The 144,179-nt window shown below is 37.2% G+C and overlaps 1 protein-coding gene across 4 annotated transcripts; it reads right to left on the reverse strand.

The window, feature by feature from the left end:
• Nucleotides 1–2,528: 2,528 nt before the first annotated feature.
• Nucleotides 2,529–91,266, reverse strand: UBE2E3 (ubiquitin conjugating enzyme E2 E3). 4 transcript variants are annotated; one of them, XM_068544836.1, is made up of 6 exons: nt 91,084–91,266; nt 89,393–89,611; nt 87,568–87,618; nt 8,888–9,020; nt 4,808–4,955; nt 2,529–3,167 (listed from the first exon to the last, which is right to left on the reverse strand). In XM_068544836.1, the coding sequence occupies exons 2-6, from the start codon at nt 89,584–89,586 to the stop codon at nt 3,070–3,072; spliced, it is 624 nt and encodes a 207-aa protein (XP_068400937.1). In that variant the 5' UTR covers nt 89,587–89,611; nt 91,084–91,266; the 3' UTR covers nt 2,529–3,069. The 4 variants fall into 4 exon arrangements, with proteins under 4 accessions (XP_068400937.1, XP_068400935.1, XP_068400936.1 ...); XM_068544834.1 differs by lacking the exon at nt 91,084–91,266 and adding an exon at nt 90,651–91,059; XM_068544835.1 differs by lacking the exon at nt 91,084–91,266 and adding an exon at nt 90,242–90,427.
• Between the last annotated feature and the right edge of the window lie 52,913 nt (nt 91,267–144,179).

The following is a 144,179-nucleotide window of genomic DNA, read 5'->3' on the forward strand; positions in this document are numbered from 1 at the left end:
GGTTAAATAAATTTAAAATAACATCGTTTATCTCATTTTCCAAATTAAAAAAGGGAAGCCAGTGATATTAAAAGTATTCTTATGACAAATGTCTGAGACAGAAGATAAATAAACATACCTCATATTCATTGGAATCAATTAATAAAGGCTTATTTTGTAAGGTTCCATTTGAGACTAAAATAGAAGATTAAAATAAGGATTGACTAAAATGCAAAATTGTACTTTATCTTACAGATTACCTTTCAGAAGGTTTCTAATTTATGTATACCCGCTTTTACATATAAACATACATATGTTCAACACTAACTGTAATGCTATAAACAAAAACTCTTAGCCTAGTGGTAAAGAATGGGGGCTGTACCTCTGCATCATACTGGCCGTGTAATCTGCATCAAGTTATTTAACCGGTCTGTGAAATCAGTTCTATTCTGTCAACTGAGGATCATCAGAGTGTCTCTCTCCTGAAGCTTTTTGAGGGATAGTAAACGAGATGAGGCACCTCAGTAACTAAGTGGAGCCTGGCATGTAGTGGTCTGTGCACTGCATGGCCCCTCTGAGGGCACACGATCATAATTAGAACACTCCAGGCTCAACAGGGTACATGGTGCTATGGCCATTCTTGAATACTTACAACATTACATTTGGACTTGTAAAATTTGCTCTTAATGAATAAGAAAAAGTCTAGGTTTTAAAATATCACAATTTACATCTAGAACAAAGTTCCATGGGGGAAAAAAAAAAAAACCTATCTGTAGTACACATGGATGGACATCTATGTAACTGGGAAGTGGATCAAAAATAGAAAGGATTTTTAAAAATTCAGAATTTTAAGAGAACCTAATAGTAGGAACCAAAGTGATGACTTATTACTCAGTCCATGTGAAACTGTGGCCTGTTCCCGGCAAGAGAAAGTGGAACAAGCATAACAAATTTTATAAGATTAGAACGACTGAGTTTGAGGACTAAGGACTAATAGAGAATAGGGAAATAATGATATTAACTTCTTTGAGTTTTACATAAGAGATGGAAGTGTCTTATTTAAGGCCACAAAGGTAGTTCGTGGAAGAGCCACAAATATTTTTATGTCACCAGTTCTCTCCACTCTGTCCCAGGTGAGTATGGGACACAGCCTACAAGTAAGCAGTTTGGTGGTAGTAATTAGGCTGATAGCAAATGAAGGAAGTCAAAGGATAGCATCTCCAAACATCCTGATATTCAGTATGATGAACGCTTTTCTAGGACTAAGAGATGTTTATTAACCTAGGATGCAGAATGTACAATATTGGAATTGGGTAAAAACTACTTTCTACAGCTCACCTACATAGAAATCCTTATAGCTTACATAAAAGATGCCCATTCTCATCACATTAACTTGAACTCCAGTACAGATTATTAGTTACTGCTTAAAATAGTCAAGGCTCAGAGGTTTTCATAAGCCTAAGCCTGTTTGGTGTACCTCTGTAACATGGAGAGATTCTTTTTGGTTTTTTTTTTTGGCGGGGGGCGGAGAGGCGGGTGTGTGTTAAGTGAAAGATAGATATAAAAGTGTAATTTTATTTTTACCCTGATTTAAGACTTCTACTGACAAATACTCAAGTAGGAGTCCATTATTCTTTGTGAGGGTATATACAACTAGAAATGTTTTACTTTATTATCTTGGAGCAATGTATTTTTATGCTAATAATTCCAGCCTATAAATTTTAGGGTGTTTTTCTATTTCCATATTTAGGACTGGAGAAGATATTTGCCCATATTCCACAACTTTGGTTACATGACCAGAGAATTACCTCAATAACTATCCCAGTCATAGAAAAAAACATTTATACTCTGTTGACCAATCTGAATATTGAAAAATAAACTAGCTCCTGTAAGAAATCTAATATTTAATAATTATAACTAGAAAAAGAAGGAATTCAGATAACCTAGTAAACCCTTAAAATTCCCTATTCTTTCAACTGAGAAATAATGCCACAACTGCACAGTAATCCAGAGTTCTAGTCTACCTTCAGGGCAGACAAGGGTTTCTGTGTTCATCTCTGCCTCTGCCTGTATCTGTTGGACAAATGCATAATAAGAATGGTAACGCACACCAAAAACACCATGAAAATTCAAGAACCGGATTAGAAGTCAAAAATGCATGAAAGACACAGAAGGGCTACCAGATTAAAGTTATTTGACAATACTGCCCAATGGTGGACAGACCATTCTGGAAACAAAGTCTCGTAAGCCAGGATTTCATGTTATTTTTAGCTCAAATATCATATTATCAAAGTAGAGCTTTATCTTTTTTTTGAGACCAATGGTTAAAAAACGCAGTTTTGTATATTTAAACTCATGTATTCTCTCATTAGGACTTAAAGGAAAAAAACTCTACACATTTATAAGATTTCAAATGTTTTCAATTTAATAAATGATTTATTTATACTAGTCCTCTGTAGTCAATCTTCATATCCACATTTTTATTTCATCAACAATCATCTCAGACACACCTTCTAACAAGACCGACTTAAAATATTACGACAGGAAACTATGCCTTCAGGAGCATGTTTATTGTGTTTGAGATGATACATCAGGTGCTCTCTGAGCTACAAAGGGTAAAAGGAAATCCTCTCGTTACAAACTGACAAAGGTAAAAGGTAAAACATTTTTCACAACAGCATGAACCACATACTCAGAAATAGATCTGGGTTTAATACAAATGACATAATTCCTAGTCATCTACGGCTACTATTATAACTTCATACAGATAATGAATTAGGCTAAAATGCACTATAATATTTGGTAGACTTCAGGACCAGTATCCTTAGTACATCACAAAATACATTTTGATATCCCAAAGAAGCAAGACTTGCAAGTAGGCGTTTTAAACGTAACTAATCTACAGCTACAAAGTTCTACTCTTGATAGCATTTACCTTTTTGGGGAGTCTCCCAGTCTCCAAAGGATAAAAGCAGAGAGTAGAATCAGTATAACATATACACAGAAGTCCGTATTGTAAAGGCTATAAAGATTTGCAGCACAGTGAGAAGATGCCTTCTGCGCCTTCACACTGCATACAAATTATGTGAATTATGTTGCATATCGCTTGGTCCACTGTCTGGCTATCCTGTCATGTTCTGCTCTGTTGGTCAAATACTGAGTGGCTATGCTTCCAACCAGAGGATCCGCTGGAAAAGTGGAAAGAACATTAAAAGATATTATATGGTGTCTTAAAGGTTCAGTTCTAATAGTCTACTGAATTGAAATGCTGATTTTTCAGCAGCATCTTGATATATAATGGCTAATTTCTCAAAAGAAAAATGTTAAAGTAACATAATCATCTTTATATTTTACTATTCAAATTAGAAAAGCCTCTTTAAAAAATAAATGTTGAGTTAATAAATCTGATTTTTAAAAATGTGTATGCCTTTAATATACAAAAACTATTTTTCACTCTTAGCATTTTATTGAACAATAAAAGTGTGCTAGATGATTGTATTTGTTTTTCTACGGATATTTAAAAATTAATTTTTCCAAACTCAGATCCTATGATGCAATGCTATTCAGAATGAAATATTTCCTTCATTCTGTACAATAACACGACTTAAATCACTACCCTTACCTCCATTTGAAAGCTTACTTGCCATTTTGTTTTAAGTAGTATTGAGTGAGAAATTGAATCTGAGATGTAAACTTTATTTTGAATTTCTTTTTCAAAAAGGTGTACTATGTACTACATTTGAAGTACACCAAACGACAGCCAGTAAAACGTAAAGCTCTCTTCCCTCCTGACTCCAACTACTCAGAAGTTTCTCTTCCTGGCAAATAATTTATACCTGTTCACAGCATTTCTACCCAGAGACATTATACATATTTATAAGCATTTAGAATGTTGTTACGCATGTGTGTTTTTTTTCAGTGCCTTGCTTTTTTACTTAACATATCTTAAAGTTTTCTCTATGCATTCACATAGAGCTACCTCATTAAGCTACATCCTCTATTAATGGATGTGTAGGTTATTTACAATCTTTTGCTTTAATAGAAGATGCCACAATGAATATCCTTCTATATGTCGTTCTATCTATCCTTCTATCTATCAATCAATCAATGTATTTTGGGTATATGTATAACTGCTAGGCCTAATATAATAGTAATAACCTTTGGTGATTGATTAAATGTTTAGAAAAAATAAGCCAACTTCTTTAAAAAATGACCACTTAGTAAGAGAGCATATGCGAAATCCCAGGTCTAAACATTATTTTTTCAAGTCAGCTACCCACATTAAAGATCACGTGTGGCAGTTAGGCATTTCTTCCAGATTACGCACTAATGACTTTATCTCTGAGTTTTTATAATCATAATCTAGTCGAACTCTCTCATCGGCTATCATTTTAATATCGACTATTACCACATCTAATACAACCAACCATAATCCGAAAAGGAAGGGAGAACAAGAAGCCCATCATTACTGAGAGGCTGCGTTAAAGCCCATGGCAGCATGGAAGGAGCAAGAGGAGGAGGCAGTGGTGTCAGCAACATTACTTTACTCCCGTCAAAAGTGGTTTGTACAACTCCATTAATTTAGAAAACAGAGAGTCACCAGTGACAGGGAGAAAATAATTATAGGGTAGTATGCCATTAACAAATTAAAGGAAGTTATTGTGAAACTTCTGGTCTATTCTAATTGAAATGGCATGGATAATTTCCTCAAAAAGTGTTTTACGCTGATCTTTCTACCAACAGCATTTACTTCTTAAATTCACTTTAAACTGAAAAAAATGCACTGTTTTTGTAGCCTCATCGTATGTGTTAATAAAAATCTGCTTACCAGGGTTGCAGTCTGTCAAAAGAGAACAAATTGACAGCAAAACCTTTGAAATAGTCAAAGCAGGACTCCAGTTGTCTTTAAGGATGTCCAGGCAGATGACTCCCTGACTATTGATGTTGCAGTGATAGATTCTGGTGCGGAAAGTAACCTAAGGGCAGTGACATTAAAGACAGAAAGAAAATAAAAAGCTTTGTTACCAACTAAAACTCTCACTAGCGAAAATGAAGTGGAACATATCACAGATCATAGCAAACAGCATATAATTTCATTGACGAGCTAACAAACACTAGGCTTAAGTAATAGCAAAATTAAATGGTTTTATTTAATTCAGTTCAGAGAAATTTTGTTTTTACCCAGTATAGCAGGAACTATGTTGCTTTTAAACCGAATGAGTCGCTGAACTGTTTAAACAAATCATACGGTAATTCTATGGATGAGTGTGTGGGCGTGCACACACACACACACCACTATTTAAAGACAGGAACTGAGGGAGAACACAAACGTTTCGGTGCCAAAGGTAAGAGAAACTAGTGAAGAATTTTTTTAAACATAAAACTAAATTTATATTAGTTTCCTGATAGAAAAAGGTCACCAACTCAGCTAATCTCTTGCCATGTGTCCGAAAATACCGGAGAAGGTTGGTGAAATCACCAGCCTTTCTATTTCTCAGACTTTCATTTCCACAAATGGCTCACTGTCTTGTTAGACTAAGACAGTAAAATGAAACAAGTAAGGTCTTAAGCTACTGAATAAAGGAAGCTATTATATCCTTGAGATATGTGAAAAAAGAGAATTAATCATGGAAACAAACACTCACCAGTTTCAAACAATCACAAACACAAGTTAGGTGGTTAATTCTTAATTTGGAGTTGCAAAGAAAAAAGACAGTTCCTGATCCCTTGGAACTAGCTATGTACTGTGATCTCCCAAGTGGAGTCTGGGGAGAAAATGTTTAAAGCACTCAAAAGTGTATTTCTGACAAGGACGCATAATTAAAAACAAGAAAGAAACCACTGGCGTGGTGGGGAAGGAGGAGAAAGAGACCACAGTAGTACTCGTTTTATCCACGGTTTTGCTTTCCATGGTTTCAGTTTTGGACCCCTGAGGTCAACTGGGGTCCAAAAATATTAAATGGAAAATTCCAGAAATAAACAATTCATAAGTTTTAAATTTTGCACTGTTTTGAGTAGCATGATGAAATCTTGCCCTGTCCTGCTCTACCCTGCCTGGGTGTCCAGCATAATCCTGCCCAGTCAGTCCACTAAGTAGCATCCTGGTTATCAGTTCAACTGCTGCGGGATCGCAGTGCTTGTGCTCAAGTCACCCTACTTTATCTGATAATGGCCCCAAAGCTCAAGAGCAGTGATGCTGGCAACTGAGATCTGCCAAAGAGAAGCTGTGAAATTCTTGCTTTAAGAGAAAAGGTGAAAGCTTTTGACTTAATAAGGGCAGGGAAAAAAATTCTACACTGAGGTTGCTAAGATCTATGGTTAAGAATGAGTCTTCTATCCATGAAATTGTAAAAGGAAAAAAACACTTGTGCTAGTTTTGCTGTTGTACCTCAAGCTGAAAAAGCTACAGGCGTTAAGTGCTCAGTTACGATGGAAGAGGCATTAAGTTTGTACAAGATATTTTGAGAGAGAGAGAGAGAGACCACAATCACATAACTTTTATTACAGTATATTGTTATAACTGCTCTAACTTTATTATTAGTTACTGTTAATTTCTTACTGTGCCTAATTTATAAATTTATAAATCATAGGCATTTATGCATCGGAAAAAATAGCATCATATAGGGTTCAGTACTCTCCATGATTTCAAGAATCCACTGAAGGTCTTGGAACATACCCCCTGAGGATAAGGAGGGACTACCGTATATAACTCTAGAACTGTTCTAACACAGTACATACTAGTTACACAGAGCTCTTAAAATGTGGTTACAAGAATTAAGATGGGCTAAAAGTGTAAAATACATACCAGATTTCAAAGACTCAATATCAAACAGAATGTAAAATATGGCACTAATGATGCTTCTATTGATTACATGTTGAAACGACGATATTTTTGGATACACTGGATTAAGTAAAATATTATTAAAATTAATTTCACTGTTTCTATAAAAAATTACACATGTAGCTTGCATTATATTTCTATTAGACAGCCCTGCTCCAGAATATGGGAATAATTTATGTTCATATCGTTGACAGCTGACTACTCAATAGATACGCATGGCTTACAAACACAATTAATACTCTGATTCCTTTCAGCTTTTAACTATCAATGAACAGAAGAGAATTAAATTTCTATTATTCTTCAAGAAGTTCAACACCTTATGTGAACTTCAAAAATAAGCAGAACTGTAGAGAAATAATTATACCTAAACCAAGATAACAGCAGAAGTCTTATTTCTTTTTCACTTGTCCAACTATAGATCTGAAGAATGCTTCATAATACTGCATAAGATATCTTAGGGAAGAGGAAGGAATCAACATTAAAGGGTTAGAAAATACAGATATTGAGACTTTAGTGAAAAAATTAACATGCTAAATTAATAAATAGCCATCATATTAACCAAAATAATTATGACAAATCATATACAGAACTATGCTAGTCAATCTCTATCTTCCATTAAAAGATTCCAAGAAAAATGTCCCTTCCTTTAACAAATTTTCCCTCATGTATAAAAATTATTTCGTAAAAACTGTATCTTGCAAACTTTTTTTCTAATTTTGCTACCATGTTAAAACCAATTTCCAATACGAAAAATGATGAAAGTAGAAATAAGCCTCACTATAAATACAGTCATGTGTTATTTTGCTAAGGTTTTGTTTGCTATAATACAGAAAACTTAAGCACTGAAGGCAAACTGAATAGTTAATGATATATTGGCATTTAACATGTGTCATTTTGAATGTGAATACAATCTGCAGTATTATTAACATGAGGGTTTTGTCCCTTTCTTTGATTGATCTAGCAAGAGATACTCGATATACCCGAGAACATTAAATAAGACAATCATTTAAAGAGCTTAGGTTCTGATGGGACCACACAGTAAAGCACTCAAAAACTGACAGCTGTAGTTGAGAGCCAATACCTCTAGGTGATAGGGAAACTTGGTATCTGCAAGTTGAGGTAAATACCACTAGATGGAACTGTTGTTACCTTGTTAGATACAGGAGAAATGATCTGCCTTCTTTCAAAAAAAAAAAAAAATCCTTTATCTTTACACACACACACATAACAACACACATGCACGTGAGGCAGGCATTAAATCGCTACATATATTTTAAATAGTGAAGGGAACATAAGGAACTACGCTAAAAGTTAAGGGCTTGATAACACTTCTCCCTGACATGTCAGAAGTCTTTCTAACTACAGCATAATTATGCTCAGGCTTAATACTGATGGTAAAAACTGCTGGCTTGACCATTTTATTGGGAGAAGTCAGAGGAGGAAGCTATTCAAGTAACTGCTATGTTTAAGACTTGAAAAATAATTGCCAGTGATCACAAGACACAACTCAACCCTTCTCGCTGTTATCCACCTAACTGACATTCAGAGGCAACAGGAGGCATTAAGTCAGCCAGCCACCCTCACTCCCACTAATGCATCATACTTACAGAGAGCACAAAAAAGTTTATTAAATAGTATTAGCTCTCTCTTCTGTGCTATAGGTATCTAGTCTTTGCTCACCTATAAAGATAGGGTATTTAACACAAGATTCAAGTTACTTAACTCTTCTTTCCGGAAGCTGTCAGACAAATTTACTTTTTATCCCAACAGGTTTCTTAAGCAAGGTTCATAAGATACTTTTTCTCATATCATAAATCTAAAATTTATGTGCTTACTGATGTGCAAAGTGGCATACTTTCACTTACAATTAACAAACTCTCCGCTGGTTACAAAGTTATTTGTAAAAGACACAAATCAATCACTTCTAGTTTTAAAAATCCTTGGTTACATGAGAGTTTCTGTATAATCCATGAAAAACAATTAAATAAAAATAACTGCGTCCATCCCCTAGAATAAACTGACTGTGGAAAAGGATAAGTATTAAAGAATGCAATTCTAGGTTCTTACCTTTGGTGGCTTAAATGGATAATCAGATGAAAATGTGATATCCAGAAAAAACACACCACCTTCATATACAGAACCTGGTGGACCAAGTATAGTCGATCTCCATTCATAAATGTTATCTCCTTTAGGCCCAGCACTATTTAAAAGAAATTAAAAATCAATGTGTATATCTGTGATCAATGAATTTAACATCTTAAACCACTTAAGTATCAAAGGTAAATTAGCAAACGAGAACAAGAAGAGATAAGTGTAAAAGAAATAAGTCTCAACCAACTTGTGCACACATGTGTGTATAAACATATTTGGAAATATTTCTAACTTACAGAAAAATCACAAAAACAAAGAACACCTGTATAACTTTATCCAGAATCCCATTTTGCTCATTTGCTTTATCAACTCCCTCTCTCTCCCTCTCCGTCTCCTCCTGCTAAAAAAAAAAAAAAAAAAACCCCACACACATACACAACACCACAACACACACACACACAAAGTGCTTTTTTTTTCTGAACCATTTGAGAGTAAGTTGAACGTATCATGGCCCTTTCCCCATAAATATTTCAGTGTGCATTTTCTAATACAACTGCAATATAGCTACAATTTCAGTAAAAGTAAAATCTACACAATACCTACAATCTGCAAAATGTTATCAACTGAACCAATTACGCCTTGGAAAAAATCTTAGTTTTCCTCCAGATACAAGATCCCAGTCTTGGGATCGACCATCTATATATATCCTGTGCCTTTAGTCTCCTTTAATATATAGAGCCTTTTAGCCTTCCTTTGCCTTCTATAGTATTAATACTGTTGAAGAATACAGTTTTTCTTTTAATAGAATGCTCATCATTTTGAACTCGTCTGATGTTTCCTTATGATTAGATGCAGGTAGTTCAGCCCTGGCTAGAAGAGAACGTTAAGTGATGCTGTGTTCTTCTCAGGGTGTCACATCCAGAGGCACACTGGTGATGTTAATTTTCACTATCCAGATCAAGTGCTGTCCAATTTTCCTACTGCAACCAATAAGCAACCTTTGCAAATACCCCACTCTTCATCAGAATTTCTCCCCTAGATTTAACATCGACTTGTGATTCTTGGCTAAACTAAACCTTACTATGATAGTGATAAAATCATAATTTTCCAACGTCAGCATTTCCTCCACATTTACCAGCTGGCCCCTGAGCCCTCTCTTCTCCTGATTCTATGAATATGTATGTGTATTATTGGTGAGGTCTCATGGATTCCTATCTTTTTTCCTAATGATTTAGAATTCTTACTGAATTTAATTATTTTGATACTCAAATCACCCCAGATTTGGCCACTGGGAACACCTTCAAAATGACCCTGTATCCTTGTGATAGGCCACCATCATTTTTTTGAACACTTCCTTACTTTCTGGCCTAACGATATGTTCCAGGCTCCCATCCTTGGAATCTGCCATTTCTTCATGGAGCCCTGGTTCCTTTTAGTGGGAATGTTGTTCAAGGTCTGAGTGCTAGGTGCTATTAAACCCCAAGTACATTACATTGTGTTCAACACCATCATCTCATTTATAAACTACAATGAGAGATAATTCAAAGTCTAAACTCAGAGTTATTTGTTAGTAAGACACATCCAATACCCCTTAAACCCTTTTCAAATTTACCTTACACACTTCCATTTTTCTCTAACCTTTACACTATAGACTAACTTGACTTTCTGCACTAAGGTATGTATAAAGTTTTTCTTCTTTTAAAATGACCATCAATTTAAAAATGATCTGCATGTTTGATTTAAAATAAGTGCAAACCAGCATTGATAAAGCAACCACATTAATTACAATAGGACATTCAGGTATATGTTAAATGATTTAACTATAGCTTATTAATTCTGTAAAACATACACCGCAGACTGTAAACATCACGTAGGCGATGCTATCAATAATCACTCTGACAACAGTTCATACAGAAAGGGTGGAGAAAACTTGACGGTACAATCAAGATGTTTACAGGATGTTTCAAAAACCTCTTTTTAAGGCAGATATATATGAACTATAAGATCTTACTTTTATGGCCTATTTAGGGAAAATGCACTTTTGAAAAATACTATTTTCTAAGTTTTAAGTATACACAGCAACTGGAACTAATTACAGTAATGGCTCATTGTTCTGTCATCATCTGAGAATCAGGTGTATTCCCCAAGGGAATTTTCACTGTAACTAAAAGCATACAAAATGAAGTACCAATTTTGTTTAAAAAAAGAAGTTTAAACTGATTCAATGGCATTTCCTTTTCTAAGTTAATTTTTCCCCTGATGACTCAAAGTAATCGTTATAAAACTAAATTATAGTATGAGACTTTTATAGTACAGCTGCTATACTAAGATGTTTTAAACTACACGTCACACACTGATGATAATAATGATGATGATGATGATAATAATAACAACAGCAGCTAAGGTTTACTCCATAATAAGCCAAGCATTTGTCAAAGCACCATAGTGCATATCTCATTTAATTCTCCTTACAAACCTATGAATTAGGTACTATTATTATATTCCTATTTTTAGATGAGGAAACTAAAGTTCAGAGAGTTAAATAACTTTCCATACGTCCCACAGCTACAAAATACTCACAGAGAATTTGGACAAAGTCTGAATAAATCTCTATTGACTTCAATAGTTTTGCTATATTTATATTCCCTCTTATAATTTCAGTGCTACTATGTGTAATTTAATCTCCAGTCAAAGTTTGCAAATACTTACTTGGGTAGGAACCCAAGGAGAGCAATTCTCCAAAGAAACCAAATTTCCTCGGTGATATTCTTTGGTTCTTGGCAGAAGAACTATGTTATGCTTCAGATGGCTGGGGATTACTATATTTTAATGAATCACAGAATTTCAGCATGAAAAGGATCTGGTTGAAGCCAAACCCCTCCTTTTACACTTGAAGAAACCAATTCACAGAAAGTAAGCGATCCATCTTAACTCCCCTCTGCCAGTTGGTAGAAGAGCTGGAATTCCCACACCAAGTTCTTGGTTCTTAAATTTGCTGTCTTCTCAGTTATGCTCTTCTGCTACAAGACACTAAGGATATGGTTATTGCAGCAGGATATGAAATGTGACTTTCCCTACTGCTTTGGAGTAGACCTAGCAGGGCTGCAGCTTATGGCTGTGTTCTAAGGAACCTAGCCTAAGGTGAGTTAGGGCTAAAAATCCACCTCTTGTTGGCTGCCTTGTCTGGAATACGAGTCTCCATTTTCCTTCTCACAAAGATGCCACCTGCTAACCAAGATGGGGGGCTGGGGGTGGTAAGGAGCGGGTGTGCGGGTGTGCTGGAGGCACGACTGACTCCACCCTAATTCAAACGTAACATTTTATAGGCTAGTAATTGACCTGCCACTGAGGCTTCACAGCTGAGTAGAAAATGGGTGCTGAATGCTGACAATCTCAAGATAGGTGCTAGCCACACCTTTTCACTAGTTCTCAATCTTCTCTCTTTCTCTTTTCCAAAAAGACAACACTCCAGCAACTCTACACTCCAGCCTGGATCATCTATTTTTCCCTCTCTGGTGAATCATGCCCACAAGAATACTACAGTGCCATTTCCCCAATCTTTATTTAAAAACTAACCACGATTCCTCTACCCCTTCCAGCTCTCATTTCAATTACCTCTAACAGGCTCTTACCCCCCGACACTCCACTGAAACATCTCTCATCCAAGGTCACCAATGACCTCATCACTAGACTCGATGCTCATTTCTCAATCTTCATCTTATTTGACTGGCCCAGCAACATATGACACAGTTGGTCACTTCTTCCTCCTTGATATACTTTCTCTGCTTTGTTGCTAGAATAACATACTTACTGGTTTTCCTCCTAACTCTCTTGGCCTCTCCTTCTCAATCACTATTGCTGTTCCTTATCTCCCTAACCTCTAAATATTGCCAATCTTCCAGAGCTCAGTCCTTAAACCTCTTCTCCTAACTACATCTACTCTTTTGTTGATCTCCTGCAGTTTTATGGCTTCCAATAGCATCAGTAAGCTCTGAACCTACAAACCTGTATCTCTAGCCTACATTTCTATACTAAATTCCAGAGCTATACATCGAAATGCCTACTAAACCCTCTTTATTTTGAAATCTAATATTTCGTATCCAGTAATTTTGAAAAGTTTAACATGCCCCAAACTGAATCCCAGATATTCCAATTCCTCTTACAAGCCTCCCTAATTCAGCTAATGGCAACTCTTTAGTTCCTCAGGGCAAACACCTAGACCTCACCCTTGACAACACTCTTTCTATCCCACCTCCTGTAAATTCCACTGGTTTTATCTTCAAAACATACCTCAAATTCTACTACTTCTCCCTACTCCTACCACCTCAACCTTCATTGAAAACACCAGCATTCTCTGTCTGGTTAATTACAATAGCCTCCTTGCTTCCACCTGAGACCCTAAGCCCCACCACGGTAGTCTATTCTCAATGACAACCAGGCAGAGCGATAAGTAAATCAGATCACGGAACTCTGGTCAAAACCCTCCAACGGCTTACCTCCTTATTCTGTGTTAAAGTCAAAGTCTTCTGACCTATAAGGCACTGTATCATTTGCTGCTACCATCACCACTACCACCCTTCTTATCTGCTCCTCCTTTCCTTGCTCAACTGGCTATAGCAACCTGTTTCTCCAACTAAAATGTACATTTCCACCTCAGGGTCTCCGCACCAGTGTCTCTGCCTGGAATGCTCTTCCTCAAGATATCCACGTGGTTTGCGCCACCACCTTCTACAGGTCTTTCTTGGCTCAAAAGCCACCTTCTCAGCGAGGCCTTTCTTGGCCACTCTACCTAAAATGTCACACACGGTCTCCACACATTTCACCCGCCTTTCTATTTTTTCTCCATAGCCTCTATCGCTCTCTAACATATATTTTATCTATTTCTCTTACTTATTATTGTCCGTCTCCCACTAGAAATGGAAGCTCCATGAGGCTGCAAGATGTGGACCTGGCTCTTCAACTTACGGTGAAATGGGCTTTTTATGCCCTGAAAATCAGATGTATTTTAATAACTCAAAGTGACTAAAGAGTTGTGGGATCTGCCCAAGGGGAGAGGAAAGAGAGATCTCATGGAGCAGCGGGCCCCATCCTTTTTGGCACCAGGGACCGTTTGCGTGGAAGACGATTTTTCCAAGGACCGGGGGTAGGGGGGATGGTTTCAGGATGATTCAAGCGCATTACATTTATTGTGCACTTTATGTCTATTATTATTACATCAGTTCCACCTCAGTTCATCAGGCATTAGATCCCGGGGGCTGGGGACCCCTGTCATAGAGCATGTTTAATGGCAGAGGAAAGGGAAAAGAGGCAAGGGGGAAGCAGAAAGGGAACTTTTTCTTAAATGGGTATCCCCTGCTTTTAAAAAATTCACTTCATGCCACTTTGCTCTTACGAAAGACTTACATTAGTACCTGTTTTCACCAACCAAAAGAGATCTAAAGAAGATTTTCGCTTTTACAAAAACAGGTGAAAAGCAAAAACAGCGTTCAGTCTGTTCTGCAGTGAACATTTTAGAGGCAGGGAGAGCGGCACTGCCAAGCTCCTTCCCGGGGAACTACACTCAGCATCTCAGCATCAAGCCTCCGTAGCTTTGAACTGTGTGTCTGTGAGTATCTGTGCTTTATCTCGATTTATTTTGTGCAGTCATTATAGCAAGATGTGTCCTAAGGTAACTGCTTCTTCGCTTTACATCATTTAGGCTTACAAAAGGTTTTATAGGAACACTCTACTTTCAGATAGTGGGGTAAACATGTATTAATTTCATAAAAAAGGGTTAATTTACTTAGTAATTTACTTCACTGATACAGCAGAAGTAAAATTCATTCCAGTTCTGAGTCAAATTATGAAAAAGCAGAGACAAAGTTAACAGGGACTTTGTTTACTGCAACCTCAGTATTTTGCTAATGCCAAAAAGAAAGATCAATTGTTAAATTCCAGAATTGAGGATGTAAATTTTTGTTTAAATACCACTAAGAAAAAGAGTAGTACTTTCATTTTACTGTTTTTCCCCTGCAAACATTACTTTCCTCCCTTTAAATACCATGTTTCCCATAAGCTATTATAGCTTCTGCACAAAACAAACAAAAGTAAAAAGCAGGCAGAAAGTTTGGATAGAGTGACAAACTTGCACCTGGGAACTTTCTGTTACTAGCTGCTCTTATTGTTAATGAGTAACAATATTTTAAACATTAGCAGCAAGAGGACTGATCTTAGCAAAATCCATTTTCTCATCACTTGAATATTCGTTCAGAAATTACTGTTACTACAAGGGTCATAAACACTAGGCCTTTTACAGCACTGGAGTGATTTCCCACAAGAACTCTCAAATGCTTAATTTAATAACAGATTCAATTTTACATATATCCTTTTTTTAACACAATGCTTTTTTATACAATTTTTAAATCCCATACTAAGCCAAATGCAAAGATTTACACTAAAATCTGTATGGTTTTTATCCCTATGGCAATCTTAAGAAGAGCTGAATTAAATTCAAGGAGAAAAGACTATAACATATGTCTGACTTAAGACGGACATAACTATGAAAAGTGGTGGAATGGTGAGTGTCCCATTCTAAACCATTAAATTGTTAAAATATACCTGTGTGTGTAGTGTGCATTTAAAAAAAAAATTACTAATACAAAGTTCTTATTTAAGCATGGGTTTAATTTTACAGCTACAGAAATGAAAGAGCTTGAACTAAGATGCCATATTGGTATAACTTCAATAGACCTTATCCACCATGACTAAATTTTAAAATACTATATTATTAATATAAAATCTGTTAAAATACAAATAAAATCAAAGAAGAACTAAATAAATGGAGAATACTATATGTTCATGGGTAAGAAAACTCAATACTGTCAAAATGTCAGTTCTTCCCATCTACAGATTCAATGCAAACTCATCAAAATCCCAGCCAATTATTTTGTGGATATCAACAAACTGATTAGAAAGTTTATATGGAGAGAAAAAGATCCAGAATAGCCAACTCAATATTGAAGGAGAACAAAGTCAGAGGACTGCCAGTATCCAACTTCAAGACTTACTATACAGCAACAGTAATCAAGACAGTGTGGTATTGGCAAAAGAATAGACAGATCAATGGGACAAAACAGAGAGGTCAGAAATAGACCCACATAAATAAAGTCAAGTGATCTTTGACAAAGGAGCAAATGCAATACAATGGAACAAAGACAGTCTTTTCAAAAAATGGTGCTACAACAACTGGACACCCATATGTTAAAAAAATGAAATTTAGACACAGACTTTATACCCTTCACGAACATAAACTGAAAATGGATCACAGGCCTAATATAAAACTACAAAACTCCTAGAAGATAATATAGGAGAAAACTTAGTTGCCCTTGGGTATGGTGATGCCTTTCAGATACAGTACCAAAGACACAATACAGGAAAGAAATAATTGATGAGCTGGACTTCACTAAAATTAAAATATTCTGCTCTGCAAAAGACAACGTCAAGAGAATGAGAAGACAAGTCACTGACTGGGAGAAAATATCTGTAAACGACACATCTGATTAGGACTGTTATCCAAGATACACAAAGAACCCTTAGAACTCAAAGAAAAAATGAACGACCTAATTAAAAAATGGACAAAAGACATGAACAAAGATACCACATCAAAGAAGATACACAGATGGCAAAAGAACATATTAAAAGATGTTCAACATCACATTTTGGTGTGGACTGAGTGTCTGTGAGTTGTCTCCCATCCACCCCCAAAGTTCATGTTGAAATTCCAACGCCTGACGTGGTGGTATATGAGTGTTGGGGCGGGGGGGGGGGCGGCTATGGGAGGGAATTAGGTCCTGAGAATGCAGCCCTCAGGAACGGCATGAGTGAGTGCCCTTATAAAAGAGACCCCCAGAGTTCCCTTGCTCCCCCTGCTATGGAAGGACACAGTGAGAAGACAGCCATCCACGAGCCATGAAGCAGATCCTCATCAGGCACCAAATCGGGAACTTCCCAGCTTCCAGAACTGTGAGAAATAAATTTCTGTTGTTTATAAGTCGCCCAGTCTATAGTATTCTGTTAGAGCGGTCCAAATGGACTAAAACATCATCAGCGAACTCCAAACTAAAACAACAAGACATCGCTACGCACCCATATGAATGGCCACAATCCAGAACACCGACAACCCCAAATACTGGCGAGGATGTGGAGCAACAGGACTCTCATTCATTGTTGGTGGGGACGCAACATGGCAGAGCCGCTCTGGAAGAGAGTTTGCCGGTTTCTTCCAAAACTAAACATACTCCTACCATACAACCCAGCAACTGTGCACCTAGGTACTTAATGAACTGAAAACTTATGTCTATACAAAAACCTACACACGAATGTTTATAGCAGCTTTATCCATAATGGCCCAAGCTCTGAAGCAAACAAGATCTCCTTCAGTAAGCGAATGGATAAATAAAGTGATACATTCAGATGGTGGAACATTATTCAGCAGTCAAAATAAATAAGCTATCAAGGCATTAAAAGACATGGAGGAAACGTAAATGCCTATTACTAGAAGCCAATCTGAATCATACATACTGTATGATTCCAACTATATAACATTCTTGAAAGTCAGAACTATAGAGATTGTAGAAAGATGAGTGGTGGCTAGGGTTTAATGGGGAGGATGGGGTGAACGGGCAGAACATACAGGATCTCTAGGACAGTGTAACTATTCTGTATGACACCACCATGGTGGATCCATGTCATTATACAGTCATCCAAACCCACAGGATGCAGAACACCAAGAGTGAAGCCTAACGTAAACTAAAGACGCTGAGTGATAACAGTGTGTCAAACGCAGGTGCATCCATGGTAGCAGGTGCACTGGCGTGGTGTGAGGTGCTGGTAGTGAGGAGGTGTGCGTGTGGGGCAGCAGGTACACAGGTAGGTACTCCGTACTTTCTGCTCAATTTTGATGTGAAGCTAAAACTGCTCTAAAAATAACATTTATTAATTTAAAAAAATACAAATGAAGTTTAGAACAAGTAAATGTTTCCGTATTAAAGCAAAAAGTACTAACTGTTTCTTTAAGTGTTGGTTTATAGAAAGAGTTTGAAACACAATAATGTGTTTTAAAATCAGGTAATTTGGAACTTTGGATCACATTTTAACCACAGTAATATAAATGGTGGTTTCAATGTTGGCTCACAAGTCAATTTAAACCATTTCCCCCATAACTTTAAGTGAGGTACCATGTATGTGAAGATCCAGACTTTTCTTTTACTAATGGAGACATCAAGAATACCTATCCTCCCCTCCAAACTGCTAATGCAAACAGCCATCACCCTTTCTCCTCCTAGTCTCTTCTACTGTCTCTTGGCTGAAGCCTGTAGAGTTCTACCTTCCCTGTGACACAGGAAGGTGGAGTGGGGGGAGAAGGTATGTGTGAACTAGACTAAACAACCTTTGTACTGGGAAAATGTGTCCCAACAAGAACAGCAGCTGCAGCAACAGCAGCAACCATGTGCCCTGACTGAGCATTTGTATGTTGCCAGGAGTCACTACATTAAATGCTGTCTAGCTCATTGAATCCTCACAGTAATACTATGAGATAGATGCTGTAACTATCCTAGCTTCCCAGATGAGAAAACCAAGGCTCACAGCAGTTAAATAGCTTCCCCTAAATTCTCATGGCTAATAGGTAGGCAGACACAGTCAGTCTATCTAGAGAGAATACGACCTTAACCATATCTTTATTATTTCTTTCCGAACTTCAATTGTTTTATAAGTGAAAGGTCTATTCCTGACTGCTTTGGGAAAAGTTTTACTTCTCTAGGTTGAAAGTAATTAGGAGATCATTTATTAGGGAAATATAAGACAATGGGAGAGGGGAAATGGCTTAGGAAACAATACAGGCAAATAATTCCACTAACTACAAAATAGACCTAGAAATCTGCTAGCAGTTCACAATTATCTTCCCATTCCCTGCCCCCAGAATGACCTCTTTCTGGTAAACTTAAGGCCTTGGGAAGTCTGTGGTACGTATTGCTTATTAAGCCATACTCTGTGCGCCTTGTTGAGCATATGGATTCACTTTGAACCTGAAATATGTATTTGAGCCTTTGCAAAATTTTGCATAGTTTCCACAAGATGAGTCAATGGAGAAAACAGAAACAAATTCATTCATGTATTCATTAAAGATATGAGTGTCTACTATTTTGTGCTGAGCACCTGTGCAGGAAACTAAAGATATAAAGGCCACTGCCTCCAGGGAGATTACTGCCTACCTGGGTATATAGTGATTAGTCAAATGCTAGCACACACACAAATGCAGCAGAAAATGTGCTACAAAGGAGAGGTATATGTACTTTGCTGAGTGACAGGAAGATGTGACCTAGTCAGGAAGTTCAGGGAAGATTCACAGAGTTAACCAATGTTTGAGATGATATTTGAAACACTAAGTGGGAGTTAACTAGGAGAAGGTAAAAGGGAAGGGCTGCGGAAGACTTAACAGCATATGTAAATGCCCTGAGGTAGTAAGGAGCAAGGTGAACGGCAGCACCTGGAAGTTAAGTCTAGTGTGGTAGATGCAAAGAGAACTGGGGGGTGGGGTGCAGTAAGAGATGAACTGAAGAGGGAATTAGTAACAAATATCCGTGCAGGACCCTGTTAGGCTATATTAAAGATCTTGTCTTTATCCTAAAAGCAACAGGGAGACATCAAAATATCTTAAGCAGGGAAGGGGGTCGCACTAATATTTACATTTTGAAAACATTCCTTATATTGCTGTGTGGAAAATGGTCTGGAAGAGGACCAGAGAGGCTATGTCAGTGGACTACTGTGATAATTCAGGTAAAGATTATGGCAGACTGGACTAAGGTAATATCAGAGATAAAGGGAAGAGGATGGATTTGAGAGGGATTTAGGAAGTAAAAAAATCAACCAAACTTATGTTTTTGGAATATGGGAGGTGAGGGAGAAGGAGATATCAAGAATAGTTCATAGTTTTCCGGACTGTACAACTGAGATGGATACAGATACCTTTTACTAAGATAGAGACAATGGAAAAGGAGCTGGTTTTGGACACACTAGGATTAAGCTGCCTTTGAGATACACAAGAAATAAGTATGTCAATGATGTGTGTGTGTGGCGGGGGGAGGTGGGCTGTAGATGTAAATTTGGGAGACCTTGGTACACAGGTGGTAACTAAAGTCCTAAAGATGGGATGAGCCAGACTGTGGAAAGAATAGAGTGAGATGAGGAGATGACACCTGGGATGAGAGAACCACACATTAAGTCATGATAATATATGGCAGACCTGTGACAGGTGTGTAATAGAGGGACAAAAAAAATAAATGGGAGCAAAGCAGAAGAGAGATTAATTACATGAAGAGATATGGGGGAAAACTGGGTTTGAAAAGGATGTTATAGACTAAGGAAGACTTCATCTGGTAAGGACATGGGGATCATACCAGCTCACTGTGAGGAAAATAAAAAAGTAATTTGGGAAGATCTCTAAGGCATATGTTAAATGGGGTTGGTGGGGGAACAAAAAAGAAGAAACAGAAAAAGAAAACGGAAGGTACAGAACAGTGGATATGAAAAGCTATCTGCATGTGTAAGCTGGAAATATAAACAGACTCTTTCTGGAAAGATACACAAGAAAATGGTAATAGTGGTTTCCTCTAAGAATAGTTCTCTACAGTAAAAAGAAAACCTACTTTTCACTGTATACTCTCTTCTATTCTATTCTGAATTGTTCACTATGTATAAAAAAAAAGTATTTATTTTACTTGTTTCTTAATTTAAAAAGTAAGGGGGTGGGGTGGGGGAAACGACAGAAAACCCAGTGAGTAAAGCACTAAGGCCACAGGAGAAAATCTAAACCATAAAGGTTTTTAAGTAGGCAGAATGAATTTGTATGACATGCTATGTTATCCTCAGTCCTAGCACTCTGGCACTAGAGATTCCCTAATTCTGGAATAACAAAGATTTAATAACAGCTTTTAGATATCTTAGGTAACATCCTTTCCCCTATTCTTTGCACATTATAAAGTTTAGAGCTCATCCAAAATTTAAGCCATTTTGCCAATGCATTGTAAATCTGTATCACAAGTCAACCACATTTGACAGGATCATGTCATTTTAATTTACCACCTTCTACTTTGAGACAGACTATGACTGGGTAAAATACAACTAACAAGCTGATAAATGTACCAACCTCTAGTCTAGTTTATCATGAAGCTTAAACTAAGCACAAACTCTAAAAGTACCTGTTGGTTTTTTTAGTTTTTCTATATGTTTTGTTTTGAAGTTTGATTTGAGAGCCAAGTATGAATTGTGTTGTGTGCCGCATCTTTGTTCAAAATTTAATAATCCACACTGAATCCCTGACCTGCAAAAAACTTTCAAAATTAAATAAATCTATTTCCTGTTCATGTTCTGTTTTATGGACGATCTTTTTCCTTAGCAGATAATGTAATTATAAAGCTTTATAATATAGGTAGTACATATAGCTATAAAACAGTAAGTAAGGTACTCCCAAAACTCAGGGCTAATGATTCATTTTTGTAACATTTACTGAGTAACCACTATATGCTGGGCACTGTTAGATACTGAAAATAGAGTGATGAACAGAATAGACATGACCTCTGCCCTCACACAGATTATACAAATACTAAACAAACACCATAAAATTATTAACATGAAATAATACTGGATAAATGCAAAGTCACTTACATAAGCGGAATATCTCCCAAAAAGAGTATATAGGAAAATGAGTACTTAACTGATCCTTTGTTTTTTTTTTGTTTGTTTGGGTTTTTTTGTACTAACACATCTAAGGAGTGGGTTATACTCCTGTCAGTTGACCCTGGTTCACTCCAGTAATAAGGGGAGAGGGAGGGAAGGAACAGTGTGGAGAAAAACTCCCAGGTGATTTTAATAAGCAACCCTCTTAAGAACTACTAAGCTGCCGCAACTAAAGATCCCGTACGCCGCAACTAAGACCCGACGCAGCCAAATAAATAAATATTAAAAAAAAAAAAAAAAAGATAACTACTAAGTTCACTGATGGTATTACTACAACTGAAACCATGGTTTGCAACCTTAGCTTCCAAGTGGAATCACCCACGGAGCTCTAAAACTTACTGATTCCTAGTCTGTAGCCCTGAGAGACTCTGATTTAATCAGTGTGGGAGTGTGCTGTGTGATCTGAGCTTAGAGAGATTTTAAAACTCCTCAGGTGATATAAAGTGCAGCCAAGATCCCAAACGACTTGGGGGAGCAGGAGATCTGATATGCAGAAGAATGGGAAATGGCAGAATAGAAACGTAAGAAAATATTCTAATTCTCAGATATGACATAATTATCTAGGCTGTGTTTAACTGTTACTCCTATTGTGCAGACAGATGTTAACAGGCTACGATAGCTTCTTGCCAAAACTCATTATCATCTTTGGATTATAGTGAATTTATGAAGGTAATGCTACTCTGGTTGGGCTCAGCCAGGGGCATGCCAGCCTCCCTGGACAACTTCCCTATCACCACCTCAAAAAGCTACAATGATAAGCAGCAGAATACAACAACTTGAAAAAAAAAAATTGGTCAAATGAGAAAATGTCTCAAAAATATTCTTACTCACATAAGGCACAAATAATTTTGCCTATACATTTGTCTCTAAAAAGTAAAATGTTTTATGATAGCTTAAGATTCTTGCTCTTGCTGTTCTCTGCTTTCTTGCCATTTCCCTCCCTCTCTGATTATAAAGCAGAAGCAGACTTAAAATCATAAACACCGAGTAGAGCAATTAGAGGTGGGTAAAATACTATTTAAAATTGTATTTAAAATAGTATATTTTGCATTTAACATGTATCATTAAGTCTAGAACATTAATCAGTAACATCACTAGATATTATTATGACCACCGTGCTATAAAATACTTTTAAAACAGACCTGAACAGTTTCAGACCTGCAACTACCATTTGGGGTCTTTAGTAATATCATCTAAAAGAATATAAAACAGCAAAAGGTTCACTAAGAAGATCAAGAATATATTAATCTATGTGACATAAAACAGTTCTACTGGCATAACACTGGAATATTGAAACCAGGTTAGAAATGTGAAATTACAAAAGCAGTTGCTGCACCGTAAGCTAAAATACTCCTTAGGGTAAGACCTTACAGAAAACACAACCTCCTACTGATGTTAACCCCGCATTCTCTACCACCTTGAAAGATCCTTTTTTCCCCCACTTCCATCTCTTACTATCTGGGTTTGCCCTAAAGTTCATCAGTCTTTAACTACCCTACTCTTTGTTATATATACCACAGATATCATTACACACACTATATATATTTATTGCTTAGAGATAACTTATTTCACATGAACTACATATAGATGGTTTCTAAATCTTTAATTGCAGTATGCATATTTTGCATTTATCACTCTCCTTCTTCAAGCACTACTTACTGAATGTTATACTTATCTGTCCAACTGTCACCTCAAACTCAACAAGGTCAAAATAATCTTCAAAATAAAACCTGGCCCTTCTAAAGACCAAAAATTATAGTACTTGATAGCAAAAGTGTGGGAGGAACAGTCATGCTCACACATTACTGACGGGAGGAGAGAGGAGTATAACTTTAAAGGTTAGCTACATGTCTCAAGAGCCATTTGATCAAGTAATCCCACTTCCAAGAAGCTGTCCTAAGAGAATAAACAGAGATGTGGATAAAGATTTTTGTACAAGGAGGCTCAAAGCAAATTAACAATAAGACTCAAATATCCAACAAAATGGTAATAGTTAAGTGACGTGGTTTTCAATGAACTATAATAGTCACTAAAAATCAAGATTCTGAAGATTTACTGACATTAGAAAATGCTCATACCAGATTAATGTGCAAAAAGGTCACAACACTGTATTAGTAGTAATCAAAGTGTAAAAAATATGTATATATATCATACTTTAACGAGGATAGATGGAAACATTAACAGTGGTTATGTCTATACTGAAATCAGTTGATTTTTATTATGTATATTTTTGCTTTTGATTATCAAATATTCTATAATAATTATACTTTTATAATCAGAAAATAAATGTTATTTTAAAAAAATAGCACTTTCACTTATTGTTCAAGTTATACAGACTTGAGTTTTAAACTTCCTTCTTCTCCAGGCCCCATATCCAATCATTCAACAAGCCCTTTTAAGCAATCGTTCTTACAACACAAGAATGGAAGTAGCAAACTAACTGTATTGGGAAGGCTTGGAAATCCTCTGGAATCCTTGGAAAAATTCCTCATGTTTTCGCTCATGCCATTTCTCCCACCTCCATGATCATCCCTGTCTCTTTTAATATACTTTATTGGAATTAATTAATAAATAGAAAGCCCTCCCTAATACTAAAGTGACTTCTCCCTCCTTCTGAACTAATTTAATACACACTGCTGTTTGGTTTTTTAGTTAGGTTACACAGATGGAGGGCCAACCAGAAGAAGAGCACAGCAGCTTGAGGTCAAGGCAGAAAACATGAAACGTGTAAACAACCCCTGAAGGCACCGAATAGCAACATGTTACACAATAACAGCCTTGAGTTAACAGGACAAGACTGAGTGATGTTCAGTACATATTCTGTTTCCTGAGGCAAGTCAAACATTAATTTTCAAACATCTGGACAACTTAAAATATTCTTGAAAACTGACGTGTTAGACAAAGAGACATGACAACTAAATGCAATGTGGTATCTGGAATGGATCGTGGAACCAAAAAGAGAATATTAGTGAAAAAAAACAATAAAATCTGAATAAAGCCTGCAGTTCAGTTAGCAGTAATTTACCAGTATTAATTTCTTAGTTTTGACAGATATAGCAGAAGGTTTCACAAATATTTTCTCATTTCCAATCGCTTTCTATTGCCTAAGGGATAGGCACCATTATAGCACTAAGTCAATAGTGCTAAGGTCTGCCCAGATGAGAGATGAAGTCTTCTGCCTCACACTCCAGTGCTCTTCTAGACTACGCTGCCTCGTGTCCAAGTCTTGGTTGTCATTCAATCCACCGAGTGAAAGCACCAGCCATGGAATGAATGTAGTTCTGTTTGACAAAACCTTATCACAATTTGCAGTATTAAGAATCCTTTTGTTTCACGGCACTCACAGAAAACCCTGACATCCACTTTAACCATTAGTACATAAAATATATTTCATACTAAGCTTCCATTACTGTTCAATGCCCCTATGAGGAGAGGTAAAGGGCTTTGTCTCAAGTGCTATTAAACACTCTAAAATCTACTTTAAAAAGGAAAAAAAAAAATGCCAGTGAATCTTTGAAGCACTACTCTTCACTGTACTTCTTTAGAGAAAGGAAATGTGCTGAAGCATCAGAAGGAAACTCTAAGAGCCTACTTATGAAAATTCAAGTCTCCCGTTCTTCCAAGGTAAAAACTATTTCATTTACTGCACAGTCCAACTCTTTTGATCAACCTAACAATATAATAGTAAGGAGAATAATTTTATAAAAATCCCAGAAACTGTTTTGTTAAATGACATTTAAACTATGATTACTTTGAATATTACGGTTGCTGAAAAGTGATTTCCTTTGTCATCAGGAAATCACTATTTCCTGGTAAAGACTATTTCATTTTCTGCAGTCCAACTCTTTTTGATCAGCCTAACAATATGATAGTAAGGAGAATGATTTTATAAAAATCCCAGAAACTGTTTTGTTAGATGACATTTAAACTATGATTACTTTGAATATTATAGTTGCTGAAAAGTGATTTCCTTTGTCATCAGGCTAAACAGTTTTTCCAGTATTTTAACCTATGATACACCTGAAAGCTCTAGTGACTACTCACCCTCATCCTTTATATTATACTTTACACTGAATAGAGATTACAATTTCTTCTAACCTTAGAAGTTTAGATGTTATAGCATTTTTATACGTCCCAAAGCAGCTAGTATAATGCTTTCCACATAACATTTAATAAAATGCTTGTTGAGTAAATGTCAAGCATGATAAAAGGCATCATGGCACAAGACTGATTCTTTATAAATGTATTTTTTGTCCTATCCACCAATTTTTTATTTTACGTACATCAGAAATCAGGCACTGTAGACCGTGGTAGGGATAAAAAAGATAAATAAAATGCCACATAACTAAATTTACAGAATGGTTGCAACACAGTGTAACATGTGCAGAACTACAGACAGTTCAATGTCCCGTGGAAGGATGAAGGAGGATGTATCAACTCTGCTTAACTGTGTAGAACAGAAGGCTCTACGCATGCCTGAATATAAGGCAATCCACCATTTTCCCAGTACAAAGAGAAAAAAAGGTTTTTCCCTCCAATCTAATTACATCAATTTTTAGGAATGTCAAGGAAACAGTCAGCCATCTAAAATATTCACTAGTTTTCAGATATTTAAAATCACCCAATAAAATAAGAAATTAACTTGCAAATAATGCTTTTTCTCTACTCATGTTTCATTAAAATTTTATTCAGCTCCTTGACATCAGCGTCTTCATCATCACCAGAATCCTTTTCTAGAGCACACGATCTTCACTTCTAAGTTATCGAGATACAGCACTTTTCGATTCTACAATTGACACCGTTATCACAAATTTGATGGTGGCCAAAAGTACGACCTGTACAATCTTTAAATGTTTTTTCGTTCAATCTAAAAGCATATTCATTATACACTCAATGGAACCACCTATTATATTCCTTTTTACATGTTTTAATCAGCTTTGTTGAGTTATAATTTATAATAAAATTCACCATTTTGAAGCGGACAACTGGTTTAAGTTGCAACAAGTATATGTAGTCCTGTAACATCAGCACAATCATCAGAGAGAGCATTTCCACTACCCCAAGAGTTTCCTCAGGTTCCTTGCAGTTAATCTCCTCTCCCCACCCTTATCCCCTAAGAACTACTGATCTGCTTTCTGCCATCACAGTTTTTCCTTTTCCAGAATGTCATTATCAGTAGAAGTACAGAGTCAGCAGAACTTTGAGACTCGGTTCCTTCATTTAGCATAATCCCTTTAGACTCATTCATGTTGCGGCATGTGTCAGTAGCTCATTCTACTACACAGATGTATCACAGTTTTTATTCACTCATCCAGTTTGTAGACACTGGATTATTTTCAGCTTTTGGCTATCAGGACTACAACTGCTGTAAATATTCAAAGCACACCTCTGTGAAAACATGTTTTCATTTCCCTTCAGTAAATGCCTGGAAGTGGTATTGGTGGGTGTATTCAATTTGTTTCGTTTCCTAGAGCTGCCATAACAAAGAATCACAAACTGAGTGGCTTAAGCAACAGAAATTTCTTCTCTTCCAGCTCTGGAGGCTAGAAGTATGAAATCAAGGTGTTGGTAGGGCGATGCTCTATGGAATGAAGCTCCTAGGAAAGAACCTGCTCCATGTCTTTTTCTTCGCTGATGTTAGTGTCTGTAATCCTCAGCAGTCCACCTCTCCCCTCTGTATCCTCCTCGTCTCTCTCCTCTTCTTGGGAGAACACAAGTCATATTGCGTTAAGAAATCCCTACTCAAGTAAGACCTTATATTAAGCTGCAGTGACCCTATTTCTAAATAAGGTCACATTCTGAGGTCCTGAGGGTTAGGACTTAAACATACCTTTGGCGGGGGGGGGGTGGGGGGTGGGGGGGGTGGGGGGGTGGGGGGTGGCGGTGGGGGGGTGGGGGGGGTGGGGGGGGTGGGGGGGTGGGGGGGTGGGGGGGCACGGGCACAATTCAAACCGAACAATGAGTCATACACGGTTAAGTGTACGTTTATAACAACAAACTGCCAAACTATTAGTCGAAGGCGATACACCATTTTGCCTTTTCAACAGCAAACGTATGACAGCTCCAACCACTCCACATCCTCCCCAACAGTTAGTATGATTTTTTTTTTTTTTTTTTTTTTTTATTTTAACCATTCTAGTCTGTGTGTAGTTGTATCTCAGTGTGATTTTAAATACCTTTCTCTCATGACTAATAATGTTAAGCGTCACTGGAATTTATAGTTTTGTAGGTGGCACGTACATTCAATCTTCTGCCCATTCTGAATTGGTTTCTTTTTCTTATAATTAAGATATAAGAGTTCTTTATAGGTTCTGGATACAAGTCTTTTATCAGACACAGGTTTTGCAAATACTTTCTCCCTGTTTGTGGCTGACTTTTCATTTTCTCAATAGTTTTCTATTTTGATGAAGTCCAATTTACCCATTTTCGTTCTTTTATTTCATGCTTTTTGAGGCCTAAGAAATCTTTGCTTAATCCAAGGTCATACAAACTGTCTCATATGTTTTGTTCTTGATGTTTTATTACATTAGCCTCTACATTAAGACATGACCCATTTTGAGTTAATTTTTATACATGACGCAAGGCAAAGGTCAAGGCTCACTGTTTTGCACGTGGATATGCAGTTATTCTAGCATCATCTGTTGAAATCCTTTCCCTACTGAATTGCCTTGGCACATTTGTCAAAAATCAACTGACCATTTTTGTGTTGATCTATTTTGGGGCTCTCAAGTCTGTTCCACTGATCTGTATGTCTATCCTTATGCCAATACCACACTATCTTGATTACTATAGCTTTATACAGTATGTCTTGGAATCAAGTAGTCCGAGTCCTCCAACTTTGTTCTTCATTTCCAAAAATTATAATGTCCAAGGTGGTACCAGTTGTATCCAGTACTTCCATCCTGTTCATTTCAATTAAAAATTTGGTGTTTCAATGATACTACTCAAGAAAATGATTATGTCTCTGCTGTTTAAAAAATGTACTGTATTGATATTACCTACCACACTGGAGACTTACATATATAGATAAGTATAAATACGTACTTCGAGTGTATGTATGTGGATATATATACACACTTACTTAAGTGTGTGTGTGTGTGTGTGTGTGTATATACTTAACTTTAATATATACCTCTAGAGTTCAATATCACATAAAATAAATCTTGAATCCAAAGACAGCTGACTACTGAAGGATTAAAAAAATTCGTTATAAGCATATATTGCCCATTATGTGACCCTCCTCTTGTCCCCATACTGCCATTGCCAAGAACCCTGGGAACATATAAAGTAAAACCTGCATTAACAATAATAATTATTTTAAAGTGAACTCATACTCTTTAGGAACACATTTAAAAATCAATAGAATGATGAAAGTTCTTGCGCATAAAAAAAAGAAAAATTACTAGCTGTAAGAGCTATTGTAACAGCAAAAAGAATACCCCAGGAAAAGGAATATTTTATGAGTGTGTGTGTATAACAAATACATACAAACATTCTTACAAGAATATTTTATATATATCATTATATATCCATCCTTATATACATTATATATCTGTGTCTGTCTGCCTATCTCCATATATATACTTTCATACATATCCTTGCATCATACAAATCATAGAACAGCAGGTACCTTAGAAATTTTTCACTTGGAGGCTTAAATTTTCATTGCTGAAAATGGTTTTGTCCCTTAAAGAGGATGCACACAAATACTGCAACAAAATAGTTCTTTTGCTATATATACTCAAAAATTAAAAGTTATGAATACTAAGCCAGAAGTTTGTCATTTACCTAAATAGAATTTATTTACCTGGAATTATATAAAATACTAGTGTCTTACCTTACCCCTTTCTCTACCTTTCATAAATTACAAGTTTCAAACTAATTCCTCCCTGAAGATATTATTATATATCCTTTAACTTTAGAAAAATTTCCATGGCAATGATAAAGTTGTGTTTTCTATTACTAAAACCATTTCCCCTGTCCTTCATATTTTGTCCTCCTCAGTACCTGCTTTGAAACTTCAATATAAATAGAAATGAAATACAATTCAAATACATACTAAAATTTGAGTAGGGCATAAAATAATATTACATCATGCTAGCTCCAAGAAATTTCAGATAGTGTTAGATAATCCTAAAATTACATGAAACATTTGCCCATAAATTTCAGTGATTCTGAATAATAGTTGGGAATAAGGAAGCACACATGAAAATTATATTTTTTCAATCTCATTCCTTTGCATGTCCAAATTATGGTGATACACTTAAAATTTTCTCTTTTACATTCAGAGACTGTCAATTTTTCTTATTCAGAAAAAAAAAGAAATACCTGGTAAAAAGATTGAGAGAGTTAACTATAAAGAAATGCACACAAATGAGAAAGTTCTAAGATGCAAAGAACATACGCAAAAACAGTGAATGAGTCACTGTAATATTATTTGAAACTTCATTATCCTATCCATACTACCTACATTACAGAGGTTCTCTTTGATAGGGGTCATTTGAATAAGTTAGCTAAATGATTTTTCTGTAGTCTATATATATGAAAGAATAATACACATTTTTATCAGCAGAAGCTGACTCTACAGAGAAATAAATGTCACCAATTAAAAATTAATGTTGAATATGTTATTTCATACAATTACTACCAGATGAATAAGTAGGGCTGTGTTCTATTTTTCTTTCCCTTTGCAATGATGAGGTTCACTTTAGCTTTCATAAGGTATTACTTCAATATGAAAGTTCATTTTGTCAGAGATGTCTCCCAAGGAAATTTGGACATAGAATCTGCTCAAAGTAGCACTAGAAGCTTCTGCTTCTTCAGAGAAGAAAAACCTCAGAAGAGTGATTATCAGTAGGTTTTGGTTTCCAGGTTTTGCTATTGGAGTCCCTACCTGATGTAGGTTTCCCACTGCAGAAAATAACTCTTGGATGATAAACACAGGTTATATGGAATTTCCAAAGTGGCATTTGTGAGCCTGGCAAACTCTGAGTTAAACAGAAACAATGGCATTTAAAAAATTGTTAGTCTGGAACCATTTCAAATCAGGAAAGGAGCTGATTGGAGTTAAAATGTTCTAAAGTCCTTGTGTTATATGAGAGGCTCTTAAGATATTAACTTAGAACTTCTTTAAGTAGGCATGGTAAAATTTCAAGGGGACCGTAAGAAAACAGAAATAGTGTGTATCTTCTAAAAATAAAGAGGAAAAAAATGAAAAAAAAAAAGAACTAATAAACATGTAAAAAACCTTCAATAAATTTAAAAAGGGAGACGTGCAAGAAGGTAATAGTGAGACAAGGACAGGAGAAGACAGAAAAATAGGAAGTATTAAGTAGATAGTAGAAACAAGCCCCAATCCAACAAATATAAATGGATCACTTTTCAAAGATTGTCAAAGTGAATTATCTCTGTCCCCGACACCCATACACACAAAGAGTAATAAGGTATTTTTAAAAGACAAAACCCAAAAGCTATAAAGATAAATGTTTCAGGGAATTCCCTGGCTGTCCAGAGGTTGGTACTCAGTGCTTTCACTGCCATGGCCCGGGTTCAATCCCTGGTTGGGGAACTAAGATCTGCAAGCCATGTGGGAAAGCCAAAAAAAAAAGGATAAACATTTCAATTTACTGAGGCATATGATTTCAAACTTGCTTTAGCTAATAAAATAGCCTCAAGATACACTGCTATGGGAGAGATTAAACAAATGCACACATTTTCATGTTTGTTTTTGATAAGTAGGGAAAAAAAAAAAAAGAAGATACAAAATATTTGAACACACAATTACTGAGCTTTATTATAATGGAGACAAACAGAACCCTAAACCTAACAATCAGAGAAGACACATTTTTTTCAAACATACTGAAAATACTTACAAAACCTAACAATGTATTAGGCCAAAAAGCACATCTCAACAAATTTTTAGAACCACAGTGTCAGAGGAACCACAAAAACAGTACTTAGAGGTAAATCTACAGTTCACAGGCTTACATTACAGAAGAAAAGTTGATGATTAGTGAGCTAAATACTCAAACTAAAAAAAACTACAAAGAGAACAACAGAATAAGCTACAATAAATAAGAAAGGATTACAAAGGTAAAAGTATAAATTAGTGAAACAGAATACAAACACAGAATAGAAAATCAACAAAGATTAAAAGTGTTTTTTATTTATTTTGGCCAAGACTAATGAAATATACAAACCTGTGACAAGACTGACTGAAAAAAGGCACAAACAACAGACAGGAAAAAAATCTTAGACAAATGGTCCTACTCATAGAAAAATATTAATATAACTTACCAAAAGAAACAGACTATGAGAATACTGCTATAATCAATTAAGAAGTGGACTAGTAGATAACCTCTACCTTTTCTTTATGTCAAGCCACTCCAAATATAAAATTACCAGGTCCAAATATTGTTTTACAGAAGAGTTCTACTAAATTTTAAGCAGAAGATCATTCCAATCTTAAAACTCTTTGAAGAACCAAAAAATTTCTTCTCTGAGACCAATATAACCTTGATATTAAAAACAGGCTAATAAAGTAGAATTTTTAAAAAAGAGTTAAAAGCTAATCTCACTAACGAACATAGATGCAAAACTCTTAATAACAAACCACATCCAGAAGTGTTTATATTAAAAAGGATGATATATCATGACCAAATTGGGAATGCAAAGTTAGTTTGACATTAGAAAAATAATACAAATGAAATTTCTCATATTAATAGACTAGAGAAAAAAATATGACTATTTCTTTTCAATAGCAGATAAGCATTTGATGAAAATTTTAATACCCAATGAAGAGTTTCCATAAGAACACCACAAACAACAAAAATACCATCTTAGAAAATTAGAAAAAAGGACTTCATTAACTGATAAACAGTAATCTTTCAAACATACACATCAAACATCATTTTTAAAGACAAAAATTTGTACCACTCTGTTTAAAATCTGAAACAAGACAGGAAACCCACTTATGACCTAGTGGATATTACAGTAAGATAAAGAACTAAATGGAAAAGGGATTAAAAAAGAAGAAAGAAAAACTGTCATTTAGAGATAATAAAATTGTCTACATAGAAAGCACAAAAAATGTTTAAGCAATTAGGTTTGATAAAAGTGTTGAGGTAAGGTTGCTAAATACAAGGACAGAAAAAAAAGTCAACCTAATTTCTAAATAGAAGAACAGGAACAAATTGAAATTTTTAGATGATGTAATTTACAATACATACCATCAAAATTCTAAATACTTAGGAATAAATCTAGTAAAAGATGTACAATACTTACATAGAACAAGTTATAAAACATAACTGTAATCAAAGAAGTCCTAAATTAATGCAGCAATGTATATATTCATGGACAAAGAGATTCAACATTTTTAAGAATTTCACTTCTCTCTAATTTGATAAACAAGTTCAATAAAATTCCAATCAAGACCACAAAAAGAATTTTTCAAGAATTTGATAAGCTGATTCTCAAATTATATGGATCTGTCAAGCAGCTCCTGATGAAGGAGGCATGGATTCTTGCCCTAACAGATATCAAGACCCAATAGAATTTTAGTAATTAAAACAGTACCATGTAGTATCTGTGCAGAGACAGAAAATCTGATCAATAAAACAGAAGAGCCCAGCATGGAACCATGCACAGAATCATGAAATGACAGAAGTGGTACTCTAGTCAATGGAGAGACTATTCAATAAATCATACTAGAACAGTTATCCATATGGGGAAAAATGCAACTGGACCATGAACTTACACTACCCAAAGAACCAATTCCAAATAGATTTAAAATAAATATGAAGGACAAGACTTTAAAAATAAAATATTGATAGTATCTTCAAGACCTTAGAGCAGGTGAAGAGTTCTTAACCATGACCTAAAAACGTTCTAACCATGTACGAGAATGATACACATGGACTAAGGAAAAAAAATTAAGAAGTCTGCAGACTGTCAGTATTGATAAGCATATATAGCAAAGAGAATTACTGCACTCTGCTGATGGGACTGTATAATGGTGCATGACCAATTTAGCGTTATCTTGCACGGATGAACACGCACATACCGTGACCCTAATTCCACTCCTAGATATACACGTAAAGAATTTACTCACATATACCACAACACATGTTAAATAATCATCACGTTAAAAGTGCTCATGACAAAATAAACATTGAACACTTGATATTCCCTACTATAGAATATATCAAGGTATTTTCACATAATGAAATATTTAGTATACAACAGTGAAATTTAATGAACTACAGCTACATGCCATGGCTCAAATAAATCTCGAAACACAATTTAAGAGAAAAAGGAGTTTCACTTCAAGATGGCAACATTTAAGGCCTGTACCTAAGAGACAGGCCCCAAAAATATCAGCTCTGAAAGACAATGGGACATATGTCCATGAGATCCACAAGGCTATAATGAAATGAAAAACAGGTCTTAAAAGGCACAGAGACTCACTAAGGCTATCCCACAGAGCCCAGCACAGAGCAGCTGACTGAAATACCCTATCTTTGCATAAAAGAGGTCATCTGCTTATCTTGAAAGCTTCTGCCGGAGGGCAGGCCTCTAATTTAATACACATCTACGGGCCTACAGAAATTCTCCCCAAAGAACAGGAAGCCAACCGGTATCATCTTCACTCTCTCCTTCTACTTGACTCCAGGTTGTTGGTATCTCCAATCTCCAAGGAATTTGTGCAGAAGTCTGGCGCCACCCTCATACCCTGGCTCTGATGGCCAGCAGGGCTTGTGATCAACAGATGGTAGCAAACAAACAGTTCTTAATTGGCTATCACCCCAGGGCTCAGTGCAGAGAAAGCACAAAGAAACACTCATCTCCCAGTCCTCCCCAGAAAGAGGTATATCTAAATACTTTAAAAGATACTACCTGAGAATTTAGCTTCCAATTTGCCTGAATCTAGGTGCTGATTAAGAGCCTTCCCTTTGGGACACTGACACACCCTGAATTACTGGGAGCAACTAAGAACGAAGTAGGCTGGCTTGTACTGTTCTCAAGGTTTCAAAGACAACTAAGAGCTAGGGCAAAGTTAAACAATAAAGTTCATCTACTACACTAGGTCACTACTCCTTTAAGAGATGGCTGAATTATCTAATGCATAGAAACCAACACAGAGTAAAGGAAAATGAAGAATCAAAGGAATATATTCCAAACAAAAGAATAAGATAAAATGTCAGAAAAAGACCTTAATGAAACAGAGATAAGTCATTTACCTGATAAAGAGTTCAAAATAGCTGACATAAAGATTCTCACTGAGGTCAGAACAATGTATAAAGTGAGAATTTCAACACAGATAGTAAATATAAGAAAACACCATGCAGAAATCACAGAGCTGAAGAATACAACAACTGAACTGAAAAATACAATAGAGGGGTTGCAACAACAGACTAAATGAGGATGAAAAAAGGATAAGTAAACTCAAACAGAAGGCAGTGAAACTTGGGACTTCCCTGGCAGTCCAGTGGTTAAGGCTCTGCATTCACAATGCAGGGGCGCAGGTTCGATCCCTGGTTGGGCAACTAAGATCCCACGTGCCGCACAGCATGGCAAAAAAAAAAAAAGGCAGCAAAACTCATCCAATCAGAGCAGCAAAAAGAAAAAAAGAATATAAAAGAGTGAGGAAAGCTTAAAGGACTTATGGAAGATCATCAAGAGGACCAATATGAGCATCACAGGGCTCCTAGAAGGAGAAGTGAGAATCAACGGGACAAAAATCTAAAAATATACAGAAATCTGTTTCATTTCTATACACTAATAATGAACTATCAGCAAGAGAAAATTTTTAAAAATTTAAAATTGCATCAAAAATAATAAAATACCTAGAAACAGGATAGAAAACCCAGAGATAAACCCACGCAAATATGGTCACCTTATCTTTGATAAAGGAGGCAAGAATATACAATGGAGAAAAGACAGTCTCTTCAATAAGTGGTGCTGGGAAAACTGGACAGCTACATGTAGAAGAATGAAATTACAACACTTCCTAACACCATACATAAAAATAAACTCAAAATGGACTAAAGACCTAAATGTAAGGCCAGACACTATCAAACTCTTAGAGGAAAACATAGGCAGAACACTCTATGACATACATCACAGCAAGATCCTTTTTGACCCACCTCCTAGAGAAATAGAAATAAAAACAAAAATAAACAAATGGGACCTAATGAAACCTAAAAGCTTTTGCACAGCAAAGGAAACCATAAACAAGACGAAAAGACAACCCTCAGAATGGGAGAAATTATTTGCAAACGAAGCAACTGACAAAGGATTAATCTCCAAAATATACAAGCAGCTCATGCAGTTCAACATCAAAAAAACAAACAACCCAATCCAAAAATGGGCAGAAGATCTAAATAGACATTTCTCCAAAGAAGATATACAGATTGTCAACAAACACATGAAAAGATGCTCAACATCACTAATCATTAGAGAAATGCAAATCAAAACCACAGTGAGATATCACTTCACACAAGTCAGAATGGCCATTATCAAAAAATCTACAAACAATAAATGCTAAAGAGGGTGTGGAGAAAAGGGAACCCTCTTGCACTGTTGGTGCGAGAACAGTATGGAGGTTCCTTAAAAATCTAAAAATAGAACCACTATATGACCCAGCAATACCACTACTGGGCGTGTAACTTGAGGAAACCATAATTCAAAAAGAGTCATATTACCGCAATGTTTATTGCAGCACTATTTACAACAGCCAGGACATGGAAGCAACCTAAGTGTCCATCGACAGATGAATGGATAAAAAAGATGTGGCACATATATACATGGAATATTACTCAGCCATAAAAAGAAACGCAATTGAGTTATTTGTAGTGAGGCGGATGGACCTAGAGTCTATCATACAGAGTGAAGTAAGTCAGAAAGAGAAAAACAAATACCGTATGCTAACACATATATATGGAATCTAGAAAAAAAAAAAAAAAAAAAAAAGAGGTTCTGAAGAACCTAGGGGCAGGACAGGAATAAAGATGCAGATGTAGAGAATGGACTTGAGGACATGGGGAGGAGGAAGGTTAAGCTGGGACAAAGTGAGAGAGTGGCATGGACATACATACACTACCAAATGTAAAACAGCTAGTGGGAAGCAGCTGCACAGCACAGGGAGATCAGCTCAGTGTTTTGTGACCACCTAGAGGGGTGGGATAGGGAGGGTGGGAGGGAGATGCAAGAGGGAGGGGATATGGCGATATATGTATACATATAGCTGATCCACTTTGTTATACAGCAACTAACACACCATTGTAAAGCAATTATACTCCAATAAAGGTGTTAAAAAAATTAAAAAATAAAAATAATTTATTAAAATAAAGAATAAAATACCTAGGAATAAATTTAACTAAGGAGGTGAAAGCCCTGTACAATGAAAACTATGACACTGATGAAACCAACTGAAGAAACAAATAAATAGAAAGGTATTCTGTGCTCATGGACTGGAAAAATTAATATTGTTTAAAAGTCCATACTGTACAAAGCAATCTAAAGATTCCACGAAATCCCTTTCAAAATGCCAATGACATTTTTCACAGAAATAGAACAATCCCAAAATTTGTATGTAACCAAAAAAGACCCCAAATAGCCAAAACACTCTTGAGAAAGAAGAAGATAGCTGGAGACATGACACTTCCTGACTTCAAACTTTATTACTGAACTATAGTCATCCAACCAGTACAGTACTGGCATAAAAACAGACACACAAAATAAATGGAACAGAATAGGGAGCCAGATATAAACCTATACATATATGGTCATTTAATATGCAACACGGGAGCCATGGGGAAAGGACAGTCTCTACAAAATGGTGATGGGAAAACCGGCAGTCACATGCAAAAGAATCAAATTGGACCACTATCTTACACCAAATACAAAAATCAACTCAAAATGGATTAAAGACTTAAACATAAGACCTCAAACCATAAAAAGCCTAGAAGAAAACACAGGCAGTAAGCTGCCTGACATGGATCACCAAAAGCAAAAATAAACATGTGGATCTACATCAAAAGTAAAAGTAAACAAGTGGGACTACATCAAACTGAAAAGCAGTTCTTCATAGCAAAAGAAACCATCAACAAAATGAAAAGGCAGGGACTTCCCTGGTGGCGCAGTGGTTGGGAGTCTGCCTGCCAATGCAGGGGACACGGGTTCAAGCCCTGGTCCGGGAAGATCCCACATGCCGCGGAGCAGCTAGGCCCGCGCGCCACAACTGCTGGGCCTGTGCTCTGGAGCCCGCGAGCTGCAACTACTGCTGAGACCCACGCGCCTGGAGCCTGTACTCCACAACAAAGACAAACCACCGCAATGAGCCAGAGAAAGCCCGCGGGAGGCAACAAAAAAACCCAACACAGCCAAAAATAAATTAATTAATTAAAAAAAGGTAACCTACAGAATGGGAGAAAATATTTGCATATCATATATCTGACAAAAGGTTAATATCCAAAATATATTTTAAAACAAATATGACTCAACAGCAAAAAAACAAAACAAAACAAAAAAACACTCCAGAATCAGACTTTAAAATGGGCAGAGGATCTAAATAAACATCTTTCCAGAGAAGACATACACATGGCCAACAGGGTACACAAAAAGGTGCTCAACATCACCAATCATCAGAGAAATGCAATTCAAAACCACAATGAGCTATCACCTCTTACCTGTTAGAATGGCTACTGTCAAAAAGACAAGAGATAACAATTGTTGGCACGGATGTGAAGAAAAGGGAAGACTGGACACCACTGATGGCAAAGTAAATTGGTGCAGCCACTGTGGAAAACAGTATGGAAGTTCCTCAAAAATTTAAAAATAGAACTACCATATGATCCAGCATTTCTACTTTTGGGTATGTATCTGAAGGAAGTGAAAACACCAACTCAAAAAGATATATGCACCCACATGTTCACTGCAGCATTGTTTACAAGAGCCAAGATATGGAAGCAGCCTAAATGTCCACTGATGGATAAATGCATTAAAAAAACATGGCGTATATATAATGGAATATTACTCAGCCATAAAAAAGAATGAAATATTGTCATCTGTGACTACATGGAGGGAACTTGAAAGTATTAAGCTAAGTGAAATCAGTGAGACAGAAAGACACATACCATATGATCTCACTTACAGGTGGAATTTTTAAAAAAATGATACGGAGAACAGACGGCTGTTGCTGGAGGCAGAGGGATGGAGAGCAGGCTAAATGGGTGAAGGTGGTTAACAGGCTCAAACGTTCAGTTATAAAATAAACAAGTCCTGGGGATGTAATGTACAGCCTGTTGACTATAGTGAATAATACTGTGTTTTCTATTTCAAAGCTGCTGAGACAGTAAATCTTAAAAGTTCTCATCAGAAGAAAAAAAATTTAAGGTATGTGTGGTTACAGATGTTAACTAGACTTATTGTAGTGATCATTTCCCAATAAATACATAAATCGAATCACTGTTATACACCTGAAACTAATATAATGTTAAACCTCAATTATACGTCATTAAAACTTTTTTTTCAGTTTCAACAAAAGAGAAAAAGAAGATTGTAGGAGTCTAATTACGTTATGATACCAAGTATATAGTGCTCAAAAATAAGCAAAAGATACACTGTTTAGGAATATACAGAGAACCTATATTTTTAAAGTAGCAAGGGAATAATTTTTAAAATCTCATCTGGGTGAGGGGAAACAGAGGAGTGGATATGGATGGACAATATAGGTTCAATGATGTATTCTAGTTCCCTTAGGTAGGTGAGAGGTCATCAGTGTTTATTTTATTACTATGCTTTATAGCATGTTACATCTATTCTTTTCTATGCATTATGTAGTGCATAGGTACTCAGTAACAGTATACTTACAAACAAAATAAGAGTATACTTTTTCTGCAGAATCAAATGACTAGGAAAGTAGTTACAGCAATGTTAAGAGTGGGGGATAGCAAACAAAACCTAGCTGAACTACATTCAGCTTCAATACTTTATTTAAAAAGTGATACTAGGAGAGAATTTGGGCTTTTCTGTCACTCTAAAAGCCTTTAAAAGACACAATGTGCTACAATTCTCTTGCATCTCATAATTATATAACACTTTCCCCCCAAGACCTTCAAATAATAATAAAAAAAACCCCAAAATGTCTAGCCTCCATAATGCTCCAATGACAAAACCTTTAAAAAGTCTACCCATAAATGAATTGTTTAAGTTAAATCTTAGAATTAAATGGCTTTACATCTAGGAATTCCTGCTAAGATTTTTTCATTTAATGGGTCAAATAGTTCTACTTTCAGATTTATTGGGTATTTTAAATCATGGTTAACCATGCCTATCATTTCAAACAAGAGGTTTGGCTGGCCATGATGCAGTTACTAACTTCTTAGCCAGAAAAGCAAAAAGCAGGATATTGTTACTATAAAACTTGCCTACACTTTTTGTTACAGTCCATCTTATATTCTAAGATTTAATTTGTACACGCATGCACATACATATACATACACGTATATTTGCTGTAAATTTGAAATTAACATGAGTTATAAAATATATGACCTTTAATTTTAAAAGTTGCAGGTAACATTTTAAAGGAGTACAGATTACCTAAGAAATTCTGAATAAAGTTTCAATAAAAATGCTGACAACATTCATAAATGTAGTTTAAATTAGGAAAGAATAGATAAAATTAAGTTTGGATATATGCTGCACAATGCTGGTTCACAAATCTTTTTACTAACAAATAATTAGCTTCATAGAGAGATATTTCTGACTGATTAGATAAATCCAAATCAAAACATTTAAAATACAATTCCCTAGGTAACCGGTTATCAGTTTTATGTTTACAATAACCATAGAAATTATACAAAATGTCACATGGTCAACAGACTCAAATTGGACATGAATTTCAATCAATATCAAATAAATACAAGATTACTGACAATTTATGTACAACGGATCCAATACTGGCATTGCCACAGATTTAATTAAACATAACCATATTGACTGACACAACAGAAGTACAGGCAGCCCAGTCAAGGAAATGTAATCTACTTGAAGCGATGGTTGAACAAATCTCATACCCAAAATTTAAATTAATGGCATTGTTGCAACTTGAAGAACACTAATTTATCCTGCTTAATTCCTTTGAAACGTAGCTTTCCCCCCATCTCTTTCTTTTCTTCTCAGCCTCTGGAGGGCATTTTCCCAGGATTATCAAAAAATGGTTTAAAGATCTAATAACTCCCTGACAGAAAATATACCCGCAAAGAGGAGCCTCTTTCTTACCTTCAGACAAACAAAACATAGAAAGCACTAGAAATAAAAATTCTCTATGAGCCCACAGGTGTCTTTCCAGGGAATTTAACTGAGGGAGTTACCTAGCTTTATTCAATGTCTTCTTAAATTAAAAAAATCAGATTACAAGAAAATGCCAAAACAATCTACAGAATATGTAATCTATTGATACATTTACCTGTTTTTCTGCTTCTATGAAAACGTCTAAAGTATCAGGCTCAAATCATTATTTTCAAAATTTATGACTAAATCTCCCAAAGGATTTGAGTTTGCTGTTTCAGTTTCTTCTGCTGTTTTAATTCAAACTATTTATTCATTATCCCAACACACTTGATCCTATAGCAAAAGTCTCTTCAGTTCTATCATTTTATTAACTACTCTGCTGACCCTCTAAATGAAGTAAAATTGCTTCCTGGTATTATTCAAATGTTAACATTTTTGAACATTAAAAATAATTTTTATACATTTTAGATAAAATGTGAGTACAAGTTTACTGTACAACTTTCCTTAAGTCCATTTCCCGCTCTCTTGAAAACTGTTTTCATATAAAGTTTAATTATCTTAGAGAGTTTTAAAAATAAAAAAGGGCTGTACACTTACATTAGAGTTATTGTTACAGAAGACAAAATGTGAACTTAACATTTTTCTTTTTTTTTTTCTCTTTTATTAAGTCTAACAGATTGTTACTAAAGTGATTCTTTACCGCTAACATATGTAGATGTGACTCTGGAAGATCATTAATAGACAATAATATCCAAATCCAGAATTAATTTAACATAGTGACCCGATATTTCTATCATTTCTGAGACAAGTTCAATAACACAGCCTGTTAGTCACTTAAAACCAGAAAAAAGTGACAAGTGGTATTTAACAACTATGATTAAAGGTACCTCTTAGATAACTGTTCTAAAAGAATATCTTTAAATGCATATATTATAGGGAATTATACCTGTTTTCACAATAAATACTGAAGGAAACTACTGAAGTTATCTTGGCCAACAACGCGCTATTCACATTTTAACATCAACTACCGGGAAAAAATAGGTAGCATCCTCAGTGACAAAAATCAACACAATGACCCTGTGCAAATTGTATTTATTTGTAAATAAAATACTGCTAATAAAAATGAAAACATTTTCAAAAAGTAAACTTACTACACTATCTTATATGCTATTAAGAGTAGGGTTTCTGATTTACGTAGGAGAGTGTTTAGGTTAGTGAATACATTTAGTAATTCAAGCATATTGAGCAAAGTGGTCTCGTCTCTGGACAAATGCGTAGACCCACGCTAAATCCGAAACTGTACCTCAAAACACTGTTGATCCTAAAAATTACTTGATATTATTAACAATGCTTTACAACTGGCAGTACTGTCAATGGAGTAATGAGAATTATTTTGCTATTTTTCTACTTTTATTAGTGGAGCTGATATGAAACAGTATGATAATACACATCAGAAAGACATACTTTTGAAATTACTCCATCTGAATTACTATAATTTAAGCAAATTATCCTAAGTAAAAAAAAAAAAGACACCTTTATTTAATTTCTATTAAAGACTTCGGGGGAAAGACACATTGGTTTTTTAAAGTGTACAGCTTTGTTTATGAAACTGTGACATAAAATTACCTTTATAGAAATAAATTGCTCAGTGGCAGATGCCGGGTGGTGGGCATACAAGTAGTCACTATAAAATTTTTAGCTTTGAGTAATAGAGGAGACACTTCTTCCCCACAAATACATCAGAAATACATCTACACGTGGAACAACAACTACAGAACACCTACTGAACGCTGGCAGAAGACCTCAGACCTCCCCAAAAGCAAGAAACTCCCCACGTACCTGGGTAGGCCAAAAGAAAAAAGAAAAATCAGAGACAAAAGAATAGGGGTGGGACCTGCACCAGTTGGAGGGAGCTGTGAAGGAAGAAAGGTTTCCACACACTAGGAAGCCCCTTCGCGGGCGGAGACTGCGGGTGGCAGAGGGGGGAAGCTTCAGAGCCACGGAGGAGAGCGCAGCCACAGGGGTGCAGAGGGCAAAGCGGAGAGATTCCCGCACAGAGGATCGGTGCCGACCAGCACTCACCAGCCCGAGAGGCTTCTCTGCTCACCCGCCGGGTCGGGCGGGGGCTGGGAGCTGCGGCTCGGGCTTCGGTCGGATTGCAGGGAGAGGACTGGGGTTGGCTCCGGGAACACAGCCTGAAGGGGGCTAGTGCGCCACAGCTAGCCGGGAGGGAGTCTGGGAAAAACTCTAGACCTGCCTAAGAGGCAAGAGACCATTGTTCCGGTGTGCGCGAGGAGAGGGGATTCAGAGCACCGCCTAAATGAGCTTCAGACACGGGCGCGAGCCGCGGCTATCAGCGCGGACCCCAGAGATGAGCATGAAACGCTAAGGCTGCTGCTGCCGCCACCAAGAAGCCTGTGTGGAAGCACAGGTCACTGTCCACACGGCCCCTCCTGGGAGCCTGTGCAGCCCGCCACTGCCAGTGTCCCGTGATCCAGGGGCAACTACCCTGGGAGAACACACAGCGAGCCTCAGGCTGTTGCAACTTCACTTTTGCCTCTGCCGCCGCAGGCTCGCCCCGCATTCCATACCCCTCCCTCCCCCGCCCCCGGGCCTGAGTGAGCCAGAGCCCCCTAATGAGCTGCTACTTTAACCCCATCCTGTCTGGGCAAAGAACAGACGCCCTCAGGCGACCTACATGCAGACGCAGAGCCAAATCCATAGCTGAATCCCAGGAGCTGTGCAAACAAAGAAGAGAAAGGGAAATTTCTCCCAGCAGCCTCAGGAGCAGCGGATTAAATCTCCACAATCATTTTCATGTATCCTGCATCTGTGGAATACCAGGGTAGACAAAGAATCATCCCAAAATTGAGGCGGTGGACTTTGGGAGCAACTGTAGACTTGGGGTTTGCTTTCTGCATCTAATTTATTTCTGGTTTTATGTTTATCGTAGTTTAGTATTTAGAGTTTATTATCATTGGTAGATTTGTTTACTGATTTGGTTGCTCTCTTCCTCCTTTTTTTTATATATATAGATATATATTTTTTCCTTTTTCTCTTTTTGTGAGTGTGTATGTGTATGCTTCTTTGTGTGATATTGTCTGTATAGCTTTACTTTTACCATTTATCTTAGGGTTCTGTCTGTCTGTCTTTTTTTTTCTGTTTTTTTTTTTTAGTATAGTCTTCAGCACTTGTTATCATTGGTGGATTTGTTTTTTGGTTTGGTTGCTCTATTGTTTCTTTCTTCTTTTTTTTATTATTTTTTAATTTTTTACCTTTTAATAATTATTTTTTATTTTAATCATTTTATTTTATTTTACCCCTCCCTCTCTCCCTCCCTTCCTTCCTTCCTTTTTTCTACCTTTTGCTCTGAGCCGTGTGGCTGAAAGGCTCTTGGTGCTCTGGCTGGGTGTCAAGCCTGTGCCTCTGACGTGGGAGAGCCGAGTTTAGGACACTGGTCCAACAGAGACCTCCCGGCTCCATGAAATATCAAATGGCGAAAGCTCTCCCAGAGATCTCCATCTCAACGCTAAGACCCAGCTCTACTCAACGACCAGCAAGCCACAGTGCTGGACACCCTATGCCAAACAACTAGCAAGACAGGAACATAACCCAACCCATTAGCAGACAGGCTGCCTAAAATCATAATAAGGTCACAGACACCCCAAAAAGAACCCACCAGAAAGACAAGATCCAGCCTCATCCACCAGAACACAGGTACTAGACCCCTTCACCAGGAAGCCTACACAATCCACTGAACCAACCTTACCCACTGGGGGCAGACACCAAAAACAACAGGAACTAGGAACCTGCAGCCTGCAAAAAGGAGACGCCAAACACAGCAAGTTAAGCAAAATGAGAAGACAGACAAACACACAGCACACGAAGGAGCAAGGTAAAAACCCACCAGACCAAACAAATGAAGAAATAGGCAGTCTACCTGAAAAAGAATTCAGAGTAATGACAGTAAAGATGATCCAAACTCTTGGAAACAGAATGGAGAAAACACAAGAATCGTTTAACAAGGACCTAGAAGAACTAAAGAGCAAACAAACAATGATGAACAACACAATAAATGAAATTAAAAATTCTCTAGAAGGAATCAACAGCAGAATAACTGAGGCAGAAGAACGGGTAAGTGACCTGGAAGATAAAATAGTGGAACTACCGCAGAGCAGAATAAAGAAAAAAGAATGAAAAGAATTGAGGAGAGTCTTAGAGACCTCTGGGACAACATTAAACACACCAACGTTCGAAATATAGGGGTCGCAGAACAAGAAGAGAAAAAGAAAGGGACTGAGAAAATATTTAAAGAGATTATAATTGAAAACGTCCTTAACATGGAAAAGGAAATAGTTCATCAAGTCCAGGAAGCGCAGAGAGTCCCATACAGGATAAATCCAAGGAGAAACACGCCAAGACACATATTAATCAAACTCAAAAATTAAATACAAAGAAAAAATATTAAAAGCAGCAAGGGAAGAGCAACATATAACATACAAGGGAATCCCCAAAAGGTTAAAAGCTGATCTTTCAGCAGAAACTCTGCAAGCCAGAAAGGAGTGGCAGGACATATTTAAAGTGATGAAAGGGAAAAAAATACAACCAAGATTACTCTACCCAGCAAGGATCTCATTCAGATTTGACGGAGTAATCAAAACCTTTACAGACAAGCAAAAGCTAAGAGAATTCTGCACCACCAAACCAGCTTTACAACAAATGCTAAAGGAACTTCTCTAGGTAGGAAACACAAGAGAAGGAAAAGACCTATAATAACAAACCCAAAACAATTAAGAAAATGGGAATAGGAACATACATATCGATAATTACCTTAAATGTAAGTGGATAAATGCTGCCACCAAAAGACACAGACTGGCTAAATAGATATTAAAAACAAGACCCATATATGTGCTGTCTACAAGAGACCCACTTCAGACCTAGGGACACATACAGACTGAAAGCGAGGGGATGGAAAAAGATATTCCATGTAAATGGAAATCAAAAGAAAGCTGGAGCAGCAATTCTCATATCAGACAAAATAGACTTTAAAATAAAGACTATTACAAGAGACAAAGAAGGACACTACATAATGATCAAGGGATCAATCCAAGAAGAAGATATAACAACTGTAAATATTTATGCACCCAACATAGGAGCACCTCAATACATGAGGCAAATGCTAACAGCCATAAAAGGGGAAATCGACAGTAACACAATCATAGTAGAGGACTTTAACACCCCACTTTCACCAATGGACAGATCATCCAAAAGGAAATAAATAAGGGAACACAAGCTTTAAATGATACATTAAACAAGATGGACTTAATTGATATTTATAGGACATTCCATCCACAAACAACAGAATACACTTTCTTCTCAAGTGCTCATGGAACATTCTCCAGGACAGATCATATCTTGGGTCACAAATCAAGCCTTGGTAAATTTAAGAAAATTGAAATCGTTATCAAGTATCTTTTCTGACCACAACCCTATGAGACTAGATACCAATTACAGGAAAAAATCTGTAAAAAATACAAACACGTGCAGGCTAAACAATACACTACTTAATAACCAAGAGATCACTAAAGAAATCAAACAGGAAATCAGAAAATACCTAGAAACAAATGACAATGAAAAGATGACGACCCAAAACCTATGGGATGCAGCAAAAGCAGTTCTAAGAGGGAAGTTTATAGCCATATAATCCTACCTCAAGAAACAAGAAACATCTCAAACAACCTAACCTTATACCTAAAGCAATTAGAGAAAGTAGAACAAAGAAACCCAAAGTTAGCAGAAGGAAAGAAATCATAAAGATCAGATCAGAAATAAATCAAAAAGAAATGAAGGAAACGATAGCAAAGATCAAAAAAACTAAAAGCTGGTTCTCTGAGAAGATAAACAAAATTGATAAACCGTTAGCCAGATTCATCAAGAAAAAAGGGGAGAAGACTCAAATCAATAGAATTAGAAACAAAAAAGAAGTAACAACTGACACTTCAAACATACAACGCATCATAAGAGACTACTACAAGCAACTATATGCCTTAAAATGGACAACCTGGAAGACACGGACAAATTCTTAGAAGAACACAACCTTCCGAGACTGAACCAGGAAGAAACAGAAAATATAAACAGCCCATCACAAGCACTGAAATTGAGACTGTGATTAAAAATCTTCCAACAAACAAAAGCAAAGGACCAGATGGCTTCACAGGTGAATTCTATCAAACATTTAGAGAAGAGGTAACACCTATCCTTCTCAAACTCTTCCAAATTAAAGCAGAGGGAGGAACACTCCCAAACTCATACTAGAGGCCACCATCACCCCGACACCAAAACCAGACAACAATGTCACAAAGAAAGAAAACTACAGGCCAATATCGTTGATGAACATAGATGCAAACATCCTCAACAAAGTACTAGCAAACAGAATCCAACAGCACATTAAAAGGATCATACACCATGATCAAGTGGGGTTTATCCCAGGAATGCAAGGATTCTTCAATATACGCAAATCAATCAATGTGATACACCATATTAGCAAACTGAAGGAGAAAAACCATATGATCCCAATAGATGCAGAAAAAGCTTTCAACAAAATTCAGCACCCATTTATGATAAAAACCCTCCAGAAAGTAGGCACACAAGGAACTTACCTCAACATAATAAAGGCCATATATGACAAACCCACAGCCAACATCATTCTCAATGGTGAAAAACTGAAACCATTTCCACTAAGATCAGGAACAAGACAAGGTTGCCCACTCTCACCCCTATTATTCAACATAGTTTTGGAAGTTTTAGCCACAGCAATCACAGAAGAAAAAGAAATAAAAGGAATCCAAATCGGAAAAGAAGAAGTAAAGCTGTCACTGTTTGCAGGTGACATGATACTATACGTAGAGAATCCTAAAGATGCTACCAGAAAACTACTAGAGCTAATCAATGAATTTGGTAAAGTAGCAGGATACAAAATGAATGGACAGAAATCTCTTGCATTCCTATACACTAATGATGAAAAATCTGAAAGTGAAATTAAGAAAACAGTCCCATTTACCATTGCAACAAAAAGAATAAAATATCTAGGAATAAACCTACCTAAGGAGACAAAAGACCTGTATGCAGAAAATTATAAGACACTGATGAAAGAAATCAAAGATGATACAAATAGATGGAGCGATATACCATGTTCTTGGACTGGAAGAATCTACATTATGAAAATGACTCTACTACCCAAAGCAATCTACAGATTCAATGCAATCCCTATCACACTGCCACTGGCATTTTCCACAGAACTAGAACAAAAAATTCTCACAATTTGTATGGAAACGCAAAAGACCCCGAATAGCCAAAGCAATCTTGAGAAAGAAAAATGGAGCTGGAGGAATCAGGCTCCCTGACTTCAGACTATACTACAAAGCTACAGTAATCAAAACAGTATGGTACTGGCACAAAAACAGAAATATAGATCAATGGAACAGGATAGAAAGCCCAGAGGTAAACCCACGCACATATGGTCACCTTATCTTTGATAAAGGAGACAAGAATATACAATGGAGAAAAGACAGCCTCTTCAATAAGTGGTGCTGGGAAAACTGGACAGCTACATGTAAAAGTATGACATTGGAACACTCCCTAACACCATACACAAAAATAAACTCAAAATGGATTAGAGACCTAAATGTAAGGCCAGACACTATCAAACTCTTAGAGGAAAACATAGGCAGAACACTCTATGACATAATTCACAGCAAGATCCTTTTTGAGCCACCTCGTAGAGAAATGGAAATAAAAACAAAAATAAACAAATGGGACCTAATGAAACTTCAATGCTTTTGCACAGCAATGGAAACTATAAACAAGATGAAAAGGCAACCCTCAGAATGGGAGAAAATATTTGCAAACAAAGCAATGGACTAGGGATTAATCTGCAAAATATACAAGCAGCTCATGCAGCTCAGTATCAAAAAAACAAACAACCCAATCCAAAAATGGGCAGAAGATCTAAATAGACATTTCTCCAAAGAAGATATACAGATTGCCAACAAACACATGAAGGGATGCTCAACATCACTAATCATTAGAGAAATGTAAATCAAAACTACAATGAGGTATCACCTCACACCAGTCAGAATGGCTATCATCAAAAAATCTACAAACAATAAATGCTGGAGAGGGTGTGGAGAAAAGGGAAACCTGTCGCACTGTTGGTAGGAATGTCAATTGATACAGCCACTATGGAGAACAGTATGGAGGTTCCTTAAAAAACTAAAAATAGAACTACCATACGACCCAGCAATCCCACTACTGGGCATATACCCTGAGAAAACCGTAATTCAGAAAGAGTCATCTACCACAATGTTCACTGCAGCTCTATTTACAATATCTAGGACATGGAAGCAACCTAAGTGTCCATCGACAGATGAATGGATAAAGAAGATGTGGTACATATATACAGTGGAATATTACTCAGCCATAAAAAGAAACGAAATTGAGTTATTTGTAGTGAGGTGGATGGACCTAGAGTCTGTCATACAGAGTGAAGTTAAGTCAGAAAGAGAAAAACAAATACCGTATGCTAACACACATATATGGAATATGCTAACACATATATATTGAATCTAAAAACAAAAACAAAAAAACAAAACAAAACGTTCTTAAGAACCTAGGGGCAGGACAGGAATAAAGATGCAGACGTAGAGAATGGACTTGAGGACACGGGGTGGGGGAAGGGTATGCTGGGATGAAGTGAGAGAGTGGCATGGACATATATACACTACCAAATGTAAAATAGCCAGTAGGAAGCAGCCGCACAGCACAGGGAGATCAGCTCGATGCTTTGTGACCACCTATAGGGGTGGGATAGGGAGGGTGGGAGGGAGACCCAAGAGGGAGGGGATATGGGGATATATGTATGCATATAGCTGATTCACTTTGTTTTAAAGCAGAAACTAACACACCATTGTAAAGCAATTATACTCCAATAAACATGTTTAAAAAAAATTTTTTTAGCTTTGCTGTATGTTTAAACATTTTCGTAACAAAATGTTGAGAGAAAAATTGGAAAAAACACTGACTCATATCTACACAGCAGCACATCACAATTACATCTTTACAATATTTTATATACAAGGATATTGTGTGCGTACATATGTATGCATATATATAGGTATAATGTGAAGTCCGAAAATAAATTGAGGAAAAATATTAAAGTATAATTTATAGTTCTACAATTCTATTTTACTGGAGCTTTACCTAATCTTGTTATTGCTTGTTATTGCTTGTTCATTTCATGATGACTGAAACTTAGTTCCCCAAATACTTCATTAAATGTTCCCTCCTTTTTGAAAACTTTTCTGGATTATTTTTCATGCAGTCATTCATGCTGAATGACTGCAAGATGGTAGGATAGAAGGATGGAGTCTCACTTTTCCCTGATCAAGTCTTAACATAATCCATTATTCACTTTAAGAGTCAATCTTATATTGTCAACTATTTTCTAAGAAAAAGTCAGCCAAAAGACTATTCTTGGGGGAAGAAAGATGAAGATATTAATAAATATTAAAAAAAAATAATCCTTTGGTGACTCATTGCTCAAGTACCCGTATCAACTTTTGGCTCATAATGGAGGACTGAACGTACAAGTTTCTCTCTTCCCCTTCCTGACCTCTTAACGATAGTAAAAGGGTGGGGAGTGACTAATTACATCGATGATAAACAGGAATGCTGGGAGAGGTGACACATATGAAAACTATAAAGCACGGGGTTTTCAATTGCTCTATCACTCATGACAGTAAGGGGCAGGGAGGAATAAAATAGGTCTACTTAAACTAAGGATGGTAACAATAGTAATAATGATGACAGCTAACATTTACTGAGCAGTAAGTTAAGTGGTGGGCACTACTTTATGTATGGTCTATGTATTAGTTAATTTAATTCTCTCACCAAAATCATGATTGTATTATTATTTTCCTCGTTGTAAAAAAGAAACTGAGGCACAATAAACTTAACAGAACTAAAGTCACACATCTAGTAACTGATCTTACCAAGATAGACAAGAGTCCATACTCTTAACCCCTTTGCTATACTGGATGCCCCTGATTTACACCCAGAATTACCCAGAGGTTGTCAGAGTGCAATTGCTTAGCTATTGCTGAGTCAGGTAGTATAAGGGATGCCGCACATCGGCCACACTGGCCAAAGTCCTCTGTCATCTTTCTGATGCCACACAGCATTTCGTGATTCCTTGAATAGCAGATTTCTTACCATCAAATGAAAGGGCAAGGCATTACATTATATTTACTTATTTGTTACAAATATCATGGATAATGGATATTTTTGTGGTTATATTGTTTGAGAAATCAAAAAAAGATAGAGTTTATTTACTGTAAACATAAATTTAAGAAATTAAGATGAAAAGTCTCTGAATCCAACTTTAGCAATTTAATAACTTAACCCAACTCATTCTTTCACTGTTCAGTAGGCAGTTGATCCTCATTTATTCATGGATTTTATATTTGAATTCACTTACTCCTCAAAATACGTTTATAAATTCCGAATCAATACTAGCAGTGCTTCTGCAGTCATTCGAGGCATGTGCACAGTGGCAAAAAATTTTAGTTTCAGCTAAGGTAGAACAAGACAAAACTTCCTTTGGGACTTCCCTGGTGGCGCAGTGGTTAAGAATCCGCCATGCCGATGCAAACCCTGGTCCAGAAAGATCCCACGTGCTGCGGAGCAGCTAAGCTTGTGCGCCACAACTACTGAAGCCCGCAAGCCTAGAGCCCGCGCTCTGCAACGAGAGGGCACCACAAAGAGAAACCCGCGCACCGCAACAAAGAGTAGCCCCCGTTCGCCTCAACTAGAGAAAGCCCGTGCGTAGCAACGAAGACCCAACACAGCCATAAATAAATAAATAAATAAATAATAAAAACTCTGCCTTCTTGTTTCAGCTCTCATACTGTAAACAAGTGCTCTTTTCATTGTGTATTTAGTACCACGTTTTTCCCATTTTTTGTGCTTTTTGTGGGTGACTTGCTGTTTGGAATGGCCCCCAAAGCATAGTGCTGAAGTGCTGTCTAGTGTCTGTCCCGAAATGCAAGAAGGCTCTGATGTGCCCTAAGAAAACATATGTGTTACATAAGCTCTCTCCAGGCCTGAGCTATAGTGCTGCTGGCCACTGATTCAATGTTAATAAATTAACAGTATATTATTAGATAAGGTATCTTTAAACAAAAACATAAAGTTATGCCTTCGTCTGTTGATGAAAAGGTAACCAGAGGCTCGCAGGAAACTAACCCTGTATTTCCTTTAGGGACAATGGTTCGATATTCACTGATTCAGTGTTTGTGGCAACACTAAAGAACATAACCATTGCAAATAATGAGAACTGACTGAATTTCTTTTTCTTACCACCTGATAAGTCTTCTTGAAATGGATCGAGCTAGCAAAATTAATTTTATTTTCAAGACAGTCTTAATGAAAAGGTTAAATTTCATAACCATCAGATAATTATTAAATATTCATTAAAAAGGCACTCCATAATTCCTAGATTTATAGTATATTTACCATAACAAACATTAATCAGAGGACATCACACATAAGTTCTAATATTATTATTAATGACATCTTACTGTGTTTTACAACTGTACGTGTTCTACAATTTCCAAAATGATACACACATTATTTAATTTTTACAAAAGCTGTGAGTGAGACAGGGCAGCTTTTCCCTTAACAAAACTGATCAAAAGAGAAAAACTAGTGGTTTCATATATAAGGAAGACCTAGGTCATGGATTCTCAGGACTGTTACTCTGAACCTGCAGGTATACTTAGAAATCATTTAAGTTAAAAAAACAAAATCCAAAAACATTTTCCAACCTACATATGATCCTTGAAAAAGATGAAGTACAAACTAACAAACAGATAGTCTATAGGAATATTAAGAAATCCATCGCTTCAAAACACTCCTAAATTTAAAACAAAACAAACAAAAAACCACTACTAAAATTACTTTACTTGGTTCCATGACCGCAGCTGTTAATAGATACAGCACATCTAAAAAGAAAAACTGTTAACTAGGGGGTGGTAGGGGCTTGCAATTATGTGAATAATTAATTTTTAAAACCTGAATAAGGACAGAAAAATGTAATTTAAATGAATACATAATTTCAAGAGGGAGAACAATACTCCATTGGGATTCATATTTTGTTTGCCAGTAAATACCACAATCTCAACTAATCTCACGTTTTTTAATTCCAACTATATTATTATATATGCAAGTCCACAAAGAGTGGTATATTGCTGAAGCAATGATCTACTCCATTATTTTTGTACCTGTTAAACCATCTTTCCTGAAATAATTACTGCTTTTTATGCACAGTAGTCTATAAAATTATTGACAAAGTATACAATAACCCTTTTATTAGTTTCAAATGCTTATGCATTAAAATACTGAAACATTTCCAAATAAAACATTATGAAACAGGAAGGATACAATTCCCCCTTTCTTTTCCATCTTTTATCAATCTCTGAATCTAAAAATTTAATTAGAATTGTAATCTATCCAGTCAGCTACAACCACATCACTGGATTTTATACTCACATCAAGGAATTCCTGGATATGTTAAGGTGAATTTAAAGTTTTCTACTTCCTATGGCTACCTAATATTTTCTTCTTGCGCGTTACATATGTAACCCACCTCTAACTGTTCACCTTCTTTCTCTTAGCTTTATATGAAAACTAGTTTCAACATTTCTCTGAATCTACTGTAAGGCTTTTATTTGATCTTAGATACCAGAAACAAACAGAATTCAGTAACGTTTGCTCAGCAGATGGAAAGGTGGTAGTGGCAGTGCTGAAAGATTTATGAAATAAGGAGTAAGAGGACAATAATCTGGTTTTAGTACATTAGTGCTTACGATCATAATCTTATCAACAATTAAGGGTTGAACTGTGCTTCCCCCCAACCCCCAGCAAAAGATATGTTGAAGTCCTAACCTACAGTACTTCAAAATGTGACCATATTTAGAAACAGAGTCATTGCAGAGGTAATTAGTTAAGACGAAGTCATACTGGAGAAAGGTGGACCCTTAATCCAATATGGCTTCTATCTTTTTAAGAAGAGAAGAGATACAGAGACACTCAAGGAGAAGCTGGCCATGTGATAATGGAAGCAGAAACTGGAATGATGCACCTACAAAGCCAAGGAATGCCGAGGACTGCCTGAAAACACCAGAGACTAGATGAAGCAAGGAAAGAGTCTCTCCTACAGGTTTCAGAGGGGAGCATGGTCCTGCCTACATCTTGTTTTCAAGAATTTCTAGTCTCCACAACTGTTAGACAATAAATTTGTGTTTAAAGCCACCCACAGTTTGTGGTATTTTGTTACAGCAGCCCAAAGAAACTAATATATCAACCTTTTGAAAAAAACTAACAGTAAATAGACTTAAAAAAAAAAAAATCACTGTACATTGTGCCCTCCAATGAAAATAAATTTTGATACAATTACAAATGAAGCCCCCCACTCCTGAAAGTTCTGTAGTTACTATTATTCCTTCAAAATGTGAAATGAAAATAAAATCCATGCTGTGCTTTCCAAAGTAACAAACTGAAACAAGAAGCTAAAAAGGCCACTGTGGGACTTCCCTGGTGGCACAGTGGGTAAGAATCTGCCTGCCAATGCAGGGGACACGGGTTCAATCCCTGGTCCGGAACGATCCCACATGCTGCGGAGCAACTAAGCCCACGTGCCACAACTACTGAAGCCCGAGTGCCTAGAGCTCGTGCTCTGCAACAAGAGAGGCCACCGAAATGAGAAGCCCACACACCGCAACGAAAAGTAGCCCCCGCTTGCCACAACTAGAGAAAGCCTGCGTGCAGCAACGAAGACCAAACGCAGCCAAAAATAAATAAAATTAAATCTTTAACAAATAAAAATAAAAACAAAATAAAGAGGCCACTGCACAGTGCATTTTGAAAGTTTGAAAGTATGTACTGTAGGGAGGAAAAAGAGATTAATGCAAAGTTAGTATGCTTCTGAGTGACATTTATGAGCAGCGAATTTTGAGCAGCAGCTGAACATGCTCCAATGATTTAATGTCTGTCAACTAAGAATTTCACGAACCCATATTCTCATAAGTTTTAGAGCTGGAAAGAAACTTCAGAGTTTTAGTATTTTCAACTTTCTCATTTTACAATGAAAAATCTGAGTCCAGAGAACGTAGATCTCTCCTGCTCCTAGCCCAGATAATCATTTATCAGGAAAATGATTCTCCCCTACACAAAAAGCATGAGCTTTTCTAGCTCCTCCAGATACTGGGGGGGAAAAAAGTACATATGTTGTACTACTACCCTACGTCCATTTATTGATATTACTATTGTATCAAATCAAAGATGAAGAATCCTAGCAGAAGGGAAAACCAGAATGACAAATCCCTAACTCCTGCAATTAAAATGATTTCCTTCTTCAAGCTCTTCAGAACCTGCCTATTAAAAAAGGTCTAATAAAAGAACAAACATAAGAAATTGAAACAAAATACAGAGCTGTCAGCAAGTAAGAAAGGCACACAGTTTTTAACTACCTACACTCCCCTGGGTCCTCCGGCACAAAAGCTAATAACGAATAGATCGTGTACACTGAAATATGTATATGTGTATATAGGTATACACACACGCACACACACATACCACCCCAATAGATATATAGTACAAAAACTGTGTCTTCCTATAGGTCAAACATATATATGTATATGTAAAAATATTAACCACATGTGTAAACATGGGTGCTTGTGTGTTTATGTATGCATGTACATTATCAGTATATAGTCCTCCAAGACAGAACCTTTAAATATAAGCACTGTTCTTTAGGTTTTACTGGCATAAAGTACTACTGTAATATAACCTTTTTTATTAGTTATTTAAGAATATTCATTTTAGAAGAGATAGCCAACCAAGTACCAAGAGCAAAGCAAATGAAAGTCCAACAGGCATGAATGAAACCAAAACAAAGCCACTTTGGCAGTCTCATTATAAACAAAATTAATTAACTAGGGTGATCTTCGAGGTAGAAAGAGAAAGCAGAAAGTAAACATACTGTTGAAAGGAAATGGAGAAAAAAAGTAAACCAAGCTCACAAGTTGGAAGATGATGACTGACAACACGAGGGACGGGATTTCTGTAACCAAGAAAATCTGCCGTCAGTAGGACTCAGTCCCGCAGGTCAATAGCTCTCTTTAGAAAGGCAGCCTAGATCCCCTATTCTCTGGCTATCAAAGCCCTCTTTTTAGTTGGGAGTTGAAAGATAAGGCAGGCTGAAGGAGCATTCTGGATCTAAGTATTATTTAAACAAGAGATTTTTTAAAAACCTTTTATTTACCACTTTTCAAATAAGCAACATATGAAAGGAGTACTTCTACACAAATTAGATCAAGGAAGAACCCAGAGCTATGACAGATGAATCAAATTTAGAATCAGTCACATTTACCAAAATGGTAGTATACATACAAACTATCTCCCCTTGGAGAAAACTGCCCAAGCTGCAGAATTCATGGTCTAGTCTTAGAGGAAAAACTGTTGGCTTAGTACTAGAGAGACTCATACTTGGTTCCCCATCCTATGCCCCCAACTCAACCTCCAGGGTCCCAACCTCAGATGTCCCCAACTCTGAACTTTCATTTCTGAGCTCCCCTCACTGGCCCTGCCCTTGTCCTAGTGGCCCCTCTTGGGCCACAGACTTTACCTGCACACTTTTGTAATCTCTGGAGAGTCCTGGCCACTGTCCTGCTTTAATCTGAGCTCCCAGTCCTATGCTTCTTCCAGATTTCCCAAACCCTTTGGCCCTCCTTCAGGCTTTACACTCTTTTTCCCTGTCCCAGAGAGTGTTCCATCCTCAGTTCCAGGCTTTCCTATAATCCAGGTTCCATCTCTGGTCCAATTCTGTCTTCTACCCTTGAGCTCTCTTTTAAATCAGACCCAGGTGCTCCTCACTCTCTCCCCCCATCTTCTTGTTTGTGATACAGTCCTCAGATGGGATCCAAATTGCTAGTCCCAAACACACCTATTCTCTGAACTGTTCTGGCATTTCCAGGCCTCTAACACAAAGAAATTTCTTTCTCTCTGGGTCCCTGGTTCTTCCAACCTTTTTTAAATCTCTCTAAATTATTAAATAAATAGGCTTCCTGGTGGCGCAGTGGTTGAGAATCTGCCTGCCAATGCAGGGGACACGGGTTCGAGCCCTGGTCTGGGAAGATCCCACATGCCGCGGAGCAACTGGGCCCGTGAGCCACAGTTGCTGAGCCTGCGCGTCTGGAGCCTGTGCTCCGCAGCGGGAGAGGCCACGATGGAGAGAGGCCCACGCACCGTGATGAAGCGTGGCCCCCGCTTGCCACAACTAGAGAAAGCCCTCGCACAGAAACGAAGACCCAACACAGCCATAAATAAATAAATAAATAAATTTTTTTAAAAAACACACATTTCAAGTGTCAAGCCCTTTCCATTTAAAAAAGAAAACAATTTTAATTAAAAAAAAAACTCTTTACTTCATTTGCCTCTGCAGCTACTGACCTCAGTCCCCCTCCTCTCCTCCTTAACCACACTTCTTAAGAGTTGACTCATCAGGCATCGCCATTCCTCCCTTCCCACTCACTTTTCACACCACTCCAATTTGTCTTCACTTCCACTCTTCTACAAAAACAATTTGGTTAACGTCACCTCCAAGAGGCCAAATCCACAAAATATTATTAAACCCTCAACTTACTTGACTTTTATGCACTCCTGAAATACTATCTTCCTTAGGTTCCCTTGACATACTTATATTCTTCTTTTGTTTTCTTCCTACCTCTCAGGCCAGTCCTTTTCAGTCTTATGTGCTAATGTAGTCTCCTCTAATCAATCATTTAAAGATAACATTCCTCAGAACCTTTTCCCCCCTTTTTAGTCTTCTCAGTTTACATTCACCTAAGTGAACCTACCCATACCAATTGCAATCTATATACCTAAAATTCTCAAATAATTATTTCCAGCCCAGACTGCTTCTCTGAACTAGACTAGCAGCATTCCACTCCCATTGAATGTCTCTCATATAACTCAAACTCAGTATGTTCAGAAATAAACTTAGAATCTTCCCAACTCAGCCCACCATAGCCACTGAAAACAAAAACCATTGAAAACAGAAACAAAATCTCCTTCCCCACTTTGGTCTTTATACAAGATTTCCCATCCCAGAATATGACACCACATCCACTTGACTGCTTACGTCTGGAAGATGGGAGTCTTCTCTAACATCCCATCTTCTTTACCATCCACATCCTTTCAATCACTAGATTCTGTCCATCCTTCTGGCCTATCTCTTACATGTATCCTCTTCTTTCCACTCCCACTACTACCACCATCATCTCCCTCCTGGACTACGAGAAGTTAACTGATCTCTCAGCATCCTCTCTTCCTCTCCCTTCTGCAACAGATTGTATTTTCCAAAAATGACCACATCAATACTGTGGTCCAAATGCTTTTTCCAGAACCTTGCCATTCCCCATTAAGAGGTACGGTTTCTTCCTCTTTTCTTGAATTTGGGTGGGATTTTGAGACTACCTTGATGAGCAGAATGCAGCAGAAGTAATGCTGTATGACTTCCAAAGCTAGGTCAGAAAAGGCAATGTAGCTTCTATCTGGTTCTCCCTCTCTGTCTTTCTCTCTCTGAGAATGCTTGCCCTTGAAACTCAGCCATTATGTTTTAAGGAAACCCAGGCCACATGGAGAAGCCACACTCCAACACCCTCCCCCCATCGCGTACTCTGCAGGCAGTTAGCTGCTATGTTATACAGAAATTTAAGCAGCCTATGGAGAGGCCTATGTGGTGAAGAACTAAGGCCTCCTGCCAACAGCTATATGAGTGAGCCATCTTGAAAATGGATCCTGCAGATAACTTCGGCCTGCTGATACCCTGACTGCAACTTCATGGAAGATCTTTAACCAGAATCACTCAGCTAATCCTCTCCAAATTCTTGACTCACAGAAAGTATAATAATGTTTGCTATTTTAACCACTGAGTTGTGGGGTAATTTATTAAGCAGCAATAGATAGCTAACAAAATCCCTATGGCATCCATCATAACAGTTAGTATTTTTCCTTTGTTGCACTTAATATATTTGCAATTAAAAAAAAATTTATATGTCTGCCTGACTAAAAAGGAAGAAGCATATGGACAAAGGCTGACTTGTTCACTATTATATTCTCATCACCAAGTAATGTCTAATACATGGTAGGGACGCCAGAAACATTCAATATGAGAAATGTCAATGTTTATCAATATCTCTAAATTCATGACTACAAATGTGTTATTAGATAATAATAAAACTTTAGTCTAAAGTATGACATCATCAAATGGCTTAACACCTTGATTCAAAACGTAGATGTTAATTACATATATATGTATATAAAATGACAGATATAGGGGTATGTATGTGTGTTTATCAAATTGTTAGTGTTCATGGAATATACTGCATTTTTTTACTAGTCAGATCTTCCAAACTGGCTTCAGGCATAACAAAGATATTACTTCGTTGTTAAATGTTAAACCTCTGTGCGCTTACCTGACGATGTGTAGTTGTGTAGATAAATGACTTAAAATCAATTATACACACATAAACATGAATCCATGAGAGTGCACGCACTTGTGTGTGTGTATGTATACAGACACACACACACCTCCCCCCACCCCAACCATGTTTGTTTGTTTTTAAAAAGCTAGTAAAGTACCTAATTATACAGCAAACTACCTAGGAAATAATGTTAATCATCAGACAACATTGATTCAAATGATAACTATAACTGACAAACATCTTGGCTCTCTATCAACTCAATAAGACAAAATAAAATATTTGCCTGACATGTTTGAAAATTCCTAGCATACCCTATATATGTAATAGATTTGTTAAAAACCAATCTAATTGGTGTTGTTAATCTAATCAGGATTGCCACACAACAAAGGAATACACAAACTATTAAAAATTATCATTCTTGGCAAGGGACAAAACAAATCTGTAGCTAGTGACCAATCACACTGCTTTCTCTGAAAAGAAGACAATAATTAATTTTCCCCCTCCCACCTAATAACTGAGTCCTCTACCTCGCAGTGGAACAAAACAGATCTGCCCTTACACATAAAATGAAAGTTTAATTCTGAAAACACTAAAGTGACAGGAAAACGTGATGTATTCTATGGAGTCCACTTTGTCTAATAAGCCTCACTCAGGGAATTTAAGGACAAATAAATACAAACCATTGTTCATAATGTGAAATTAAATAATTGGAAAAAATGTTACAGTCAATCTTTACCATTTGTTCTTCCTAAAAGCAGCTAAAAGGAAGATACACGGCTCATTCGCTTCAGAAGCTAAAATAAAACAATAAATAACGTTATGATCCAATTTTTATAACACTACTTGCCAGAGGATCTCAGTGATTAAACTGTTATAGCTCACACAAAGCTGGCATTAAGATGAAAGCTGAAGAATGGAAGAACATTACCTGGCAACTAATATAATTAGAAATGATGATTCTATATCATGGTTCCTTTGCAGCTACTGGGTTATCTTTCTAAAAGAAAATTTTGCTCGAGGAGCACTAGAAAGAACAATGGACTGGAGCCTGGTGATCTGGACTTTTGTTCTGGCTCTGATCAAAAATGAGTCAAGACCTCATGGCCAAGTCACCAAATCACTCCTTGATTTTACTAACAACATTAGGGGCTAACAGTAAGTAAGTCCACAAAGGCCCTGTGTTTTATGATGTGCAGCTGAAGTAATAAGTCTTCAATAGTAAGTTTTAACTCAGGGCACTCACTAATAACGAAATCAGTAGGTTCTTTTTTGCAGAGGCACCCAAGGCGCACATAAAAGTCTGAGACAGATTTGAATATTGCCAATAAGCACATCCATGTAAGAGTAAAATGCAAAAATAAGAGACTATAACAAAAACTACAAGCAGGAGGTACATATATTCAATACTCTGTAACATCGTACTTCTTTTTATCAGAAAGGGTTTTTTTCCCCCAAACAGGTTTTAAGAGTCACAGGCTGTTTTAGCTATTCTTAACTCCCACTAGAAAACACTATTTATCCAAATGGAGAAAAAGGAAGAGTATAACATGATATTGAGAAAAATTCTACTAGCTACTGTTTTCCTTTTATATCTAACTGTGAAAATCAAGTTCACATGAAACTTCTCAATCCATTCTTGGGAACCACGAAACAATTATCAAAATCTAACTAAAACAATGCCAATCCTAATAGAATTTTTACACCATAGTGAGGAAAATTTTCAATCTGACAGGAATATTAAAAACCTGCATAGTTCCTGCATATAACTGAGGAGCACACAAAAAGATTTAGGGCAGGTAGGCACACCTGGAAATAAATGAACATCCCTTTGACTTCCTCTACAACCAATAATATCAGCCACTACTCTTATTTTAAAAAGAAATCAGCTAAAAGCAACCACCTCAAAAAATAACCCTTCAATATTATAAAGGATAGGACAAACAAGAAACAGTAGTACAGTAACATGTTAGTAACCAGCTCTAAGACACCGGAAATTGACCCTACTACTGATTTCTTTGAAAATAAGAACTACATAGGACTTCCCTGGTGGCACAGTGGTTAAGAATCTGCCTGCCAATGCAGGGGACACGGGTTCGATCCCTGGTCCGGGAAGATCCCACATGCCGCGGAGCAACTATGCCTGTGCACCACAACTACTGAGCCTGCGCTCTAGAGCCCGCGAGCCACAGCTACTGAGCCCACGTGCCACAACTACTGAAGCCCGCACACCTAGAGCCTGTATTCTGCAACAAAGAGAAGCCACCACAATGAGAAGCCCACACACTACAATGAAGAGTAGCCCCTGCTCACCGCAACTAGAGAAAGCCCGCACGCAGCAACGAAGACCCAACGCAGCCAAAACTAAATAAATAAATAAATAAATTTATTTAAAAAAAGAAAAGAACTACACAGAGAAACACAATAATACAAAAGAATACAGTCTACCACAAATATATATCCTCTAATTGTTGTACTAGTACCATACCAGAAGTAATACTTCGGTAGACTTTCATCTTACTGTTTCTAGTTGGTAAAACATTACCATGATCCAGAAAGGGTAAAAAAATGGATGTAACTAGAATCCCATTACAATCACGTATCTGGCTAGAACAGAACAGAAATAGTACTTACGATATCAAAATACAAATACATCAAGAGGACAATTGATGAGGAATAAAAAATGTATTAAATAAACTGGAAAAGTTAGTTTATTAAAAAATCATAAATTGTACTTTTATGATTAAAAAAAGCATTCATAAAGTAGCTAAGTGCCAATGTCCTTATTTATACCACCCTGCATATCTAGATATCAACATATCCTTAAAACAGTGTTTCTTACATTTCCTAAATAAATGAGGGCTAGCACATACTTTAGAGTACAGGAGTCCGAAGACATGTTCACAATCAACACTTCAGTAGAAGAGAAATACTGAAAGGAAGAAATTTATATTTGTTCATGACTTCAGGCAGGTGTATATACTACAATAGATTAAAGCAATATGATAACTTAATAACTCATAGTGTCTCTGAAGATAAATGGTGGAGAAGATAATTTATTTTTTAGTCACTTATTTTGTAATGTGCCCAATCTGTCAACATTAAAAATAGTACATGCCTGGGAAAAACAACACATTAGCATTAATTACTGAGGAAAATCAGGAATTAGATAGGACATTCTTTCAAAAGGAGCAGGCAGGTGACAAAATGTCAAGAGTTGGCTAAAAGGGAATTCCCTGGTGGTCCAGTGCTTAGGACTCTGCGCTTTCATTGTTGATGGTGCGGGTTCAATCCCTGGTCAGCGAACTAAGCTCCCACAAGGCGCTTGGAAGCCGCGTGGTGTGGCAAAAAAAAAAAAAAAAAAAAAAGAGTTGGCTAAAAGAAATTACTACTTTCTTCACCTTATACAAACAGTATAAAATACACTGTTTTAGAACAACTGTCTTTAGCACTGCCATAGTATTTTTAGCATTGCCATAGTATTTAATGCATCAAGACCCAATGTTATTCTATTCAACTAATTTTATATTTCCATTGGAAAATAAAACAAATTATAGCCTGGTCTGCTGAGGAACAAGTATTATTAGACTGAATGACTCTGTCAAAGTATATGGTCATAATGTATCAAATTATTATTTCAAATTTAGCTTTCAAGAGATTAATCCATCTCCTCTCAGTAACTGTTTAATGTTTGCTTGTAAGAAGCTGACCTGCCTTAGCCATGCCCAGTGATCTTGATCTGCTTTAAGTATGCCCTTTTCCCAGCCCAAAGCCACTGAGGAATTCCCTTCCCACTCCACTATCCTCAGCACATGAGCCAGGCCCAAGCTATCGCTCAGCTAGAACCCAGAGCTGACCCCCCAGCACTCCCCTCAATGGCTTAGAACCGGGATACTTTTCCTTACACAATCAGGGCTGCTGCAGTACACATCCCGGGACCTCAACTGGAACTAAGAACGCATTTTCCACCAGTACTCAGCTTGTAGGCATACAAACAAAATGTCTATGGCCACTTTAACAACAACTTAACAAGATCAGTGCAGTACAGCAGTTAAGAGCATGAACTCTGGAGCCAGTATGCCTGAGTTCAAATCTTGGTTCCACCTTTTACCAACTGTGTGATCCCAGGCAATTATTTTCTCTCTCTGTGCCTCAGTTTTCTCTTTTTAAAGTGAGAATAACATCCATAAAGCTGCTGTGAGACTTGGAATAATGCCTGGCAATAGTGATTGTTCAAGAAATATCAGAATTATTTACTTGCAAAGCATTCAGCCAAGTCTCATGTAGAAAAACAAAACCCTCATACAAAATAACTGCCTGACTGGTACAGCAATCATATTTGTCTATACTGTAGAGACCCATGATGTCACAACTGGTGATTTTATCATTAAGGCCAAAGCTTAAATGATTAGATTTTGACACCTGTCAAGCCCTACTTTAAAAAGCCAGGCTATAGACTATTCAAAATACTATATTTGTTTGGTTTTATTTTCAGTGTATGCTTGGGGAACAAACACAAATTGACTAGTCTATTCCTGAAGAAGCTTGGATAAAGATTTAAGACTCCATTCACTATGGTAGCCACTAGCAACATGTGGTTATTAAAATTTAAAATAAGTAAAATTAGGGAGGGATAAATTGGGAATCTGGGTTTAACAGATACACACTACCTTATATAAAAAAAGATAAACAAGGCCCTACTGTATAGCACAGGGAACTATATTCAATATCTTGTAATAGCCTATAATGGAAAAGAATCTGAAAAAAAATAGGTATATATATAACTGAATCACTTTGCTGTACACCTGAAACATTGTAAATCAACTGTACTTCAATAAAAACTAAAATAAGTAAGATTAAATTACAAATTCAGTTCCTCATTTGTACTAGCCACCTTTGAAGCACTCAGTTCCCACATGTGGCAGATCAAACATTACAACCACTGCAGAAAGTTCTTTGGACAATGCTGTCGTAATCAGAGCCCTGCAGCAGCACCACTGCCGTAAAGGCCTCAATGCACTGTCTTGCCTCCCAGGGAGTGGTGACACAAAGAACATATTGAGGCAGTGCCCCTCCAGAGGAGGTAAAGCTGGAGACCAGAGGTGACCCAATGGAAGGTCCAGTGGACTAATTAATTCCAGCTCCAATTTTCATCTCCTCACTAGAGAACAATGTTCTAGAGCTATTTACCCAACTATTTCCAAGCATAAAGGAAAAAGAGAGATGATCAATTTTTACTAAGTTTTACTTAGTATACAGTTTTACTTCACAGTTCTACTTCCTCTCCTTTCCCCCAGTTTGGTCTATTCTAAGATAAAAGTACTAATGAGGTTTGTTTACCAATGAAGAGTAACAGCTGGGATTGACTAAGTAGCTGTGTGGGAAACAAGCTGGTCATGTTTCTCCTCATGCTATCCTGTCAAGATGAGGAAAAAGGACAAATTGAAACAAGCTAGCTGATTCAATTTGACGCAAGAACTCTGAAAACCGGAAGCGTCCCGTCTTTTCTGTTTCCCATCTTATTCAAAAGTGTGGTAGGCAAATTATAATTCCACAGTTCTGAAATCACCACAAACTGCTAGAAAAGAGAGAACTATAAACCCTCTTGCCAAATCTGGGTCAAAGGAGTTGTAACAACTTTAAAGGACTGGGCGATGAAAGAGATCTGAGACTACCTGGCTCAAAATATTACCTGCTCAGAGATGTCTCAAGCTAAATTAGTTCATTGTTTCCTAACATTTCCAATGCAGTATCCTGCATAGCTTTTAAAGTAATTTTATTCTGCAATTTTGAAAATGCTGAAGTACTTTTAGTAGTATCTTACATCAAACATTATTCTTTCAAAAATCAGTCTTGTCTGAAGTATTAGAGGGTCTCCAAAAGGTTTCCAACTAATATTTATCATTGGCAAAACACAACTGCTTTGAGGTTGGGTTGCCTTATGATGAAAAGACCCAGAGAGGGTTGCCAGATTTAGCAAATAAAAATACAGGGTGGTCTCTCAGGATTATTTTTCACAACTGCATATGTATCTATAATTATCTCAAAATAAAAAGTTTATTTGAAGAAAAACCCAGGACACCCAGTTAAAACTGAATTTCATATGAACAAGAAATATTGTATAAGTATATCCCATGTGTATTTGGGACATACTTATACTAACAAGTTATTTGTTGTGTATCTGAAATTCAGATTTAATTAGGTGTCCTGTATTTTATCCGGCCACCCTAGACTCAAAAGGATTAAAGGCAAAGAGTGGAAGTCGACAAAATCGGAAATCACAATCAATATAGAGAGAGTAAATATAGACAATGGGTGGAGAGGTGTGTCTTCAAAACATGCAAAGACATGCCTGAGAGCAAACCCTAAGGCTCTGAATCTAATGCCAGTGCAAGAGAATCCTGTTGGAAGAGTTTTTTCTACATTAGTTGTACTCAATTCTAGATCCCACTCTTAATTTTAACCTGTTGACACAAATCCCAAATAGTGCCACAGACTTGTGCCTCTCTACCCCATCCAGTTCTGGCTTGCTCTGAGTCAGGGACTCTAGAAATGCCTCTGATTCTGTTCCTACAGAAGGGCTAGGCTTGGAACCTCTTCCTTCCAACTACAGCAGCCCATCCACTGGTGTTTAGATTAGTAGCTCCTGGTTTAGTTGTAACTATACATACATGTCAAAACCTTGGCTACAGGATCTTCTAAAAAACTGCCAGAAGCAGTTCAGGACATCTGGCTGAGGTTTAACCAAGAAATAAACTTGTTTTGGTAAAGTCATTTAAAAAATAACCCAACCCTTTGTAAACATCTTTGCCATTCCACAACTCAAACAAATGTAACTTCCTATTCAAAAAGTAAGCCACAGATATCCAAAAGATTAAACTATAAAAATAGATCTGTTAAATGCACTAGAGAAAAATATACATTTTATATAAACACAACAAATTCTTCAATAATTTCTGATAACAGGAAGATATAAACCAGAGGAATTAAAACCAAGTACTCTAAAGTACCAAGCAGGTAATGTAAATTACTTAAATAAGCCAGCATGCTTGAAAGAGTGAGGACTATGGTGAAATAAAGAATACCTGCCACCCCAAAAGAAATGCACATTGGTTTTGCTACTCAGCCCCACTCACCTGACTTGTGGTAAGCCACTTCACATTTGCAGCCCTTCTCATAACCTATACACCTACCCCAATATCAGGGATAGGCATGAACCATAAGTGCAGAACATTTCACCCTTGCTCCACTCACCCCATTGTGATTGATTCAATGATGAACCCAATTAGAGTTATGGAGATGCAACTGGACTTCTGATAGAAATACTGGGGCTAGTAATGTCACACTATTTCATACTACATCTGAACCTAAAGGATGTAGCTGGGAGGTGCTAGGCAGTTATCCTATAACCACAACGACAAAGCTTGTCCAATACTGGAGTCAACTAAAAGGAAACAGACCTGGCAGATGGAGAGGTAAGTCAAGATGTTGAGGACATGCCTAAGGCCAACTCTACCCCGAACTTCCCAGTTATGTGAGACAACTTATTTAGTTGTGCCATTATTCAGTTAATGCCAACAAATTAATGCTTTTCTCAAACCAGTTTGGTTTGAATTTTCTACTACTGCAACCAAGTGAGTCTCGATACAGGAATTCAACATCAGTTTTTTAAAACAGTTCACACAAACACACAGTGCTACGTTTGGCTTACAGGCTGCCGGTACGCAAGTATATGCAAATATAAACTCTTGGGTTTTATTTAAATTTTTTTCAAAATATTTTCTTTGTAAGATATAGTATACCTTAAGATTTAATATATCAATACTAGCCTTCAAAACTACATTTGGCAAAAGGCCAAGAAGCAACAGCGGCCTTGGTTGTCACTACATAATATATATTACTTTCTTACAAGTATAGCAGACTATAATGCCTAGGCCTCTTTAAAAAGAAACAAGCCCTAAGCATGTGCACACAACACAAGCATAAACTGACAAGTATTCATGGAGTACTGTGCTAAAATGATTATCCTCATCTCTTCACCGCCACCCCACATACACATTCTCACACACACAAATACACACAGCCGCGCACTAAGGCACGTGCCCACACACACACACACACACACACACACACACACTCACACCTGATGCCATCAGAATATCTAAGGCATTGTGATGAACAGCATGGCTTTTGGGATCAGACAGACTTGAGCTTGAAGCTTGCTTCCACAATTAATTAGCATGTCTTTAGACTAGTTACATAATCTCTCAAAGATTTACTCTTCTCATTTCTAAAAAGATGATTATAATATCTCCCTGAGAGAACTGAGAAAAAAGATAATACATGTACATTACCTAGCAAAGTACCTAGCACAGTCAATAAGTAATAGCTATTGCATCAAATGGGCATGCATACCTGCAATTAAGTGACACTTGTCATAATTCAACACATAAGAAAAAATGGTATAAAAATATAAAAGATTAGAAGCCTTGGAAAACACAGTCTGGTTCTACCGTGTACTATATGCAAATTTTATTTCATGAACTTTTTAATATTCAAATTAAGTGTTCAAAAACAGCAAAATGACTATGGCATTAGGGTAGTAAATAAAAATCACAATCCAGAAAAAACAGAGAACTAACTATCTTATTTAAAGTTTACATCAAATAAGGTCCAACTGTAACTAGATTAAGTCAACTTTACATCTTAATATTATCCCTCCAGGAATTAAGTTCCTAGAAAATAAGACACAAATAATTTGAATAAAAGCAGTACTTCTAAAAATGCCCATAGTGAGAACACCATATTTGCTCATTAGAGACTGTCTAAAACATGAGTATTGCTAATGGCAAGCTTATCTGTAACAAGGTAAAAGAGTTACAAATACATAAGCTTACATTTGCTTAAAAGGGGTTAATATAAAAAATTAAACTCATAACAAATGACATTTCAGCTTAGAAAACCAAAAATAATACATTTAAGTCCAATGTAACCTCCTTACTAAATAAACTCCTCCATCTAGGAATCCTAATTAAGCCAAATATACTTCCTGTCACAAAAGTGATGTTCAAGACATACTCTCCATTCACAAAAAGATTCTTTCTCAAGTAAAAAGGATGCACATACTACCATAAGACAGCAATAATGAAGAATCATGGGCAGAGAAATATATTTCAAAACAGAATCCCTTGGAAAGCAGCTTGCATTTCTACACTGGGTGCTGAGCTTTCTTTTAGACCTTTCACATCTAATTCCCTCCAGCCATGAAGGGTTATTAATCTTACTTTTACAAACTGGGGTGTGCCCCAGTTCTTAAAATCTATGCACAATAAAAAGTGGTAAGAGGGAGTAAAAGACAAGTTAACCCATGACAGATAGAAAGACACGGCAAACATTCCAAATCCATGCTGTCCAATACAGTAGCCACTAGGTACCTATGGCTATTAAGCACTTACAAAGTGGCTAGTCTGAAATGAAATATGTTGTAAGTGTAAAATACAGACCAAATTTCAAAGATACTGTATATATTGTTTACATGTTGAAATAATAATTTTGGATATCTGCATTAATAAAAACTTTAAAATTAATTTCATTTAAAACAATTTTTAATAATGCTACTAGAAAATTGAAAATTACATATGTGACTTGCATTATATTTTTATTGGACAGCACTGTTCTAAGTCATAGCGTCTAAATCTATGAGTTTAGAGGACTTTCTTCATTTGTAATCATTCCTAAGTTTGTCTTTAACAACAAAAAAGAGATAAGCATCTGCCAATTTACACAATCTACATTTCCTGTCCCACCTCCGTACTTTTCACACAACCTCTTAGGACTTGGTAACACCAGTGAACACCACAAATACAGAATAAACGTATTAATATATAATATAGATTATATACTTGAACGTTATGCTGTTACTAACGTACTAGTGCTTTTGTCATGCAGCCAACAACTGGTACACATTTTCATCAAAACAGAAATCCATTAAAACAAATCCATTTCAAGAGGTGGTTAGTAGGCCAATCATAAAGGCAACCTAATTCCCAGAATTTTATTTGCCAGCTAGGCGTGGAAGGCCACATGTAGTTCTTACTAATGACAACTGGGCTTCTGTGATACTGTAATTAATGCCTGTTGCTTGTGATACTCAAGTCCTTGAATCCCCAATGTGCAACAGCTAGAAAAGTACAACTTCCTTGTAAACTTCCGTTATTAAAACACAAAGACATATATAAACGTCACTTTCTTTAGTCACCGAGTATTTGAAAGTGAGAATAGCACTGTCTTACAAGAGGTTTAAAAAGGTAAAATTATAAAGTCTCCTCATTCATATTTGAAAATAATATATTAATTGATTTGAACAATGAACTGTATCCAGATCATTTCCCCCAGGAGCATCCACTTGCCAATTAGTTACCTAAGTCGCTTTAACCACCCTACAACTCACTTTACAGGCTCATCTGTTACACCTCTAAACCGCAACTCCTCTTTTCAATACTCTGCAGAGATTTCCTATTGCCCTTCCATGTCAGGATCCTTATCTTCAATTTTGAGTTTCCTTAGGCTAATCTCTATTTTTTCTCTACTTTTCCGCCTATTCCTTCCATTGTGCTTGAACAAACCTACTGATCTGGTGCTCCATTAACCCACCCCTTCTCCAAATCTTCTCTTTTGTTATAATTCCACTTCTTGTTCCCCCACACATTCACAAGGGGGAAAGTCAAGGCAAAACATATTTTTTTCTTTTCACCAGCTATTTAAGAAGTTCTTTTAATTCTACTTTCAACATGCAAGCTCTCAACTTTCTAAAGGGTATAAAGTTATTTCTCTCCCAAGTATCTTTCCTGAATAAGTGACAAATTTTAATTTGTTTCTTCATACTAATTTACAGTAAATGTAATAATCCACTTATAAAACTAGAGCTTGGAAGGGAATTTGTGGTCCCCAAACCTCCTGAAATGTTCCACATAAGTATTTGACTTTTTACAGTATATTTAAGATTTTCATCCATATGGAGATTATATTGTAAAAGTTGTGAGTAACAATTTTTATTTATTTATTTTTAATTAATTAATTAATTTATTTTTGGCTCTGTTGGGTCTTCGTTGCTACGCACGGGCTTTCTCTAGTTGCGGTGAGCGGGAGCTACTCTTCATTGTGGTGCACGGGCTTCTCATTGTGGTGGCTTCTCTTGTTGTGGAGCACGGGCTCTAGGAGCGCAGGCTTCAGCAGCTGCAGCACACAGGCTCAGCAGTTGTGGCACGTGCGCTCTAGAGCACAGGCTCAGTAGTTGTGGCGCACGGGCTTAGTTGCTCTGCGGCATGTGGGATCTTCCTGGACCAGGGCTCGAACCCATGTCCCCTGCACTGGCAGGTGGATTCTTAACCTCTGCGCCACCAGGGAAGGCCGATTAACAATTTTTAAAATCACTATTCATTTACCTCAGCTTGATTTAATAAGTACTCTTAATTCCATGTTTTGGAAAGTTACTTTAACAGATTTTTTAAGGTGTTTGTTTAATATACTCTGTCAATCTGAACCTGTATTCAACAAAACTTAAAAAAATACATATGTATCTCCTACATGCTAGAAACTGGGCTAAATGCTGATAATGAAAAATGCAAAAGATGGTTGCTGAACACAAAAATTTAACTCTCACCAGAGAAATAAATCAATTACCATGCTGTATAATATTTTCTTATTCTGTCCCACTCATCACTGCTATTTGTGGACTAGAATTATTTTTTTGTACAATTATTGGTTCTAATACCTCAGTTTTTCAAAATGTTCTTCCATAAACATGCCTGTTTATTTTTCCATATAACTGCTATTTACCATTACATGTAACATATACAAGGTATGTAATATCTAACTCACTAAAAAAAACAGATGAAATAGGATTATTATCTGGATTTCTGAGAGAAGAGTTAAATAACTTGCTCAAAAACTCACAGTTAATCTGTGGAGCTGGGACTTGAACTTGTATTTGTCCAACTCCAGAGCCCTTTATCTGGGTCAGCTGGACTTCCTGGATGTACAAAAGGACAGTTTTTGCTCGTCTGTTTGTTTTGCGGGTGGAAGGGAGGGAGGGATCTGTCTCTGCTTTCCCAATAGTTGGGAATTTTATAGTCACAGTTATTACCTAACTATAATGGTGGCACCTTTGGTTTCCCCCCACCCCTAAATTTAAAAGAACTGTTCACAAGTATTTTCAACAAATAGAATATTGGCTTTTTGTTAAAAGAGAAGCATATTTTATTATTTTAAGGAAGAATTCTCTTCTACTTCACTGTTTAAGATTTGAGAGTCAGTTAAAATACACCAAACGGTGCTCAACATCGGGAGCGATTAGGAAAATGCAAATCCAAACCACAATGAGATGCCACTTCACACCCACCAGAATGGCTATAATGAACAAACAAACAAATAAACAACAGAAAATAAGTATGGCAAGCACATGGAGAAATTCGACCCCTCATACATTATTGGTGAGACAGTAAAGTGGCATAGACTTTGTGAAAAACAGTTTGGCAAGTATATGACCACAATTCCACTCCTAGGAATGTACCCTAAAGAACCCAAAACAGGTATTCAAACAAATGCCTGTACACACAAGTTCACAGCAGCACTATTCACAACAGCCCAAAGGTGGAGACAACCAAAATGTCCATAACTTATGAGTGGATAAAATGTACCAAATGCTTTTATTTCATATTGTGTTTCTTTTTTTTAAAAAAACTGAAGTACAGTTGATATACAATATTATATAAATTACAGGTGTACAATATAGTGACTGATAATTTTTAAAGGTTATACTCCATGTATAGTTATTATAAAATATTGGCTATATTCCGTTTTGTACAATATATCCTTGTAGCTTATTTTATACATAATAGTTTGTACCTCTTAATCCCCTACCCCTATGTTGCCCCTCCCCCCCCCAATAACCACTAATTTGTTCTCTGTATCTGTGAGTCTGTTTCTTTTGTTTTTTTTAGTTATATCATATTATGTATTTCTTGAAATGCTCAATAACTTTTCTTCTTTAGCCTACTGTTGTGATATATCAGAGGACTGGGAACTGCCACTCTTCAGTCTTGCAACAAACTTCCTTTGTTTGAAGAGTATTCTATTTGTTTTTACAATTTTAATGTTCTTTGTTCATCAATGAAATTAGACCATTGTCATTTTGGCAGTACTAGTATCATGCTTGGGGACTTAGGTCATATTTGCCTCAAAACATGTTTAAGGTAGTTTGTCATCTTTTCCTATGCTCTAGAATAAAAGATAATATGGGAAAGAGCTACCACTTGGAAGTTTAAAACATCTTAACTGTAAATCTATAGAGAAAAGTATTTAATAAAAGTATTAAGCATAAATTTTTAAAAGTTATTTTACAAATAATCTAATTCATGTTTTCAAATGAATCATACTCTGTCAATTATCGTTAAGAGACTGCTGTTGAAGTTTGTTTTAAATTTTCTTTTTTTTTTTTTTTTTAAATAAAAACATCTAGTAAGATTTAGGGATGTCTCTGGTGCTTTTAGCTAATGCCATCTTCCTCCAAAGTTGCATCTTATTAAGTTCTGATTTACTTCTATTTTCAGCTGTTCGCACTAAAAGTTCATGCCCTCATTAAGTCATTAGCTACACACACATACATATACACACGGCCCTAATGTTTCGCACACTCCTGCCACACACTTTTACCAATATTTTGCATTAGGACACAGGCGATCAAAGTATAGAGAGTGCTTATGTTAAGAAACAGCTAGCCATTAAAAACCAAGTAAGAAACACGATCTTAACTGTTCTCTAGCTTCATAGAGAATAAATGGTATTTCATTATCTCCCCTGTCCCTTCCCAAGTCTCCTCATCCCAACAAGGACCCTAAACCTCAGAGCACTATTTCTCAAATAACTGATTACAGTGCAGCTAGTACGTGAATCCTAAGACATGCTTCTCAAAATGCACATTCTCAGGCCACCCTTGGACTACGAAATTAGAATCTCTGCTTTGGACAATGCTTGATTACAAGAATCTTTTGATTCCCCAAGCCTAACCAGAACACTGCCCACATATAGTATTAGGGCAAGGTAACACCACAACTTATCATACTAACTGGGATATTTCTGAAAGTGAAAGGAAATGCTATTAACAATTATACCAAGACAAAAGATATAAACCAGGATGTATGGTCAAAGTAGGGTTCCTGTGGTATGCCTCACCTCTGAGAATTTGGCTAGCTTCAGAACTACTTTCAACTTAGGAGTTCATTAACATTATCCCAAAATGTAGTGCAAGAGTATTATACTAAGAGGTGAAAATGTAAAGAAACATAAGATCCACACCCAGTTCTGGTGCCCAGTTCAGTTGGAAAGAAAGAGCATGTGACAAGAGGCGATAAGTAGCAGAGAATAAATATGTAGGTCTCTCAAAAGAGAGATATGCAGGAAAGGCTTCACAAGATGTAGGATTTGAAATGGGCCTTAAAGGAGCACTACTGTTTGGTGGATGAAAGCCATTCTATGCAGTGAGAGAAGGTAAACAGAGATGCAGAGCCTAGAAACCCATGTTATGCCCAGGGGGTAGGAAACAGACCACTTCTGCCAGAGCATAGCTTTTATACATAACAGAAATTTAAAATAAAGATAAGTTAAGAACCAAATGCAGAACATTTTGACGTACACCCACTAAAATTCCTGAGGGAATTCCATAATCAAAAAGCAGCTGTGACACAATGTGACATGAGTGCCCAGGGGAAATGAGAAGGGATAAAAGATACAAGAGTGAAAAAAAAGAATAATACGCCACATAAGAGGAAATACTAAATACTTAAAGAAGAGTAATTAGGAGAAAGAAGAGACATTTCAGGGACGTCAAAAAGAAGTTGAAAGTAAAGACATATAAGAAGGCAGGCAGTTAAAACAAAAAAGAAATTAAAAATAAGTCATATGAAGAAAACACTGACAGCTAGATTACCAAATAGCTTTTTCAAATGAAACAGAAGAGGAAAAGCCAGATTACAAAAAGATGAAAGAAATACAAGACAGAAAAGTGGAGATGTGGCGATATATATGGCTCAGTAAACTAGAAGATAAATGGGCAGCCAGAGAGTGGATAAGAAGAGAAAAGGTGACAATTAAATGGGCTTAAAAAAAAAACCTCTCAGAAACAGGATAAGGTTAATAATTGGAAAGAGACTGGAGATAAATGAAAAGGAAAGGTTCAGTTTCAGGCAATGGGCTAGCAGAAAAATCCTGTTAAGAGCACAGGTTTCCCTGTAAATAAAATCAAATTCACTCACAATAAAAAGATCAAAGGAATATACAAAGATACATATTTGCCAGAGAGTGTGTATATGTACATGTTAAGGTCATACAAAAAGCTTAAATTTAATGAAGGATTTCAGAGTTTGGGGGAGGTGTAAAAAGTAAAATGCTAGAGGAAAAAAATATCTATTTTTTGCATAGAAGACAATTTCATATGCAGTAAAATCATACACATTTGGTCATGATAGATTTTACATAAGAAGTCTATTACAAATCATACATTACTAAAGCAATGCTATACAAAAATATTTTTATTACAGCATTATGATTTGCTATCATTATAATGTGGAATCTAGACCAGTAATTTGCAACTGGAAATGATAACCCTTCTTCCCCCCTAGACATCTGGAAATGGGAGGAGGAGTTGGTTTCTGGTGGCCACAGTACTGGGAGAGGCCCTACTAGCATTATGTCAGCAAAGTCCAAGGATGCTCAGCGTCTTCTAAGGCAAAGCACAACCCAGTCCAAAATGCCAAAGTGGACACTGATAAGAAACACTGTAAACAGACAAAGAAGGTCACTTTTCTTGTGTATTCTTCCTGCATATTTAGATAAAAATGAACAACAAAGTTCATTCTTAAACTTAATTCTTGTGATAATTTGATTCTGATAAAGGTCTTCGCATTCCACCTTCATCTATTTTAATTCAGAACTTAAGAACAGACATATAGTTCTAATAAAGGAATTTTGGTTATTCTAATGCTAAGACATTGATTATCCCTTGACAAATGAAGAGGTGGCCAGGAAAATATGTTATGCTTAAAGCAACAGTTTCGGTAAGTATTCAGTTTTAAAAATAACACCTAGGGCATTGGTTAAGTTGAATAACATGCATTTGCATTATTTTACCACCAAATATGTCCATGCAACTTTTATACATCCAAAGTTTCCTAAGGCAAAGCAATTTAAGTTGAAGTTTATTTAAAATTAAGAAGGTCTGTAAGGACTATAGCAGCATATACTGAAGTACTGCAATGGAATGAAACACAACAAATACAAGTTCACAATGAGTCTGAAAAGGATAATAGGAAACCAACTCATTATTCTGAAAAGGAAGAAAAAAATAAATCTGATAAACAAGGGGAAGAATTAACCACTTATTCTGCCTTCACTATGTAACTCACCAGATTGGTAACCAAATGGAAGATGTGGGTAAATTTCTCTTAAGAGATGTATTCCAATGACTACCAGCATCACAAAAAGACAATCAGATCTTAAGTGTTTCCTGATAGAAAAGCTCACTACCACCTATAAAGCAGTTTTGTCAAAAGAAAAAAAGGGGGTGGGGGGCCTATCAATCCTGAATATGAACAAGCCTCTTGACCAAACTCCCAAATTTACAGGAAACACTGAACACAAAGAAAGATATTATACTATGACTAAGAATGCAATAAGCAAATCCAGACTTAGAAACTCAGCCCTATTTCATTAAATAAATTGCAAAAATGAAAAAGAGAAAGACAAAAACAAAAAGAGAGAACTTATAGATTGGAAGATACATAAAAAACATTGACCAATCACAGTGTCTCTACTTTATTTGGATACTGATTCAAATTAGTTGTGAAGAAGGAAGGTAGACATCCCTGAGACATTTGCAAATTTGAACAATGACTGATTCAGGAATTTTGATATTTTTAGATGTGTTAATGACATTGTGGTTAAATTAAAAGAAGTCCTTACCTTTTGAAAATGCACACTGAAATAGCTGTTCTTTAAAAATGCAGATGAAATGATGTCTGAGATTTGCTTCAATGTAATATGGGAGGGTGAAATGGTTTGGTGTTATAGATGAAACGAAATTGGTCAAAGGTTGGTAACTATTGCAACTGGGTGAAGGCTACAAGGGCATTTATCACACTAGTCTGTTTACTTCTGTATATGTTTCAAGTTCTCCATAATAAGTTAATTTTAAAAAATTAAGAAACCTCAGCAGGAGGGAAAAGCGATCATTTGCAACATGTTTATTTTCCGGCTTATAAAAGAACAAAACGAATACTTGGCATAGTCCTCTAATGGATATGGGGATAATATTAAGCATCTGGGAGGATATAACAGAAATGTCTTTACAAATTTTAAACAGACACTGGTGTAAATAAAATAAAGAACATCTAAAGGTGCACTAGTTAAAACCGTCGCTTAATTCCACACGGGTCGTGTGCATCTAAGTTTGTGTTTAAACCCTTCAAATGCCAGACTTCCCCTCTTTGTGATAGCAGGTAGATTTACTACAAGTATTTACAAATCCAACAAATATTACCAATACCCTTAGAAACAAGTGTGAAACAAAAATAAAACCATAAAGCCAAGGCTTTATGATGCCCTCTATATTTTGATGTTGTTACTGTTTAAATTGAGAAGACTACAGAAAGCAGTAGGAAGCCATAAAAAATGTGTAGCCACAATCTTCTGAGATCGATTCTCTTGGGGACCCTAAATAAATGGATTCTTGACCTACTAAAATTTAATGTAAAAAAATGATCCATTTGTAAAGGACCTATAAGATTGTAAATGGCAAAACAAACTACAAATAACCACCCTCAGAAAGGGAATGAATGGTGTTTATAAAAAGCGAGTCCCATGGATATAAAGGGAGAATCATCATGATGATTTATAAGTAAAGGAAAATAAAATAAAAAGGTAACAAAATTCATGTTTCCCTAGGCCTTTCACTCAGACCAAAACATGTGGAGCTATACTCCCAAAAGCAATTTCAGACTAGAGATGTCTTTATTTCTCCCCAGACAAGCTAGAAGTTAAACAGAATGACAAAGTATATTTACTCTGGGACAGTGAAGCAGCAAAGAAACTTCAGAATGGCAAAACTGGTCGAAATCCCTCCAAAACAGACAGATTAAACCTTGGACAATGAATGAACAAGGCAATATTGCAACTCCTTTCAAAGTTTTATCTGTTGCAAATAACCATAAAATTAAAACAATTATTATTTACAACAAGGACCAAACAGGAGGCTGGGATTTTTAAAATTTAATAACTCTAGAAATTTGACCCTCTTGCTATTACTTAAGGTTAATCACATCTTACTGACCATCACACATCCAAAACAGGTGCTAAAAACAAGCTTACGCTATTTCCTTTTATACCCTTATAAAACTGATGAAATGTCAACAGAAAGAAAAAGCTGAAAGTTTTAGAATTTAAGTTTTACACAGCATTTAGACAAGATGCAAGACACAGATATGATTCATAAAACTCATTTCGTTTTATCAATCTAAAATGAACTTTATCAACCTAGCAGGTCACACTGAAAACATTAGGTCTGTTTTCTAAGCAGAACAGTTCCTCTTCCAGAGAAACTCCTAGGAAAAAAGCAAATCTCCATACTATTATCTGGAAATATTTTTGTATAAATTCACAAGTTTAGGAAAAATAGTGCTTAAATAAACTATGAAACTATAGAAAACAAGACAAAATTAAGAGGGATCTAATATAAAGCCAAATTTCTATAAAAAGTCAGATCTAATACCAGTATTAAAAAATAACAAGAGCACATGTTGCTGAGAAATCAGCATTAAAATACTCCTAAAATCCTATGTGATTAGGACTTTTCTCCATAAAACTAGAAATTCTTATCCATAGATTTTTTTTCCAACTTCAAAGCAATTCATAAACATAGACCACTTCACAATACCCCAGACAAAAAAGTAGAGGCAGATTTAAAGTCTCACTGCTGTGCCCAAAGAAAAGCCTTACACAAGGAACTACATGCCAGAGAACAAAGATTTGCCTTTTCCATCACGATCATATTCAATCCCTGACCTTCTTCCTTACAAGGCAAGAGAATAGGCAAGAAAGCTGGCAACTTGGGGAATGCTCCTTGAAAAGAAAATGCTTCTGAATGATTTAAAAAGAAGAAAAAAAAAAAAACCCAAGGCGAGCCTAGCACCCCCAAGCCAAAGAAGGCAACTCTTCTTTCTCCAACTCACCATCTGGACCTCACTTGCCAGGTTCTAAAACCATACAGTATTTTGGATCCTTCAAGAGACTATAAGCAAACAAATGGGATGTACTTATACTAAGCATGCACCTACAAACCCTTAAAGAACTCTGAATGCTTTTACCAGATTTCTCAAGCAGCAGTGTACAAAAGCAAAAGTGCTTACCTTCACGTAAAAAGTAAGCCTAAAGGGCTTCCCTGGTGGCGCAGTGGTTAAGAATCTGCCTGCCAATGCAGGGGACACGCGTTCAAGTCCTGGTCCGGGAAGATCCCATATGCCGCGGATCCCACATTCCACTTGTTGCGGAGCAACTAAACCCGTGCGCCACAACTATAGAGCCTGCGCTCTAGAGCCCATGAGCCACAACTACTGAGCCCACGTGCCGCATCTACTGAAGCCTGCACACTCTAGAGCCTGTGTTCTGCAACGAGAAGCCGCCGCAACGGGAAGCCCGCGCACCGCAACGAAGAATAGCCCCCGCTCCCCTCAACTAGAGAAAGCCTGCGAGTAGCAATGAAGACCCAACACAGCCAAAAATAATAAATAAATGTATTAAAAAAAAAAAAGTAAGCCTACATTTTTGCCCTGGAGCTGTTATATATATGCTCTACATGTGTGACAACTCTCAGATTAGCTTTTGAAATCTTAACAAGAATGATAGTTCAAAGGATTGTTTTGGGAATTAAATAAAATAGCATATTAATAGGCACTATACTATGGAATCCAGTAGTGTCAGGCTGGGTGCTCACCTATTCATGAAGTATATATCCTTTGTATATAGGGAGAGAAATCGATTTCTCACTGAATATCCATATGCTCCCCGACATTTTCCAGCCACCTTGCAGTTGGTCGAGGCCATGTGATTAATTCATGTCTTAACTTCCAGACCAAAGCACTTAACAGTTAGACAGCACATGACCCTCTAGCTATCTTGCCTGGACACATGTTCCAAATGGCAGGGCTACAAGATGTAAGCTGCACAGATCTGAGCCGACACGTGGAAGAGCTAACCAGGAGAGTCTGGACCCACAGAGGACTTCATACAGGTGAGACAAATGTTTATATGTTCATGTTATATAAGCTTTCTAGGTTTGTTTGTTAACGCAACACAGCTTAGCAAAATTCAACGTCTCCTTTTACAGCCTAACTGCACTCAAATGCTAGACAAAATGCATACATAAAAATGGCAAGTCCTGAGCTTAGGTATTAAAGGATATCTTCCTTTCTGTGTAATTTTGTATATCCAGGATGAATAGAATGGTTAAAAGAGAATTCTGATAGCAAAGCAGAAAAGTAATCGAATGTACACAGAATAACTTAAAAAAGAAACTGATACTTATAGTTTCACCTTAAGGAGAAAAAATTCTAAAATCAAGAGTCTGAACTTTTTTCTAGTTAAGCACACAAATTATACAAAAAAAAAAAAAAAAAAAGCAACAGTACAAAAATAACAACTGAGAAACTAAAAACAGCTATCAGGAAACAGGTAAAAGAAAGAAAAGCTGAACAAGACTTTAAACACCCTTTCACCATGAGTAAAATAGCTGAAGTCACTTGTCATTGTAACAGAAGTACTATAGAGCCACAATTGCTTACCCGCAATTCTGGAATATCCCAAAAGCTCTAAAAATCAAAGATTAAAAAAAAAGTAAGTTTGGAGAAAAATAATTTGGCAGCAACACCAAACATGAACTAACCAAAAACTATCTGTAGTGTCTATTTATCCCCTTAATATGAACATGCATACAATTTGACTGCAGAAATATGAATGTGTTTGATTATGGAGTGCTTCTCCAGATCCCACTGGCGGTGTTACATAAAACACAACAAATATATCACATTCCCTTTCTAAAATCTTAAAATTTCCAAATTCTGAAACATTACTGGCCCCAAGAGTTTGAAATAAAGGACTGTGGACTTGTAACAATAATAGAAGTAAATAATCTCTGTATTGTCTTAATGATAAAAATAAAAGTCAAATGAAGAGCATGGCTTTCTAACCTGTTCGTAGTTCAATCAATGTACTGAATCCAATTGAATTTTGATGACTTTCCAATGGTATTTCTACTTGATGATACTTCAATATTCCCAGTAGCACACAGATACAACCAGCCTAAAGCTAAATCATGAGAGGGTATAATTAACTAGAAGGAGACTAGTTAATTAAAAATACTGCTGTAAGCATTTCTGGCCTCAATAGACCATAATTTAGCAGGTACTCAAGGTAGCCATTCCTGTAGGTTCACATAAAAAAACAGACATGTATCAGATAACATAAGATAAACTACAGCACAAGAGTAGTGGGAGATGGGGATACCAACTCTGAGGAAGGTATAGGAGAATGTATTCAGTAGGCATCACTAGTAAGATAGGAAAATGGTAAAAAGCAAACCATGTAAAAATTAAAGAGGCAAGGTACTGGAATAAACATCTACAGCAGGATTTCTCAACCTCAGCACTACTGACATTTTATAGCCCAGATAAATCTTTGCTGGAGGGAGTTGACCTAGGCATTACAAGGTATTTAGCAGCGTCCCTAACCTCTACTCACTAAATTATCAGTAGCAGCCCCTCTTCCCCCAGTTGTGAAAAGTCTCTAGGCATTGCCAATTGCCCCCTAGGCCAGGGTGGGGTGAGGGAATAAGAAGGCAAAAACTGCCCCCAGTTGAGAACTGAGGCAAGAGAAATATTAAAAGTTTAAAGATGTTTATTCTTCTAGATTCTAAAATGCCAAATATATTTCCCTGTTAAAAGCAGTATGGGAAGGGAAAAAACCATTTTCTATTTCTCTAGATCTACAGGTGGTTTTATTCTATGTTTTGAATCTTAATTTTGTAGGAAAGACCAGAATGGCAGATCAAGTTCTCCGTTATCAATCGGAGCGCCCGGCACTCTAAGGAACAATGACTTGTTGACTTTCTTATAACTAAACATATCCATCTGCTGTTACAGCAACTTATTCAAGGAGAGAATAAGGTACCAGTTGGTTATGTATAGAAAGGAACAACAAAACAATTTGAGAGTCCTGCATGTAGCGGCAAAGTAACCACGCAACTTTTTAAATGCACAGTTTTCACACACTTTCTAATTACATTATCTGCACTGAACTTAATAGATCCCTAATAAAAATGTGACCTTTAGATGGGGAAGAATATTATTTTCAATCACATCATTCTTTTGGAAAAAATTTTTAGTCACAACAGAACTGAGTCCTTCTGCTACACTGGCATATATGAGGGAAATAATTAGCTTTACTGTGAATCAATTTCCTTTTATAATAAAAATGGTAACCAAATACCTCTGAATAATCATATTAAAAATTACAATTATGAAAAAGTAAAGAATATATGGGATATTTAATAGATTTTCTCCAATCCAAACTCATTGTTTTGCCTGGAATTTCTATTCCTGTCAATCTGACAGACTTCAACTTATTTATTAACTTAATAAATCTTCACATGAAAAGCACTGTGTGAAGCAAGACAGAAAAATGTTCAAGACAATCCTCCTTTCAAAGGAACACTAACTCTTGCAGAAGGTAGACAAACAAGTAAATAATTATAGTATATAGTATTAACATACCGGATTCACGTATTGCTATTACAGCTGTGCTGAACCAATTATTAGCTTATTGAAAAATAAAACATTTAAAATTATCAGGAATGTCCAGGTACCAAGAAAAATCCTCATGATTTTTGAGGTCTATGCTGATGCCAAAATGTAATTAATTAATAATAAAATAAGAACTATCCCTTGGTAGATGACCACAGTAGAGTGAGATGGAAAACACCTTCAGTCAGAGTAGTTCTATACTTATCTGTTTTACAAATCAAGCATCCAACTGAGATTTAATTTTTATAAAAAGGCAACTGCAGGATTTTTTTTCAAGAGTTGAGAACAAAAGGACTAGATGATTAATGACACAATTTTGTTTTATAAAATAGGGTACCTTCACATAGCACACACTGGCTAATATAAACTGGCTAATATTGTTGGCTAATAGCAATCAAATGCATAAGTAAAAAAGAAAAAGCAATCTATCCATATGTGTGGGAGGGTTTAAAACCAAGTATTGTATAAGCAACCAACAAAGCTATGTAGATATCACATGTTATTTTGATCATGACCTGCTTTCATACACCAATCAGAGAAAGCTTCCAAAATCTCTCCCTAGATCAGAGAGAAGGAAAGAATGCTATGTTTAGGTAACGAGTAAACTGTATCAATTCAGAATCTAAATTTTACAAAAACATTGATATAATCTCATTCTCAATACAGTAAAACTACAAATTCCTACAATGGAACATTTAAAAGGGAAAACATAACTATCACCATTATTTAAGAATTTTTTATTATAATTTATTGGATAGTCAGAGCATTCTCTACTGAATTAAGTATCATTAACCTTATGCATATTCCTTTAAAGAGGATATACTATTTGTTCAGCTTTACCCAATGTTCTTAGGTTTATTTTCTTTTTTACTCAAGTTCCAAGGAACTGCTTTTACTAACATCAAAAAAACAGCTGCCTGACATAGTCTCAATAAATAGGTGAGGAGCTGATTAGGATGAAATTATTCCTACAGTCAGATGCGGATGCACTGGAGAAAACGCCAGCAAGAGTGAAGGCATTCTGCTATAAACTAGCTCTTTAACCATCTACGGCCACTTTATTGACCAAGTTTACATTGTTAAAAAAATTTTAAACATATTAATTCATCTAATCCTCACAACAAACTTATAAAGAGGGATATCATTTTAATCTTCATCATACAGATAAGAAACTGAAAGACAGAAATATTCCATACCTTAGCTAAGTTAACATAGCTATTAAGTGCCAGAGCAGGGATTTGAACCCAGACAGTCCAGTTCCAGTACCACTGCTTTTCAAACCTTAGTATACATACAATTCACCTGGAAATCTAGTTGAAATTCAGATCCTGATTCAGTACTTCTGCAGTGGGGGAGGCAAGATTCTACATTTCTAAAAATCTCACCTGTGATGCAGATGATGCTGGTCTGAAGACCACCCTTTGAGCAGCGAAGTTCTATCTTCCCTAGAAATGGTGCAAAGTGGTGGTAACCCTCCAAAGGAGATAGAGCTCATCCAGTTAGACAATTAGGCTTACAAATAAATCAGGGCTTGCCAACTTCTGGTTTAGAACTTAACTGCTTCTCTTATTAATTTTTTTTTTAGAAAGAAGGAAATGAGCAAAATTTGCAAGCATTAGTACCTACTTTCAGGTTTCGCATATTAATACTATAACTTGATACCGTCACACCTCCCTCCCAATAAGGTCTTCCCACATTCAAAAACTATTTACAAATGTCCCTGAATACCTACTTTAACACAGATTCAATCTGAACATGTTAAAGAATATTTTTGGAGCGTATTTTTCTACTTTCTCAGATACAGAAAGAATTAGAGGCTAAGTTCAAAATCCAGCACCTTTCTAAACTTCTGCCACCTGTCAAGTCCTGAGAGGACAAGGACACTCTTTGGATGGAACGTAAATGTCTTAATAGCACATACAACTTCCCTTCATTCTCACTGGTGTATCAGCTGTTTATACTCTAATCTGGAATACAGTAAAGAGTATGAATTGAAGGCACTAAATGTTATATCCCTATGTTTAGAATGCTTTGGCCTAAAGCACTCCAATACCTAAAAATTGAAATGCCATCAAATCACTGGAAATAACATTTTATCAAACTTTTATACTATTGGGAAAAGAAATATCAATACTATCAAAATGTTTTCAAACATGTTTAAAGCCACACACTCAATTCAGTAATTAAGTCTATCCTATGATCACCCTGGGTGTATACATATTTGACACAGCTGTATAATAACTAAAGAATATTTTATTAATTAAACATAGGAAGGAATTTAAGAAAAATCTTAATCAAGTCTGAGTAATTTTGGTTTTGTTGAGTTTTCTTGTATTCCATTTAACTTTTTCCTGAATGTACACAGACATACTTTACATTTCTCCCCTGAGGAAGAATTAAATGTGTCACGTACTTTGATAAGCTTATAAAAATCATATTCAAAACCATAATGGAATTCTGATTACACATTAAAGTCGAAAGAATTAGGTTTCATAGATTTCAGGCAATATGAATTCACATACTCTAGAATTTATTAATATAGTCCCATTTTTAATTAAGACAAAAATTAACAAATTTAAACTGTACGATCAACATAAAGCTAAAATTCTCACCAACGCACCTGTGAATACAAGAACACCACAAGTATGACACAAAGGTAAAAACACAATACAAATTTTAAATTAGCTGTCAAAATCCTAAAATGCCTCCAGTAAACACTCACTATTCCAAATTCCTGCTCAAGAACAAGGACTAGATGTTCTTCCACCCAAAAGAATCTGAAGACTCATAGAAAAACACACAAAACTATGTGGGTATTTTACTTGTCCAGCATATGAAGGAAGGCTGTCCCCAAACTAATAAAAAAAACTTCTCCAGTCTCCTACTAAGACTCATATTTTCTGGTTTTTTTTCTTTAATCACTCACACAGTCACAAAGAAACTCATACATAACAAGAAGCAGAGAACTGAAAGATGTCATTTGCAATAGTTGACAGTGATCACAAGTTGTGACGAGGGAAAGCACAGATGATGTATTCCAAGTTACTGCACACGAGCAAGCCCAAAGGTTCACTATTTCACTAGCCTAATCACTAAATGTGAAGCATTATTTCATGGACTGAAAGGAAATCTGGTAGATAAAGAGAAAAATAATAACAAGTTAAACTTTCTATCTCCAAGAAAGACTCTACTTCCTCTAAAATAATCATCAGTGACCTTGTGGAAACATTCCTGGGCTAAAAACATGTAGAGCACATTTCTTCAGCAACTGCAACACTAAGCTACTGCTCTGAGGGCATCTCACACATGTCTACTGGGTTCGCTAGATCTACACAAGAACGCTAGTTTGTGCCATTTACAGAAAATCAACAAAAACCTTTAAAAAATGTTTGACCTTACATGCAATTTTAAAACATTTAAGACCTTTGAACTGATAGATCTTTATGTCTTTTACAATGAGAAATACCAGAATACACTCTGCAAGTTAAGTGATTCTTCCAGAGAGCAAATTTAACTTGACCTCCCTAAATGGCTACAGATTTGACACACCATTTAGAAGCCTGAAAGGAAATACTTTTATTTATTTATTCTCTAAAGCAGTGCCGTTCAACAGAAATATAATGCGAGCCACATATGTAATTTTAAATTGTCTAATAACCGTATTAAAATGGTAAAAAGAAGGAATTAATTTTAAAACATTTTATGTAACCCAACATATCAAAAATATTAATATTTCAACATGCGATAAATATTTTTCAGAAAATCAGTTAAGATATTTTACAAAAATTCTTTTCTTCATACTAAGTTTTCAAAATCTGATGTGTATTCTACACTTACAGAACATCTCATTTTTGGACTACAGCTGAAATGGTCAATAACCACAAGTGGTTAGTGGCTACGTTACTGGACAGTGCAGCTCGTAAGCGCTACTTTGAGATCTGACATACCACTATGTTTAAAATTAGTCTACATTCATGTTTCCTTTTTGAACTGAAATGTCTGATTACAAGTATGAGCAAATAAGGATCAGATCACCTTACTGGAGGACCCAGTTAACACACATGATAAGAAGCAGTTGAATTATATCCTATTATATCTCAAGTAGACTTCAGAAATAGGTCTGATCATCACAAGTGAACACAACTTGTAGCAAAAATATAGGTAAGACAAGAAAACATTTTCATACCAAACCACAACACTGCCTTATTTCTAGCAGCCACTCTTGTTCTTGAGCAGGTATCTCCATGCAAATTATCTAAAGACTGGTTTTCTAAGTTTGATGAATTTTGGAAGCCATAAAGTCACTGCTGAAAAACTGAGCGCTAAGTAAGAGGAATTTAAAAAAATTTTTCAGGGAAAAAATTACCAACCAGTTACTTTTAATACACCTATACCAACCAACAATCTTAAATTATTCTACATGAGTTTCACTGAAATGACTTCTTTCCACAAATTCCAACTCATTCACTGCTTTTTATACATGTATTTCAAGTACTAAAATTACTAAGAATTTTCCCAAGTAATTAGGCCATTTAATTAAAATGTAAATAATTCCAGCAATGCATTCTCTAGAAAGCAGCAACTAAAACCATTAGCTTAGCACGTAATATTTGTCCTTAAGGCAAGTTACTGAATAAATCAAACAGAAACAACTATACTCTTGTTTACTGCATTTACATTTTGTAACACCACATTCAGCAATTTCTAAATTTGGAAGGTCAGTTCAGATTGCACACAAGCAGTAACTTTAAAGCTTAGCAAAATTTTAGAAGTTTCTGCAATATACTTCTGAATAAACACAGTATAGAACTATTACAGCAGAACAAAAATCAGCACTATTCATACTAATCCCAGCAAGAAGCACAAAATCAATATATTCGTAAGTCCAAAGTGTATGATACACGCTAAAAAGGTTTTATTCCTCCCAAATTTATTTAATTCATCCAAGACAATTTTTGTTTAATCCACTTGCAAAGCTGAAAAGAAGCAAATGTAGCCTCTTCTGCAGCACACATATTCAAGGACAATACATGAATCTCTTGATATTTTTCCACAATTTGAAATTAAAACAAAATTTGTTTCTTACCTGCAGTTAGGAGGAGGATCAAGGGTTATTTCAGCTAGCTCCTTCTGAATTCTGTTAGTGAAATGAGAAGAGACAAAAAGGATTTGAGAGAGTCTACAGAATAACCGGGGAATTACACTGCCCTCTACCACCATGCAGTTAAATGCAAGGCTGGCTTCGCCTTCAGTAATGCTAACATGGCTGCTTCCTCTTTGTTCTCAGAGGCATAACCCAAATCCCTTAACAGAAACTTTGCAGCTTTTTTTCTCACTTGCTACTATAAATAAGTAAGACATTTACACCTGATTTGAGAACTAGCCCTCCACTAGTACTCAGTAAAGGATATAAAATGTATTTTAAAACACTTTTTACCAAAGAAATTCTCTTTTCAAGCTTATATGCAAATGAGACAAGAAGGGAGGAGGGAAAGCACTAGAATATTTGACAATGACTTCAAGTCACTTTTACCAAGGTAAGAGTTAACAGGCTACTGCGAGTGCACATTAATAATTCTGACAATATTTTATCTTTAAAAAAAAGAGTTTGAAATTTACAAATATTTTTACCAGTGAAAAACTTCCAAAGGATTCTGGCATTCTTATTTAACTGAATCTGTTTTCCCTGACCTTAAGTACAGCATTTAAATTTAATAAATTTGGGAGAAGAGATAATGATAGCCTTGAGGTAAGAGGAAAAAACGCAGTCCTTATTTTATTCAAATTTAAAATGCTTTCAAAACTTAAGATGTGTCTAATATGTTCATCAACAAGATTATAACAAATTGAGAATTTTAAATTATCTCAAAGACTGCTGTTATTTCATAAATATTCTCGTTATTAATACTTGATTATTGATGTAATAGAGGTGAAAATCCATAGAATATCACTACAGAATGCCAACATTTGATCAGCTTTTATATTTTCTTTTTCTTTTGGTTGTGATCAACAAAAATCAATAAAATGTCAATATTGGTTAATGCTATAGAAGCATTTGATGTATAATTACTAGAAATCATGGGTATTCCACTACTACTACCACTGATGGAGTCCCACTGACAGTCTTTTTTTCACCATTACAGATAACATAAATCAACAAGAAACAAATGATCTTTCACTTATATCCAACAAAATATGTTTCTCCTGCTGTTGAGTATTAATGTGACAAGCATATCCACAAGTTTTAGAGTGAAGAGGAAAAATGACAAAGTTGTCACTCACCAAGTGCCACCTAAAATGTAAATGGCTACTTTTCAGTTTTATTTGCCCTCACAAGGACACAGAGCTATATAACCATAGCCTAATTACAGAAAGTAATACCTGGGATGCATGCCTTAAAGTCGTTTGTAAAACTGAAAGCAGATTTGGAGCACAATTTTAAAATCTGCTTTCAAATATAGCCAAGGCCTTGAATTTACAAATTTTCTAGCAAACATGACCATTTCTGATCATTAAGTTTCATGAAGAGAGACACTGCAGATCTAAGTGTCAATTTCAAGGAAGCCGAATATGACTCATAAAAAGGAAACATCCTCAAATGTATCAGCTAATTTGGGTTCACCAAATTTTCCTTGCCAACTCCTTAAACAATCTGTCAGATGTTAGTCCAATCTCTGCTCAAGGACACCCTCACTGAAGTTACCAAAGTACAGAACGAGTTTGCTTAAAAGTCTAATTCTAGGGAGGAGGATTATATGCCACCTAAAGAATGACAACTCATTCAAGTCCAAATAAAACTGAGCGCAAAGGAAATGTTTTCGAACTACTGCTACTGATATAAAACCAACAAAAGCGTCCAGCCATTTGGAAGACAACCTGACAACGTGCTTAATCCTTTTTTTACACATTACCTTTTAGCACTAGTGGATAACTTAGCAGTGGTTTTGCTAGAGAGTTTGGTGTTTTTCTTCTGCTGGGTGGCAGAAGGTTTTCTTTCTTCTTGTTCTTCAGGCTCTGGAGCGGCTGGGTCTCGCTGGTCCGCATCTGAACTACCACTGCTGGTGCTGGGGCTCTCATCATCGGACCTTTGCCGATCACTGGACATCTTGGTGAAGTTATTTCTTGGAAAACTTTTAAAGAGAAAAGGGGGAAAGAAAGGAAATGTAAGTCTAAAAAATAAGCCAACGGCATTTTCTTCTCTTAATCTTCACCTAAAATCATATTTTAATGAAAACGCTTCAAAAGTGTTCACACATCTCATCGTACAGGAAGGTTACAGGGGAGGTGATGTGTCTCACAACGGCAGCGTTCAGGGCTTTACCGAACTCAAGTTAGAAAACCCACTCACATTTTTTTCCATCCCTTGGACAATCTATCAATTGTCTACTTTCTCAGAAGGCATGAAACAGATTTGCCAGGGAACTTAGGCAACGAGCATTAATAACATATGACACACTGTAAATAACAGATCTCGCTGAAAAATGTTAAAAAGTCACTAATAACGTCTAAATATTTACACACTGACATTGGTCAAAGCTACCAAATTCCCTTTCCGAGAGGAAAACATACCCTATTAATAGCCCATATGCTTATTTAAGGTGGCGATTCCTCCTCTGAGCCCGTAAGCCTTTAAATACAACACTTACGAATTTTAAAAAATCAACTAACAAGCTGCTCTGGCCGTTTTCACGGCCAGCAGAGAAGATTCATCCGGCCAAGACCGAGCTGCCACCCTGGGAAAAGCAGAATTCAAACTGCACCTTCTGCAAAGCTCCCCGTGCCATCAAGGTTCCTCGCTCAATTTTTACATCACGGACCGACATTTTGTCCAAAATAACGAAAAAAAAAATTTGAGAGGAAAAACAAACAAACAAACAAAGCCCCAAGAAGTGCAACAAATTTCCGCGCCCGCCGAGGCGAGCCGCGGCCGGCGACGGCGGCCACGCAGGTCCGCGGCCCTTTGTGGGGAGGGCCGCGCGGGGGCCGCGGGCAGCGCTCACCGCGCCGGGCGCCAAGTGATGCGAGCAGCCCGGCCGGCCCCGCCGCGGCTCGCGGACACCGGCGGCGCGGGCTCCCGGCGCGAACAAAGCTGCCCGCCCCCGCCCCCTCCCCCACCGCCGCCGCCGCCCCGGCCGCCCCCCACGCGGCCCCCCGGCCCCGCCGCCTTACCTCGGCCGCCCGCCCGGCCCGCTCGCGCGCCGCTACGATGTGGGGGAGGGAGAGAGAAAAAAACCCTTCCTTAAGGAAATGGAGGCAGCTGGGGGGGGGAAAGGGGGGGGAGGGAAAAAAAGAAGCCGAGGAGGCTCTGGCCGGGGAGTGTGGAACATTGAAAGTCGGAGGGGGTTGTGCAGTGCCGGGCTCCGGCCGGAGGGTGGCGCCGCCCAGCGCCTTCGGAAAAAAGGGGGGGGGGGTGGGAGCTCGGCTGGGCGAGGGCGCGAGCTCCCGGCGAGGCGTAGGGGACGCGGGAGACCCCCGCGCACTGTGGCCTCCAGCCGCCGCTGCCCGGCTCGGCTCCTCCCGGCCGCGCAGTCAGCAAGTTCCGAGGCGAGCGCGGGGGGAGGGGAGGGCGCGGCGGCGGCGCGCGTGCTCGCTCGCTGCTTGCCTGGCGGAGGGGCGCGCGCCGCCGGCGGGCGCGAGCTGTTCTCGCGCGCTCCCGCGCGCTCTCTCCGCGCCTCCCTTCACCCGGGGGGCGCACGCGTCCGCCCGCGCGCGGCCAGGACAAAGAGCGCGGCGGGGACCCGGCGGGCTGGCCCCTGACGCCCTTGGCCGCGGAGCTGGTACCGGAGAAGGCGGGGGCACGGGCGCCGTCTCGCGGGGCCGCTGTGCCACGGGGTGGCTTCCGGCCTGAGCCCGCCTCCGGAGCGAGGCTGCCCATTGGACTACCCGCCCCGCAGGCTGGGGCCAGGGTCATCCCCGGGGCTGGCCGCATCCCCTCTCCCTACACACGGGCCGGCGTGGTCCACGGGGCCCCCACGCCTGGGCAAGGGCCCGGGGCGCGTGGCCGGGAGTCCCCCCGCTGCCCTGGAAGACTGGAGACTAATGGGTGTTGTTGACGAGGCCAGGCGCGCAGGCGGAGGAAAGCTGCCTCTTGCCCCTCGTGTGAGCTAAAGGGGCAAGATGGGGTCTTGGGCACTGAGGGAGGGGAAAAGGATTTCGAGACTAGGTGAGCAGCCTCTGCTTCTCCTTGGCCCTCAGCCTTCCAAAGGGGAAGGTCCTTCGGATGCTTCGAAAACTTAAAAATTGAGAACAATTATTGAAATGTCCCACTCAACATTTTTTGAAGTGAAGAGGGTCCTTGTAAGGAGGGTTCATACCTGATGCTTTGCTGGATGCCCTTCTGACGTGCCTGCTAGACGCCAGTTCTGGAAAGAGAAGCCCTAAGTTGATACTGGGTCAGAATGTCCACACAGAAAATCTTCAGATGGGGTTAAGGGAAGGTTAGTTTTGTTCTGTCATTCTCGCTTGCAATCTCCAGGTGGACTCTGCAGTTTTTGCCCCGGGCACAGAGTGGCCAGAAGTACAAAAACTTCCTGTTTGCAGCCCAGACGTTCTCCTGCTACTGAGAACTTGCTTCAGTGATGGATCCCCTAAGGAATTTGGGGACTCCTCTCCCACAAGTGTCAGGGGCAGGGGTGCTGGGAGAATGTGGAGTTCACAGAGGGAGTGACAATAGCAGAGTCCTAACAGCTGAACTAGAATTAAAGGAAAAAACAAAAGGTTGAGTGAGCCAATATATTTACTTATTTTTCCTCCCAATAGAAAAGTTTTGGTACATTGTTGCTTACAATTCTGACGAGTAAGTTACATTTCTGTGATTTTCCAAAGACACAGTTATTCAGCGAACCTTTCAGAGGGCTATGCCCTAGGTGCTGGACACACAAAATTCATTCATTCAATTACTGTGTGACTCAAGCCAGGTCTCTCCTCTGTGCTAGAAGCAACCAGTCCAGAAGGGGAACAGGTCATTAAAGTGCACCAGGTCGATTAGGAGGAAGGACACTCTAGTCAGAAGGAATAGGAAGTCTCAGATGTGGAAGACAGAGCACGGTGTGTGTGTTGACAAGAAGTTTGACTGGGCTGGATCAAAGTGTACCTGTGGAAAGAGCTTGTTAGTGAAAATACAGGCAGAAGTTTCCCCCAACTTTTACTCTGTGCTGCTACAGCAAAAGCCAACCAATTTGGAGTTTGGATTTTGCTCTATTTGGAATGGGAAGTTGTGAAAGGAAAGCTATATATAAAAAAGTGGGTTATTTTAGGAAATTTAATATCACAGAAGTAGACTGAAGGCCCAATGGCAATTTGCTGATAGGATTAGGGTGGGGCTAGGAGATTGGTAGATAAAGATATTTAGTTGTGTTTGGTAGCATTTTCCATGATAAAAGAAACAACAGTGGACTGAAAAGCAAGGGAACTGGATTCTAATCTTATTCTATCCAATTCACGTGACCTCAGGCAAGTTACTCTTTTTTTTAAAAAATAAATTGTATTTATGTATGTATGTATGTATGTATGTATTGGCTGTGTCAGGTCTTCCTTGCTGCGCGCCGGCTTTCTCTAGTTGCGGCGAGCGGGGGCTACTCTTCGTTGTGGTGCGCAGGCTTCTCATTGCGGTGGCTTATTTTGTTGCGGAGCACGCACTCTAGGCGCGCAGGCTTCAGTAGTTGTGGTGCATGGGCTTAGTTGCTCCGCGGCATGTGGGATCTTCCCGGACCAGGGCTCGAACCCGTGTCTCCTGCATTGGCAGGCGGATTCTTAGCCACTGCGCCATCAGGGAAGCCTAGGCAAGTTACTCTTTCCAGTTCAGTCTTTCTCGTATGTAGCAAAAGTGTAAATCCTTGCTCAAAAATTTCATGATTCTTCAATGAGTTTGAAGTCATGGAGTTCCACTCAATATTCACGCAACAGATTACTTAGGAACTACCAAATGCTAAGAAATTGGAGTGAAATATGGGTGCTGCTCTTCCTGAGCTCAGTGGGTAGTGGAACAGCCAGAAATGTAGACTACAGGATGAGAAGTGCTGCATTCAAGGAGTGGACAGAATGAGTGGAGTGTTATTAATTATGAATTAAAAATTAGTAATGGAATTATTAATTCAGCTTGGGGTTCTGCACCCTGGGGTGTGGGTCAAAAGAAGTTGCAATGAACTGGGCCTGGAGGGATCAATAAGTGATAATATAGATAATGCTCTGGGCAAAGTACCTGGGACATAATAGGTGTTCAATAAATAGTACTTACCAAATTGTTAAAGTCACCATAAAGAAAATGAATGGCTCCATAAGGTGAGGGACATTAGTGGCCTGCCCTCACAGTATTAGGTACCCAGCTACCATTATTCACTTGACTAAAGGGGTTTGTTCAAGAAATTGTTTCCAGCTCACAGCTCTCCTCCAAGGTCATCTGACATCACTATCTTGACCAGAAGCAACTTGTAAGTTATGAATTGTTATCTAACTTGAAGTTCTTCCTCACAGGACACCTGTTTTATCTTTCTCTTTTTTTTTGCCGTGTCTACCCTTGGAAACAGGGATCATGACTTATAGGCATTCCTGAGCACATACGTATTTCACCTAGTGCAAATTATTCTATAAAGTATGTAATAAAAATTTTTCCCATATGACCCCTCAAAATAGTACCACCAAGTAGACATCAGCTACCACAAGAAGATTGTTCCCTCTTGGTTTCCTCTTTTTCTCTTCTTGGTATGGGGTCCTGCCAGCTTCTCACTCACAACTCTGAAAAAGGCAGAAGTAAGAGGAAAGATAAAAAATTCAATTGCAGCAGATATTGCCACAAAGATCTCTTCTCTCTTTCCCCCCCGCCCCAAATGCTGTGACCAAAAGGAACTGGTCATTACAAGGGCAGACAAGGCAGGACCCAGAATCCTTTAGACTTACCTGGTTTGGGAGTTGCTTTCTCCCGTGCCTTTCAATGGGTCTCAGTGTTATATAGGTACATGAGTATGTGTGTGTGTAACCAAGAATTCTACAGGAATATACGTTTGATTTGCTTAATAAGTTTCTGAATTGAGTGATTATATAAGCTACGGTAGGGAAGCCACAGATCTTTTTAAATCACCCACCATGGCCAACAACATACCTTACACATAATGGATATAGAATACTTATTAATTTGTTTTGTTGATTTCAGAGTGCTTTCGTTTGTTTCCTTCCACACAATAACCTTTCTCAACATCCCTTCCTTTTATCCTTTTTTTCAGGCTGTTTCAGATGCTATCCAGTTACTTGTATCCTTTTGTCCTCTGGCTATAAAACTCTTTCTATCCATTCAAAAAAAAAAAGAGTTTGGTTTATTAGGAAGTCATTTCCTGGCCCAGGCTTAGTTTAAGAAGCCATGATTGCCATTGTTAGTCTCAGTGTCTCTGGACCTCCAGAGTCCAATGCACTGATTGACATCTAGCGTTCCTCCATTGTGTCATGTGTACAAAACCTGCTGTGTGCCAGACCCTGGGCTGGGGCGTGGAAATGGAAAGGTGCATTAAGCCTCTGTTTGACTTCAGGGACTTCAAGGCACAAAACTCGATGATCATTTCCTGCTTTTCTCCTTTGAGATAACTCTGAGGGAGAGTATGTACCAAAAAGGGCTCATGTCTTTATTCCATAAAGAGCTTGTACACATGAAATGAAAACATAAGCACCTTAATAAAACAAAAGTCATGAACAGATACATTTTTTTTTGGCCACACCGTGCAGCTTGTGGGATCCTAGTTCTGGCTTGCAGGATTCTAGTTCCCTGACCAGGGGTGGAACCTGGGCCCCCTGCAGTATAAGTGGAGAGTCCTAACCACTGGACCGCCAAGGAATTCCCTGAACCAGATACATTTTAAAAGAAATACATTTATTTAAACTTATTTTAACAAAACAAAACAAAACAAAACCCTCAACCTTGCTAAGTATCAAAAAAAGGAAAATTAAAATGAGATACATATCAAAATAACAAAAAGAATTTTTAGTGATTATAATCATTGCTGGCAAATTAGTAAAAAAATTTCCCTTTGTCCATTTCCAGTGGCAACGAAAGTTGGTACTAGCTGTTTGAAAAGCAGTTTGTAAGTCTGTGTCAGGAATCTTAAATGTGTTCATAGCCTTTAACCAAATTTCTCCATTTCAAGAAATGTATCTTAAGAAAGTATTCTAAATGTGGAAAAAATAGCATTGAAAAATTGGAAGTGTCCAACTATAGGAAAATGATTACACAAACTGATTCACCCACACAATGAAATTTGCAGTTATTAAAGTAATACATATGAGGAATATGCAAAAATATAAAAATGGATTATGATAAAATGTTAATGAGGACAGGATTTGTCCATTTTGTGAAACCAGAGCTTGACTCAATGCCTAGGAAGGTATCTGGCACAAAGTAAGTGCTCAATAAATATCTGTCAAATGAATATGCACTATATCTGTACAACTAGCAAGACAAAAATATCTGAAAGGAATATACTCTAAAAGGTTAACTAGGGACTTCCCTGGCGGTCCAGTGGTTGGGACTTCACCTTTCAATGCAGGGGCTGCGGGTTAGATCCCTGGTCAGGGAGCTAGGATCCGACATGCCTCAAGGCCAAGAAACCAAAAACGTAAAACAGAAGCAATTATGTAACAAATTCAATAAAGACTGTAAAAATGGTCCACATCAAAAAAATCTTTAAAGAAAAATAAATAAAATAAAAGGTTAACTATGCTTATATTTTAGAGCAACTATGAATAACCTTTTTAATTCTTTCTATACTCAGCATTTTTTTTTTTAATGAGCAGGCTACTACTACTATAATGAGGAAAAAATGATGTGAATAAATACAGAGGTGTACATTTGGTGAAAATAAATACTGTTTTAAGTTTTTTAAATTTTTATTTTTATAAATTAAAAGAAATGTACATACAAGTAGACTTTCAGAATTTGTCAAAGTTTTAAGGTCGATATAAGAAAAAATAAACGACCATTTTTTAAATCCTTAAAAAGCTGTGTGAAGGGGCTCTTCATTAAATAAAACAGTAAGCTCTGGCTCAAGGACAGATAGATCACTGAAACAGAAGAAGTAAATAAGAATTAGGTGATATAATATGTAACAAATGTGACTTCATCTAAAACATAGAAAAATGAAGGATTATTCAATTAATGATATTGAGGTAACTAGTTCCCAATGTGGAAAACATAACTTAGAACCATACCTTATACATCAACATAAATTACAGATGAATTCAAGAGCTAAGTTTTTAAAAAATCGCTCCTTGGGAAAGTTAGAATAATTTGATTACTTAATATAGATGGAGATGAGTTATGATAAGCTACGCTAAAAACCAACAGAAAAAGAAAAATCACAGAAGAAAATATGTATTTGACCAGGTACAAAAATTGAATCTTCAGTATGCTTCCTGACACACATACACGTGCAGTCACCAAGCTGAAACATCAAAATAGACAAAGCAGTTTGTACTATGAAAAAAGATTAACATACATCACATATAATTCTAAATAGACTTATAAAAATATCAAATCATCATAGACGGTTAAAGGACAGATTAGAAATTGGAGGTTATTAAACTACATGTTGTCTTAAAAATCTAAGAGAGATATATATATATATGTGTGTGTATATATACACACACATATATATATATTCCACAAAATTTACAAATCTAAAAGCTGTATGACGCCAAATACTTGTGAGAATATTATGAGAAGGGCACTTTCCTGTATTGCTGGTGGCATTGTAAATTGATATAACCTTCTTTTGGAAAGCAATTTGGCAATGTGTTTCAGGAGTCATAAAAATGTTCATACCCTTTAACCTGGTAATTCTACTTCTGGGAATCTATCCTAAGGAAATAATCCAAAATATTAAAAAATGCCATATGCTTGACAATGTTTATCCCAGTGTAATTTATACTATATAAAAATGGAAACCACTCAAACTGTCCCACATAAAGGCTATGCTTTAGTAAATTATGGTCCATTCACTCAATGGACTGTACGTGAATATAAAATAGTGAGTATTATAACTATCATTTGTACTAACAATTCCTTCTCATGGTAAATCCTTTTCTATGAGATCAGCTCATGTCCTACTTACTTAATAAAACTAACAAAGATGTCATGCATCATCTTTTTAACTGTTGTTTTTACTTAACATCATGTCACTTAAATTTTTCCAAGATGCTTTACAGTATGTCATGTGTAAAGTCAGGTTAAGTGTATACTTTCTGCTTCAGAAAACAAACTTGTATGCACAATATGATTGCCTGGAAAATGTATACAAGAGATTTGGAAGAAATATGCAAACAATCATTTTGGGTTAAGGGCCAGTTTACTTGTGATTCTGGCCATCTTTTCCACATTGCACAAGTGGTTATCTAATTGGAAGAGATTCAATAAGAAACAATATGTTTTAATTTGGGGCTGCAAAGAAAGTAGTTTAATTTGCAATGATAAACAAGTTTCCATTTTACTTAAATGTCTTTATACCAAAGAGGTAAAACAATATTTTTTAAAATGGGGATATTAATTAAATATGTTGAGTTATACTTTAGTTTTTTTCAGGTCCATATTCTACAGGCTTGTCATTTATAAAAGATCTCAAAGATGTGCCTAGTAAAATGTCAGAATGCAGATGATTTTAACTTCTCTGAATTACAACATCCCAAAATAGCTCAGATAAAGTAAATATCACAGAGTGATGTGAGTGGGTTAAAAAAAGTGATAGTTTTCAGTAAGACTATATACTCAGTGTGTGGTGAGGGTAAGGAGAAACTTGGACTCATATTAAGGAATGACTGCTTAGTAGCAGTACTTATAATCCAAGAAAAGGATATTGAAGTGCTAGACTTTTAACCAAGGAAACAGTCTCAGAGATACCGAATCACTTTCCTCAAGTCTGCATTCTGCCCCCATTTCACTATGCTGTCATATCCACCAGGGCATATAGACCACTTTACCAAGTCACTAGCTCCTGTAGAAATGTCAAAAGGATATCATCAGAAAGTTCTTAAAAGTGTAACAGTCTTTTCTCACCCATGTTCATAAGCATGAGAAAGAGCTCCGATACGTCGTTATAAATTTGGTAATCTGGTATTAATCACTCATAATATCCTATATATATTGTATAATACTTACCGTGGTTTGTAAACAAATATTTTGTGTTTCTTTCTTTGATATTTTTATCCCCCTCCTAGAATGAGGGCAGGGACCATATCAGTGTTTTGTGCCTAATACAGTGCCTGGCATATAATATTTAGTAAATAATACCTGAATGAATGAGTGGATGGCCAAGTTACCTTCACACTCAAAGTCAATTGAAGGGACTGTTATAGAATAACAGCAACAACAAGAAGAAAGATCTTTTCCCACTGTCTGACATATTTATGGACATGAAAAGTAGCACAGGCTAAGCATATGGGATTCCAAAATTATGTAGAGAAATTAAAGGCCAATAGGTTCATACATTCAAATAAATTAAGGGTGTTTGGTATGTGACCCTAAGCTCTGAAATACGTGTCAGGAGAACAATGACCAAACTTCTTATAGGACCACATAGTCAGAAAATGAATATTGGTTTATGTTCTCTTCTAAAAATACAGTAGGGCAGCAAAACCTTTTCTAATCTGCTTTATACAGTGTCTACATAGAAGAGGTGGAGTTACGTGTTCTATAAAGCTAAACGCTGGCGACTAAGATTAAAATTAATCAACCTCAATCAATCTCAGACTCATTGGCAGAGCCATTTAAAAGGACCAATGGAAAAATAAAACTGTTATATATTTGGTCCAACTTTCTCTAGCTCTTAATCAGAACATCATGGTCATTGACCCAGAAACCTGGCATCTTGGGTTCTAGTTCCCATTACATTGTTCAGCCTTCTAGATGCCAGGTTCCTCATCAGCAAAATAAGTATGGAGGTTGTGTCTGATTCTGGAATCTATGATTTATGCTATTGTATAAGTAAGTGCTGTTGAGCAAACTGAATTAACTAGTATGGCTGGTAGTGCTTTTTAAATTCTAGCATTGCTTAATGGCAAGATTATGCCAGCAATGATTTTTTTTTAACATCTTTATTGGAGTATAATTGCTTTACAATGGTGTGTTAGTTTCTGCTTTATAACAAAGTGAATCAGCTATACATATACATATATCCCCATATCTCTTCCCTCTTGCGTCTCCCTCCCTCCCACCCTCCCTATTCCACCCCTCTAGGTGGTCACAAGCACCGAGCTGATCTCCCTGTGCTATGAGGCTGCTTCCCACTAGCTATCTGTTTTACATTTGGTAGCATATATATGTCCATGCCACTCTCTCACTTTGTCCCAGCTTACCCTTCCCCCTCCCCGTGTCCTCAAGTCCATTCTCTAGTAGGTCTGCGTCTTTATTCCTGTCCTGCCCCTAGGTTCTTCAAGACCTTTTTTTTTTTTTTTTTCGATTCCATATATATGTGTTAGCATACGGTATTTGTTTTTCTCTTTCTGACTTACTTCACTCTGTATGACAGTCTCTAGGTCCATCCACCTCACTACAAATAACTCAATTTCATTTCTTTTTATGGCTGAGTAATATTCCATTGTATATATGTGCCACATCTTCTTTATCCATTTATCTGTTGATGGACACTTAGGTTGCTTCCATGTCCTGGCTATTGTAAATAGAGCTGCAATGAACATTGTGGTGCATGTCTCTTTTTGAATTATGGTTTTCTCAGGGTATATGCCCAGTAGTGGGATTGCTGGGTTGTATTGGCCAGCAATGATTTAAGGCCATATGTAACCACACAAGTTGATTATCCATTAAAACTCAGTTTGGCTTGAAAAAATTTGAATGTCCTTCTTACATAAAGGCTACCATAACCAGCTATCCCTCCTCACCCCACCCTGTTATTTTGGCTATATGAATATACGTGCCTCCAAACCAGCTGTCAATTTAAGTGGAAAATATATATACCAGTAATTCTAGTTGTCTGAAATTTTCCAAAGAAAATAATGTCATTTCTAATAAGGTTGTTTACATCAGGTGAAATTTCCACTTCTTTGTTAGATTAATTCTAAATTTAAGTTTTTTCCTTGTCCCTGGAAAAATTTCTTAGAAAAAAAAAGTCCATAACTTACCTATGGCCATTTTTGCCACCCACACAAAAACCCCACTTGAACTTAGGAAATATAATTATTTGCATATCTGAGCCTTTATTTACTCATTTAACAAACATAACAAATGCCTTTTCAAGGACAAAGCACAGTACCAGACGATGTGTGTCAAACAATACGTGATACCGTCTCTTCTCTAAAGGGTTTATAATCTAGCAGGATGGTTTCAGAGGGAGGACTTCAAGATCCAAGAACAGGAGTTTCCTGCCTAAAAAACAATAGCAGAATTTCACTCACCTCCTCTTATCATAAGCAGCCCCTTAGAATTGTGCTTTTACTACCTTCAAATACATTAGAGGAGAAGCCAGAGGATGTAAAAGAGGGATTTTATATGCTTATTCAACAAACAAACATTGAGTACCTACTGAACAACTGGGAAAACTATAGTTTTGAATGTAGATGGCATGTCTTTCAAAACACACACATACACACACACACACACAAACACAGCAGGCTCTGAAGAAGTAAGCACTGGTTGAGTAGATGGAAAACAAGTTCTATCTTAGGATAATTATATGGTTTAAAAAGCAGCAGTTGAATTATTTTTGTATCGTAGCAAGTTATCCGTTTTCTTCTTTTCTTTTTTTTTTTTTTTAAGGAGAACAGAGTTCAGAGTTCAACCTTCCAGCTAGGATACTTCAGATATTGGTCTCTTTCACTCACTCCCTGCCATCACAACTGTATCCCCTGTGCCTAGCATGTTGTTGGAGCTCAAGAATTATTTGTTGGAAAATAGCAAACACTTCTGTAACACTTAATGTCTTTTATGCTATATTTTACATGCACTGACTCATTTAATTCTCTCAATAGCCCCCATAAGGCAGGTACTGTTATTATATATTAATGTTACAGATAAGAAAACCAAGGCACAGAGAGATAAAGCAACTTGCCCAAGGTCACGTGACAAGTAAATGGTGGACTCTGGCTGGGAAGCCTACGCTCTTGATTGCTATGCTATGCCACTTCTAAATAAGTGGCATTCCGAGTGAGGGGATGGGAGGGAGGAGAAGGAACTAGCATCACTGGCCCCATAGCCAGAAGGGAAATAATTGGGACCCTTGGGACAGGCTGGAGATGTTGACAGCCAGTGAAGAATGAGAAAGTTTAGGCATCCCATCAGGGTTACTTTTGGACCGTCTTTGGTTGCTGGGGTTGACAGAGAGACTGTTCAATGAGAAAGAGACATGTAAGGAAGCTCTTATAAAAATCAGAAATGATCTGTGGTCCGTTTGGGCAATTTTTCTTCTGCTAATCTCTCTCTAGTTCATTCTTTTTTATGCCATTCTCTTCCTTTGTCCCTTTTCTTTACTATCCCTTTTAGCCTGTTATAATCTTGACCTAAATTTTAAATTATTGTATTTATTAAATCAAATGTATATATCATCCCACTTTCCTCTGCAGTTCCATTAAAAAAAACAACCAAAGTTATTTCGAAATTGTTCCTAATTAATGCTGTACATGCAGGTCAGTGATTCTTAATAGAAAAAAAAGTCTCCCAAAGTGGACTAACCCTTAAAAAGTGAGACATTATGAAACTAAATCTTGGTACTCTATCACTTCAATATTAGTAGAAGAGATGGCCAATCTTAAATACAAAGCAGTTCATGCTGAAATTTAACATTTTCTTTCAAATTTTAAAAATATCTCCAAGTTTAGACTGAAGAACATTTTAACATTGATTAGACTCTTCACTTTATGATAGGATCAAGAGTTCATTTGTGCCTAATGTCAGCTAAGGGATAGTTTATAGAATGCTGAAATTTCTGGGTTTCTGAAAAGAACACTAAAAGATTAAGAAATTATATTTGTTCATTTAACTATGTGAGAATATAAAAATAATAGTGAGTCATTTACAGGAGTTGTCTAGAGAAAATTCTCAGGATAACTAGGCAATTTGTGCCTAGCCTGGTACAGTAAACAGATTAATGACTTAATCTGAGTAAATTCAGTCTAATTGGTAAAAAAGTGCAAATGTTTACACATATATGAGTGTATGTGTGTGTGTGCACAGATAGTCAATTTGCTACAAGGACAAGCACTTGTTTGTTAAAGACTGAAAATAAGGATCAACATTGCAGCATTCACAACCACATAACTGGATAAACCACATGACGTAGGTGCTGCAAATAAGGAATAAGTAAAAACTAGTATCAGGGGCTGACATCAGGAGCATAGGCATAGGCTCTAAATTGCAGAAGCTAAGTAGCTACAATGTGGTTTAGTGTGGGATGTGGAATGTAAAATCCTAACAAATGGGATCCCATTTTAAAGAGACTGATTTGGGGCGAGTGAAGGTGATATGATATTTATCTCTGTATAGCTTCTTAAAACTGATTTAGTACGGTGGCTTATGGAAGTTAACAGATGTTTATTTGAATGAATATTCATTCACTGACATCAAGTCCCAGTAGATGACACTTTCCTCTTAAGAGGTCATATTTTCCTCTTACAGAGTGTTTGCTATTGCGGTTGCCAATTGTCTATTTAGAAGACATAACACTAAGGAGCTATGTAAAGTGGAGTATTCATGTATAATGATGTAGAGTCTGAACCAAAGGTAAATATGCTAATTAGAAACAGCAATAATGCCAGATATAAACATCATAGTGACTTACCTTATCCTTCTTGACAGCATCATGATAGCTTCTCATCAACCAGTCACGAATTTTCTTTTAAATTACCTTATTAGTACACCGCTTGAGCTGTAAAAACATTTATTTAAGAAAGAACATTACTGAGAAGTGAGGTGACTTTAAATCACCATAGAAACCAAATAAAGAACTTTATTGTGAAGAAGCTAAAAAAATTATAAAATTCTATATGAATAGAAATTATTATTATTGGGGGCCTAGCTGTATCTCTACCATTTTCTATACAGAATCTTGCTTTCTTCTATGTGTATTTTTAGAGAAAACAGCAACATCAAAAGTACAGATAGACCTACAATTGTTTTGTTTCATAGATTCATGCATTGGGGCCAGTTTATCATACCTAAAGTTACTTTGGCTCCGCAAATGATTATTTTTGGCAGAAGTTGTATTAGTGTGTCAAACTGTCTTTAAGAAACTTGGCCAGGATTACTGCTCAAGATGGTAAGTTATAAATTTTAAACCATATTACTACACACTCCCACTCCCCTCCCCCAAGACAGTAGTACTATCGAATTTTCTGGTGCTATGATCCAAACACAAATTTGTTACAGAATTCCAGAAACAAATAAGATAATTTTAGGAGCAGAGTTAACAAATGAGATAATGATCTGGTTATATTTCTTGGTCCACGAAATACCTAGAGTATTTAGCAACACAACTATGTCTTCGTTTGCTGTGGTGTTAGGAACAGATATGACATATACATGGAAATCTGTAGCTAATTCAAAAGTATCACTGTTAAGCCATTAGAATCAGCATTCTTTCTCAAACTCACAGATGTGTTTTCTATTACCTAACCCTTTGTATTCATGGTTCGCAACTTGGGCTCCATATTAGAATCACCTGGCAATGACTGGGGCGTGGTTAAAACTCCTGGTGCATGGGCTACACTGCCAAGTAATTAAATCATAAGCTCTGGGTGTGAGACCCAGACATTAGTACTTTTCTAACCCCACCCCCACCCCCTGCTCGAGTGATTCCAATGTACGGTCAAGGTGGAGAACTACTTAGTGGTAGGAATGCTGAGAATCAGCGAGGTGGAGAAATAGTAAGAAAAGAACGTCTATTTGCTAAATTAAAAAGTAAATGTCAATGATTGTTCAAACTGCTGTAGACCAATGATAATGTAGAAAGAGATTATTAGGCTATCTTTTTTTCTGATTTCTTTGACAATCATAACTTCAGTTCCACCTATTATATGAGAGGGTAAATTTCCAGATTATACAAGTGTTTATACCTATTTATTTTATTTATTTATTTTTTAAATGTATTTATTTGATTTATTTTTATTTTTGGCTGCATTGGGTCTTTGTTGCTGCGCGCGGGCTTTCTCTAGTTGCGGCGAGTGGGGGCTACTCTTCGTTGCGGTGCGCTGGCTCCTCATTGCGGTGGCTTCTCTTGTTGCAGAGCACGAGCTCTAGGCACACGGGCTTCAATAGATGTGGCACGCAGGCTCAGTAGTTGTGGCACACAGGCTTAGGTGCTCCGTGGCATGTGGGATCTTCCTGGACCAGGGCTCGAACCCGTGTCCCTTGCATTGGCAGCCGGATTCTTAACCACTGCACCACCAAGGAAGCCCTATACCTATTTATTAAGATTGAAATACGCCAGTGATATAAGTTGCCCCTCATTTCAATATATAATAATTTTTAATTTGTGGAGTTCTTTTTCAGAGAAGTAAATTTGAATACTTAGCAAAAATATATTATTAATTCAAAAACTATGCAGAATAAATAATTCTCAAATGGTACTTGGAGGTAGCAGAGATGTCCTTGGGAGGGAAGTAGATTTTAGCCATTCTCAGTTTAGGGAAAAAATGATAAATCTGTATTTTGTGCTGTTACTCCTTGAAATTTATTCATTTTCATAAAGTATGCTTTCCTGAGGTATCTTATTAGCATTATCCAGTAAGAAAGATGAATTACAGTAGAGCCAGAAAAATTCCCCCTAACTTTAATGTAAGTTGAAGGCAGTGATTTATTTGCTTAGGTATAATTAATATAGAAGGTAGTATGTACTGTGATTAGACTCAAACAAACCATGGTTCAAAACCTAGCTCTGCCCCTCCTAGCCAGGTTTCCTGGAACATATTATTTACCTAGTCCAGGACTCACTTTTTTCATCTACAAAAGGGGCATATTTATATCTTCTGTGCAAGGTTGTTAGTTGTGGGAGATTAAGTGAGGAAATGTTGACACAGCCCTTAGTATAATGGCTGACACATAGTAAGCTCTAAATAAATGGCAGTTATTTTTTAATTACTCAAGCACATTTTTTGAAACTCTTCTTCCCCCAGAGTAATATGTGCTGTTTTTTATAACTGTCCACCATAGACTCGGCATTCATGAGAGTTACAGGAAATTTTTGCATATTCTTAAATTTAGGCGTAGAGTGGCAAGCCGTGTGTGAGTTGCTGCACAGGTGCATTCAAGGCCATGTGAGTCAAGTGCATAACCCACCACGCTCATTCACCAAGTGAGGTACCCTGTTCTGTGACCAGATGGGAAACAAGCAATATGTGTCACAGCAAAGTTGAAATCACCCCCCGTCACGGACCATCTCAGGTACTAGTGAAGAGTGGGAATCAAGAATGTTAAATCATCATATTCTAAGGGTCTCTATATATTACATTTCATTGATTCTAACGTGCACATTTTAACATCTCCAAAATCAAAATGTACCATCTAATCGATGAGGTCTTAAATCACTCTCAGCCAGGCAGCACTTCTGATGTAGCTGGCACTGCCTGTGACTGCATGAACTTGGCCATAGCTCTTCATATTGTTGTGATGCAAGATAAAAACCCAAGGCCAAGTAAGTTTAAGAAAATTCTTTAAGTAACTCTAAAATAAAAAGTCTAAGTGATAAAAAAAGTGTCATAGTTTAATTGGAAGTCATTTTTCTTCCTTAATGGCACATGAAATGACAATGCATCTTAGAATCTAATCTTTAATTTGATGTAATAGTTTGCAATGGTTTTTGCAAAGCAATTTGACAATATGATTGAAAAACCTTTACAATGCATATATCCACCAATTTCAACGCTCATAACTCATCCTAAGGAAATAACCAAAATTAAACCACGTTAATACTTCTGTCTCAGTTGTTGTTTAGGCTAAATTTGTTAATGTGGTAGACAGAATAATTCGCCCTCCCCCCCCCCAAAAGAGATGTCCATACCTTTATCCCTGGAACCTGTGCATATGTAAGGTTACGGGTGGGGGGGGGGCAAAGGGAAATTAAGGCTGCAGATGGAGTAAGGCAGCTAATCAGCTGATCTTAAAAGAGGGACATTAGCCTGGATTATCTCGGTGGGGCCAATGTAATCACAAGGATGATTAAAAATGAAAGAGGGAGGCAGAAGGAAGAGGAGATGTAATGAGGCAAGAGGTCGGAGTAATACGATGCAGTGTGAGACGGAGTCATTCTCCTGTTGGTGACTTTGAAGATAGAGGGAAGAGCTACAAACCAAGGTGTGCTGGAGGCTTCTAGGAGCAAAGCCAAGAAAAAGACAAGGAGATGCTTTCTCCCCTAGAGCCTCCAGAGGAGAATGTGGCCCTCCCACCACCTTGATGATAGCCCAGTGAGACCGGGGTCAGATTTCTAACCTACACAACAGCAGCAGTATAATAAATTCTTGTTGTTGAAGACACTGTTTGTAGTAATTTGTTACATCAGCAATAAGTAACTAGTCCAGTTTTCAGACAAAAGAATTTTTATGATTGATTGCTTGCATTAGGTAAATAGTTACTAGACTGGTGACTTTAATAGACCAGTAAAAGTTCCAAAACATGTTAGCGCCAATTGACAGCTTTTAATTTTGCTGCCTTATTCTAAACTTCTTAAAATTATAACATAACACTAGCATATTATAACACAGTCTTACAAAGGAATAATAATGTAAATATAACATATAAGAGCAAATATTTAAATAAATTCAATTGGGAAAAAAACTCATTACGTTGTCATTATTTTCCTCACTTCATCCAAAAGCCAGTAAAAATATCCCATACCAGGGCTATTCTATGATCAAGCATTTGGGAATTACTGTGTGAGCTGCATTTTGTTTTTTATTGTTGTTGTTGTTGTTGTTTTAAAAACTATTTTATTTTATTTTTTTTAACATCTTTATTGGAGTATAATTGCTTTACAATGGTGTGTTAGTTTCTGCTGTATAACAAAGTGAATCAGCTATACATATACATATATCCCCATATTTCCTCCCTCTTGTGTCTCCCTCCCACCCTCCCTATCCCACCCCTCTAGATGGTCACAAAGCACCAAGCTGATCTCCCTGTGCTATGCGGCTGCTTCCCACTAGCTATCTATTTTGGGAGTCTATATAAGTCCAGGCCACTCTCACTTTGTCCCAGCTTACCCTTCCCCCTCCCCAAGTCCTCAAGTCCATTCTCTACATCTGTGTCTTTATTCCTCTCCTGCCCCTAGGTTCTTCAGAACCATTTTTCTTTTCTTTAGATTCCATATATATGTGTTAGCATACGGTATTTGTTTTTCTCTTTCTGACTTACTTCACTCTGTATGACAGATTCTAGGTCCATCCACCTCACTACAAATAACTCAATTTCGTTTGTTTTTATGGCTGAGTAATATTCCACTGTATATATGTACCACATCTCCTTTATCCATTTATCTGTCGATAGACACTTAGGTTGCTTCCATGTCCTGGCTATTGTAAATAGAGCTGCAACAAACATTGTGGTACTTGACTCTTTTTGAATTATGGTTTTCTCAGGGTATATGCCCAGTAGTGGGATAGCTGGGTCGTATGGTAGTTCTATTTTTAGTTTTTTAAGGAACCTCCATACTGTTCTCCATAGTGGCTGTATCAATTTACATTCCTACCAACAGTGCAGCAGGGTTCCCTTTTCTCCACATCCTCTCCAGCATTTATTGTTTGTAGATTTTTTGATGATGGCCATTCTGACGGGTGTGAGGTGATACCTCATTGTAGTTTTGATTTGCATTTCTCTAATGATTAGTGATGTTGAGCATCCTTTCATGTGTCTGTTGGCAATCTGTATATCTTCTTTGGAGAAATGTCTATTTAGGTCTTCTGCCCATTTTTGGATTGGGTTGTTTGTTTTTTTGATACTGAGCTGCATGAGCTGCTTGTAAATTTTGGAGATTAGTTCTTTGTCAGTTGCTTCATTTGCAAATATTTTCTCCCATTCTGAGGGCTGTCTTTTCATCTTGTTTATGGATTCCTTTGCTATGCAAAAGCTTTTAAGTTTCATTAGGTCCCACTTGTTTATTTTTGTTTTTATTTCCATTTCTCTAGGAGGTGGGTCAAAAAGGATCTTGCTGTGATTTATGTCCTGGACTGTTCCGCCTATGTTTTCCTCTAAGAGTTTTATACTGTCTGGCCTTACATTTAGGTCTTTAATCCATTTTGAGTTTATTTTTGTGTGGTGTTAGGGAGTGTTCTAATTTCATTCTTTTACACGTAGCTGTCCAGTTTTCCGAGCACCACTTATTGAAGAGGCTGTCTTTTCTCCAGTGTATATTCTTGCCTTCTTTACCAAAAATAAGGTGACCATATGTGAGTGGGTTTATCTCTGGACTTTCTATCCTGTTCCATTGATCTATATTTCTGTTTTTGTGCCAGTACCATACTGTCTTGATTACTGTAGCTTTGTAGTATAGTCTGAAGTCTGGGAGCCTGATTCCTCCAGCTCCATTTTTCTTTCTCAAGATTGCTTTGGCTATTCGGGGTCTTTTCAGTTTCCATACAAATTGTGAGATATTTTTGTTCTAGTTCTGTGAAAAATGCCAGTGGTAGTTTGATAGGGATTGCATTGAATCTGTAGATTGCTTTGGGTAGTATAATCATTTTCACAATGTTTATTCTTCTAATCCAAGAACATGGTATATCTCTCCATCTGTTTGTATCACCTTTAATTTCTTTCATCAGTGTCTTATAGTTTTCTGCATACAGGTCTTTTGTCTCCTTAGGCAGGTTTACTCCTAGGTATTATTCTTTTTCTTGCAATGGTAAATGGGAGTGTTTCCTTAATTTCTCTTTCACATTTTTCATCATCAGTGTATAGGAATGCAAGAGATTTCTGTGCATTAATTTTGTATGCTGCTACTTTACCAAATTCATTGATTAGGTCTAGTAGTTTTCTGGTAGAGTCTTTAGGATTCTCTATGTATAGTGTCATGTCATCTGTAAACAATGACTGTTTTATTACTTCGCTTTTCCAATTTGGATTCATTTTATTTCTTTTTCTTCTCTGATTGCTGTGGCTTAAACTTCCAAAACTATGTTGAATAATAGTGGTGAGAGTGGGCAACCTTGTCTTGTTCCTGATCTTAGAGGAAATGGTTTCAGTTGTTCACCACTGAGAACGATGTTGGCTGTGCGTTTGTTATATATGGCCTTTATTATGTTGAGGTAAGTTCCCTCTGTGCCTACTTTCTGGAGGGTTTTTATCATCAATGGATATTGAATTTTGTCAAAAGCTTTTTCTGCATCTATTGAGATGATCATACGGTTTTTTTCCTTCAACTTGTTAATATGTTGTATCACATTGATTGATTTGTGTATACTGAAGAATCCTTGCATTCCTGGGATAAACCCACTTGATCACAGTGTATGATCCTTTTAATGTGCTGTTGGATTCTGTCTGCTACTATTTTGTTGAGGATTTTTGCATCTATGTTCATCAGTGATATTGGCCGGTAGTTTTCTTTCACTGTGACATCTTTGTCTGGTTTTGGTATCAGGGTGATGGTGGCCTCGTAGAATGAGTTGGGGAGTGTTCCTCCCTCTGCTATTTTTTGGAAGAGTTTGAGAAGGATAGGTATTAGCTCTTCTCTAAATGTTTGATAGAATTCGCCTGGGAAGCCATCTGGTCCTCATCTTTTGTTTGTTGGAAGATTTTTAATCACAGTTTCAATTTCAGTGCTTGTGATTGGTCTGTTTATAATTTCTGTTTCTTCCTGGTTCACTCTCAGAAGGTTGTGCATTTCTAAGAATTTGTCCATTTCTTCCAGGTTGTCCATTTTATTGGCATAGAGTTGCTTGTAATAATCTCTCATGATCCTTTGCATTTCTGCAGTGTCAGTTGTTACTTCTCCTTTTTCATTTCTATTTCTATTGATTTGAGTCTTCTCCCCTTTTTTCTTGATTAGTCTGGCTAATGGTTTATCAATTTTGTTTATCTTCTCAAAGAACCAGCTTTTAGTTTTATTGATCTTTGCTATAGTTTCCTTCATTTCTTTTTGATTTATTTCTGATCTGATCTTTATGATTTCTTTCCTTCTGTTAACTTTGGAGTTTTTTGTTCTTCTTTCTCTATTTGCTTTAGGTGTAAGGTTAGGTTGTTTATTTGAGATGTTTCTTGTTTCTTGAGGTAGGATTGTATTGCTATAAACTTCCCTCTTAGAACTGCTTTTGCTGTATCCCATAGGTTTTGCGTCGTCGTGTTTTCATTGTCATTTGTTTCTAGGTATTTGTTGATTTCCTCTGAATTCTTCAGTGATCTCTTGGTTGTTAAGTAGTGTATTGTTTAGCCTCCATATGTTTTTATTTTTTACATATTTTTTCCTGTAATTGATATCTAGTCTCATAGCGTTGTGGTCGGAAAAGATACTTGATACAATTTCAATTTTCTTAAATTTACCAAGGCTTGATTTGTGACCCAAGATATGATCTGTCCTGGAGAATGTTCCATGAGCACTTGAGAAGAAAGTGTATTCTGCTGTTTGTGGATGGAATGTCCTATAAATGTCAATTAAGTTCATCTTCTTTAATGTATCATTTAAAGCTTGTGTTTCGTTATTTATTTTCATTTTGGATGATCTGTGCATTGGTGAAAGTGGGCTGTTAAAGTCCCCTACTATGATTGTGTTACTGTCAATTTCCCCTTTTATGGCTGTTAGCATTTGCCTCATGTATTGAGGTGCTCCTATGTTGGGTGCATAAATATTTACAATTGTTATACCTTCTTCTTGGATTGCTTCCCTTGATCATTATGTAGTGTCCTTGTCTCTTGTAATAGTCTTTATTTTAAAGTCTATTTTGGCTGATATGAGAATTGCTACTCCAGCTTTCTTTTGATTTCCATTTGCATGGAATATCTTTTTCCATCCCCTCACTTTCAGTCTGTATGTGTCCCTAGGTCTGAAGTGGGTCTCTTGTAGACAGCATATATAAGGGTCTTGTTTTTTTATCCATTCAGCCAGTCTATGTCTCTTGGTGGGAGCATTTAATCCATTTACATTTAAGGTAATTATCGATATGTATGGTCCTATTACCATTTTCTTAATTGTTTTGGGTTTGATATTGTAGGTCTTTTCCTTCTCTTGTGTTTCCTGCCTAGAGAAGTTCCTTTAGCATTTGTTGTAAAGCTGGTTTGGTGGTGCTGAATTCTCTTAGCTTTTGCTTGTCTGTAAAGGTTTTAATTTCTCCATCAAATCTGAATGAGATCCTTGCTGGGTAGAGTAATCTTGGTTGTAGGTTTTTCCCTTTCATCACTTTAAATATGTCCTGCCACTTCCTTCTGGCTTGCAGAGTTTCTGCTGAAATTTCAGCTGTTAACCTTAAGGGGACTCCCTTGTATGTTATTTGTTGTTTTTCCCTTGCTGCTTTTAATATTTTTTCTTTGTATTTAATTTTTGATAGTTTGATTAATATGTGTCTTGGTGTGTTTCTCCTTGGATTTATCCTGTATGGGACTCTCTGTGCTTCCTGGACTTGATTAACTATTTCTTTTCCCATATTAGGGAAGTTTTCAACTATAATCGCTTCAAATATTTTCTCAGTCCCTTTCTTTTTCTCTTCTTCTTCTGGGACCCCTATAATTCGAATGTTGGTGTGTTTAATGTTGTCCCAGAGGTCTCTGAGACTGTCCTCAATTCTCTTCATTCTTTTTTCTTTATTCTGCTCTGCAGTAGTTATTTCCACCATTTATTTCTTCCAGGTCACTTATCCGTTCTTCTGCCTTAGTTATTCTGCTATTGATTACTTCTGAGAATTTTTAATTTCATTTATTGTGTTGTTCATCATTGTTTGTTTGCCCTTTAGTTCTTCTAGGTCCTTGTTAAGTGTTTCTTGTGTTTTCTCCATTCTGTTTCCAAGATTTTGGATAATCTTCACTACCATTACTCTGAATTCTTTTTCAGGTAGACTGTGTATTTCCTCCTCATTTGTTTGGTCTGGTGGGTTTTTACCTTGCTCCTTCATCTGCTGTGTGTTTCGATGTCTTCTCATTTTGCTTAACTTAACTGTGTTTGGGGTCTCCTTTTTGCAGGCTGCAGGTTCATAGTTCCTGTTGTTTTTGGTGTCTGCCCCCAGTGGTTGAGGTTGGTTCAGTGGGTTGTGTAGGCTTCCTGGTGGAGGGGACTGGTGCCTGTGTTCTGGTGGATGAGGCTGGATCTTGTCTTTCTGGTGGGCAGGACCGCATCTGGTGGTGTGTTTTGGGGTGTCTGTGACCTTATTATGATTTTAGGCAGCCTCTCTGCTAATGGGTGACGATGTGCTCCTGTCTTGCTAGTTTTTTGGCATATGCTGTCCAGCCCGGTAGCTTGCTGGTCATTGAGTGGAGCTGGGTCTTAGCGTTGAGATGGAGATCTGTGGGAGAGCTTTCGCCATTTGATATTACGTGGAGCCAGGAGGTCTCTGGTGGACCAATGTCCTGAACTCGGTTCTCCCACCTCAGAGGCACAGGCCTGACACCCGGCCGGAGTACCAAGACACTGGCAGCCACCCGGCTCTCTCTGGGCTTCTATTTTGACAGCAACAATGTACTCTGGACAGTGTAGGCCACTTTTTTGGCCAATTGGCCGAGGAGAAGTGTGAGGGCGCCCAGTGTCTCTTGAAAATGCAAAACCAGTCGAGCTGCATTTTGTTGAATTTAGTGCATGGATTTTAGAGTCCCTTAAAACGAAAGATTGGCATAACAACAACAAAAATCCTTAGATTATAAATTCTTAGTTCAGATTCTCAGAGTTTGGAGTTAGGACATCTTGATTACTTTTACTGTGATTTTTCTTTTTTTTTTTTTCCAATTCCCTTCCCATCTTTTCTTGCCATATATCCAGAACATGTTATGTTAGTTTCCTATGGCTGCTATAATTACCACAAACTTGGTGTCTTACAACAATAAACGTTTATTCTCTTACAGTTCTGGAGGTCAGAAGTCTGAAGTCAGTTTCACTGAGCTGAATTCAAGGTGTTGGCTGGGCTATGCTTCCTCCTGAGGCTCCGGGGCAGGGGAAAACCTGTTTTTTTGCCTTCTCCAGCTTCTAGAGCTGCACTCCTCATCTCATAGCCCCTTCTTGCTTCATCAGAGCCAGCAGTAGTGCATCTCCAAATCTCTCTGCTGAGGACACATGGCTTTCTCTCTTCTATGTCAAGTCTCCCTGTGCCTCCCCCTCCTAAGGATATTTGTGATGGCATTTAGACCCACCCAGATACCCAGAATAATCCTCCATTCTCAAGGTCCTTAATCACAGCTTCAAAGTCTCTTTTGACATATAGTAACATTCACAGGTTCTAGGGATTAAAATTTGGATATATTTGGGGCCATTATTCAGCCTACCACATATGCTTAGTTTATACACGTACTGCATAGCTGTTATATATTTTTAATTTAAATAGGAAATTTTTCTTTGTAAGAATCTATTAAATTATCCATTAAAGTTGTGACATATTCTAAGATGTCTAGGTCTTAGAAAGCCATGTATATGACTACCAAAGAAAAGGGTCATTACACAATTAAGCAGTTTTGATTAATAGTATAACTTATTTCTTACGTACAATGTCCTCTTACAGAAAGTCCTCTCCGTGGTAGCAAAGTATAAACTGAATATTCCACATTAATTTTGGAACATCCTCTGAAACTGCTGGTGCACAAACAACACGCAGACTGCTGGTGCAGACAGCCCACTGAGCACCTCTCAACAGACGCTCAGGCACCCGCCTTTTGAGCAGCACATTCCTGAGATCAGCTGGTGCTAAGGCATATAAAAATGTAATTTAAGAGAGCTCTGACCACCTCTTCTCCCCTTCTATTGAATGCTATCAGACAACTGGAGGATCAGTTGTACTGTCAGAAAAAAATAACAAAACAAGCTGGCAAACCCAATCCTGGACTTGACAACAGCTGTCCTGTTCTGGCCGTTGCTGCTGAGGTTCAGTAAACAGTATCTGAGTAACTCCCACCCACGCAATGGCCAGCTAACCACCAAGGAACTTGGGTACAGGGAGGATTTGTCTCTGTGTCACTTCATAATAAATAAAACAAATATCTTCTTGTATGCCTGGAAAGGGAGAGACACTCTCTATCAATGGTCAGATTCAGTTCCAGGTATTATAGGATTTCACAGGTATCTTGAAGAGGACTGTGAGGGTAGATGGAGCAGACAGAACAGATTCAGCTCTGGGTTATCTACCCTAGGTTCATCACTTTTATCTCTTTTACTTATTGGGATTCTATGTAAGTTTTTCCTGTTGAAAAATAATTCAACTACTTTTTAAAAAGTAAAAAGCAATTCTAAAGGAACACTGTCTTAGTCTGTTCTGGCTACTATAACAAAAATAACAAAAATCTATTGCTTACTGTTCTGGGGGTTGGGAAATCCAAGGTCAAGGAGCCAGCAGATTTAGTGTCTGGTGAGAGCCAGCCTTCTGGTTCTTAGATGGCTGTCTTCTTGCTGTGTCCTCACATGGGGAAGAACAAGGGAGCTCTCTTGGAGTCTCTTTTGTAAAGGCACTAATCCCATTCACGAGGGCTCTACCCTCATGACCTAATTACCTCCCAAAGGCCCTGCCTCCTAATACCATTACATTAGGAGGCAGGATTTCAGCATATGAATTGTAAAATATATATGAAAATAATGGGCAAGGATCTGAATAGACATGTCTTAAAAGAAGACATTCAAATGGCCAACAGGTACATGAAAAGGTGCTCAAAATCATTAATCATCAGGGAAATGCAAATCAAAACCACAATGAGATATCACCTCATACCTGTTAGGATGGCTATTATCAAAAAGACAAAAGCGTTGGTGAGATTGTAGACAAAAGAAAACTCTTGTACGCTGTTGGTAGGAATATAAATTGGTACAGCCATTATGGAAAACAGTATGGAGATTCCTAAAAAAATTAAAAATAGAACCACCATACGATCCAGCAATCCCACCTCTGGGTATATAGCCAAAGAAAATGAAGTCTGGATCTTGAAGAGATATGTGCACTCCTATGTTCATTACAGGATTATTCACAATAGCCAAGATATGGAAACAAGCTAAATGTCCATTGATGGATGAATGAATAAAGAGAATATGAAAATAAATCATTCACCCACATGCACAAATACACTGGAATATTATTCAACCTTAAAAAGAAGGAAATCCTGCCATTTGTGACAACATGGATGAATGTGGGGGACATCACACTAAGTGAAATAAGCCAGACACAGAAAGACAACTATTGAATGATATCAGCTACGTGTGAAATCCAAAATAGTCAGACTCATAGAAGGAGAGAGTAGAATGGTGGTTACCAGGGCCTGGAAGTAGGGGGATATGGGGAGATCTTGCTTAAAGGATACAAAGTATCAGTTATGCAAGACAAATAAGTTCTGAAGATCTAATGTATAACATGGTGACTATGTTAACAATACTGTATTGTATACTTGAAATTTGCTAAAAGGGTAGATCTTAAAGCATCCTCACCACAAGAGAAAGAAAGAGAAAGAAAGAAAGAAAGAAAGAAAGAAAGAAAGAAAGAAAGAAAGAAAGAAAGAAAGAAAGAAAGAAAGAAAGGAAAGAAAGAAAGAAAGGAAGAAAGGGGTAACTATATGAGGTGATGGATATGTTAGTTAGCTTGATCGTGGTGATTATTTCATAATGTATGAATATATCAAAATATCAAGTTGTACATTTTAAATATACACAATTTCTACTTGTCAATTATACCTTAATAAAGCTGAAAAATATATATGAAAAAGCAAAGGCCTGGAAATAGTCAAGACAATTTTGAAGATGAACCTATTGAAAAGATGTGCTCTACCAAATATAGAGACTTAAAGTTACATTAGGACAATGTGCTGTCAGCACTGGGATAGTCAAATAGGCCAGAGGACATAAATAGAGGAAAGTGTGAACAAGCCAACAGTTCACATCAGTGGGAAGAAGACAAACTTCAATAAACAGATCCAAATCCCATTCAGTACATAGGCCTAGGCCTTAAGGACAACAGCCAAACAGACTCCTGTACTGCATAGTTGCAGTTCCCAACTTTGGTATTTCATATGGGAAAAACTGGACTCCCCTTCATCTTATGCACAAAATTAAGCTGGTAGAGGGATGGAAATTAAAGACCTGAGTAAGAAAAGCAAAACTTTAAAACTATTTGAAGAATAGAAACTCAGAGTTAAAATGAAAAAATTTTTAAATCAAAAGACAGCATAAAAATTGAACAGGTAGCCCACCATCATTTAGAAGATATTTGTAACACCTCTAATTAAAAAATGATTAATATCTATACTATCTAGAACTCTCTACAATAGACAAGAAAATGACTCAATAGAAAAAAATGGGCAAAAGTGATGAGCAGGAAATTCACAAAGGATGAAACACAACTAAATAATAAGTGAAACATCTGCCATCTCTCTAATAATTATGCCCAACGTTACGTAGCCAGAAAATGGAACTATGAACTCTGAAGCTTATGCTTGTTTACATGACAAAATATCTTTTATAAGAAGACATTTAACACACCATTAGCAAGTGGTCTGATAGATACAGGCTTCCTATTTTGCCTGTTTCACAGGGTGATTCAGAAGAGAGAATGAGATAAGAGATGTGAAAACATTGAAAAGACTTTAAAGTGCTATACAAATCACTTATTACAACCTACATCACAGCAGAAATGAAATTCCTGCTTGGCTCCAGTCTTAAAGGAGCATATCTAGCAGTAAATTCAGAAGTTCCTGGACTCATGGCTGGAAGTTCCAAAGAAAGACACTCTTAAAGGAAGACACTGAAACTCTATTCTGGTCAGGCTTCTTGCCTTGACTGCTGTTCCTGGGAATAACCTATTTCAAAACGAAATAGTTTACAAAGAGCTAGCTAAGTCTAACACCTAGAAATAATATTAGCATTAGACTAGACTTAAAAACACTTTACTCCAATAAAAAATGTATGGGGAGGGGAGGATACTACCTATATTTCTTATCAGATAATATTTCTAGAATTTTACAAGAGTCATGTGTTGTCATAGTATAAATTACTTTGTTTGTTTCATAACTTTATTGTGTAGCTTACATTTTTAAAAATAACTATATATTTTTTTTAAATTTAATTTTATTTATTTTTTTATACAGCAGGTTCTTATTAGTTATCTATTTTATACATGTTAGTGTATATATGTCAATCTCAATCTCCCAATTCATCCCACTACCACCAACCCCACTGCCACTTTCCCCCTTGGTGTCCATACACTTGCTCTCTACATCTGTGTGTCTATTTCTGCCCTGCAAACCGGTTCATCTGTAACATTTTTCTAGGTTCCACATACATGCGTTAATATACGATATTTGTTTCTCTCTTTCTGACTTACTTCACTCTGTATGACAGTCTTTAGATCCATCCACATCCCTACAAATGACCCAATTTCGTTCCTTTTTATGGCTGAGTAATATTCCATTGTATATATGTACCACTTCTTCTTTACCCATTCGTCTGTCGATGGGCATTTAGGTTGCTTCCATGACCTGGCTATTGTAAATAGTGCTGCAATGAACATTGGGGTGCATGGGTCTTTTTGAATTATGGTTTTCTCTGGGTATATGCCCAGTAGTGGGATTGCTGGGTCATATGGTAATTCTATTTTTAGTTTATTAAGGAACCTCCATACTGTTCTCCATAGTGGCTGTATCAATTTCCATTGCCACCAACAGTGCAAGAGGGTTCCCTTTTCACCACACCCTCTCCAGCGTTTGTTGTTTGTAGATTTTCTGATGATGCCCATGCTAACTGGTGTGAGATGATACCTCATTGTAGTTCTGGTTTGCATTTCTCTAATAATTAGTGATGTTGAGCAGCTTTTCATGTGCTTCTTGGCCATCTGTATGTCTTCTTTGGAGAAATGTCTATTTAGGTCTTCTGCCCATTTTTGGATTGGGTTGTTTGGTTTTTTGATATTGAGCTGCATGAGCTGCTTGTAAATTTTGGAGATTAATCCTTTTTGTCAGTTGCTTCATTTGCAAATATATTCTCCCATTCTGAGGGTTGTCTTTTCGTCTTGTTTATGGATTCCTTTGCTGTGCAAAAGATTTGAAGTTTCATTAGGTCCCACTTGTTTATTTTTGTTATTTCCATTTCTCTAGGAGGTGGGTCAAAAAGGATCTTGCTGTGATTTATGTCATAGAGTGTTCTGCCTATGTTTTCCTCTAAGAGTTTGATAGTGTCTGGCCTTACATTTAGGTCTTTAATCCATTTTGAGTTTATTTTTGTGTATGGTGTTAGGGAGTGTTCTAATTTCATTCTTTTACATATAGCTGTCCAGGTTTCTGAGCGTCACTTATTGAAGAGGCTGTCTTTTCTCCATTGTATATTCTTGCCTCCTTTATCAAAGATAAGGCAACCATATGTGCGTGGGTTTATCTCTGGGCTTTCTATCCTGTTCCATTGATCTATATTTCTGTTTTTGTGCCAGTACCATACTGTTTTGATTACTGTAGCTTTGTAGTATAGTCTGAAGTCAGGGAGCCTGATTCCTCCAGCTGCGTTTTTCTTTCTCAAGATTGCTTTGCTATTCGCAGTCTTTTGTGTTTCCATACAAATTGTGAAACTTTTTGTCCTAGTTCTGTGAAAAATGCCAGTGGTAGTGTGATAGGGATTGCATTGAATCTGTAGATTGCTTTGGGTAGTAGAGTCATTTTCACAATGTAGATTCTTCCAAACCAAGAACACGGTATATCTCTCCATCTATTTGTATCATCTTTGATTTCTTTCATCAGTGTCTTATAATTTTCTGCATACAGGTCTTTTGTCTCCTTAGGTAAGTTTATTCCTAGGTATTTTATTCTTTTTGTTGCAATGGTAAATGGGAGTGTTTTCTTAATTTCACTTTCAGATTTTTCATCATTAGTGTATAGGCATGCGAGAGATTTCTGTGCATTAATTTTGTATCCTGCTACTTTACCAAATTCATTGATTAGCTCTAGTAGTTTTCTGGTAGCATCTTTAGGATTCTCTATGTATAGTATCATGTCACCTGCAAACAGTGACAGCTTTACTTCTTCTTTTCCAATTTGGATTCCTTTTATTTCTTTTTCTTCTCTGATTGCTGTGGCTAAAATTTCCAAAAATATGTTGAATAATAGTGGTGAGAGTGGGCAACCTTGTCTTGTTCCTGATCTTAGTGGAAATGGTTTCAGTTTTTCACCATTGAGGACAATGTTGGCTGTGGGTTTGTCATATACGGCCTTTATTATGTTGAGGAAAGTTCCCTCTATGCCTACTTTCTGCAGGGTTTTTATCATAAATGGGTGTTTAATTTTGTCGAGAGCTTTCTCTGCATCTATTGAGATGATCATATGGTTTTTCTCCTTCAATTTGTTAATATGGTGTATCACATTGATTGATTTGCATATATTGAAGAATGCTTGCATTCCTGGGGTAAACCCCACTTGATCATGGGGTATGATCCTTTTAATGTGCTGTTGAATTCTGTTTGCTAGTATTTTGTTGAGGATTTTTGCATCTATGTTCATCAGTGATATTGGCTGGTAGTTTTCTTTCTTTGTGACATCTTTGGTTTTGGTATCAGGGTGATGGTGGCCTCGCAGAATGAGTTTGGGATTGTTCCTCCCTCTGCTATATTTTGGAAGAGTTTGAGAAGGATAGGTGTTAGCTCTTCTCTAAATGTTTGATAGAATTCACCTGTGAAGCCATCTGGTCCTGGGCTTTTGTTTGTTGGAAGATTTTTAATCACAGTTTCAATTTCAGTGCTTGTGATTGGTCTGTTTATATTTTCTATTTCTTCCTGGTTCAGTCTCAGAAGGTTGTGCATTTCTAAGAATTTGTCTGTTTCTTCCAGGTTGTCCATTTTATTGGCGTAGAGTTGCTTGTAGTAACCTCTCATGATCCTTTGTATTTCTGTAGTGTCAGTTGTTACTTCTGCTTTTTCATGTCTAATTCTACTGATTTGAGTCTTCTCCCTTTTATCTTTGATGAGTCTGGCTACTGGTTTATCAGTTTTGTTTATCTTCTCAAAGAACCAGCTTTTAGTTTTTTTGATCTTTGCTATCGTTTCCTTCATTTCTTTTTGATTTATTTCTGATCTGATCTTTATGATTTCTTTCCTTCTGCTAACTTTGGGTTTATTTTGTTCTTCTTTCTCTAATTGCTTTAGGTGTAAGTTTAGATTGTTTATTTGATATGTTTCTTGTTTCTTGAGGTAGGCTAGTATTGCTATAAACTTCCCTCTTAGAACTGCTTTTGCTGCATCCCATAGGTTTTGGATCATCGTGTTTTCATTGTCATTTGTCTCTAGGTATTTTTTTATTTCTTCAGTGATCTCTTGGTTATTTAGTAACATATTGTTTAGCCTCCACGTATTTATGTTTTTTACGTTTTTTTCCCTGTAACTGAATTCTAATCTCATAGTGTTGTGGTCAGAAAAGATGCTTGATATGATTTCAATTTTCTTAAATTTACCAAGGCTTAATTTGTGACCCAAGATGTGATCTATCCTGGAGAATGTTCTGTGTGCACTTGAGAAGAAAGTATAATCTGCTCTTTTTGGATGGAATGTCTTATAAATATCAATTAAATCTATCTGGTCTATTGTGTCATTTAAAGCTTGTGTTTCCTTATTAATTTTCTGTCTGGTTGATCTGTCCATTGGTGTAAGTGAGGTGTTGAAGTCCCCCACTATTATTGTGTTATTGTCGATTTCCTCTTTTATAGCTGTTAGCAGTTGCCTTATGTATTGAGGTGCTCCTGTGTTGGGTGCATATATATTTATAATTGTTATATCTTCTTCTTGGATTGATCCCTTGATCATTATGTAGTGTCCTTCCTTGTCTCTTGTAACATTCTTTATTTTAAAGTGCACTTTATCTGAAATGAGGATTGCTACTCCAGCTTTCTTTTGATTTCCATTTGCATGGAATATCTTTTTCTATCCCCTCACTTTCAGTCTGTATGTGTCCCGAGGTTTGAAGTGGGTCTCTTGTAGACAGCATATAGATGGGTCTTGTTTCTGTGTCCATTCAGAGAGCCTGCGTCTTTTGGTTGGAGCATTTAATCCATTCACCTTTAAGGTAATTATCAATATGTATGTTCCTATGAACATGTTCTTAATTGTTATGGGTTTGTTTTTGCAGGTCCTTTTCTTCTCTTGTGCTTCTCCCTTAGAGAATTTCCTTTAGCATTTGTTGTAGAGCTGGTTTGGTGGTGCTGAATTCTCTTAGCTTTTGCTTGTCTGTAAAGGTTTTAATTTCCCTGTCAAATCTGAATGAGATCCTTGCTGGGTAGAGTTATCTTGGTTGTAGGTTCTTCCCTTTCATCACTTTAAATATATTGTGCCACTCCCTTCTGGTTTGTAGAGTTTCTGCTGAGAAATCAGCTGTTAACTTTCTGGGAGTTCCCTTGTATGTTATTTGTCATTTTTCCCTTGCTGCTTTAAATAATTTTTCTTTGTCTTTAATTTTTGTCAATTTGATTATTATGTGTCTCAGCGTGTTTCTCCTTGCATTTATCCTGCCTGGTACTCTCTGCGCTTCCTGGACTTGGGTGGCTATTTCCTTTCCCATGTTAGGGGAGTTTTCGACTATAATCTCTTCAAATATTTTCTCGGGTCCTTTCTCTCTCTCTTCTCCTTCTGGGACCCCTATAAATGCGAATGTTGTTGCTTTTAATGTTGTCCCAGAGGTCTCTTAGGCTGTCTTCATTTCTTTTCATTCTTTTTTCTTTATTCTGTTCAATGGCAGTGAATTCCACCATTCTGTCTTCCAGGTGACTTATCCATTCTTCTGCCTCAGTTATTCTGCTATTGATTCCTTCTAGTGTATTTTTCATTTCAGTTATTGTATTGTTCATCTCTGTTTGTTTGTTCTTTAATTCTTGTAGGTCTTTGTTAATCATTTCTTGCATCTTCTCGATCTTTGCCTCCATTCTTTTTCCGAGGTCCTGGGTCATCTTCACTATCATTATTCTGAAATGTTTTTCCGGAAGTTTTCCTATCTCCACTGCATTTTGTTGTTTTTCTGGGGTTTTATCTTGTCCCTTCATCTGGTACAAAGTCCTCTGCCTTTTCATTTTGTCTATCTTTCTGTGAACGTGGTTTTCCTTCCACAGGCTGCAGGATTGTAGTTCTTCTTGCTTCTGCTGTCTGCCCTCTGGTGGATGAGGCTATGTAAGAGGCTTGTGCAAGCTTCCTGATGGGAGGGACTGGTGGTGGGTAGAGCTGGGTGTTGCTCTGGTGGGCAAAGCTCAGTAAAACTTTAATCCGCTTGTCTGCTGATGGGTGGGGCTGGGTTCCCTCCCTGTTGGTTGTTTGGCTTGAGGCGACCCAACACTGGAGCCTATCTGGCTCTTGGTGGGGCTAATGGAGGACTCTGGGAAGTCTCACACCAAGGAATACTTCCCAGAACTTCTGCTGCCAGTGTCCTTGACCCCATGGTGAGCCACAGCCACCCCCCCGCCTCTGCAGGAGACCCTCCAACACTAGCAGGTAGGTCTGGGTCAATCTCCTATGGGGTCACTGCTCCTACTCCTGGGTCCCGATGTGCACACTACTTTGTGTGTGCCCTCCAAGAGTGGAGTCTCTGTTTCCCCCAGTCCTGTCGAAGTCCTGCAATCAAATCCCGTTAGCCTTCAAAGTCTGATTCTCTACGAATTCCTCTTCCTGTTGCCAGACCCCCAGGTTGGGAAACCTGACGTGGGGCTCAGAACCTTCACTCCAGTGGGTGGATTTCTGTGGTATAAGTGTTCTCCAGTTTGTGAGTCACCCACCCAGTGTTATGGGATTTGATTTTATTGTGATCGGGCCCCTCCTACTGTCTCATTGCGGCTTCTCCTTTGTCTTTGGATGTGGGATATCTTTTTTGGTGAGTTCCAGTGTCTTCCTGTCAATGACTGTTCAGCAGTTAGTTGTGATTCCGGTGCTCTCGCAAGAGGGAATGAGCACACGTCCTTCTACTCCGCCATCTTGAACCAATCTTAACTATATTTTAAATTATAAAAGTGCTACATGTTTAGGGCAAAAAATGTCTAAATAGAATAAAGGGGTAAAGGTAAATATAAAGTTGTCTGCTACATCTTCAGCTCCCTCAAAATCAGTCCCAATAATCAAGAAAATTTAATAACATTTTCATATTTAAAATAATGTAATAGTAAAGAAATAATCTCCACATTTATTTGAAATGAGAAATCATCATATTTCTTAGCAATACTAAGTATCTGAGGTCCCAGGAGCAAATCGGGATCTTGGAAAACCTTAGATTTTGAGTTCCTGTGGCAGAAGGCATGTCTTTGGTTGCCTGACCTTATTTCTTAGTGTTTCCATAATTCTCTTCCTTTTTCCCACATTCTTTTCAAACACGGACAAGAAGCACATCTCTCTTTTATGTTCATATGAGAAAAGGCAACATTAACCAGAAAATATCAAAATATTGACAATTCTATAGCCCAAGATATCCCACAGATTTTCAGAAAGTTCTCACAGAACAAGTATTTACTAGTACTGTTACTACTACTACTGATACTATGAGTATTAAGAATAAGAATAATACTTGGAGTTGCTACCATATTTTAGTTGAGCACAGTGTGCCATAGACTGCTGGCATTTTTCTCTTTTTTTTTCACACTCTACATGTATAAGGCTTATTACCATTCCAAGAGAAGCAAACTGAGATGAAAGATTTTAAGTAACTAACCTCTGGTCATACAGTAAGGGTCAAAGCCCGCATTTGAAAACAGAAGCTCTCAGAACATTCTGTGCTTTTTAAGCATTAAGCTTAACTGCCTCTCAATCTTACACACTTACCAAATGGAAATTCTGAAAGCACATTGCACCGTATTAGTAACAATTTTTGTGGTTGTCAACATTACAATTTAATGAAAATTATTTGTAATTATTTTTATACCCTATACTGATGTAGAAAAGTAATATTCTCAGAATATAATCAATCAGTGCAGATGCTTTAAAAATCTACCTCTTCTTTCAATAATTGATGATTTTAAGACCCTGCACATTTTCTCTTGGGGTCATAATTGAGATCCATGGTTTTAACTAATGCCAATACACTCATGAACCCCAAATCTTTAATCCTAAGGCCAGCTTTTCCTCCCAGTTCCACTGTGTATTCAGTGCATTGGGACTTTTCCAAGAGTATACCCCATAATCATCTAAAAAATAAATATCTAAAGTAAAAATCATTTCCCCCAACAACACTATTATATATAAATCCCCTCACTGTCTCTTAGCACTCTTGTTTCTCCTTTATTCTTTTTACCACGATTGTAATTCAATATTTATTTGCTCATGCATTTTTCTCCATCACTAAAGTGGTAGCTCCACGAGGGCAGGGACAAAGTTTATTTTGTTCACACAATATTCTCAGTGGGTAGAACAGTATGTGATTTATAGTTGAAACCAAAAAAAAAGCATTTGGTAAATGAATGAGTGAAAGAGCAAATGACACCTGTATCTCCTCCCGGATTTACTGACATGATAAATAGCAAGACCATCCACATTCACATGGTCCAAGCCAGAAAATGTCAAGTCAGCACAGACTTGCTCTTCTTCATTTCCACTCCAGTGACAGCCCAGGTCCTTTATTTTCTCTTTGTATCAGTATAACTGCAATAGCCTCTTTACTGGCTCCTTACCGCTGGTTTCATCTTCAAATGATTTTTTACACTCCTGCCAGAGTGGCCTTTCTAAAGCAGTATTTGTCACACTTTGTAACTTTCAAAAATGTTTTTTCTTTACCTTCCATATAGTTCCATGAAGATCTTATCAAACTTTACTTTCTGCTGTTTATATCACAAAAACAAGAGGTATAGTGATATGCTTTGAAAAAGCAAATCCCCCAAGATTTGGGCATGGCTCTCCATAGGCCCTCCCACTTCAAGAACTAATACTGTTGTTAGCATAAATTTGCTTAAAATTCTTTAATGGTTCTACATTACCTAGCATTGATGTTCAAATCTATGATTTTCATAACGGTGGTGGTTTTGCTCAAGCTGGGGTCCCATTCTCTCATAGATCCCATGACTAAATAAAAATATATTTTACATTTGTATTTTCAGTTTCATGATGATCTAAGATGATATAAACAAGTGTATTCTGGAAGATCTCAATGACTACCTTATTTAGTGTCCTTGTCTACTTTTATGTTTATGAGAGCATGCCCAAAAAATAGTACAAGTTTTTGTGTTGTGGGTGAATTATAAAAGAAAATAATGAAATGTGGCAGAGATTACAATTTGTCTACCAATAATCTGTCACAGTCTGTTGTTCCCTTTTCCTCAGTAATAGAAACACTGCCTTTAATAAAGGCTCTTATTTTCCAGCATCCCTTGCAGCTAGGTGTGGCCATGGGATATAATTAAACGTGGAACATGCAACCTGTGGGGAGTGCCCTTAAACAAAGAAAGCATGACCTTTTCCTTCCCTTTTCTCTATTCTGTTGTGTGGAATGTAGTCTCATGACTGGAGTTGGAGTACCCCTCTTAGATGATGAGATACTTAGTGCTCATTTAGGGCCGAGCAACAGGACAGTGTACAAGAAGCCTGAGTTTCTGACACTGTGGAGACTATACCAAGCCTGTATCACCTTCCCAGACTTATATAAGAGAGTAATAAACATCTATCCCGTTTAATTATTTGGGTTACTGCCACTTGTAAATGAACTTAATCCTAATAAGTACATGGACTCAATATCCAAAAAATTTTTAAGTGGAGGTCAGATGACATCCAAGTGGGCTGCATAAATTAGAATTCACAGTAGTTCAAATAGGAAAAAATGTTGGATGAACTGAGTCATCACATGATATACAATCTTATCCATATGCTAAACCCTGAAGATCTATCACTACAGCAGCAGGAAGAATCATAGTCACTAAGAAAGCAACAATTTATCTCAACAAACAACATCATCGCACAATTGAAATTGATGTTACTAGATTTAAATTTCATTGGTTTCTCAATTTTTTGTTTGTATTTTATTTAGAAATAATTGTGGTCAATTAAAATTTATTTTTCCTACAAAAATGGTCCATATGTTCACTAATTTTAGAAACACTGACTAGGAGAGCTTACTATAATGTCTAATTCTCAGTCCACAGAATCTGATTAAATGGGTCTCTGGTGGGACATAAGAATCTATAGTTTTACTAAGTGTTCTAGGTGATTCTAATGTAGCTAGTGTTCTGGAAACAAATTGGTATATCTGAATTCTTAAATTGGTTCACAAATTCTTTTAAGATCTGCCCCTGCCAATCCCTCTAGCTTCTTTTCTGTCTCACTGTCACCACACACCCTTTTCCTTACAGCCGTAATAAACAACTTGATGCCTCTGAAGTTGTAAACTCTGTTTCTGCCTTGTGCTTTGACATACATCTATCTAAGATTTCCTCAAGCTTTCCTTTAGTTGACAAAATCCTATTTATCCTTCAAAATCAGTCATGACTTCCTAAAAGAAGCTTCCTCTCATCCTCCTACTACCCCTCCTCTGTGCTAATAGCACCCACAACCAACTGCTATTTCTGTTCATTTATCACCCTCTATTATCATGATTGGTTTGTCTATCCTATTAGACCTTACATTTCTGGAGCACAGAATTAGCAATATTCCTCTTGCTATCCCCATTGCCTAGTGTAATGTTTGATCATAATAGGGGCTCAACAGATGCTTTCTAACTGAATTAATGGGAAAGTGAATGAATGAAGTAGTGAACAAAACATATAATACATTCCAAACATATAGAAGTTCTTAAAATTTTAAGATAGATGCATCTAAGCATAGTGGTAATGGTACTATAAATACTAAAGTACTGGAGTTGTGTTTGTTTGTTTATTTATTTTTTTGCATTATCAGGAGTTTCATCAAGATCTTTGAAATAAATTTACCCACATCACACAGAACACAACAGGGCGTTGTAATCTACTAAGATTGATTATAAAAATTTCCACCAAAAATCAGACTATAATGATGTGTTTCTCCACAGAAGACCGAATTTTATATAGTGAGCAGCCCCATTCCAAATACCCAAAATATGACTGGACAAATTTCAGGACAGAACGAAAACAGATGTACTATATAGCACACAATGTTATGTTGTATTAGTTATTTATTGCCATGTAACAACCCCAAAACTCAGTGTGTGGAAACAACAAACATTTATTACCTCACACAGATTCTGTGGCTCAGGAATCTGGGAGTGGCTTATCTGGATGGTTTTGGCTCAAGGTTACTCCTGAGATTACAGTCCAGCTGTCAGCCAGAGCAGTAGTCTCATCTATAGGAGTATCCACTTCAGAGCTTACTCATGTGGCTCTTGGCCGGCCTCAGAAGATTCACTTCCAAGATTACACATATGCATCTTTTCACAGGACTGCCTCACTTATGGCAGTTGTCTTCCCCAAGGTGAGTCAAGAGAGAGCAAGATTCAAAATAGAACAAGAGAGTGAGCAAGAGTACCCAAGACAGAAGCCACAGTCTTTTTATAACCTCATATCAAAAGGGGTAAAACATTACTTCTGCCATATTGTATTTTTTAGAAATGAGTCACTAAGTCCAGCCCACACTCAAGGGGAGGTAATACACAGTATGAATACTAGGAGGTGGGGATCATTGGGGGCCATCTGACAGGCTGCCAACCAAAAACATATTCTCTGTATTTCAGATATATTTTAAACAGAACAAAATAACAGCATTTTACAGGTTAATTACATAGAAATTTAGTTGATAGAAACAAATAATAAAGAAGAAAGGCCTAGGGAGTTCCCTGGTGGTCCAGTTGGTAAGACTCTGCTCTCCCAATGCAGTGGGCCCCAGTTCGATCCCTGGTCGGGGAACTAGATCCCTCATGCATGCCACAACTAAAAGTCTGCATGCTGCAACTAAAGATCCCACATGCCGCAACAAAGATCCCACATGCTTGGGCTTCCCTGGTGGCGCAGTGGTTGGGAATCTGCCTGCCAATGCAGTGGACATGGGTTCGAGCCCTGGTCTGGGAAGATCCCACATGCCGCGGAGCAACTAAGCCCATGAGCCACAATTACTGAGCCTGCACGTCTGGAGCCTGTGCTCCACAACAAGAGAGGCCACGATAGTGAGAGGCCCGCGCACCGCGATGAAGAGTGGCCCCCGCTTGCCACAACTAGAGAAAGCCCTCGCACAGAAACAAAGACCCAACACAGCCATAAATAAATAAATAAAAACTTAAAAAAAAATAAAAGAAAATTATAAAAAAAAAAAAAAAAAGATCCCACATGCTGCAACTAAGACCCGGTGCATCCAAAATAAATATATAAATAAATGTTTTTTAAAAAAGAAGAAAGCCCTTAAAATAATGTTTAAACTCAATTTTTCCCAGTTTTATTGAGATATAATTGACTTAGAATATTGAATTGGTTTCAGGTGTACAACATAATGATTTGATATACGTCTACACTGCAAAATGATTACCGCAATAAGATTAGTTAACAACTGTCACCTCACATAGTTACATTTTTCCCCCCTTATGACGAGAACTTTTAAGATCTACTCTCTTAGCAACTTTCAAATATACAATATCTATTAACTATAGTCATCATATTGTGCATTACACCCCCAAAACTTATTTATCTTATAACTGGAAGTTTATATTTTTTTATTACCTTCACCTAATTCCCCCCACCCCCACCTCTGGCAACCACCAGTCTCACCTCTGTTTCTCTGAGTTTGGTTTTTTTTAGATTCCATATAGAATCTTGTCTCTCTAAACTCAGAGTTTAAAATGAATTCATGTTATGTAGAGGTGGCTTCTGAGACAATATATCGTGGGCACAATCCATCTAATAGTCATTAAAATTGTAATGGTTTATGCCTATTTTGGAATTAGAGTCAGGTTAAGGCATTAGTTCTAACTACAATTCAGGTTCCTTACCATCAAAATATAGCAACTGAAAACAATCATTTGCTATAGATATTGTATACTCTATTTAACTATTACCATTAGCATCATTTGACTTTTCCTCTTAACTGAAGGGGAAATAATATTCTTTTAATTACTAGGTTAACCATATTCTACCTACCCACTAACATATGTCTCTAGGTGGTTCAGTATGATTCCTTAAAATAAACTAGCAGTAAAGTAACCATGAAGTATTAACTGTCTTCTGTTTCTGATGCTCAAAGAAATAAATACTAGTTTAGTTAGGAACACAAGATTTTGAATTTCATATTGTTAAAAAAACAGCAAAAAACAAAAAACAACAAAAAGCCCCCTAATATCCATGTCTGAATCATAGCAGAAATTTCCAATCCTGTTTAAAAGCAATTTTATGTTATTAGCTTCATTTTCTTCATTCATATTTAATAGTAGAACTAGACCTACAATAGGAAAAACACATATCCATTATTTGTTGTATCCTTTCTTGAATAATTATGAGTCTCTAAACTGAACACACTTTAATATATGTGAGTCTCAGCCCTAAATTTTCTAATCCTTTTTGATGGAGGTCTATTTTTGGTTCTCCAAAGCCCTAAGACCCTTGGGAAAGGGGGGCTGTGATGTTCAGAGAGGAGAGGAATGCTGAAGGTGGATACTGAGAGTGAGAATTTGAGCACCTAACCCAGAAGCAAGTTAGCATCATGGCAGCTACTAGAAATCAACTAGATCAGGTTTTATAGGGGATCAATCAGGGATTCCTATTTCAGGCAATCAAATAGGATTTGGTGAACTCCTTTGGGGGGATTCAAATAAGTAGAGAAAGGTCATGAAGTACACAGTCTAGTTGGAGAGAGATGACAAATCCATAAGAAGATGGCAATACAAGGTAACATATAATAGACAATGAATAGTATTGCAATTGGGCAACCCACTATCTTTTTATCCATTTACTTTACTCCACCATGTTCCCCAAATTATTTAAGGTAGCTTACAAGAATTGTGTGAATACGACATTAAAAAATACTTATATAAGTCTTCAAAAGAGAAGGGGCTTCCCATGGGTGGGTTTTAAAAGGAAGAACTGATGTAGATAAGCAGAGAACAGTGGAAAGCATTGTAGTCAGGAAATAGGAAAACAAGAAAGGTGATAGTCCTCTTGTGTGTCTGGGGACAACAGTTTATCTCAAATGAAAAAATTAAAGTTAATAGCTTATATGAGTTTGCTAGGACTGCCATAACAGAGTATCACAAGCTGAGTGCCTTAAACAACAGAAATGCCTCACATGGAGCACAGAAGTCTGAGACCAAGTTGTTGGCATAGTCATGCTCCCTCTGAAGGTACAAGCAAAGCATCTGTTCTAGGGCTGTCTTCTAGCTTCTGGTATTTCCTTGGCTTGTGGCAGCATTAACTCCAATCTGTACATGGCGCTCTCCCTCTGTGCATACGTCTGTGTCCAAATTTCCCCTTTTTATAAGGATACGAGTTATATGGATTAGCAGTCCACCATACCCCAGAATGACCTTTTGTTCACTATTACATCTATTTCCAAATAAGGTCACTATTTCCCCTGTTTCCAAATAAGGTCACATTTTGAGATCCTAGGGGTAGAGACTTCAACATACAAATTTTGGGGGGACACAATTCAACCCAAATCAAAGTCCAAGGAGTCTACTGAGTCTGTAGGCAGTGGTGAGCTTCTAAGTGATAATTTTTTTTTTTTTCTGTTTTCTTTGTGTCAGGAAACTGATGTGTTCCAGCAGATCTTTTAGAAAGATGTATCTAGTTGTAGTGGGCAATAGTAGTTCTATAACCTGGAGGCAGAGGCTAACTTTAGGCTGTTCAAGGGCTACAATCTAGTACATAGCCTACAAGGGGCAGCATGATCTGGCCACCCTACCTTGCCAGCCTCAGGGTAGACCTCCTCTCTTTGTCCTCCATCCAAAAGGCTTTGCCCCAGTATTCTGAATGCCCCAGGTCCTTTTCTCCTCAGTTTCTTTGAACATACTTTTCTTTATGCCTAGATTGCTTCTCCCTGCTTCCTGTAGTTAATGCCACCACTTCAGAGCTCAAGGCAAATGGCACCTCCTCAAGAAATCTTCACTTGAGCCCTCCAGACTAGATCTGCCTCTCTAGTTACTTTCTGTTAACAATTCTTAGTTCTTCTTTGAAGCAACTGTAGTTACATGATTAATTGTAAAATTAATTGTATAACTGTCTGTCCACCCAACTATACTATATATTCCACAAGGGTAGAAACAACATCTGTCCTAATATCATTGCCATAGTGGAATGCCTTGTACAGACTAGGTGTTCCATAAATATTTGTTGCATAAAAGAGGTAATAAAAACCTGTGATAGGGTGGGTGCTATGGGAATGGAAAAGAAAGGACTGAAAACAGGTTCAGGAGAGTTTATGATTTGGTAACTGGATATGGTAGGCAAAGAAGGAGAAAGTCAAAGCTAGCTCAAAGGTTTCAAGTGTGAGAGAAGGACGGTACCACTGGTAGAAATGAGGCTAATGGAAGCTAGGTTTGGAGTCCCATTTTTAATGTAAGATGGATGATGATACACTTAAGTAGAAACACCTACCAATCAAAGAAAGGAAGGTAAACAGATATTTGAGGTTGACATATGGGTCTCATGCTGCTTCCAAGAAACTCTAACAATCACTGTTGAGGGATGAGAGGTTATATCTCATTTGATCTGCATTTCTAATACTGTATCTTCACAGCCATTTTTCTAACGTATGTAAGTATTTTTTATTATTAAAATATTTTTGTTTAATTCAGATAATTTGGACAATAAAGAAAAATACAAAGAAGATCTGGTAAGCTAGGTACACATGTAGAAACTGGCTTGCTTACAATAAAAATATATAAGTTGGTATAATACCTCTGGATGGTCATTTGAAAATGTGACATAAAACACTTAAAAATAGCAATATTCCTCATATCATTTCTATGCTTAGGAATTTACTCAAAATAATGAATCAAATATTATTTGTAATATTAATTATTAAATATTTATATAATATTTGTAAAGAAGGATGCAATCTCTTTACCTAGATATGACTGCTACATGGTTGAATTTCCTTCCAGTAATTTAAAAATATTGAGTTTTATTATATAAATAATTTTAAAAATTCAGATCATATATACATGTAATGCATCAAACTCTACCTTTTTGTACCCTATCTTTGATTATAACTATGTATTAGGTTATGTCCTAACAATTTAATAATTAGGTTATTCCCATTCTTTTCTTTTATAAATATGCTATTACAAACATCACTTTATATAAATCTACTTTATCCAAAGGAGGTGATCAGATGTGAGCACAAAGTAGAATTGCTGTGCCTTTAAAAACTCTTGATACATTATCAAATGATCTTCCAAATGGTTGAACCAACTTACATTCTCACTACCAGGATATGACATTTTATAGTGACACCAAATTCTGGCCAAATTTAAAGCTACCTCTGATTAGACCTAGGTGACTCACTGGGTCCATTCAATGTCAAACAGCCATTTTTCTGGGCTTCGAGAAAGGAGAGAAGGAAAGGAGGTCACCACTACACATCGGTCATTAGTGCCATAAATTTTAGGATAAATGGACTTAAACCAATGTAATAAGTATTTCAGTCTATTTACATTGAGTTAATTTGAATTGCATAAAAATTGCATATATAATTGCATATATAAACATAGAACTAACATCTATCTTGGAAATGTCTTATTACCCTCCACTTTTATTTTTTAGAGAATCATTAGTTTTTGATTGAGGTATTATAGCACTATATGTGCAATAGGTGAATATCAGCATTTTTTAAAAATAGATCTTTATTGGAGTATAATTGCTTCACAATACTGTGTTAGTTTCTGTGTGCACCAAAGTGAATCAGCCATATGCATACATATGTCCCCTTATCCCCTCCCTCTTGAGCCTCCCTCCCATCCTCCCTATCCCACCCCTCTAGGTCATCGCAAAGCACCGAGCTGATCTCCCTGTGCTATGGTGCTGCTTCCCACTAGCTAACTATTTTACATTCGGACGTGTATATATGTCGATGCTACAACCACTATGGAAAACAGTATGGAGGTTCCTTAAAAAACTAAAAACAGAACTACCATATGACCCAGCAATCCCACTACTGGGCATATACCCTGAGAAAACCATAATTCAAAAAGAGACATGTACCACAGTGTTCATTGCAGCACTATTTACAATAGCCAGGACATGGAACCAACCTAAATGTCCACTGACAGATGAATATCAGCATCTTAACTGCACAGTAGCCCCTCGGTATCTGTTGGGGATTGGTTCCAGGACTCCCTCACCCTCAAGGATACCAAAATCCGAGGATGCTCAAGTCCCTTATATAAAATGGTGTAGTATTTGCATATAACCCACACACATCCTCCTGTATACTTTTCTTTTTTTAATTAATTAATTTATTTATTTATTGGCTGCGTTGGGTCTTCGTTGCTGCACGCGGGCTTTCTCTAGTTGTGGCGAGCGGGGGCTACTCTTCGTGTGGTGAGCGGGCTTCTCATTGCGGTGGCTTCTCTTGTTTCAGAGCACAGGCTCTAGGCGTGTGGGCTCAGTAGCTGTGGTGTACGGGCTCAGTTGCTCCGGCCTGTGGGATCTTCCCGGACCAGGGCTCGAACCCGTGTCCCCTGCATTGGCAGGTGGATTCTTAACCACTGTGTCACCAGGGAAGTCCCCTCCTGTATGCTTTAAATCATCTCTAGATTACTTATAATAGCTAATACAATGTAAATGCTATGTAAATAGTTGTAAATACAATGTAAATGCTATGTAAATAGTTGCCGGCATAGGGCAAATTTAAGTTTTGCTTTTTTGAATTTTTTGAATTTTTTTTTCTTAATATTTTTAATCCATGGTTGGTTGAATCCTCAGATGTGAAACCCAGGCATACGAAGAGCTAACTGTATATGTTGGTCTTTCCCTGATTCCCCTCTACTCTCTGGTGTATTTAGAGGTGGATTCACCAGTATTAACAGTTACCAAAAGGAAACTATTCTGAGGACATTTTTCTTCCCAAATGGGGATTCAGACTAAATAAGCCATGCTCAAACGTATTATGCAAGGGTTATTCTCCAATGAACTCTTACATATTACATCATGGATGTTTTTAAACTGGGAGCGTAACTTATTGCATTGCATTTGCTGCACTAGAAACTATGAAAAGCCTCTTTGCAGAGACAGATGAGAATTCCATTTTCTAGAGAGGAAATAAGTAATGCTGGGCAATTTGGAGAAAAGCTCTCTACTGCTCTTGTAAAAATTCTGTTCTGAAATAGAGAAAAAAATTAAAAGTCAAACAAAAATAGACAAAGACAGAATGGAAACTGAATATCACTCTAGAAAAGCAGCACAACCAGGAAGAGCAAAATGTAATTACCTCAAAATGGCAGGTAACTCTGAAATTCAAATTTTTTTTAACTTGAAAATTCCTTTATGTTTGATTGCCTCAACTAAGATAGTTTTACAGTTTTTAATTATGCCCTTTCTCTCCCCACAAACACTACAAAAATTAATTTTACATTCACAAAAAGCTTTTATGTGAACATCAACGAGGAACATTTTTTTCTGCATGGATGAAGAAATTTGGCTTAGAAATTTGATTAGTTATACATGTTTGGAAACAGCTTATACATAATACAACGGCTTCCACTTAAACATGAGGTTGTGATTATATACATCTTTGCAGATGTGAAATTTAAATATAACATTTACTGAGTGACACAATACATTTATTTAAAAACTCATAGCAGAGTGCACTGTACTTTGCTATTTTAAGACTTTTTGGTAAATGTTAAGAATTCATCGGTAGAGCCAATTCTATCCAATTTTTGATAGAGTTTTTAGATGAGTCTGGTAAGTGCTACCCAACCAATATTTATTTTCCCCTCCACCCTTACTAACAAATTCTCACTTTGCTCAAGGCAACAAAGTGCATCACTAAAAATACTGACCTCCTGATGCTGCCTGGCATCCAGGTAGGTAACGTGACACACTTCTGGCCAAAGATAAGCAGAAGTCTGCTGTGTATGTGCTCTGCTAAAACAGATAATTACTCCTTCACTCTTCCATCTTATTCTTTTCTGAAACTTAGATGTGAAATGGAGGGGTTTAAGAACCATCTTGCAATGACGAGGCAACAAGCGTGATGAGGATGGCTAGGATGGTGGAAGACAAAGATGTAAGGAGCCTGGGTCCCTGATGATGTCACTGTGTATCCCTATGTCCACGCCCTAGACTTCTCATAGCTAGTCTGTTTTATCATGACATGAAAAAACTCTTCTGTTTAAGCCACTGTGGTAGAGTTGTCTATTATTTGCAGCTATGCACATTCCAAACCTCATACAGTGACCAATAATTTTACAAACACTTTTCACTTTCTACTTAGAAAAGTGGGGGGGGGGGGAGGAACATTTTATTTAAAATAGTGGAATACTTCCATACAGTTTGTAAATAGCTACTGCCCCAAGGCTTCCAAGTGCCAGACCCTTGCCCCAGTGGTCTTGATTATTCCCCTGAGATCTACTGAACTTCCCAAGATCCAGCATGAACTCCACCAGGTCAATGTCAGGCACAGCAAAGGGCCTCCAGAACCCTGCACCCTAGAGGCCCTGCATCCTTCCAAATAGGTCTTTCTCATGCCTTAAGGTTGTTAAATATTATGAATGTCATCTCAGATGAATTCCCCTCTCTTTCAGTTCTAACTAGATATCCATGAACTTATTTTCTTTATGGCAGATAATATGGATAATAAGAGTCTTTTGTTCAGTTTTGGATCTATCAGTGCTTTCTGATTTTCTGTATCCAACGGTATTCAATCTTATGCTCCAGGGACCTGTACCTTGGTCAGGACTCATGTCTCCTGTCTTACCTCCTTGCTGCTTTAGCTAAGGGATGGAAAAGAACTTGGATTGAACTGGAAAAAAACCATGAGTCATCTGTGTTTAATATACTCACCATCATAAAGCTGGTATTTCTTACTCTCTCCAAATACTCAGTTTTATAAAGTCTCAGTTCTTTCTATGATCACTTTAAGCCAAAGAACATGTATTTGGCTTCCTTCCTTTCTCCTTACAGATGTCAAAAGAAGGCATTCTTGAAGCCTACATTTACTTTTCCCCCTCTTATTCTTTTTAAATTTTATATCTCTTTGTAGGTGGGGAAAACCCCCTATTTTTACTTCTCCACCTCTATTTCATTTCTACTCTCTATTTTCCTCTCCCAAATCTTTTCCTAATTAGATGCAATGAGAGGGGATCACCATTGTCTTACATTAGAGCTGAAATTCTCACAGTCATTGAAAATATATACAGAAGGGAATTTCATGGTTGGACAGGGTAAGGAAGAGATTACTGAATTCAGTGAGCTGCTCTGTTAGGTAACAATTTTTAAAGTGATTTCAAATTATACTGTAATATACATGGGTTAAAGGATAGATTTTTTAAAGGGTAAAATCATAATTCTCATACAAATATAAAATGAAGATATGTCAAAGATTTTATTTAACTCACTAATGAATGAGGGAATAAGTAGATGCTACAAGCAGTTCAAATGACAACTTACAGTCAGATGAGGAATGCTGAAATGAATATATAAATGGATAAAACTGGCCAAAAGAAGCCATTGTCCACAGGGCAATAATCAAGCATTCCACCAGACACAGTTTGCATTTCTATGGACAGGAATTATTTGCATTACTATCCATTTTCTACAAGTTAATTTCTATATCTACAAAGCTGTAAAATAGCTCAGTCAAAGACAAGCAAAGGTGGTCACTAGCTGTATAAACTAGCAAGGACATCCCATAATTTCCAAGTCTTTCACAGTTTTTCCTTATACATGGAACCTGATGCAGTATAACCAAAAGGTGGTGCTCTTTCCTGACTCCCATCCTGGAAACTGGCTTATTAGTCTTTCCTAGGAGATAAAAATGGGGGTGAGGGAGAGTGGGGAGAGAGGACAGTTTCAAAGGTCAAAACTTGGAAACTGAGTAAGAGTGAGGCAAACTGTCCTTTCTCACTTGACTTGCGGTGGTGTTAAGAGCTTGGGCCGTAGAACCACAGCATATCGTTCAAATCCCATTTTTATCACAGTACACAAGTTGCCGATTAGGCAACTTACTTAATCCTTTGAAGCCCCAGTTTCTTTATCTAGATAATGGAGTTATTAGTAGTACCTAATAGTTGGTTAAGTTGGTTGATGGGGATCAAGTGAGATGACCTAAGTAACAGGCTTAACATAACTGGCATGGCAAAGTGCCCAGTAAATATTAGTTGTCATTGTTAATAGTTTTTTCAACATTATACTTTTAAGTGAAACTAATATGTCCAAGCTAAACAAGCTCAGATATATAACAACATCAAATTAATTTTTTAAACAGCTTTGTTTAGATATAATTGGTATATAATAAACTGGATATACTTGAAGTATACAATTGAAGTTTGGCATCTGTATACAGTAGTCACCCCTTATCTGTGGGAGGATATGTTCCAAGACCCCTAGTGGATGCCTGAAACCTTAGATAGTACCGAACCCTATTCATACTATGTTCTTTCCTATACATATATACCTATGATAAAGTTTAATTTATAAATTAGGCACAGTAAGAGATTAACAATAACTACTACTAATAATAAAATAGAACAATTACAACAATATACTGTAATAAAAGTTATGTGAATGTGGTCTCTTTCTCAAAATATCTTATTGTACAAATTTAATGCCTTTTCCATCTTAACTAAGTACTTATCACACACCTTTGCGGTTTGAAGTGCAACAGTAAAGCTAGCGTGAATTTCTTTTTCCTTTTTCACTATTTTACGGAGAGAAGATTGGTAGATCTTGGCAACCTCAGATATGACTTTTTCTGTTCCTTATTAAGTCAAGCACTGTCACCTTTTTACATAAAGAAAGCACTCTGGCTGGCTTCTCTTTGGCATACTGGAATTGCCAGCATCATTACTCTTGGCGCTGGGGCCATTTTTAAGTAAAGTAATGGTTATTTGAATGCAAGCACTGAGATAGGCAACAGTCGATCAGGTAACTGAGATGCCTACTAAGTGACTAACAGGTAGGATATACAGGACAAAGGGATGATTCACCTTCTCGGCAGGATGGAGTGGGACAGCATGAGACTTCATCATGCTACTCAGAACAGCACGCCATTTAAAATTTATGAATTGTTGGTTTCTAGAATTTTCTATTTAATACTTTCAGACCCCAGTGACCTCAGGTAACTGAAACTACAAAAAGCAAAACTGCAGATAAGGAGGAACTACTGTAGTGTGAAACCATCACCGTAATGAACATGGCCATCACCTCCAGCAGCCCCCTAACTCTATAATTTCTCCCTCCCACCTTCCCCTATTTCCCATCCTCATCCCCAGACAACTACTGATCTACTTTTTGACACTATAGATTAGTTTACATTTTCTAGAATGTTTATAAATAAAATGTAGTATGCTTTTTTGTCTGACTTCTTTTACTCAGCTTAATTATTTTGAGATTTAGTCATACTGATGTTTGTATTAATAGCCCGTTCTTTTTAATTCCCAAGTAGCATTGCCTTGTATATATATACCACAGTTTATTTACCTATCCAGCTGTTGATGGAATTTGGACTGTTTCTCATTTTTGGCTGTTACAAATAAAGATGTCATGAACATTCATGTACCAGTATTTATATGGAGGAATGCATTAATTGGATAAATACCAAAGAGTGGACTGGCTAAATCATATATGTAGGTATACGTTTAACTTTTTAAAAAACTGCCAAGCTATTTTCCAAATTGGTTGTATAATTTTTCATTCTCACCAGCAATGTATGAACACTCCTGTTGTTCTGTATCACTGTTAACACTTGGTATGATCAGTCTTTAATTTTAGCTATTCTAATAATTGTGGGGAAGCATTTCATTGTGGTTTTAATTTATATTTTCCTAATGACTAACGATATTGAGCATCTTTTCATGTGCTTACTGTCATGTACTTTTGAACTAATATAAGGTGCTTTGCTAAAACCACTGTGGGCTTTGGTCAGTTGGGTAGTAGATCCATGTGTAATATATTTCACCTAGATGAAACCCATAACAGATTAAGTGGAAAAGCCATAGACAGAGTCCAAAACATGTAAACATCTTCAAGGCTCATAAACAGACAGAAATGTGAACGAGTAAGTGAGACTGAAGCTGAAGGCCTGCCAGATGATGGGCCTGGAAATAGAAGTGGGGAATGGATGGCTCCTGCTGGTAATGAACATTTTAACTTCTCCCCAGGAGATGGGGGATCTGGCCTGTTTCATAGTTTGAAGCCATGGCTGGTGTGGGGCCTCTCCGGCTCACCTTTTTGAAAGGAAGCTGAAAAAGAAAAGCTCTATTTTGCTGCTTTTCTCCTTGTTGCTGACTTGCTGTCTGAGGCCTACAGGAAGCTATAGGCTAAGGAAGCAAGAGGACTTGTGACTAGGAACTGAGTCAAGCTGCTTCTGGTGCCAAGGCCTAAATTCATTATAAACCCATAGGTCATAATAGTGTAGGAATCCCAAAACACATTATAAGACTCAACCCTGGACCTGAGGTCTGAAGGAGTGGGAGAGAAGGCAAAAGTAAGATGGGTACAGGAGAGAGACTGAGAACAAACCAAAACAACAAATCAAAACAAAATCTACCCCTCAAAATAAATCTCATGAAAAAAGTAATGATAAAACAGATAACAAAATCAAGAATCAGAAAATAAATCCACCCCGTATGAAATCAATTGCATGGCACAATATGCCAAAGACCTTAAAATAAGTTTGTTCTTTCAAGGAAAGAAAGGAATTCATTACAAGGAACAAGATTTCATGAAATAAAATAGGCATAAAAATGAATATGTGGATATGAAAAAGAACTAGTTAGAAATACTGGAAAAGAAAAACTATATTTGCAATACAAAATATAGAAGATGGATAAACTCTAGCCAGGTATGGTAAACTGCAAAGATTGGCCAAACGTGCTTTGTACCTCCTACTATCAAAAGGTGGAGTCCATTTCTCCATCCCTTGAATCTGGGCTAGGCAACATGACTTGTTTTAGCCAACGGATCACTAGCAAAAGTTACTCAAGTAGAGGTTTGAAAAAGTACTTGAGTATGGGGGTCTTTCATACCCTTGCTTCTGGGAACACTAAAGCCACCATGAAAGAAAACTGGGTTGCTACCTCCTGGGTAGTGAGAGAGCGTGTGGAATACGGCGTTCAGCCATCTCAGCTGTCCGACAGCCCAGTGAAGTCCAGACCCTAGCTGACCTGCCAGATGAATGGAGTTACATGAAGGAGTCCAGGCAAGAAGACACCTAGCCAACCTACAAAATCATGAAAAATAAGAGATTGCTCTTATTTCAAACCATTAGTTTTGATGTGATTTGTTAGGCAGCAATAGATAATTGATACACTGGTGTCGTAAAAGAGAGAATTTTGGAATGAGAAGATAGTCTGAGAAATTCACCTAAAACACAGCATAGGGAGACAGAAGAGGTTAAAATATGAAAAGCCAATTAAGAGATATAGAGGATAGACATGAAAATTCTAATGTCCTTCTAACAAGAGTTCTCACGGAAGAGAATGGAGGGACTGGCAGAGAGGTAACACTTGAAGCAATGATACCTTGGAACTTTCCAGAACTGAAGAAAGTCATGAGTCTCTAGCTCCAAAACTATTAAGGTATATTTTATGGGTTTAACAATATAATTCACATACCAATTAAAGTTTACCACTCTTAGAAGATGTTTGCATATTGACTTAAAGAAAATGTGAATTATGCTCAAGTTAAACCGAAAAGGGTCAGTTTCTCATTTTGAAATCCAAGTTTCTCAAAGTTTGACAGGTGGCCAGGATGGCGGTGGGGAAGGCCTCCTTGTAGCAAGTGTCAGCATATTGAACATGCTTTGTTTTTGTTGGTCAAGGCCCCCTTTCTTTTAGGAATTAACCCTGCCACAAGCCACATGGCTTTGATTGTCTCTACATCATGAATCCTCAACCCCAGCTCCAGTACTTCAGGGAACAATATATTCCAAACGGTGTGTTCTCTCCTAGGAATTTTCCACTTCAGATAAATTCATTATAAACGTGCCATATATTCTCATATTGCACACATACAGCATATTATTTCTTCCATTTCTAAGGATTTGGGAAAAGAAAGACGAGGCATACACACGTGCTCAGTCTACCATTTTGATCTAATCTTTCGTATGGATTCTTTTTCTGCTTAAATTATCCATTTTTCAAAACAGCGGCAGATAAAAAGCAGCAAATTTAACGTCAGGAAAAAGTCTGCTAGAGATAGACTTATTAACAGGATTGAAGAATGACAGACTAGATTCTGATAGTAAGGAAGAAAACCAAAAAACTTTAAAAAGGAGACACTACTAGTCAAAACACACATCAATGGGATGTTAATGTAGGGATATATATATATATATATATATATATATATATATATATATACACACACACACACACACACACGTGTTTCAGCAGACTCCAAGGGCATCAGTGTAAGCTGAGTATAGAGTGATAATTGTGTGGGTCAGAAAGGCACTTTAAAATACGTTTTTGTAGTCTGTGTTTAACAAGACAGGAAAGTGGCAAATGTGCCTATACGTTTGTAAAAAGATTTCTATCAAAACAAAACTTTTATTGTTTAAAGGAATAAACACTCGTGTAAAATTTATTCTATAAGGACTTGAGATTTTATTCCATTAGCTAAACTCTGATGGTTTATAAATGTATCAACATTTTTGTTTTTTTTTCACTTTGTCATGCTTGTTTTCATAGAAAACACTCTATAGTCCCATGTTGATAAAAATATAACATTTTCTTTCCTTGATATGGTATGTAATGTTTTAAATTTTATCCAAGGGAAATTTCTCTTCTTTGTGTAATTCAGAGTAGTTCTATTTTTCACAAGGGAACTCTGTGTCCTCTAAGGTTGTTTGTATTTAATGTATTGACCACTGGTTGTTCTGAGTCACAGAAAGATCAAGACCTAGTTATTTTTGCCACTAGAAGATTGTGAATACAGCTTTTCCCAGATATTCTCTTTCAGATGTGTTTTCAGTTATGTTTAAAAGTGTGGTGTGTAAGGACTGATTTATCATATTAGGAAATAAAAAGATGAAATGAAAGACCAGGCTTCCCAAGTTAGTTACCTACCCAGATTAACTAATTTAGTTGTCATTTGGTACTACCCTTCTTTTAAAATAGGAATGAATCTTCTGTACAAAACTCTGACGGCTGTCATCCAGTCTCTGCTTGAATGCTTGTGGTTACAAGGGTTCATAACTTTACAAGGCATCCCATTTTACCTTTAGACAGTTCACACTGTTAAAACACTATGTTGCTTATCCTGAAGAAAATATGCCTCCCTGTACCTTATATCACTGAATTCAAAATGAGTTCTTTTTGTATTTCTATACATGGGTCCTTAAACTATCTGAAGACAATGATCATAGTTCCTTTTCTGTTTTCCTTTGTCTAAAATAAATTTCCCTAATTTCTTATATAGCCCTCTTTCAAAAAAAAAAAAATGAAAACCAAGCTTTCTTCTTTACTCCCTCTCTGTTCATCCCTCCTTCCCTTCCATCCTTTCTTCCTGTCTTTTTTCCTAATTCAGTCCAAAAGCCGTGAAATGGAGCTAAGCAAAGCAGGGGTATAAGTGGTGGGGAGAGGAGTGATGTCACAGTACAGGGTATTGGAGCCTGACTGAGGTGAGGACAGTAGGCTTGACTGGAGATGCAAGGTCAAATGATCAACAGGTGTCCCTCCATCTCTTGGCTTCCAAGCAGTGGCAACATGGCCATCTTAGCTCCAGACTTACTCAGACAAAAGTCTGGGGCTTGACTCTCTCAATCCCATCCCTGAATCAGTATCTGTGACTGTCTGGGAATACAATGATTGGCTGAGATTAGGTCACATGCCTACCCCTTTGTTGAGCTTGGGTTTAAGTTAATTTTACCCAATCATTGGGCAGAAGATAAGAAAGGGATAATTGGAAAGCCTGTGTCTTGTGGTTAGGAGAAGGAGAAATGGGTCCTGGATGAGCCAAAACAACCGATGTCCACGCTAGCATAGCTGTTCATATTTTGAGTAATGATATCTACATTTAAAAAAAAAACATAGGGGCTTCCCTGGCGGCGCAGTGGTTGAGAATCTGCCTGCCAATGCAGGGGACACGGGTTCGAGCCCTGGTCTGGGAAGATCCCACATGCCGCGGAGCAACTGGGCCCGTGAGCCACAACTACTGAGCCTGCGCGTCTGGAGCCTGTGCTCCGCAGCAAGAGAGGCCGCGATAGTGAGAGGCCCGCGCACCGCGATGAAGAGTGGCCCCCGCTCGCCGCAACTAGAGAAAGCCCTTGCACAGAAACGAAGACCCAACACAGCTAAAAATAAATAAATAAATAAATAAATTTAAAAAAATTAAAAAATAAACATATATTTTCTACAGTGGGATCATTATATGGAAACTCTATTTTGTGACTTGTTTTCATTTTATTTAAAACCAATAATAAAAATCTTTCCCCATGTCAATGAATATTCTTTAGAAAATCATTTTGACAGCTACTAAATACAAATTTTATTTAACAGTCCCTTACTTCTGAACAAGTTAAGTTCTTTGCATGTTTTTCTTTGCTGAACAACACTGTGAAGACCCTTTGCACACAATTCTTTGTGCACTTATC

The sequence above is a fragment of the Eschrichtius robustus genome, chromosome 5, assembly GCF_028021215.1.
Source record: "Eschrichtius robustus isolate mEscRob2 chromosome 5, mEscRob2.pri, whole genome shotgun sequence".
In the NCBI taxonomy this organism is placed as follows: Eukaryota; Metazoa; Chordata; class Mammalia; order Artiodactyla; family Eschrichtiidae; genus Eschrichtius; species Eschrichtius robustus.

Excerpts from the sequence above, each read along its gene's own strand:
- UBE2E3 (XM_068544836.1), bottom strand. The coding sequence starts at position 89,586 with ATGTCCAGTGATCGGCAAAGGTCCGATGATGAGAGCCCCAGCACCAGC. Across the intron at positions 4,956-8,887 it reads ATCCATTTAAGCCACCAAAG|GTTACTTTCCGCACCAGAAT; the intron begins GTAAGAACCTAG and ends CACTGCCCTTAG. Across the intron at positions 3,168-4,807 it reads TTTGACAGACTGCAACCCTG|CGGATCCTCTGGTTGGAAGC; the intron begins GTAAGCAGATTT and ends CCACTTTTCCAG.